This window comes from Peromyscus californicus, unplaced genomic scaffold (genome assembly GCF_007827085.1).
Source record: "Peromyscus californicus insignis strain IS unplaced genomic scaffold, ASM782708v3 Scaffold_7__1_contigs__length_154581171, whole genome shotgun sequence".
Lineage (NCBI taxonomy): Eukaryota > Metazoa > Chordata > Mammalia > Rodentia > Cricetidae > Peromyscus > Peromyscus californicus.
In genome coordinates, this window is record NW_026294595.1 from 69,234,447 (window position 1) to 69,377,268 (window position 142,822).

Sequence of the window (142,822 nt, forward strand, 5' to 3'; positions counted from 1 at the left end):
GTTTGGTTGGTTCTTGTTTGTTTACCTCGAGACGGTCTCACTGCCTAGGTTTGGCTGGCTAGGAACTCACTGGAGATCAGGCTGGCCTCAAACTCACAGGGATCCTCCTGCCTCTGCCTCCTGAGTGTTGGGATTAAAGGTGTGCGCCACCACCACTGGCTGGAGGGTTTGTTTTGTTTTAGGAAGTGTTGGGTTTTCTGGGTCGAAGGTCTGAAGTTTTTCACTAGCGTTTCATAACCGCCAGTCACCTCCTCAAACATGGCCTCCTCCCGGGCCCTCCTTGCTGTCTTCTCGGGGGCACCCCTACTGCATCCCGCTCCTTTCTCTGTGAATCATGTGCAGGACAATTTTGCCTTCAGCTTTATCTGTTTTCCCCTATACTCTGAATTCTGAAATTTAAAAGATTAGGTTCATTTCTAGAAGCTCCATTTCCCGAGCCATTTTGTTTGTATGGGCCCTTGTTACTTGCTCATATTTTCAAGACTTTCTTATTTTTTTTTTCTTTCAAAAATACTCTGAGCTGGGCAGGGGAGTGCACATCTGTAATCAAGGCACAATGGAGGTGAAAAGAGGAGGACCTGGGTTTTAAGGTCACTCTACATACTGAGTTCAAGGCCAGCCTGGATTGTAGATACTGTGTCTCAAAAACAAAGCCACAAACCCCAAATTCTGTCTTTGAATCTAATCACAGTACTGTTCTTGGGCCCTGCTCTGATTCTGCTACCCAGTGTTTCTCCTGGCTATTGTTTGGACTGTTTTCCTGGTGTATTTTATGGCTACATTTTTAGTAGGCTATCTGTGAAAGTCTTTAATGTCATAGGGACTGTTTCTGGTTCCTTTGTTTTCTGTTGTTTTTGTTTGTTTGATTTCAATACTGGGGATTAAACCCAGGGCCTCTTGTGTGCTAGACAAGCACCCACTCTACCTCAAGGTATAGCCCTAACCCTCTCTGTTTTATTTTTCTCATTTTTAATTTTTTTTTTGTCCTGGAAGTCACATTTGAGCATTACCAACAAACACATGAAGCTGGCATCTCTGCCAGGACACACGGACCAGTGGCTGTGTGCATGTGAGGTGAGTGTGCCTCAGGGCCAGCTCGTCCCTCCTGTGCCCATCTCCCCTCTCCCATGATGCTGTGCTTAAAGCGGGTGTGCTTCCTCATTTCCCCTTAGTGTGGCTTGTCAACTGCCCTTGCAAGAAGGGTGGAGTCCTGTGAGACACCCCCATGCCTTCATGTGTGTGTTCCCCAACAGACCACCCCATCTTGGGGAGCTGGGTTCCCTCATCTTCTATTTTTGGTACTGTCGGTGGGGATAGTGTGTGCTGTATCATGCCGTGCTGGAGTAGAGTTCTGGCCAGCACGCCTGGGAGAAGCGGCAGCTATGGGGCAGCCCAATGGTCATCCATAGGGCAGCGGACAGAGCACTCCAGCAGGGGCTCACTCATGTTCTGGCCTCCTGCCGGAATGGAGGCTGACTTCCCCAGGCAGCCAGCCCTCTATGTTCTGAATTCTGTGCCCTCAAACCCCAGGTGCCAGGGGCGGGAGTGAACAGCTTGGTTACGTTTCGAGGCTGATCCTGCATAAACCTCCACCTAGGAATTTCCTTGGTTGAGAGGAAGGAGAAGAGACCATAATGGGAGTTGGGGTGGTAGCTGTTGGCCATACTGAGGGTGCAAGAATGATGCTGGGAGTTTTCATGTGGTGTCCTGGGACTCCCTCCCAAGCTGCATCCCACACTAGGGGATTGCCTTGCTGGTCCCTGGAAGCCAATGTTGACCTCATGTAGTAAGCACATTGCTGAATGGTCCCTTCCCTCAGGTAACCATGACGGCAGTGAGAAGGCAGGAGTGAGCATCTCACGGGCAAATGGGCAAGCGAGGTAAACAGAGGGTCACTGTGCCTGTGGGAGCAGAAGCTGGGCTCATCTACCTTCAGCTTGGCACCTAGACCAAGGAAGGACCTAGTACTGCGACCTGTTATGTGAGTTCCGGAGGTAATGCCACCCATCCCCAGCCACCAACTGGTCAGTGAAGGCATCCTACTTTACATCTGGACTGGATGTGATGGCTGGAGCCTAGTAACTCCACTGAAGGAACATCACCACGGGAGGCAGCCAGGGGTCTGGGAGCGGGGGCCTTCTGCGAATGTCCCAGGGGAGGTAATGCCCCCTCCCTCACATGGGATGTGTCATCCTCACAGGGTCAGCCAAGGGTGAAGGGTAAGCTGTGAGGGCTGGTGGGAACAGAGAAGGTGACGTCACCACAGCTCTTAGTAATGCTTTGGCAGAGCCTGGGTTCCCACCTTGGGAGGGGGAGGGAGGGGGAGGGGCAGTCTGTATCCAGGAGGCTGCCAAGTCCAAGTCCTCGACACAGCTGGGCTTCCAGCCAGGACTACCTCAGACTCTAGGGGCCTTCTGAGTGGGGGAAGGCAGGGGGCTCCAGAGAGGACAGTTAGTTCCCCTTGGTGTCTTGGGAGGGGACTCTGGAGAAAGGTGACCAGATCAGACCACCTGTAGAATGATCTCAGACTGTCTGGCTGGCAAGGCTGGTGGCCAGCCATCTCCCAATCAATGCCCGGCTGCCTGTCTGACTGTCCGTTGGTTCATTCCCTCATGGCCTTAAAGGCTGTCTAACTGATTTACATGATTGACACTTGGAGATGCCAGGGAGGATGGACTGAAAACATATTCTGTCTGAGATCTCAGGCTACCCCTGACCCTCAAGCCACCTCCTCAGAAAATCCAGGGTTGGGTGGAAGGCTGGAAGATTGTGTATCTGGCCCTGGTCCAGGTGCTGAAGCCAGTGCCCTAAGGAGTGCACATTCTGGCTAGAAAGGCAGACTCAGACACCATCACCAAGTTGGTTTGTGTTGGGGAAGCTGGACTGGAAAACAGCTGGGGGAAGTCAAACTGCCTTCCAGTACCATGTTGGGTCCATCTCAAGAACGTTTCACCCATGCTCAGGTCAGAAGTCAGCAGTCCCAGAGTTTTCTTAGCACTGTAACGTGACAGAAAGTTGTGACTGTCAGGTGCAAACCCAGGTTAATGATGGAAAGGGTCTGATTGGTCCCAGCAACCAGTTCTTGCTGCCCATGCTGTCCTCTTCAGGTATCCACCTGGAAACGAAATGACCTTTCTGCCCTTTACATGTCTTGGCTCCTCTTCCCTAGGTCAGTATTTGCAGTTTGGGATGCTTCTGGACAAGCAGGGAAGGTGGAAGCAGAAGGAAGGTGTCTTCATTAAGGTTTCTATTACTGTGAAGAGACACCATGACAATGGCCACTCCTATAAAAGAAAACATTTAATTGGGGACTGGCTTACAGTTTCAGAGGTTTAGTCCTTTATCGTCATGGTGGGAAGCATGGCAGTGTCAGGCAGACATGGTGCTGGAGAAGGACCTGAGAGCAGCAGGAAGAGAGAGTGAGCCACTGGGCCTGGCTAGAGCTTCTGAAGCCTCAAAGTGCACCCCAGTGACACTTCCTCCCACAAGGCCACACCTCCTAATTGTGCCACTCCCTCTGAGCCTATGGGGGCCATTTTCATTCAGACCACCACAGAAGGGTTTTCCTTGCTGCTGTCCCAGGAGGCATGGGGGAAGGCTAACTTGAGTCCTCAGAACTTGAAATTATTGAGCTACACTTGCCACTCTGCAGACCATGTGATACTCTAGGGGCTTCTGCCCCACCCTTGGGCTTTCCACAGCCACCCTGCACATATTCTGTTATAGTACCTCAAATATACTCCCAAGGGTACAGGAGTAGGGGAGGAGGAACAGAAGGAGAAGGAAGAGAGGAGAAGGGAGAGGAAAAGGCAGAAGAGGGAAAAGAAGAGGAAGAGCTGTATTTGGGGAAATAACTTGGTAGACCTGGTTCATCTTTGGGCCACAGAATAAAACACCTGTGTCCTGTACTCTAACAAGGGGTCCTAGTTCATCTTCCCTTCAGAGCCACTTCCTGTTCCTGGACCTATTAGATGTTCCAAATAGGAGCTAGATCTGTCCATTCCACCACGTCCCCAACCTACTGTCAAAACATGCTGTCACCTCCTATGGTCCATGGGGAACACTGACCAAACCCAACAGAGGAACAGGCACTCAGGTGACTTCCTCTTCATGGTTCTAAACACTTACCACTTCCTGGAGCACAGCAGTTTTCTCCACACAGACATCTTTCTGACCATCCTTCCTGCCCTCTTCACTAGCTACTGGCCCGTACCTACGCTCCCACAGCTCACTACCCAACCTCTCATCCCAGACTTCTTTGGGGCTCCTCTTCCATGATTGCCTCTCATCTGCCAACAGCCATGCTGTTCCTTCAGGGTCACCAAGCCCTAGAGGAGTGCTACCATTGCTCCAGCCAGAGCTTGACAGCATACTCAGCCCCTTGCCCTCTCACCCGTGACCTCCCCTTGCTTGGTGGGTCACCAGCCCAGCCCATTTATTTGCAACTGCTCAGGTTTTGGTGGTGACACCTGGTGAGAAATCCATCTGTCCCAGGCAGAGCCATAGCTTACTGTCCTACTCCATCTCAGCAGCAGCAACTGTGACATGTACACATGGTCAGCATGTTCTGGCCTCAGAACTGAACTCCCTGCCCTGACTCCAGCCCCTCCAACAACCACAGAGACCCTACAAAGATAGTCCCCTCACCCATGCCCACCCATACCTCAGTGCTCTCTTCTTTAGCCTCCAGCTTCTATTCCTCCTGCTTTGGGTTCACTTCCAGGACTGCTTCCCAGAATTCTTTTCACCATGGTCTCCTGATACTGCTCCTTACCATGGGACCCTTGTCAGTCCAGAGAAGCTCTGGTCTCCTTCCTGTCTGTTCACCAGCTAGTGTGGTCCAGCCCGGAGCCCCGAGGCTCTCAGTGAGTCCTCTAGACCCAGGAGTGAGGGCTGGCTGTGTACAGATGCCCTGGAAATCCTCTGTTAATTTGTTCAGCATCTACAGTGTGCTGGGGGCTGTGCCGGGTGCTCCTCACACAAAAGAAGTGTCGACATTCCTGCACAGATTCAAGAGCCCAGTGACATACATGTGGACTCGGCAGGCTCTTTGGGGAAGTTTGCCTAGATGCTGTGCTTCATGAGCGCCAGGTTTACAAGGGATATCTAACTCTCCAACACTTCCCTCCACTTTCACACAGGCAGTCCCTCTCCCTTTCTGGGGTCTCGGGGGACCTTCGTTGAATTCTAACCCTAAGGCCCAGACTGTAACTCCAGTCTGTGACTTAGCCAGGCGTTGTCTTGCTAGAGCTCACAGGCCTCCTCCAGGTCAGACCAGGAGTTGGCCACAGGCCATGGCTCTGTTCTAAGTTGGGTTATTTTGGGAAGTGTTGCCCATGCTCTTCAAAAAAAAAAAAAAAAAAAATGGACCCAGGGCCTGGTTCATGGTTGTCCCTTCCCCCCTTCCCCTGGGGACATCTCAATATACAGGGTCGTGAACCTCCCTCCCCCCCTTCATGTCTTCATCCCCTGGCAGAATGGCACCTCCCCTCAAGGCTGACACCACCTTAAGAAGCCCTCCAGGTCTCTCTCCTGGCCTCCCACTCAGGCAGAAGGGCATGCAGGCACCAAGCACCAAGCCTCAGCAGTAGGCAGAACCCAGGGCCTTCTACATGCCAGGCAATTGTCCTACCGCTGAGCTATACCTTTAGCCATTTAAACATTTAAAGAATACATATTTGTTGTTGTTGTTGTTGTTTGTTTGTTTTTACATTGCAAACAAAGTTTCCCCTCCCTCCCCTCTTCCCAGTTTCTCCCCTCGACCTCCCCACTCAACTCCATCCTCTCTTCCTCCACTGTTTCCCTTCAGATAGTCTTATCAAGTTTTCCAGGCTGGCCTTGAATTTCTAATCCCCCTGCTTTAGCCTCTGAGCAGAGTAGCTGAGATTACAGGCAAGCCTGAGCTACCACATCCATATGGTGGCATGTCTTAAGTCACCTGTGTGCCTATACCTGTGTGTCCACACAGGTGCTTGTTAAAGGCTGAATTCCCTGAACCCCTCAGTCAAGGACCCGGCTCTCTAAGAAGAGACTGAAGGGGACTGGGCCAGGAAGTACAGGACTGCTTCAAAGTCCCTCTGCCTCAGCTCTTTCTGCAGCACCTTATTTCATTTGGGGACTGAGAATGGGCACATTTCCTCCCTCTGTCCCTCTGTCCCTCCGTCCCTCTGTCCCTCCGTCTCTCTGTCTCTCCTTCCCCTTGTTCCTTCCTTTCTTCCTTCCTTCCACAATGTGTATTAAATGCTGACTACATGTCAGTCCCTGTTCTGCAAGCTGGGGGCAGGGCATAACACAAACCAGAAGCCCTTTCAGCCTCCAGGGAATCTAGATTCCAGCACAGGGTACAACCTCCAGGGCAAGGCTGGACGGTAAGCATGGCTAGCTGGCTCTGCACTGAGCAGCCTTTCTGGGCCTTTCTAGGCCAGCAAGCTCAGGAACTCGTAGTGCCCTGTGGCAGCCCTGCAGGGCAGGGCCAGAATTAGGCCCAGTTTTGAGAGGAAGAACCAACAAGGAGAGCAGGGCTTGGATTCGAACCCACAGCCCACTTGGCAGGCAGACTGGAGGCATTCACTACCTGGAGGCCAGGCCAGGCTGCCTGCGTGTTTAAGGGTGGACAGGGAGCTCCAGAAGGCTAATCTGTAGGGATGAAACCGAGGGAGATTATTGTGGAGCCAGCACCTGACAACTTAGCCCAGGACAGCATGAACCGAAATGACTAGCTCTAACAAGCAAGCGCTGACTAGCCAGGGATCTGTCTGCCTATTTGTAAATGTGGCCTGTTGGGGAAGGGAGGCTGGCAGGCCCAAGGCTTAGACCCTGGACGAGGGTCACAGTGGCTGAGTCCAAAGTTCGTGACTATTTACTGAGCAGTGTTACTGAGTCAGTTGTACGACCTTGCTCCCTCACATCTGTGAGAAGTGAAGGCTGCCCAGAACCATGCAGGAGTAGGTGGAGCCGTCACGGGGGAGATGATAGTGTGTGCAGGATCCTAGGCACACGGCGGTGTCTGCTACCCACTAGGTTCAGGGGATTAAAGATGAGATTTTAAACTAGAGATGAGATCACATCTCTAATCTCAGCACTCGGAAGACAGAAGAAGAAAGATTGCTACAAATGTGAGACCAGCTTAAATGTATAACAAAGTACTAGGCCAACCTGGGCTACCATCTCCAGAATGAAATTAAATAGGCACTGAAGGTCCAGAGGACAGCGGCTTAGCTAAGGACTCTCCACTGCTTCAGGACCCAGTGTCCCAGGGACTTCCCTCAAGCTCCCTGCCTCCTCTCCCAACCTCTCCTGCCCTGGTACAATGCCCCAGGGTAACAGGGGCTAGATTCTTACTGGCAAGGCACCTTGGGCAGAGGCCCTGATTGGCCAGAAATTTGGGGCAGGGACTCTGGATCCTACAGGTTAGGGGCTAAATGCTCTCCCCAACACACACCCTCCCTCCCTCCAGGGATGTGACCACCTGGAAGAGAAGGCAGCCTGGGCACTCCCTGCATCTCCCATCGGTAAACAGTTCTGGCAGGGAGGGGAGGGTCTGGTGCCTAGAGCTGGTGGTGGAAGCTGGCAGTGGCAGCAGCTAAGCAGAGAGGTGGGATGGAGAGCAAAACTGAAGGATAGCTATGTCTGCATCTGTCAGCTAGCAAGCAGCAGCAATGGCTGTTTCCCAGTCCTTCAGCAAGTGCACCTCTTCCTAAGCCACGGAACTCTCTGGGTCACCCTGAGAGTCAGCAATTTGACCGAGAGCTAACTGTCATTTGAGGTCAGGAGACGCCATCCAGCAGTATCTTTCTCCTCAGCCTTCCAGCCCCCTGACCACAACACATACAGAACCTGAGGATGTTTCCTCACCTGTCCATCCATCTATCCATCCATCTATCTGACACAGGGGCTCATGTAGCCCAGGCTGGCCCTGAACTTGCTATGTAGCCAAGCTTGACTTTAAACATCTGATCTTCCCGCCTGTATCTCCCATAGACATATGCCACCACACCCAGTTTATGCAGGGCTGGGGATGAAACCCAGGGCAAGGCAAGCCACCTACCAGATGAACTACATCCCCAGACATATAATGTCTTTTTGAAAAGCCACAACTATGATGACCAGGGGAAAGACACCTGCTTGAACTCAGCCAAGTAGGAGGCAGAGCCTAGGCTAGACACTTTCATTAGGAGGATTCTTACCGATCTGGAGCTCCCCTTTTCTTATCTGTAAAGTTGGGCGATCCTAACCTGCCCAGCCTGGCTTGGGGGACCTTAGGAATGAAAGGGGGCTTGGCACATAATAGGAATGCAGAAAATTCATCACTAAAGAAGAATCAGTCTCAACTGGGTCTGATGCTGCATCCTGAAATTCTATAACTTGTGGAGGTGGAGGCAGGAAGATTATCACTAATGTGAAGCCAACCTGGGTTATATAGTGAGACTCTGTCTCAACTTTCCTCCTCTACATTAAAAAATAAAAAGAGAAAGGCCACTCTAGCAATGAGCTTTTAACCGCCCCTGGATAAATATTTGTGGATCAAATAGGAGGTGGGAAGGAGGCAAATGGTCCCAATACCTGGGATGGATGTCATCCATCCTTTTTCACAATGCAGAAGCACATGGCATCAGAGGTCCTGGCTGGCAACAGGAGTGCTGGGGGAGGCTCTGAGTGACTGCGGAGCGGGAGACTGAGAGCATTCCAAATGACATCAGCTCCCGTGTTCAGAATGCATCCACTCCCACTGCTTCTCTCTGACATTAAGGCTTGTCCAGAAGGAGACAGACAGTGAGTCTGTGAGGATGGGTGCCTCGGCTCCACTCTGCCTCCGACGGTCCCTCAGTCTTGCCCTGGACCACTGTCTCCTGCCTCAAGCCTGCTGTCCTATTAACTGAGAGTATCTGTCTGGAAGGATGGGATGACGTCCTATCTGTCAAGGGCTCAGAGGAGAGCTGTCATTATTGCTATCTGAGGCCACCACCAGATTGGTTAGTGACCAACTGACCTTCAAGTTCTAGGCACAAAAGAACCACTGTTTATACAGATCAGCTCCAGGCTCTGACTTCCACTTCTACCTGTGGCTGGCTACAGGTAGCTCTGCTGGGGTTGGGATGTTGCTGTCTGGACCAGCTGATGGGTACCCCTGCCTCTCATCTTCCATCATGGTGACCTGGGCTTCATACTGCAGTACCAGGTGTGTGTGTGTGTGGGTGGGGTATCTTTCTTTCTGTATCTCTCTGTCTCTATCTGTCTATGTGTATATGCAGTGCATCTCTCTCTGTCTCTGTCTCTGTCTCTCTCTGTGTCTCTGTCTCTGTCTCTGTCTCTGTGTGTGTGTGTGTGTGTGTGTGTGTGTGTGTGTGTGTGTGACTCTGGCTTAGAGTTGGCACACTGCCCTTCCTCCTATCCTGCTGGCCCAGTCAAGTCACAAGCCCAGCCAAGTCCCAGAGGAGCTGGCCACAGTCATCGTGCTGACCGGAAATGCAGAACTGGATAAAAGTAACTACTTTTGCCCACAGCTGAGCACAGTACCAAGACACAGGGTAAAACCAGGTATCTGGCCCCCAGGGCAGTAGCCCCTCAGCTACCCCCTCTGTCTCTGCTCTCCACTCCCAGCAGAGCCCATCCAGTATCTTACTCAATAAGAGATGAAAAGCAGGACAGGCACGAGCACTCCCCAGTGCAGTTGTGGGGATCCCATGACCCCATCCCTCATCAGTCAAGCATGTGCTCAGAAGCAGGATGTCTACACAGCACACCTGGATGACCCTCGTCCCTAGCTGCTGGACAAGTCCAACAGTAACCTATCCTGGACTCAGCAGCAGTTCCGCTCATCTAAGCTGCAGACAGTTCCCTTGGCCTCTTGAGAGACGTCTTCCTGCCAGGTGCGCGGGAGCCCGCTGGGACATGGGAGCAGGGCGCTGGGGGCAGGAGTAGGAAGTGTCTCATTTACATTCACATTTTGATTGGTTCCTGTGCCCACTCTTGACCCCCCTCCCCATCCTGATAGAGTAGTAGCCTGAAATGTCCCGGGCCATGCAGCAGTCAGGTGAAAGCAGCTAGTCTTTCATTTATCATGTGCACTTACCGTGATGGAAAGACAGAGGCTGAATTCCCACTGCTGCCTGCCATCTGTGTCGTGACACAAGGGCATTTCCTACTTTGTGTTTGTATTCATTCTGTGTCCCTGGCCCCACTGGACTGTAAGTTCCACAGCCGAATGGACCCTGCTCCTCTGAGTGAGCCCTGGCTCCTTCCAGGCTGGGCACAAGTAGGCACCTGGCAATAGGTACTGCCTGAATCCATGGATAAAGAGCTGGCTCTTACCGAGGTGTGCCTCCTCAGAAAAGGCCCAGCTTCTCTTTTTCTAAATGAGCTCTTCAATTTCTGATGACCTTGAGGCCTGATGAAAAGGACGTTGACCCTGAGTCACAGGCCCCAGAAGTCAATTTAGCTGTGGAGTGGGCATGCTGCTGTAGCATACTAAATTGTGGCTCCTCCAGTCCCCACCTTCTGTCCATCCTGCCCATGGGCCTCAGACTTGAGCTGTTCTTGTCTCCCCCAGTGTCCTGCAGAAAGGGTTATCCTGCTCCCAGTCAGAGGCTGTTGCCAGAGGCATCTGAGGTAACATGAGAGGGAAGGCTCTGTCCCATTAGACGCCCCTGCCTCTGGGACCAGTGGTTACTCTCCTGAAGGTCCATGGCCCCATCTTCTCCTCATAGACCTTGTTCACTCACGGGAGGGCCACTGGCAGGAGATGGTGTGCTGCTGGTGCTGAGTCACCGTGGGGTTCTTGGGAAGCTGCACCAGGGTTGCTTGGGAAGCATTTGTGGGACTTCATGTGCTCCCCGAGTTGCGCTGGGTTACAGCTGTTTTTCTTACAAGACCGAAGCAAAATGAAGCTGCTTATCCTGTCAGCCCTGGGAACGGGGGTTCCTCTGACCCGACTGACTTGCTTTCCGCGGGGGTTTGGGGGGTAGTGTGACTAGTGCTCCCCCCTTTCCTGCTTGTGGGCTACGCTCCATTCTTCTATTTCCTTCCCCAGGATGGCCTGGAGGGTCCCATGGTGCACTTGGCTTAGCCTGTGCTCACAGCAGTTGGCAGTCGCATGCTGAGGTGTGTCTTTGTTCCTGTGTGTGGGTGTGCCTGTCACAACACAGGCTTGTGACTGTGCATACGCGCATGTCCAGGTGTGCATGTGAGGATCCTTATGTGGGTCAATACAGGGCCATCTGGGCTGGGGCTGGGGCTCTTTGCTTCTGTGTTCTTGTATTCTGTGGAGTGTTGGGGATGGAGCCCAGAGCCTCACTACCTGCTCGGCAAATACTTTGCAGCCCCAGCCTCAATCACAGTACTGTTGTTTTAATTGTTTTATTATTTTGTATGTACGAGTGTCTTGCCTGCATGTATGTCTCTGCATCATTTGTGTGCAATGCCCTCAGAGGCCAGGAGGTGGCACTGGCTCCCTTGAGACTGGAATTACAGACAGCTGTGAGGTATCATGTGAATGCTGGAGACAACACCTGGGCCCTCTAGAAGGGCAGTCAGTGCTCCTCCCCCCACCATAATATTTTTTATTGATTATTTGGAAATTTTACCTCATGCATCCTGATCACACTCACTTCCCAGTCCTCCCAGGTCTGCCTCCCAAACCTGTGACCCCTGCCCCCCACCCCACCAAAAAAGAAGAAAAACAAAAACAAAACAAAAAACCATAAGTCCAATGTGTGTTGCCCATACACTCACTGAAGCATGGTCAAACTCCCAGTAGCCAGACCCTTAAAGAAAACTGAGTCTCCCGCTCCCCACCTCCTATCCCCCACCCAACGCCCCCCCCCAGAAGCCATCAGTTGTGAAGAGATACACTTCAGCATCCTTATCACAACTTTTAAGAGTTCTCTTCAATGGCTTTCTGTCTAGGCTGTTACTTTTTGAGGGGCGGGGTGGGGGTAGGGGTTGTCATAGAAGCTTTCTATACCCCTCTTTCTCAACTGTGAGTCTGCAGTCATTGATGTCACTGCAAAAGTAGTGTCCCTGCCTTTTACAGTCTGTAGGACCATGGACATCCACATGGTCTCTGGTCTCAGCACATGCCAGGGACCTCAGCATGGTCTCCTGTGCCAGTACAGACCACAGACATCAACACAGCCCTCTGCCACAGCGCAGGCCATGGATATCATCACGGCCTCAGGTGGCAGACAGGCCACTCACATCAACACAGCCCCTGGCGGCAGCATGACTCACGGATATCAACATGGCTTCAGGTGGCAGCACAGACCACGGACATCCACATGGCCTTTGGTGGTAGGACAGGTCACAGACATTAACACAGCCCCCAGCTTCCATAGGTCAATGGACTCCAACAGAGCCCTTGGCTACCGAATGGACCACAGACACCACCACGGTCCTTGGCAGCATCACAAGACATGGACATCAACATGACTTCTGGTAGCAGCACAGACCATGGACATCCGAGTGAGCATCCAGTGCTCTTAACCACTAAGTCATCTCTCCAGCTCCTGTGGGTTTTTTTTTTAATGTAAAATTTATTATCAGTGTGTGAGGGCATACATACACGGTGGTATATGTGAGGCCAGAGGACAACTATATGGAGTTGATTCTTTCTTTCTACTTTTGTGTGAGTTCCCAGGGATCAAACAAAGGATTGCATCTTTGTTAAGCAACAGCATTTACATGCTGAGCCATCTTGCTAGCCTCATGGCAATGTTCTTAAGAGACTGTAAATTCCACTAGTGTCCAGTAAGCACTCATGGGATGAATGGATTTACCTTAGTCCACAGGTTTAGAAAACCCCAAAGAATCGTCAGACACTCCTCTTGAGGCAGGAAGGAGGGCCAGCCCTAGCCAGGAGGATGCCCTGGTGACTGGATGACCCAGGGTCTGTGTCCCACACACACCTTTCTGTCATCACTCTATGGAAGTGACTGCCTGAAGGGCCTCCAAACAAGGATCAGCCTGGGAACTGATAAGTAACTGGAGTACTCCACTTTGGAAGGGCCCTCCCACTGTCCCGCTAGCTGGAAAGAGGCTGCTGAGTCCTTGGGGGGTTTCAAGGGTCTGGCACCCAGGTGAGTCATGTGTGCATGGACACACCCTGGCCTGACATTTATAACAATTTATGTCCATGCCAGACAGTCAAACCAAAATAACTCTGTACTGGCCATTGAAACTCCCCCAACCTGCCCCTCTCAGTCTGCATCTCCCTCCAACCCACACACGGGATCTAATCCCAGACTGACTTCCCTCCCATCAGTCAACATCTACCTTATCATCACCCTAGTGCACTGCCACTGCCTTCCCCAGGGGCTGAAGGCACAGTCCTGCCTGACCCAGGTACTGCTGGGCACTACCAAGGGTACCCTTCTTCCTCCTGCCCAACATGTCCACGTGCCAGTCTTCTGCCCAGCACATCCTTAGTCTGGACCAGGGCAGGAGGAACAGCAGCCTGGAGGGGGCGCTGTTGTCCACAGAAGGCCTTATAGGAGATCAGCGAGCTCAGCAGCCCAGGGAGAGGGTCTGGAGAGACAACACCCTAGGTCCTGGGATGGGGCACCTCAGAGTTTAGGGGGCCAAGACCAGGTCCCTCCTGACAGGGCTTAACAGACCTGGAAGAAAGGGAAGGATGAACTGGGGTGGGGTAGGATTGTAATGAAAGGTCACAGTGACCACAAGAGACTTGACAGTATGACACAGCTCGGGGTTTTCCCAGTGGAACCCACATTTCCTCCCAGTAGACACAGTAGGCCGAGGTGGGTGGGGCAAACCCCATGTCACTCAGCTTCTCCTGTACTCAGGCTGGGAGCAAGAGATCCACCCTGTGTATTGTCTCCAACCCCAGGGGACTAAGGGGGCCCCTGGAAAAGACCCTGCCTGGAACTCTCTCCTCCCCACAGGCAGAGCTGCAGGGAAGAACTCTTTGCCCTCCTGGCAGCCACCCTCCATCACCCCCACAGACCCCAGCCCTCCTGCATCTTACCTCCAGACTGGACAGGTCTGCTCAGCCTGGGACACAGGGGTGGCCAGGCATCAGCCGCCTTGCTGAGGGCTTCACGGCACCATGCTAAATCAATCCAACACTGCAGGGGGGGGGGAGGGAGACCCCAAGAACCCTGCCCAGGGTCCTGTAGCCTCCCGAATTCAGTTGGCCACTCCTGTCACAGCACAGGGTCTCTTCCTCAGAGGGGGGGTGGGCTTCCTCCAACCTCCCTGAGGCCGAATGATGGGGCCTCTAAAGGATCAAGCCCTTTCCAGGCCCCACATGGGTCTGAGGCCAGCTTGACCCTCACTTCTCCATATCTGATGCAGGTCCCTGACTAGCTCAGGACTAAACCAGCTTAGCTTCAACCCCCATCTTGCCCAGCGTGCTCTCACAGAATGGCCTGTGAGCAGGAGACAGACCCCAGCTACCTCATGACTAATAGCCTTCTTTCAGCTGTCACAAGGACCAAGGCTAGGTGTCCCTGGCATAACTCCACCATGCAAGCAAAGCCACCAACCCTCCCCCTACACTGCCTGCCCCAGCTAGGGCAGTCCACTGAGCTTATCCACCTCAGGCTCTTCAGTGTCTGTGAAACAGGGCTCCTGGCACGTGCTATTTCAGTACTAGCTGCTGAGTAAAACTGGGACCCCATTGCATGAGCCCCTGGCCTTTCCTGGTCGTTGTTGGCAAACAGCACAGCTTCTGTGCCCACTGTCAGTGGGGAGCACACGGCTGGGCACACAACAGGTGGTTTTTTTGCCCAATGACAGGAAAGTTGTCAAGGATTGGGGAAGGGCATGGAGTAGCCTTGAGTTCTAGAGTCCAGAGAGTTGCACCTTCCCAGCGCTAAGAACAGGGACAGGAAGCAGTAGCTTGGAAGCTGACAAAGCTTCCCCTTTCTGCTGTCTACCTAGAAGCTCAGAAGCGGAATGACTCATGGTTTGACACAACCCTGAGAGTTTAAGAATGGCAACTGTTTTACTCTGAATTCTAAGAGACGGACCAATAGTGCTGAGTTGAGGAATCTAAGGCCACAATGAGTCATGTGGGCCATTAAGTATGTCCAGAGAGCACCTAGGCTGAGAAAATGAGATCTGTGATTGATTGGTGTTGTCTGCTGAGGATGTAGCTGTGTAGAGAGGTCTAGATATGCTGTATGCATTTGCTACCTATGGGCCACTGGGCTGTTTATTTCACCCAGCCCACACTTCCTAGATTAAAAAAAAAAAAAAAAAGATATATCTTTCTTGTCATGTTTTATGGTTTGGTTTGTTTGTTTATTTTTGAGACAGGGTCTTATGTAGTCCTGGCTGTCTTAGAACTTGCTATGTAGACTAGGCTGGCTTCTAACTCACAGAGATTCTCCTGCCTCTACCTCCTGAGTCCTGGGATTAAAGGTGTCTCACTATGCCCAGCTTTATGTTTTTTTTTTTTGTTGTTGTTGTTGTTTTGTTTTTTGTTTCTTCGAGACAGGGTTTCTCTATGTAGCTTTGCGCCTTTCCTGGAACTCACTTGGTAGCCCAGGCTGGCCTCGAACTCACAGAGATCCGCCTGGCTCTGCCTCCCGAGTGCTGGGATTAAAGGCGTGCGCCACCACCGCCCGGCTAGCTTTATGTTTTAATACGTCACTTTGTGGGGCAAGAAAGGTTATCAATGGGAAAAGCTGAGTCACCATTACTCAGAAACTCTAGCCTTAGAACATGGTAAGTGCTCACCCCAGGTTTCAGCAAGGGTCCCACACTGCCCTGCTAAACCCTGACTTCAAAAAGAAAGAAAAAGGCTGAAGTCCCCAGGGAACTCAGACTTCCTGAGGCCCTAGGCCTGCTATAGGGTGCCACGGTGGGTGTGATCGTGAGTTTACACAGATGGACTCTGACCACAGACCCTTTTCCGTCCCAGGACCAGGCTCTCCAGCCGAGTCCTGCCCACTCCTTTCTCTTTGGCTCACCCCTGGCTCAGTCTCCCCAGACCCTGCTACTCTAAGTCAGGTCAGCTCAACGCAGGAATCACTTCCTGGTTTGCAAGAATGCAGGTTCCAGACAGGCGGTGGTGGCGCAAGCCTTTAATCCCAGTACTGGGGAGGCAGAGCCAGGCGGATCTCTGTGAGTTCAAGGCCAACTTGGTCTACAGAGCAAGATCCAGGACAGGCACCAAAGCTACACAGAGAAACCTTGTCTCGAAAAACCAAAAAAAAAAAAAAAAAAAAAGGAATGCAGATTCTTTGTCCCCTCCAGCTCTGTAGCTCCCACACTCTTCAACCCTGGAGTCCGCATTGTCCCAAGTGTCTCCACTGGCTGAGAGGATCCCAGACTTGGGTCAGGCCAGGTGCTGGCAGTAACAAGAACCTTTGGTTCCCTGGGTTCCTAAAATGGGGCAGCAGCGCCCTCTGGTGGATCCCGCGGAAGCATCCACCTGCACAGCCCAGAGAGCCCCTCACTAGGAAGCAAGGGTCCCTGTGCTTCCGGGGCCCCACAGGTGAGTGGGAGAAGTGCCCACCGGGCCATCCCTCCCACCTTCCATCTGCTCCTGCATGCGTGTGCTTCCCCATCATGTCATTTGGCTCTGAGTTTGTTCAGGCTATGTATGCTGAGGCTATGAGGGACAGTCCATCCCAAAAGGCCCAGAGTTGCACATCCTACTTGCTTTACTTATTATGAAGTTTCCTTCTGTGAGTCTTAATAGAAGCCCGATGCTCCAGAAAGAGGCCAGGCTGAGCTGTGGCTTCGTGGCTCTCTACAGCCCACTTCCAAACACGTGGTCCCAGGTCTCTGAGGAGGAAGGAGCAGTCTCCCTCCAGTCACTCCCATGTCCCTTCCACCCCATAATTCAGGACAGCGCCTCTTCAAGGCTATATTGTTACAAACCCTCTTTTAATAGTTGATTTCAGAGCTGAGCACATGGAGGCCCCTCCCCCACCCTGCAAGGCACAGCCTCAACCACCCTTAGCCCAGGGGACAGGAACAGCTGCCTAGAAACACCAGGCCAGCTCCTCCTAGTCCACAGAGCTGGGTTGTCCTGTGCCAGACCTGAGGGACCCATGCCCCTAAGCAGTCGCGTCCCTCATCACGAGCGGCTGGCTGCCTGGGGCAGTCCCCCCACCCCCTGCTGAGCTGAGCTGCTGCGGGCTGGGAGGGGAGCTGTCAGGTGTGGGGAAAGACTGCCTATTCTGTCTGTCTCCCACAGAAACATGAAAAACCCACAAAGAAAGTGTCATAATGGGGGAGGGGCGGCACTAACCTTTCTTGTGGCCTGTCCCTGGGCAGCCATAGGTGCTACACCCACCTTCCCTGGTATTTAATACAATATAATATGACTTCAGGGTGGGGACCCAGCCATTCTGTACAGTAACACTGGGAGCCATTTCAAGCTGTTAATAGGTCCCAGACAGTAAGTAAGAGCCACAGAACAACCAGGGCTCCAAACTGGCAGCAGAGAGGCAGGGAGAAGGGTCCAGGCCCAGAAAGTCCCTGATGCGGCCTGTTCAGGATGAGCCAGAGGCCTTAGAGGTGGACGGCGCACAGGCCATAGGGGAAAGAGCCAGAGAGGCCCCATCGGAGGCTGAGGGTGGAGAGACACAGGACAGAGGGGACGTCAGCAGCCTCAGTACTTGGGGACCTTGCTGTAGTCTTCGGAATGAATGTGCCGGCACAGACAGATGGACAGGAGCAACCCCAGCAGCTGCAAAGGACAGACAGAAGTCAGGATGGCCGGCCCCGGTCCCAGAACCCTACCATCCCGCTCAATCCTGGGCTCCAGTCACAACCACCTGACTGCAGGCTGCTGAAGGAGGCCCAGAGAGGGGCAGTGCCCTGTCTGATATCACACAGCTAGACGGGCTAGGGTTAGGGCACCTCTAGACACCCATGGACCACTCACCCCACAGGATATCAGTGCAGACACAATAGGGAAAGGAGTGTGTGAAAGAAAGCCCCGAGGAAGGCTGGGGGAGGGAGGACAGACCTCAATGACAGCGACGCCAACACAGACGCCCAGGAGGATGCCCAGGTTCTCCTGCAGCCACTCCTGCACCTTCTTCATGCACCCCTGTGGGAAGACTCCACGTCAGCCACCATGCACCGCAGCAGGGCAGGGGCCTGCCCAGGGCTCCCTGTCTCCCCATGCTTGTAGATGATGGCAAGAGCAAACAGGGAGGGGACTCAGGAGGGAAGGAGGCCTGAGTGACAGCCCAGGCAGGCCCAATGGCTGTGGAACACCCACCCTCTCAGGGTGGGAGGGCCCGGTCCAGCCCCGCCCCAACACACCTCCTTGTACACAGGCCACTCTTCTGGGAGGTTTTCGCCCTGGGTGCTGTTGCCCTGGGCCTCGCAGAACCCCTTCTTCACAATGCGCCGGTTGTCCTCTTCCCCCGTGACCTCGCAGGAGCAGGGGTAAAGGGTCTCCGTAGAGTTCATGATCTCCGAGTTCTCTGTCCAGTTGTAGAAGCTGACCCAGCCACAGCACTCCACCTGTGCAGAGTCGGGACAGGCTGTGACCCGCCACTCAGCTCTGGGGGAGACTCAGATTGGCCACTTCTGGGCCCCCAGGGGTGGTGTAGAGTATGGGCTGAACTTAGGTCCTGTGTGTCACGAGGGACTTCAAAAGACTTTTGAGAAGCAGCGCTCACTGCTGCTCCTTCTCGCTGGTACTACTAGCACAGCAGAGAGCCCAAAGGAGAAACAATTAGCATATGCATACAGAGTGGAGGAAGTGAATTCAAGTGCGAGGCAAGTCGTGTGGGGTGTGAGGCTTGGCAGGTGGTAAAGGCTGAGCATGGGGGGGGGGTCTGCGGTCAGGGGCCGGGTTCAAATCCCAGTTCTGCCACTTCAAGCTGAGCTGAGGTTTCCACAGATGAAGAAAAGGAACTAAGGTTCCTATGGGTGAGGCAGACAATGTGCACAGATGGGTCCAGCAAGCCCAGGGACAGTCAAGGCCAGGGTTACCTCTCAGTGCTCAGCATCAGCTGCTGAAATTGGGCACTGAGCTTCCTAGTCACCAAAGTGAAAAAGGAAACAGGATCAATTCTGCTGTTTTAAAGCACACAATGCTCTCATCCAGAAGGCAGAAAGTCTTCCTGGGATGGAGGCTCAAGCTGCTACCCATGGGTCCCTCTGGGGACCAAATGGGAGGAAGGAGTAGTATCTATTCTGACACCCTATGGGCCATCTCGTGCATCCAAGCTCAGATCTGCGGCAGCCAGAAGGGGGCGCTCCAAGCATGCACAGGGGAGATGAACTCCAGACTGTCTCCCCAGCTGTCAGGAGTCTGACAGAAAGGCTGGAGGCCCCAGGAGTGGGTGCCACAGTCTCTGTCCCACTAAGCAGACAAAGGCAGGCCTCGCTTACTCTGTGACACCAGGAAGGGACCACCTTTCCAGGCCCAACAAACAAGAGTCAGCACTGTGAGCCCAGGAGCTGTCTCCAAGGCTGTGCTTGGGGGCCAGGAGCACTTGTGTCCCGCCCCCAAGGGCAACACAACCACACACCCTCACTGTGCAGACATCAGACTGCAGATGTGCGCCCCGCGTCACCGCCAGCCCTCCTCACCTGCGCCTGCACGTAGTCCCAAGCCTCCTGCAGGCTCTCCTCACGGCTGCTGCTGGCATTGACCTTGTAGTTCCGAATGATGTCCATCACCATGTTGCCCACCTCCTGCTTCAGCTGTAGAGGGATTTGAGGGTCAGGGTTGGACTTGAACCTGAGCCTCACGGCTGCTCAGGCTGGCACACACCACCACCTCCTCCACCACAGCAATCCCAGGCCACACTCATGGCTCCAGAGCATTTCAACCACCTTCCTGCTAATTCCTAGTGCCCATTTGGTCAGTGTCAACCTTATCTGCCTGTGGTCTATCCCTTAACCATTCATCTTTCCTGTCCATGTGGAAAAGCCTTCTGTGACCTCCCACAACTTTCAGGAGACATGTCAATGTCCTCTCAGTGACTTACAGGGTCCCACAGCATTTGCCCAGGTCTTCCCGGCCCTGGTTTCCTGCCCTTTCCTGCTGTGCTCCACTACAGAAGGCCTCTTGCTGCCTTTATGCTGTTCCCTCTGCCCAGAATGCTGCTCCCTTGTATATGAACATGGCTGGCTCCCCTGTCAAACTTCATCACCTCAGAAAGGTCTTGGAGATGCTCTGCAGGATGCAGGGCTTCCTCTGTCCCTCTGTCACCCTGCCCTGCCCTCCTTGTCCTACAGGGTTAAGTGTGGCACCACAAGCTCATCTCTTTGGGCTTAGGGTCTCTTTCCTCAAAAGAGGGGGGGATGAGCTGGCTCTGGGTGCTGGCTAGAGTCCCCAACAGCTGGAGTGGAGCTAGGTGTATGGATATAGATAATAAATACACTTTTCCCATGGTTGGTCTTCAGAGAGGCTGGGCATAAGACCCATCTCCTAGAGAAAGCCAAAACAAGAGGCTGAGCATGTCCTTCCTATTCCTTGCTGTTGTGGATTGGGCTGCAGTTTCTCCGGAAAGTTCTGAGACTGCAGGGCAGGCAGCTGAGGGACCCCAACCAGAAGCTCGTTTCAGTCTCAGCCACTTGACCAGGCTCTCCTCCCTACTGCCAGCAGCACCACACGAGGCTGAGGTCCGCCTGTCTGTTAGAGGGGTGGGGTGCAGAGCTGCCTGGCCCTTCATGGTTGCCCTCTCTTCCCTAGGACCTCACAGTCCATATCCTGACTAGTGGTCCCCCCCCCCCCCCCCCGCTGGGGAATCCCACGGTAGGTAGTGTGAGGAGGCCCAGGGTGTAAGGCAGAGGAGGGCGTCAGAGGACACAGGCCAGGGTCTCACAGCTTCTCACTAACAGCCAGCTCTGCAGATGGAGACCTTTCGGGTCTCACCTCACTCTGGGGCTAGCTGTGGTGCAAAGGATCTGCAGCTAGCCCCAGAGCGAGATGAGATCGGCAAGGATGGGGACATGGCCTCAAGAACCACCCAGCAGTTCCTGCTGGCTTCCCTGACACAGTGGACAAGCTGGCCGCCATCACCTGCTTGCCAGTGAGGGACCCAGAAAGATCGCTGTGGAGAGGAAGGCCACACACTTGCCCTTCTTCCCGGTATCAGCATTTAGTGTGCTCTTCCCCCAGCCTCCCAAGGGGAGCCTTTAGTGCTGCACCCAGGATGCTCCCCTCCTCCAGCTGGGCCAGCAGCTGGGCTGCTAGCTACTTCCCTCCTCCACCCAGGGAACCAGTGCGATGCTCTCAGCATCCTTCCCTCCTCCACCCAGGGAACCAGTGCGATGCTCTCAGCATCCTTCCCTCCTCCACCCAGGGAACCAGTGCGATGCTCTCAGCATCCTTCCCTCCCAGGAAAGCTCCCAGTATTGTCTCCAAAAGCCTCACGGGCTGGGGCCGGGCCGGGGCCGGGGCCGGGGCTCGGTTAGTACAGAACTTGCCTAGGTCAGCCTGGGGTCAATCTCCAGCATGGCATAAACTGGGCATGGTGGCACACACCTGAATCCCAGCACTCCAGAACTCAGCAGATGGAAGGAGGAGGGTGAGAAGCTGAAGGTCATCTCTGGCTATGTAGTAGCCACTTCGAGACCAGCCTAGACTACACGAGACCCCGACTCAAAAGACAAAGCAACCAACAACAGAAGGAGAAAGCCAAGAAAAAGCATCAGGAATTCTGCAGTGTGCAAATCTCTCCAAGCCACAGTCAACAGGGGCTTGACTTACGGAACACAGTTACTGAGATGTCTCCTGACCCTCCCACCAGGCCTGTGGCCCTGGCCATCCCTGCTGTTCCCTCATCACAGGCCCAGAGAGGTGTGTGAACTCAGCCAGGTCACATGACCATGGGCAGGCACAGAAGTTAGAACACGCACTTGTCTTCTCCCCGAACCCAGGTTCCCAGTCATCCACAAAGCCCCCTCAGCATTCAACCGCATGCCAGAGAAGCCCCTGTGGTTTGTGCTCCCCACAGCTGGGCTGTCTGCCTGCAGGTCTTGGGTCTGACTGGCCTGACCATCTGGGCCTCACTTCTAGTTCCTGGTAAGCAGATAATCCCCAGGCGTCGAAAGCCCACCTCCCAACCACTTCCACATCCTCCCCTTGTAGTAGGCCTCCTTTTGTGGCCACAGGGCTCTGTATTTTCCCAGTACGGTTGCCATGACAGCCAGACTTCCCTATCTCCTCCACAACTGTCACAGATACCACCAGAAGGTGATAGAGGTCCTGGGTAATTTCCACCAGGGTGGGTAATTTCCATGGCGATCACTCAGCATCCTGTAGTCCAGGATGTGGCTGACACAGCTGGGTTTGGAGACTCAGGCTGTCACTTGGTGCTGTACAGACATGTGTGTGGGCTTCTTGTGTCAGCGGAGTGTGTTGAGAGGCTTCCTGGGGGACAAGCCACCTCAGGGGGAGGCTGAGAGCTGTCACAGCTTTGGAGACTCATAGCTGATTAGGAGTCCCTTGCCCTCTTGGTCCGTCCCTGGGATGGTGTCAACCCCACCATCCTCCCCAACTTGTCAAATTGTTCCTCCTAATGAGACTCCAAGCCTCCTGGGTCACACAGCCAGCCTGCGGCAGATTCTGTAATCCAGATCTACACAGCTTCTGTGATCCCAGAGGCCTCCACCTGGACACACACACACACACACGCACACGCACACACACGCACACGCACATGCACACACGCACACACACACAAACCAGCCAAGGCTGTGCTGCTATTTCTCCAGGCAGAGTGCTGCTTCTGAGTCTGAGTGGCGAAGGACCTTCAAGTACAGCACCCAACTCAAGACTCCTTCCCACATCTTCCTGCCCTCTGCTTAAACGCTTCCTGTCATGGAGAGTACAGTACCCTACAAAAGCATGGTTGGGAGTCTCTCAGTGCTAGCAGCTCACCACACTTTGTTAGTACCCCCTGTCTCACCGGCACTGGTCCCCTTAAGTCCTAGCTTTAACTACACAGGACCACTTAAATCCTTTACCAAAGATCACTGGTGCCCTCTGCCCTCCTTCCCATCGTCACTCTCAGGTTCTGTGGGACACTGCAGAGTCTCCTCTAACATGGTGAAGCAGCCCAGCACTGCCCGTAAGGTCTCACTGAAGATGCTGCCTGGTGCTCCTTTGAGGGCCTGCTAGGAATGAGGCCCTTCACTTGGGCCATGAGACAGGATATGTCACCTCTAATGACCACCCGAGTGCAATCCACAGTCTGTAGGAGTGTGTCATGCCCGGCCACCGTAAACTGACAGAGAGCCTGGGTCCCTCCCAGGGCAGAGTCGGACTCCAGGGCTCAGGGCTCACTTGACAGACTCCACCCATGTCTCTGTGACCCTGGGCAACCAACAGCCAGCTGCCTTCTCCCTTCACAGCTGGGAAGCCAAGGCCACCTGTCCTGTGACTGGAACACTCCCTCCCACAAGAGCAGACTGTTCACAGAGAAGGTTTTGTCTCGGCAGACCTGGCCCACCACCTATGCCACGGCTTGAGCCCACTTGTGACCTCAGGCTTCCTGGAGCTGGGAAGGATCCAGCTGGCCTACCACCCTCTCTGGAACAATCTGGCCCCACCCCCCACCCCCCACAGGAACCCTTTCTCCTGCAGTTCTAGCTCCGGGTCCTGCACTCAAACCCAATCTGGGTTCTTAACACCTCTGTACACGTTAATGGGACACGATCGTGTGGCCGTCGTAGGAAAATAGGAAGACCTCATTTCTTCCCCAGCCCTCTCACTCTCTCCTGCCGTAGAGAGGATCAGCAGAATCCCAGGCCTAGATATCTACACAGCTCAGAGGGTGTGCGCAGCTTCACCCAAGCCACACAGCAATCAGCATCAGAGCTTGCCAAGGAGCAGACCCCGCACGCCAGGCCTGGCCCTGCTCCCAACACTGGCTGGGTGAAAACAGAGCAGCCAACATCAAAGTGGCGACTGCACCTTGGGCCCCGGTGACTTCACCCAGAGTCTTGCTCTCTCAGCCTGGCCTATTATAACATTGACTACAGTGGGCGCACTTGTTACCCATGAGCCCTCATCAGGCCCAGCAAAGTCTCCAGTCAGTGATGCCGTGATGTCCACTGGCCAGCCAAGGGCCCTGGGCTGTGCATCCTCTACCTTTACCACTGTCCACACAGCACTGGAAGGAGCCCTAGAAGCGTTCAGATCTTACAGAGGGACTGGGAAGGCTGGGGGTGTGGCTTGGTGGCTAAGTGCTTTCCTGGCACATACAAAGCCCTGGGTCTCATCCGCAGACTGAATAACACAGGTAGGTGTGTGTGTGTGTGTGTGTGTGTGTGTGTGTGTACTCCAAGTATCACAAGTTCAAAGCTATCTTTGGTGACAAAGTAACTCCAAGGCCAGCCTGGAGATATGAAACCCAGTCTTAAAACAGAACAACCAGAAAGGGTTGGTGACACGTCATAGCCCAGAAGGGCCTGAGGCATTAGCACAATTGTACCCACTGACTTCCTCAGAGACACCAGCTATGGGGCACAGGGGCCCTGTGTCCTGCTCTTGGACCACACTGCCCTGAGTGGCTGCAGCTGCTGTCTCGGAGGACATACCTGATAGAGACACCCAAGGGAAAGTGGCCTGAAGCACCATTCCACAGAAGAGGAAGCTGAGGCAGAAAGAGATTGGGGGACTTCCCACCTGGGGTCTCAGAACCAGGCTCTGATGGGCCCTTGAGGAGAGGCCAGCCCATCTTCTAGAAGGCCTCTTCCTCTGCCCTGAGAAACCCTGCCCCACCTCCCCAGCTGTGCCTGTCCGCAGGAATAAACATCACCAAGGGATGTTTAGTCTCCTGCTGTGATTTACAATGTGCCTAGAGCGGAAACTATGCTCCTTCCAACTCAGGGGTGCAGGGGCAGAGCCTCTCCTGCCCAGGGGATCCCCCTTCTATGGAGGAAGGAGTGAGGTGTGGAGCCTGAGGTGGCCAGGTGGCAGAGGAAGAGCTGTGGGGCACACAGCACTGGAAAGAGCCAAGGCCTGACTCCTCAGCCAGTCCTGATCCAGGACTGGAGGCAGCCAGAGGTGGGTTCCTGGACTTCCACCACAGATGGGGGTCGGCAGGCAGAAGGACCCTGGGGAAGTCACTCTGAGGCTGCCGAGTGTGTGACTATGGCCAAAGTCACCTTGCCTCTGTTTCTTGGATGGGAAAGGTTTGTAAATTTAAAACAGGTTATGTGCATGCTTGGACCCTGACACGGGGTGGATGGCCGCCCAGGGGGAGCTGCTGTCATCACCATGAGATGGTGGCTCCACTAGGGGGGAGGAGAGGTGGCTCAGACCCCCTGCAGAGGCCACCAGCTTCCTACCTAATTGCATGGCAATGTACCCTGACTGGGTCCCAGAAAAGTCACACAAGGGACAAATGAGTACCTGACCCTACACCCTGCTGGGTAAGGAGTTTCCCTCCCCTAACCACGGCTTCCTGCCTGACATCCAAGTGAGCCTCTTTTCATCTAGTAACTCCACCATTTCCCCTTTTGCCTTGGCCCCCTGGAGGCTCAGGGCTCAGGTCAGCCCTCAGCTGTCCAGGGTCAGAAACTGCAGCTCTGCTTCTCAGCTCAGGCTCCCTTCTCTCTCATTGTGACTGCAGCTGCCCTATGTCCATGCTGGGAGCCCTATGCCCACACTGGGAGCCCTATGCCCCACTCTGGGAGCCCTATGCCCCACTCTGGGAGCCCTATGCCCATGCTTGGAGCCCTATGCCCACTCTGAGAACCCTATGCCCATGTTGGGAGCCCTATGTCCACTCTGGGAGCCCTATGCCCACGCTGGGAGCCCTATGCCCACGCTGGGAGCCCTATGCCCACTCTGAGAACCCTATGCCCACGCTGGGAGCCCTATGCCCACGCTGGGAGCCCTATGCCCACGCTGGGAGCCCTATGCCCACTCTGGGAACCCTATGCCCACTCTGGGAGCCCTATGCCCAGGTTACTTGGGGAACAGGCTGGGGGTGAATTATAAACCAAAGCAGTCTGAGGTAAGGAACCACTGTGGTGAATATTTTATCAGCATGACCACTGAAACCAGAAAGCCTGAATTCCCATCCTGCCTCTGCTGCTCACTAGCTGTGTGAACATGGATAAGTTGCTTAACTTCTCTATGCTTCAGCTCCCATGTCTGAAAATGAGAATCCTCCCCTCTCTGGTCTGCATGGTTTTAAGAAATGAGCAAACGACAAACTGTGTGTGTAGAGCACAGCACCGGGCTCCTTCTCCATTCTGCAAAACTGAATGCTGAACCAATGTTCTCAGCTCCCAGGAGGGACCTACAACCATGCAAGAAACCCTTGCCCCAGACTGCACAGCAGGAAGAGAGGGAGGCCCCAGGGCTCAGCTGGGCCCCAGCGGGGCCTCTATAGGGAGTCAGAGAACCTGCGCCTCCCTCATTTCACCACTGGCGGGATGGAGGCCTGGGTATGACCCAGCCCCTCACATGGCCTGGCTGGTGACTAGTGACAGCACAGGTGTAACCTGAGACACCACTGAGCTTCGTCTGTGGCCTGTGTGGACCCAGCAACAGAGATGCTGGGGTCCGGGTGACTATGACCAGTGTTTTCCCTCAGTATCCACTTCTCCAGACATGGTGGTACACACATTTAATACCAGCACTCAGGAGGCAGAGGCAGATGGATCTCTGAGTTCTGGGCCAGCCTGGTCTGACAGTGTGACCCTACCTCAATAAAAAGCATTTGTTTCTCCATCTGTCAGCATGGAAGCTTCTAGATGTTGCCAGTACACACAGCAGGTGCCCAGACCTGAGCACTGGGCAGTCATGAGTCCCAACAGCCAGTCTGAAAGCTTTCTCGGGTGGCTTTGCGATCCAGTGCAGGGAGGCCAGCTGAGAAAAGTGATGGCCCTGGCTGGCATTGCCCTCTCTCTTCTTCTGGCCACAGCAGGGCAAATGCTGTGCCTGGTGCTGTGGCAGCCACCTTGTGACCATGAGGTTTCATGCTCCAGGACATCCACCTAATGGGAGGCTGACCAGTCTCTGAGCTTCTAAATGAGACTTTTGGAGAAGTCAGCAGCCAATGTCCTTTGGGCTTAAGTTACAGTAAGTCTGACTTTCCATCCTGAGAGCTAAACATTTCTTTGCTTTCAAAGGACTAATGTCTGCATTAACAGACTCCTCCCCGGCCTCATCCGTGGCAGAGTAGTAGCGTTGGACACAGACTAAAGTGCTTTCCTGACAAAATGCCCTGCCTGTGTCAGCCACTCACCCAGCTCTGCACTGGTGGAGTCCTCAGAGCCTCACAGCGTCAGTCCATGTGTACTGACGTACTGACGCTAAGACGGGTGCAGAGAGGCAAGCGGCTAGTCTACGGCCACACAGCAATCTGAGACTCTGTCACAGGCTCTGGCCCTCCCTCTACTGTTCCACATTCGATCACAGATGCCACCAAGGGGCCTCCTGGGGGCAGAGGCACTGCTGAGGCCAACCCTGGCCCTCCAGTCGGGCAGACAGTTCTGCCTGGCTACTCTCACAGCCTTGGTCACCTAGAGGCAGGCAGTGTCCTTGTGCAGGGGGCTGTCTATGACCTCCTGGGCTGTCTGTGGCAACGGAGTGGCTTCCTGTCTGCCCCACACCCAATTTAGCTGCCTCACGGGAAAGAAGGGCGCTCACCTTGCCAGCATTGAAGTAGAAGAGGACCCCTACAGTCACCTGCGCAATGAGGATCAGCAGAAGGAAGACGAAGTACTGGGGACAAAGAGGTACGGAGTTAGCTATGGGCCAGGGATGTCTGTCCTCCTCCCAGGAAGAACTCCCCACCTGGAGATCTGGGCCCCAGGGCCTCGACTCACCAGCCCCAGCAGGCAGCGGACCTCATTGACAGCACCAATACAGCCCAGGAGCCCCATGAGCATGGTGATGGCGCCCACGCCGATGAAGACATAGGATCCGACCTGCAGTGAGCTGGACGAGGTTTCTGAAAGAGAAAGGCATCCACCCAGTGAGCCATGAGCCACAGGGCAAAGGCAGCCCGAGTCCAGGACTATAGCCTGACTCTCAGGAACCGGGGTGGGGGCAGCCATGTTTCTACCCTCTCCTGGTCCTGGGTACAGCTGCACTCCGCTCTCATCCAGTCTAAGGTTATTTTTCTTCCTTATTGTTCTCTACACCTCACACCTGATTTTCCCTGAACCCAGAGACTCTGAAAGCAGAAGGGTGGAGCCAGGGGTTGTATTTCCTGGGAGGCCCCGCATGGCAGGCCTGGCATTTGAAGGAGCATGTGGGTCAGGAAGCAGACACCACAGAGGTTCTGTTGAGGGCCCTGAAGACCTGCAGATGCCCATGCTGGCCCAGACCATGGTGCTGGGAGAGGCTGGAGGGTGGGAAGATGTTAACTGGGGCAGCAGTCTGGCATGCTTTGTAGGGAGCAGAAGCCAAAGGAGGTGCAGAGGGGAGGGAGGGAGGGAGGGAGGGAGGGAGGGGAGTTCGGCATGTCTGGGAAGGCTGTGCCTATGGGGAAAATGGGGACCCACCAGGGAATGGCACTGGGGAGCTGGGCAGACCTCATAAGGGAAGGTGGGGCCTGTGGTCAGAGGATGGAGGGTAGAAGTAACAAGGGACTCTTTCTGTGTTTTGTTTTGAGGTGGAATCTCTCTATGTAGCCCTGGCTGTCCTGGAACTCACTTGAAGACCAGGCTGGCCTCCAACTCACAGAGATTAGCCTGCCTCTGCTGGGATTAAAGGGGTGCCACCATGCCTAGCACAACAGGGGAATTCTTTTTGTTTGTTTTGTTTTCTATTTGAGCAAGGTCTTGCTACAGCCTAGGCTTAAACTCCTGATAATTCTGCCTCCGAGTGCTGGCATACCACCATGTCTGGCTAGAGGAACCTCTGAGACTCAGATTCATACAGGGCCTTGGGGTCAAACTCTGCTGGAGGGAGAAGGAATCCTTCATGTGGTCCTCTAGGGGTGAGGCACAGCCAGGGCCAACTCAGACCCTCCTGGAGGGGTGACATAGACCTACTTGGTCATTCTCACCGCTTGATCACCAAGGTGCTGGCTGTGGGGTGGGATGGAGTGGGCAATGTCCTTGGAAATAGATGCAGCTGGGTAGCAGAAGGCCCTATGACCTTAGGTAATATTCCAGAACTCAGGAAAACCCAGGCCCGCCCTCTTGCTGCTATGGCCCTGGGGAAGCTTCTTTGCAGCTCTACTCAGAATCTCCAAGGAGCTTGGGAAAGTCCCCTGGCATGAGTGGGAACTCCTGGAGTTGAGCTCCTCACACTGGCCTCACTTTTTGGGGTCACAGAGATGGGGAGAGGCCAGCAGCTCCCAGTCTGGGCTCCAGCAGACGGGCTGGCTGGGACAAGAAGGGTGCCATGCACCAGCTCATGCAGCCCTGAGCAAGGCCCTTGGACCAAAGCCCTTTGTACAAGCCAGCACTGTCGGGGGGGGGGGGGGTAGAATTCACACCCAGGTCTCTCTCGGAGCTTCCCTGAGGCTGAGGAAGGCTACGGCAAAGGGAGCTGGCCCTGTGAGACGCCAAGACCTGCTCTCCCCACTCAGTCTCCATCTGCCTGAATCTGAGCAGCCTGACTTGGCAACTGACAAGTGTCTATCCTAGGGTGGCCCCTGCCCTGTGTGCAGCGGGAGAGTGTGTCTGCCTCAGCCAGCAGGGGACCAGGGCGGGAGAGAGCAGGCCAGACAAACGGAAGGGACTGGGCAGCACCCATTCAGGTGACCAGTCTGCCAGCACGCCACAACGGGTGGCAAACCACTTCCTCCTTCCTCCTCTGGAAAATGAGACTTTGTGCTGTGCCTCAGGGTCATAAGGATTAAACCGCATTACACAACCACTCCAAGCACTCCTAAAGCCTTCACATAGACATGACAGATCCGTTCTGCTGTGCTTGTTGGAGACAGGGTCTCACGTAGCTCAGGCTGGCCTCAAACTTCCTCTGAGCCGAGGACAGTCTTGAGCTTCTGTTGCTCCTGCCTCTAACTCCCAAGTGCGGAGACTGCAGCGGGGTGGTCTCCACGCCCCACTACAGAAATGAGACTCTAAGGTCTCACAGTCTCACGGGGCACACTGCTATCATGGCTGCTGTGTAGGTGAAGTAGTGCAGAGAGGTAAAGTAACCTGCTGAGGACCACACAGCAGATCTGTGATGACTGATACCCTCCCCCTGCCCCCCCCCCACCCCCTCCATCCAGGGGTCCCTCTTAACCATGCCTGCCTGCTTTCTCTTCTGAAGAGCCCACCTTGAGGGTCACGGCAGTCACATGGTGCAAAGGCCAGGGCATGGCTGCCATCCCCACTCCCTTACCGTCTATCTGTGTGCCCTCAGGCAGGTTACCCCCTCCTCCTTGTGCTTAGGATTTTTTCCTCTGTAAAAGGGATGATGGAGGAGAGTGGAGCCCAGTACCAGGGATTCACAGCAAGGGAGTGTCTAGGTAAGGGACAGCTATGTCATATAGCAAATCAGGAGCCCTAGGTCCCATTTTGACACTCCCTTGTAAGTAGGGCCTCTACCAGCCTCAGTTTCCCTAAAGTGCCTGGGTTCCTAGATCAGCGTTTCTTTTCCCTGTATTTTGACTTTGATTTTTGGTGTTTTTGTTTTGTGTTTTTTGAAATAAGTTTCACCCTATAGCCCACGCTGGCCTAGATAGCACAGTAGTCTGCCTGCCCCAGCCTCACAGATCAGTGTTTCTGGGCCCCGGCTGCCTTTGAACCCCTAGAGGCTGTTGTAAACACAGAACAGTAGTAGGTGGGTGTGTGATGGGTGCAACCTGGGCCTGGTATTTACAGAGCTGTGGACAGTCAGAGCCTTTAAGGCTTGATCACACAGGGCAGAATGCAGGCCGGAATGAGGTGGCCTGCAGACTCACCCTGGCACAGTACCTGCTGGGTGTGGGATGGAGCCATCAAGCCAGACCAGGTCTAAGGAGAGCTTGTCCCTGTGGGTGGGCATTGGAGTATGGGGTGGGCACAGAAACCCTGCCCAACCCCAACCCAAACACAGCTCACAGCAGGACCATCCCTGCTTTCTACCTCCTGGGGCAAGGCCCGGCCCTGGGAACCTAGGCAACAGGTGTAGACCCTCCGCTCTATGTCCCAGCCAGGTTCTGTCTCATTTAAGTCAAACAGCTGTCAGACTGGCCAGAGTCCAATCCAGCTGCTTGGGACAGCTGCTGAAAGTGAAGAGGGCCAGAGCCTGCCACTCACTGGGGAATGGCTGGCACAGAGTGATCCTGGCATGCTCCACCCTTCCCCACCCAGAACTGGGACGGGCCAACACAGCCAGTCATGAGGGCCTCCTAAGGGAGGAGGCAGGAGGTTAGGCACTGTGTCCTCGGCCAACCCATGCTGGTCACCTCTACTTCTGAAGAACAGAAGGAGCCTTGCATGGAGGCTCACCCCATCCTGGGCTGCATTCAGGACCAGAGCTCGTGGGGTTGGGTCTTGCAAATCACCACCAGGAGTTGTGTGAACTTCAGTCAGTGTCTTTATGGCTCTGTTCCTTCACTCCTCCGGTGGGAACAGAACAGGGCTATTGGGACTAGGATCCTGTATGCACCTGACTGTCTGCCATTCCTGGCTCTTTCCTACGGCCCTCTGAAGTGGGACGCGACTGCAGCCTACATTTCACTGTGCAGTCAAACACAGGGACAAAGGATGTGAGAGGCTTTTCTGAGGGTGAAGAGAATGAGTTCCTCCACCCCCAGCCCAGTCACCCAGGGATCTGCAGACAATGGTGGCTTTGTCTGTGAGCAGGATTTGTCCTGGACCCTGGCAAGGGCCCCTGTGCAGCAACAGGAGCTGGCCACGTCCCTGAGGGCGGCTGCACACATATGTCCCTCCCCTCAAAGGCAGGCTGTCTGTGGGGCAGGGGGTGTCTTACGCAGGACAGAAATGAAGCTGTTCTTGTCTGCGAGGATCCACACTCCAAAGCCCAGGATCACGGCACCCAGGATCTGCAAACAGAGGGGCAGTCAGTGGAAGCCCAGAACAGGTAGGTCAGAAAGCTACCCCTGAGGCCCAAACAAGGGAGGGAAGGGTAGGAGGATGCATAGGTGTTACCTCCATCCTGAGAAAGGCCAGGGTATGCCCTCTGTCTCTCACACACACACACATACATACATACACACACACACACACACACACACACACACACACACACACACACACACATACACACTGATCCCACTGGTATCTTCCCATATACTGAAGTTTCCAGAAAAAAAAAAAGGCACACCAAGTTCAAGTGCCTCAAATTTAATTAAGGAATAAGAACTGTGGTGGTGGAGAGTTGGAATGTTACAGGTTGAGAGTAAATTACTCTGTTGTCTTTAATCCTCTAAATCGCCATTTGTTCCACATCTTGTGTATGGTCTACCATCCTTGTGACTTTTAGGGAAATCTCTTCGGAACATATAAACACTAACTTCCACCAATCCAAACACTAAGAATGTCATCAGATAGCATCGGAAGCCTACAACAGAGATCCTCCTCCCATGATTTGCTGTAACCCACCTACCAGATGTTTCTACCAATGTATTTGAAAAGTACTCTGAGCTCACTTCATGTCAGCTGGCCCTGCCTGGCTCCCCAGACTGCTAATCAGCACCCTCAAAGTTCTATGTACAGGAGCCCTGAATATCCAACCTGACTGGATGAAAGGTGGGTCAACCTTGGGCACCATGGCCTTCCTGTGAGTCTACCTCAAACAACTTAAAGAAGATGTTTCCAAGTGTAAAGGAAGAAATGGATTTGAGTGAAGTCTGGACATCTGTCCTAGTCAGCACTGTCAACTTGACACAGCCTACAGTCACCTGAAAGGAAAGCGCCACTGGAGGAATTGCCTAGATCAAATTGGCCTGTGGGCACATATGTGGGGCTTGGTCATTAATTGATGCAGGAGAGTTCTGCCCATGGTGGGCAGCACCATTCCCCAGGCAGTGTATAAGAAAGCTAGCTGAGCATGATCCTGTGAGTGAGCCAGGAAGCAGCATTTCTCTGTGGTTTCTGTTTCAGGTTCTTGCCTTGAGTTTGTGCCCCGAATCCCCTCAATGATGGACTGTGACCTAGAAGTGTAAGGTGAAATAACCCTTTCCCCTCCTACACTGCTTTTGGTCATAGTGTTTATCATAAAGCAAACTAGTACCCCATCCTAATACAGCATGCTCCACATAGTGACCACAGCTGCTCGTCTAGATCTAGTTGTGAATATTCTAGAAAACCTCTATATGAATATACATCAAGTCAGAGCTTGTTTTTGTATCATTCAATAAGATAAATAAAAATCCTCAGATTCTTTTTTTTAATGTGCTTTAGTTTATTACTTTCTTTATTCTCTTACTAGAAAAATCTCCTGAGGGGTTGGGAAGATGGTTCAGTGGGTAGGTGAGCTTGCCCTGTGAGGACCTGAGTTCAAATCCCCAACACCCACATAAAAATCTATGCATGCTGTGAATGCTCTGAATGCATGCTGTGAATGCTCTGAATGCATGCTGTAGCCCCTGTATGGGGAGCAGTGATAGGCAGATCATGCTAGCCAGGCAGCACAGCAGAAACTAAGCTTTTATTCAGTAAGGGATCCTCTCTCCCCAGCCACATGTGACCACAGCTGGCTGACCTTCCCTTTCCTTTTGCCCTGGTCCTTTATGGTTAGTACCTAGCACTCTACCAACCAAGCAGCAACCCCAGCCTCACCCCTATACTCTAAATCACCTCTAGATGGCCTGTAATACTTGACACTCCTGGGAAATGCTATACACACAGTGGCCATATTGCAATGTCTAGGGAATAGTGAGCAGGAGTGGTCTGCACGTGCTCAGTAAGGAGACAGCATTTTGAAGATATTCTTGAACTGTCATGGGCGTAAGTCACAAATTCAGCATCTGTGGCCCTGTGCTAGAGGAGTGATGGGAAGAAATGCATAAACACTCTCTCTGCCTCCCTCTCCTGCCTGGGGAGATGAGCACCTAGGCCGATGCACAGGCCTTTGACACCTGCCAAGCCGGCTCTCTGGCCTCTGGTTCATGAGTCAGCCTAGAGAAGCACAGAGGAGAGACCCAGGCCAAGCTATCCAGCCTTCTCTCATTTTCTACGAGCTCATGGACCTTTTTCACTATCTCTCCCAAACTGTATAGAAGGCAGAAAAGAGAAAAAATACCTATGCCCTTTATCCCAGATACTGAAAACCTCACCAAGCATGAACCCTGACGCCCTTTTCTGGTTTCCCAGGCCTGAGATAGAGCAGTACCATGCGGGCCGTATCCTATCGTCCCTCTCTCATCTGGGCCTTGGCCCAGGAGCCTGGTGTCCATAAGACCAACTGCTCTGTCTGCCTGTGCACTTGTTCCCTAGGAGCCAGCTGGGAGGGATCCACCTGCCAGGCTGGGAAGAGCAGCACCCACACTCTTTGTGCCCAGCACAGGTGGGGTCTGGGACAATGCCCTCATTGCAGGCCCTGAGGCCTAGAGGGAGGGATCAGCTGGCCTACTGGAACCTATAGTGGAACATGCCAGGACAGCCCACCTGTGTGTGCATACATGTATGAATGTGTACCAGGGACATTCCTGTAAGTACCATGTACTGGGATAAAGTTTTGAAGGGGAATTTAGAATGATTCTTTGTGAATATTCCAAAGTTTCCATAATCTTTGCACTTATAACATGAAATTTCCCCCTATAAGTAAATCATTTATACTTCAGAAAAACTCCAACACAAGCAGGCAGGGGCTTATCCTTTGCCTCTCAAAGGTAGGACTCTAGACATTATAAAACATAAAACCCAGCTGTGGCAAGTACCTGCTGTATATGATCTGTGTCCTACAACTATTTAGGGTAAACCAGTATGGAGAAGCCACAGCCCCAGTAGCACTCTGGGGCCATGGAAGCCCCTTCAGGCTGCTCACACTCCCATCACACACAAGCATACACACACACAAGCACACACTCATGTGCATCCACTCACGCACACATGTGCACATCATGGGTCTGGCAGCACCAAGGCAGGACTGTCGGTTCCAGGCCAGAGGGGAAGCCCAGGGCCCCAGGAAAACCAGCTCCAGATGTGCTACGGAACACACATTTGAGCGGGCCTGTGGTGGGGGATGAAGTGGGTCTATGGGGGTGGGGTGGGGAAAGGATGTCCCCTGTGGCCTCTGGGAGTTCAAGATGGGGTGTTGGGAGCCTGCTCAGCTGGAGCTGTAATGGGCATCAGGCGAGGGGTGGGGAAGGAGAGCAACCAGCCAGAGATACTGGGGGGCTTTCTTCTGCCACTCTGCTTAGAGGGAGAGGATGTGTCCACCCTCAGTCAGGCAGAGGTCACTCCATTTCACCATCACCGATTCTCTTAGGGACAGTGTCCTGGGACCCACAAGCCACATCCCACCTAATACCTGACCAGAGTCCAGGGCTTGAGAGGGCTGGATACCCTGGGAGTCACATACTTACAAAGAACAGCAAGTTGAAGAGGAAGAGGAAGTACTTGGTGACTTTGATGCAGGCTGCCCCCATCCTGCAGCTTCTGGAGCTCCCTGGAGAGAGAGAAAAGGGGAGCAGGTGATGGAGGCAGACTAGAGCGCGGTGGTGGGACAGCAGGGCAGAGAGCCAGCGCCATCATCCCCAGACACAGTCATCTCAGCCCACTCACAAAGGAGCAGCTAGCACTGTGCCTGCTTTACATGATGCTGGGGCTCAGAGAGGTTGGATGCCTAGCCCAAAGTCACACAGCTAAAAAGTGTGAGTCTCTGGTCCAGAGAGATGTTACTACGCAGGGCAGAGAGGGCTTCACCTCTATACACCAGGCTCTAGGACTCACCTTGGGAGACACTAGCAGAAGTTACAATGCCAAGAAATTAACAAGTGACTGACAGACCAGAATGAGACCTAGGGCTAGCTCCCCAGCTTGGTGTGCCTTTCTACGACCAAGGCTGGGGATTCCCGGATGCTGAGGCTGGAAGCTGGAAGGGTCTTGGCTTCTCAACAAAGGGAATAAATATATGTCACAAAATATCCAACAAACGCAGAGAAACACAAATGTCAGCCACAGATTCTTACTCTCACAGCCCCATAGCAACTAACACCATCTCAAACAGCTACTTCTTGTGTGTGCTTTGAAGCAAAACTGTGTTGTGCCAGGGAGAGGGTTTAGCATAATCTCTACAAAACATTTGCCCAAAACACAAAACCACACAATCTTACATGTCTCCTAGGAATCTACTATTGATCAGTACTTATTCATATTTGGGGGTTATACATTCTTTCTGAAAATTCACGTGTAGGTAGCATTTTCAGAATCTGGTAGTGGGGGTTGGCTACAAGCCAGGCCCCAGGAAAATCATTCAAAAATTCCCATGCTGCTGCATTGAAACCCCTAGTCCATGGAGAACATGGTCGGTAATCTACCCTGGGATGCTCAGGTTGTTTCCTAGTGTTCACGACAGTCACCCTGAATAACACAAGCTGCACTTCTGAAGTGACAGAAGCCAGCATGAGGCACCATGCCTCTCCACAGCAAAACCCCCAACTCCCTGGGAACTAGAGGATTCAGGAGAGGCAGGAAGTTGGCTTCCCTCTCCTCCCCAAGGCCAGGCAGGTCCTATGGGATGCTGGGAGCCATCAACAAGCAGCTGGGCGTGGACAGCTGGGCTGGAACAGCTGCATGGGTAGGGCCAGGCTAGGGTATGGGGCAGCACAGACCTGACTGTTCCTGCAGTCCTGGGGAGGGGAACCCAGGGCAAAAGGGAGCAGAGGCTGTTCATACCCAGCCTCCTCTGAATCTACACATCCATCCACACACGGGTCCCCACTCTTTTCTGAACACATTCACACTCTATCCTCCTTGCTGAGTAGAGCCCCACTTCTACCCTGTACACTTCCAGAGACTGGAGATGGGGCTGGGCTAAGGGAGAGGCATGTGGCCTCCCATGAGGACCCCTTCAGCCTGTGACAGCTCTGTTAAGGGAAGGTTCAGATGCCCTTTTGAAAGGGTGGCCTTAGAAACTGCTTGAAGCAACGCCATCCGGGGAAAGGAAAGACTGCCCAAGGGTGGTGATCTCCCTATCCCGGGTGGTGTGCAAGTAGTGGGAATTAATGCTCACAGGGACTCAAGGACTACATGGGGAGATGAGAGGAAACGGCCGTTTCAGTCTACCAAGATGTCAGGCCTAGGTGTGAGAACTGCAGAGCGGCAGGGACCTTCTATTTGGAGGCACTTCCGGTCTCAGCAGTTCCAAACACTGTCTCCCTCAGAGGGAAAACAAACCTTGCCTGCATCAGAGAGCTGGAGATAGAGATGTCACAGCCCAGGCCTGGCCCAGGGAAGGTCTGCCTGGACACCACAGGGGCAGATATTGTCCCCCGCCCCCCGCGGCCTCCCAGGACAGCCTAGAACCCCCACAGACTACCATAAACTCCAGGATAAATAGTCCAAGAGGAAAGCTATGTCCGGGAACGAGGAGCTGTTCTCGCCTATCAGGTGACTGCTTTGCTCAGGCCTGTCTATGTTTCCTTCCCAGCACATTCCTCAGAACAGCTGGGCCCAGGCAGGCCAGAGACAGTCCTCCCTCCACAGGAAAAATTTAATCTAATTGTCCAGGAAGCTGAGTATCAGGAGCTGGTGCCCATTTGTCTGCTTAGAAAGGGGTTGCGGCCCTCCCGGCAGGGACCCCTGAGGCAGGCCTGCAGTGCGATTTCAGAGTCTAGAGTGTCTTCTGTACTGTTTGGCCCCCACACTCTGTAGGTAGCTGGGGTCTGCAGAACAGGCTTCCAGGGAGTGAGAGTGATATCTAAACAATGGGTCCTGCTAAGGGACAAGGAGTGGCCTCACCTGCTATGGACAATCACCCTCACTTCCCATCCCCTTTAATCCTCCCAACAAGCCCTGGGGGACCTGGGTCAGGCAGGCTCTGACTGGCCCAATCAATGCCGAGTACTGGGTGCCCAAGTCGAGCCCCTCCCACTCTAACGTGCTCCCTCTGGGAGGAACCCACTAAAACATCAGTTCTTGCACTCACAGTGATCCACCTGCTTCTACCTCTGGGAATTGAAGGTGTGAGTCTATATAGCTAGCCAAGCTAGCCAGGACTACATTCTTCCACAAAACAACCAAAATAAAAACAAAAACACTACAGAACAATACCAACAACAAAAGCCGCAGTTTATCTGTAACAGCCTCCAAGCAAAGACTGGAACCTGTGGGCAGACAGGGCAGGTGGGCTCTCGCCAGTGACCACCATGACTGTGGCCCACCTGCCTGAGAACCGCCCTCCTAGCCCCTCACTGAACCACACCATCACAGTAAGACCTGCCGGGCCCAGGCGGAGCTGGGACAAAACCACCGGCAATTTTGAGCTCCATGCAGAAGCTGTGGGGCACGGACAGCCTCCTCCCTTGCCAAACATTCAACCCTTCCTCATAAACCCAGACGAGATGGCCTCTACCTTCAGGCACCTGCAGCCACCACCCACCACCTGGGGCATATTTGCTGGGCCTGTTTCAATGACAGAGTCTGGCTCTGCCTCTGCTTCAGAGCTGGTCCAGGTCTGACTGCTACCCTACCAGAGATAAATGATCACCCAGATGGTGACAGGTGGTGAGGACAGAGAGCTGCTGCTCAAAGGCGCTCTGGTTGGGAGGCCAGGAGGAAGCCTCAGCCTTGGACACAGTGGACCACACCCCAGGCTGGTATTCCCCTAGTATCCCAGGCCTCTGACACTTGGGCTGGCCTCTGGGTTACTCATCAGATCCTACCACACATTGGCCTAAGTCCTTTCGCTCCCTGAAAATAAACTGAGACTCAAAGAGGTGAAGGACCATGGCCAAGGTCTCCAATAGCTGACAGGCGAGGGCAGAGCCACTTTGAAGGCAGTGGATTCCTATCCTGAAACAACAGCCAAGGCAGGGACTTGGGAACCACCTTAGGAAGTGTAGAAGCTGAGAAGCAGCTTTGGAGAGGGTGTTGGGTGGCCCAGCATAGCTGTCACAGGTCCAGGCCACAGGTCTTTGTGCCTAGAGGCAACCGGCAGGCAGTAGAGAGCAAGATCATTCTCCTTGCTGAGCACAAAACAGATTAGAGTCTCCCTAAGGACAGACAGGCAGTTCAGTGCCGGCTGGAGACATGCCCAGGTTGCCCCATGATGGGCAGTGGTACCAGCTTCAGAGAACCCACAAATCACCATCATACCTGAAAAGGACCCTAAAGTCATATTATGGGGGCATAGGGTTCTATCTGGGCATGCCTTGCCATCTGAAGGGACAAGCTATAGTTCTTGCCCAGCTGATAGAAATAAGCGCTGGGGGCGGGCAGGGCCTGGCCAGCCCTTGCCTATTCCCCTAATAGCTGGGCTCTAAGAACAGACTGAAGCCAGGCAGGTGGTGGTGGTGGCAGCGGCGGCGGCGGCGGCGGCGCATGCCTTTAATCCCAGCACTCGGGAGGCAGAGGCAGGCGGATCTCTGTGAGTTCAAGGCCAGCCTGGTCTACAGAGCGAGTTCCAGGAAAGGCGCAAAGCTATACAGAGAAACCTTGTCTCAAAACAAAACAAAACAAAAAACCAGACTGAATATTTTAAAATAGTTAAACAAACAAACAAACAAACACTGGGGATGCAGCTCAGGTAGTAGAGTGCTTGCTCACAACGTTAGCAACTGACGTAACAAGTCTGAAAGCATCCTGAGCTACAGGAGACCATCTCAACACAGCAAAAAGAAAACCAAACCAAACAAACACAAACAAACAAACAGACAATTTGCAGTGCACAAAAATGACATGCAATTTAAATTTCTGTGTCCATAATTAAAGCTGTTTTGGCAGGCAGCCACACCCACCAGCCCATGACATTTAATCCCTGGCCCAGCCTTGCCAAGAGATCAAACGATATTCACACAAGGGTCTGTACCCACACAGGGTCTGTAGGAGGTAGCACGGGTCATGACTGGCCTTAGCTGAGATCTGAGATGGAAGGGAGTAACAGGTTGGAACCAGGGGCTGACGGCTCCTGGGAGAGGACAGACACACAGTCCCTGGATGAAAGTTCAGATCCTGGCTCTGCTAGCAGAGTCACAGGGAAGAGTTGACTGGGGCTAGGCTTGCAACGACTGTCCTCTATACTGTGGCTCCTCTCTGTGAAGAGGGCTCCCCTCTGTGCAGTGGGCTGCTCTCTGTGCAGTAGGCTCCTCTCTGTGCAGTGGGCTCCCCTCTGTGCAGTGGGCTGCTCTCTGTGCAGTGGGCTCCTCTCTGTGCAGCGGGCTCCCCTCTGTGCAGTGGGCTGCTCTCTGTGCAGTGGGCTGCTCTCTGTGCAGTGGGCTGCTTTCTGTGCAGTGGGCTCCCCTCTGTGCAGTGGGCTGCTCTCTGTGCAGTGGGCTCCTCTCTGTGCAGCGGGCTTCCCTCTGTGCAGTGGGTTGCTCTCTGTGCAGTGGGCTGCTCTCTGTGCAGTGGGCTGCTTTCTGTGCAGTGGGCTCCCCTCTGTGCAGTGGGCTGCTCTCTGTGCAGTGGGATCCCCTCTGTGCAGTGGGCTGCTCTCTGTGCAATGGGATCCCCTCTGTGCAGCGGGCTCCCCTCTGTGCAGTGGGCTGCTTTCTGTGCAGTGGGCTCCTCTCTGTGCAGTGGGCTCCCCTCTGTGCAGTGGGCTGCTCTCTGTGCAGTGGGCTGCTTTCTGTGCAGTGGGCTGCCCTCTGTGCAGTGGGCTCCCCTCTGTGCAGCGGGCTGCTCTCTGTGCAGTGGGCTGCTTTCTGTGCAGTGGGCTGCCCTCTGTGCAGCAGGCTCCTCTCTGTGCAGTGGGCTCCCCTCTGTGCAGTGGGCTCCCCTCTGTGCAGCGGGCTGCTCTCTGTGCAGTGGGCTCCCCTCTGTGCAGTGGGCTCCCCTCTGTGCAGTGTGCTGCTTTCTGTGCAGTGGGCTGCCCTCTGTGCAGCGGGCTCCCCTCTGTGTAGTGGGCTCTTTGTAGCTCGAATATCAGGAAAAGAGGAAGTTGGGCCCCGCAGCCCTGGGACTAGTGCTCAGGATACCAGGGATGCACCTTGTGGCACCAAGTTACACAACACTTGCAGAAGTCAGGGGTGAATGTTGCTTCCCAATGGAGCTGAGCTAAGAGAACACCCCTGGGTTAGGTGCTCTTCTGCATACTTTATAGACACCTTCCTGCCCGGGTGTGTCAGACACAACCGATAACACAGGGACTGAGCTGCAAGCACATCTTATGGGAAGTCCCGGGGTGGTCGGGGGAGCCGTGCCAGCCACCCTGTGACAGGCCAGTTGGCCATTTCTAAGCAAGAATAATTTAAACTGATGGAATGTAGTTTTGTGCCAAGACAGTTTACACAACAACACAAACACACCAGTATTTCCCTTCTGCTGTCATGACATTCATCTCAGGCCTGACCTCCTCCACAGTACTCCCATAAACATCCCCCCCCATCCCACCATCACCCCTTGGCCCTAAGACACACGTTAGTTGGGGGCATCATTCCTATAGCACTGCATACTAGAGAAGCTCCCAGAAGTAGGGTGTAGCATCAGACCATCCAGGTTTAAATTCAGTTTCATCACCTCTTAGCTGTGTGACTCTGGATAAGCGATTTAACCTGTCTGGACTTCATTCTAGTCCTGTGAAATGAGGAAGTTTAAAACCTGTTTGTTTGTTTGTAATTTGTTTCCCAGGTACAAATGCAAGTAAAATGTCTGGCATGTGGTGGGCTCTCAACGCATGGCAGTTACTGTAACTTTCCAATCTGTCTCTGAACTGTGATGTCTTGAGGGGAAGTCCCAGAGCTTTGTAAGTAGGTACCCCATAGGTGAGGTGAGGTTGGATGTGTAGATGAATGATGGGGTGGGTACGTGGGTGAGTGAGTAGATGGTGAATGGATGAACGGATGAGTTGGATGGGCTGTGGAAGAGGAGGGACTGTCACAAAGAGCACATGACTTCGGGTGCTCAGCCACCTGAAGAGTGTCTGAGATCCACTGTGCCAGAGTCACCTGGAACTATTATCATACACACCCTATGTTTTCACCCATTGGGTATGGTGAGGCCACACCTGGTGCCCAAGCCGAGCCAGCTTTGAGTATGTACAATGTTGCCAGACCTTCCCACCTTCCCAGGAGCCCCTGGGAGCATTAGTGGGGCCCAGGGAGTCTGGGGTTTCCAAGAGAACACTTTCGTGTCACCCCCTCCTGTGACTTTGCACTATGTATTGGGGGGGAGGTAGTTGTCACACACAGGGGCACAGGAATATGCCCTCCAGCCAGACCTGAGGGTCTACCCATGTATTTCTAAGTAGTTCCGGGGTGTAGGGACCACAGTGCTCTCTGGTCCAGTGTTGGGAGATATGAATTGCAGGGTTCCACAGGAGAAGCCATGCAAGACCTGCAAAGGTGGCTGCCCGCCCTGCTTCCTCCTCACCTGTTCAGTGATCAGCTTGGAGCAGAGCAGCAATTTCGGTGGCAGTTTCTCAGATGAGTTCTGGACAATGGACACACTGTGAAGAACAAACAGTTCTGCTGTTACCAGGCCGGAGATCAGGGAGTCTCTTCCCAGGAGTCGTCGTGTGCTACCCATTCCAATTCCCAGTATGCCCAGCGGCAAACACGTCCAGCTGAGGCACTCCCAACTTCCGTGAAACCCCTTTCATTTAATGGCTCTAAACACTGTGTGTGCCACCTCTCAGGATGTACCCAATCAGAATTCCAGCTTTCCAAGGTCCCTAGGGGGCTCCCACTCCTGGCTCTAAGTGCTGTGGGATTGAGAGAAGAGGAAATGGTCCACCATCAGAACACCTAAGAGCTGTACAGGTCTCCTTCCTCTCTGCAGTTTCCCCACTTCCCCTAGGCCTAGGCCAGCCCAGAACTGAGCAGGGGGCCAGTTCCAGCCCTGCTCACCAACTCCTCCCCCACACTGCAGGGATACCGCTGAGAAACGCAGCAAGAATCCTGTCCATCCGCTGCCAGAAACTTTCCTGCTGACATACTGGCTATAAAATGCAGACTCTGTACACGGCCCTCTGGGCCCTGTCTGGTTTTCCCTTCTTTATTCTTGTCGCCCTAGTTCTCTTACACATGCTTGTTTGATCAGACATGCTCTTACAATCGCCCGGTACTCTCGGCCCTTATCTACACCAGGGCCTTCGCACGTGCAGTTTCTCTGTTAGAAGCCTTCTTCACAGAAACTCCCAATGCAAATTTCTCAGCCTCTGCGAGTCTCACTTCCAGTGCACAGCATAGGCAGCCTTTACCAACACCCAGGCCCACACTGCCCAGCTCAGACCATCAGAGGCTCTAGAGGTGAGTTTGTGCCCCCAGGCGGTTGTCATATGCCTTCCCCAACAGATCTCCCTAGAATTCAGGGTCCTTCAGGGGCATCCTGCACCTATCTCCTTCTACTCAGGACTCTACAAATGCCCAGGATGTAGTGAGCTCCTGGCACATGAGCGTGAGAATGAGGTAAGAGGTGGGGATCTGGAGAGCTCAGGAAGGTCCCTTAGAGACACAGATCAACTTTAATCCTACAGAGGAAGCCACTGAACACCAAAAATGACATCACCGAACCCAGCATGGGGCACAAGCTTGTAACCCCAACATTTGGGAGGCTGAGGCAGAAGGATCAGAAATTCAAGGCCAGCCTCAAGTTTCACAGCAAATTTGAGGTCAGTACAAGCTAAATGAAACCCTGTCTAAAAAGAAGAAGAGGAGGAGGAGAAGGAGGAAGAGGGAATGCTGGGTTATTGCAATGGGAGTTAGTTGACTCCTACCAGGATTGGTCTGAAAACTCCTCTGAGTCTGAAAAGCTGGGAAAAGCACAGATTCCCTTCCTAGGAAGGTGCATACAGATGGTTTACTCCTATAATCCCAACACTGGGAGGCAGAGGCAGGAAAATCTCCAAGATTGAGGTAAGCGTGCCCTACGTAGTAAATTCTAAGCCAGCCAGGAATACATGAGAGATCCTGTCTCCAAAAGAAATACACAGGATTCACACTTAGTGGTTAGGAGTGTGTACTGCTGTTGCGGAGGGCCAGTTTGGTCCCTAGTACCTATGTAGGTGGCTCACAAATGGCCCAGCCCATAACTCCAGCTCCAGAGAATCCTGCATCTTCTTCTGTTCTCTTTGGACCCTGGCACTCACGTGCACATATCCACCCGGAGACATATAATGAAATATAAATCTTCACAAATAAGTAAATAATATTGGGGAGAGGACTCAGTGGGGTACAGACACTTGCTGTCAAGCGTGACAGCCTGAGTTCAACCCCAGGACCCACATGCTAGAAGGAAAAAACTGACTCCTGAAAGCAGTCCTCTGACCTCCATGTGCATTCACTGGTGCATGCACACACAATACAAACAAACAAATGTAAAGAAAAACTTGAAGATGAATTAATAAATTTCTAAAATGCTCAAAGACATGCTTCCGCCCAATTTCCAAGGATTGCCAGTCCTGGAAAGCCCACATGGGACCTGAATATCTACCACCCCCCATCACCCCAATCTCCTGGAGCTGTGTGTGGTCCCATCTTGGCTTCATACTGGAACTGTCCTGGAGCGTTAAAGCTGTGGGCACTTGATCTCCACAACCAGAGATCCCGGTGAACTGCTCAGAGTGCAGTCAGAACCCGGGTTTTCAAGCTCTCAGGATGGAACCTGTTGAGGTGCACTCAAGGGTCCAGCCCAGACGTCCGCTCCTGTGTGGTTCAAGCCTGAGTTTCCTGGTACAACAGTGTCATGTGATTCTCCCACCCCTCTGCTCTCCTCACCCTTCCAGTAGTTCAATTCCCTCCAGTGGCTTACCCCAGAGCACCGTCATGAGGGCCATTCAGGAGATCACTGTCTTCAGAGAGACCAGACAGAGTTAAGAGGCACAGGGTCACACAGGCAGCTGGGCTGGGCAGGAAGCAGAGTGCCTGAAAGCATGCAGGCCAATGCACACCAGAGTTCCAACAACGCACAAGTCTATGCTAAAGAGGCCACATGGGCCACCTCCTACCAGCTATGTGGCCAGGGACCACTGCCTTGATTCTGCTGTAGCTTTCCCACCAGTGAAAGGAGAAGAAAAGTGGGTCCCCGTGAAGCCTGGAGGAGCCAGGTGAGGGACTGGTCCGCAGTGTCAAATTCAATGGCAATGACATTTGAAGTTGGAAAGCAGTCAGAAACCATCAGAAGCCTGCTGCGGTCTCTAATGTGCACCCGCCCTGCGAGCTTCTACCCAGTGGTCCTGGCCTGTGTTCCCCAAAATATTGTGCACCCTAATAAACTTATCTGGGGTCAAAGACAGAACAGCCACTAGATAGACATAGAAGCCAGAAAATAGTGGCACTCACACCTTTAATCCTAGCATTCCAGAAACAGAAATTCCTCTGGATCTCGGTGAGTTCAAGGCCACATTGGAAACGGCCAGGCATGGTGACACACGCCTTTAATCCCAGAAAGCCAGCCTTTAATCCCAGGGAGTGGTGGTAGAAAGCAGAAAGGTCTATAAGGCGTGAGGACCAGAAACTAGCAGGCATTTGGCTGGTTAAGCTTTCAGGCTTCTAGTAGAACAGTTCAGCTGAGAGTCTTTCGGATATGAGGACACAGAGGCTTCCAGTCTGAGGAAACAGGACCAGCTGAGAAGTTGGCCAGGTGAGGTTAGCTGTGGCTTGTTCTGTCTCTCTGACCCTCCAGCATTTCACCCCAATACCTGGCCCCGGGTTTGATTTTATTAATAAGACTCTCTAAGATTCCTGCTACAGGCCTGCTCTGAAGCAAGAGTGGGGTGGGATCCCCTGGAGAGGATGTCATCCTCTGTCATCCCCATGGCAAAGAGCCTGCTCCCAGGCACAGGAGTCTGGCCTCTTAGACCCTGCAGGCTGGGAAGTCTGGCAGCCATGTCCGGTGAGTGGCCTGCTCGTCCATGGCAGAATGTGAAGGGAGGAAAACTGCCTGGCTTCAGGGCTTTGGAGACCACCTGGCCCAGCCTGGCCCCACAGGCTGGTATCTGGCACAGGTCTCCAGCCTCTGGACTTTGCCCGATCATTCACTGGAGGAGGCTGGGCATGGCAACAGTGTGTGTATGGCCCTGTGTGTTGTAATTGGCTGTGACAGCTGACTTGGGGATTACTTACTGGCTTTTTGACCTCTCACTATCTTATTTTCCAATCTCTGGTTGAACTTTCAGTTGTTGCTGTTGTTAAAACCAGAAAGGGGAAACAAACACCTGTTGCTCTGGCAACAGGAGAAGCTTGGGGCCATAAGGCAGCCTGGGAGTTTGGGTTCCCCGGAAGACCTCTTGGGAATCCTGCTCTGCTTCCTAGCTGCTGTGTGACCTAGCACAGGAAAGTTATCAAACCTCTCTGAGCCCTAATGGGCCTCACCTCTAGCAGAGAGGTGCTTGTGGGCCCCTGAAGCAGTGGGAGCCTGAACACAAGTGGCTGTCTCCCCCTAGTATCCCACATGTTTACTCACAGGATTCCAAAGTCCAGTCACATGACCCCATGAGCCAGATCGACAGGTTCCCACTCTCTGCCACCTAAACACTGTAGCCAGGAGATGACAAGCTTTAGCCTGTCATCTGCCATCACCCACAACTTCTCATTGAAGCTCCATAACAAGCGTCTAGATAAAGCACTGTCCCCATTCAACAGCTAGAGAAATTGAGGCTCAGAGGTGCAGTGACGTGTCTAAGGCCACCTAGCGACTAAGTCAGCATTCCTTCCTTACCTGATGCTGGGTAACGAGTTGGCGGAGGCCCCACCCAACCCTTCCTCACCCCATCTTCCACCAGACCCCTTCTATCCTGACCAAGCTCCTGAGGTATGACTCTTGGCTTCCTGAGAAGGAAGGAGACCAGATCCTCCAATCCTGGCCAGGATGTCCCTTCAATTTGGCCACTGAGGCCTATACAGGTGGCCCTTCTTGATTTTGCTCTGAAACCTGAGCAATGTGACTGGAGAGCCCTTGACTGCAGAAGAGGCCACCTTTGAAGGAAGTAGGGAACAGGGGAGCACAGACCCTGGAGCCAGCCTCCTCAACTGGCCCACGCACCAAAGGCACAAGCTGAACTAGGGCCCCTGACCTCCCCAGTGTGCTGGGTTCTGTGGCTCCCACACTCAGATGCACTGTGCTAGGAATGCCCCAGACACCTCAGTTCAGTCTCCACTTCCCAGTGAAGAGATAAGGCCCAGAGATAGCACTTTTGGGGAAATGCATGTTGAGGAGCTGGGGTGTGTGTGTGTGGGGGGGCTAGTTAAAGTGCCCAGTGCTCTGGGCTGCTTTATATTCTGATGGGAAGAAGTGTCCACATTTATTCATCACATTGGGATATACAAATAGAGCTGGGCTTGGCCTGAAGTGTCCAGCCCATGGCTCTGCCCTTGGAGGCAAAACAAATGACCATCTCAATCTAACTATTCCTCATTTGGAAGGTCAGAGAGGAAGCTATGAGTCTGAGGAACACTTATAGACTTCACGCCAGGCTATTCAGAAATCTCAGATCTCAGATTCTAGGGCCTTATGTCAGGACCTAGGTGCCCAGGAGATTTCTATCTTATAAGGTAGAAGCAGCTACCTTTTAAGACTCTCTCCTCTCCCCAGTAAACCAGGTCATAGTGTAGACTCTAAGTTGAGAGAGACTTAATTATAATCTCATTACTCATAGCTATGTGACCTTTGACAAGGAGCTTTCCCACTCTGGGCTTAGCACTGTCTGTAAAGTGGACTATCATGGATGTCCAGGAAGAAGCTAGCCCTGACTTGCAGACATCTGAGGCCTCGTGAACTCTAGGAGGTCTTTAGCCGAGTAGTGAAGTGTCCTCTCCTCACACAGCAAGAGGGTATGCATGAAGATGTCCCTTGAGAGGTGGGACAGGCCTGGGGCTCCAGCAGACTGGCCCAGAAAGGTCAAGGTCACTAAGTCCTTGAAATGGAGTCTGGCGGAGGGCAGAGTGGGGGACAAAGGGAATGTGCTCACTGCCCAAGTCACCATACCCAATTCCCAAACCTCAGCAGGACCACCGAGGCTCAGGAGGAAGCGGGTAACATTTGCCCTGGTCACACAGGGATAGTGGCCTAGCTCAGCTGGGCCCTCAGGACTCTAACTCCGCAGCCCAAGGCCCTGAACATTTTATAAGAAGGGACCATCCCTGAAGTCGGGGATGACATGGGTAACTGGCCCCTGAGGCCCTAGAGTCTGAGCAGATGGGAGTGGTGTCCAGTATCTTCAAGGTCAGTGGCACAACACTTCACAGCCCCTGCCTGCCCTGTCCCAGCCAGCTGGACAGAGCTGACCCATGGGGCCTGCTGAAACCCCAGTGTAAGGCTCAGAGGTAAAGGGCTCAGGGATCCAAAGGCCACTTGGGGACCCCAAGTGATTTCCATCCTGAGCCACTGCAGTTCATCAAGATTCCACCATGGGCTAGCCTCAATCTGGACACACAACACAGGAGCTCACAAGACAATGAAGCACCAAGTAACACTCTGTGACAAAGACCCAGCTGTCCTACTGCCTCTGAGGGACAGCTGGGTTGTGGGAACAGTCCACAGTACTAAGTAACCACAAGTGACCACAAGTCACAGTACTAAGTGACTGCAGTTATCCTTGATGGAGAAACCTCCTGTCTCCTACTCTTCACACCCGTGACACAGTTGGCAGACTGTTACCCCAAGATCTGATCCAGATCCCCCCCTGTGCTAACCACCGTGTTTCATGGCCAGCAGAAACAGTTTTGTACGATAAGGAACTGACAGAACCTAACCAAGGTTATCTTGCTTTTACTCAGGCAGTTTTATAGTACAGACACCAGACCTAACCAGCAGCAGACAACCTACAGTGGACCCTGTGAGGTCTGGGGAAGAGACTTGCTCACCCACCCATATGATGGGCAAACTCTGGGCCAGGGCCAGGGTTCCTAAAACAGAGCCTGGGTGTGGGCCCCGAGTGGGTGATTAGGGACAGGGAGGGGACTGTAATCAGGGATCCCACATGGCAGCAGGCAGCAGGCTCTGGCAGCTCCACTGTAACCTCCCCAGGCTGAGCTCGGGACAGGAGGGGTATGGCTGCAAGGCTGCTTCCTGCAGGCAGCCCTCCCAGAGCCCTCCTGCCATCTCCACAAGTGTTCAGACAGGCTCACACTCTGCTCCTTCTGCCCCTTCCCAAGTGCTACTTTCTCTCTCTCTCTCTCTCTCTCTCTCTCTCTCTCTCTCTCTCTCTCTCTCTCTCTCTCTGTGTGTGTGTGTGTGCGCGCGCGCGCGCGCGCGTGCATGTGTGCGCGTGCATGTGTGTGTGTGTGTGCGTGTCTCCCCTCCCCCCTTTCTGTCTCTCTCTTAGACAGGTCCTCATGATCTGAGCCCTGTCTTCAAACTCACTCTGCAGTCAGGGATGACCTTGAACTTCTTATCCTCCTGCCTTCACTGCCTGAGCGCTGGGGTTTCAGGCATGTGCTACCACACCTGGCATATATGGGGCTAGGAACTGTCCCAAGACTCTGTGCACACTATGCAAACGCTACCAACTGAACCACATCCCCAGCCCCTGAGACTTACTTTCCTGAACCTCTGCTTCCACCCCTGAAAATGGCCAGACTTCCTGCTTCCCCTGGTTGCAGGTTTAAGAGGTATTTGCATGTTTGGTGGGGACACCAGGGTGAGACAGCATCACACACAGAGGAACCCACACTCCTGGGGCGAACACAGAAAGCCAAGGCGAAGGCAGATGTACAACTCAGAGAGCATCTTACTGACATCTAGCTCTAAGCACTGGCCAGGCTGGGAGGAGAGGGGACGACAAGCCCTCTCTCCTGTCTCCCCCTCTGTGGCTCCCGTGCCTCTGCCTACAGGTCCTCGGAGCCTTCCTGCCTCCTTGTCTCTGGGACCACTTCTCCAGCAACCACAGAGCCCATGAACACCCGGGGGCGACAGCCACCTCACTGAGTATATAGCTCAGATGTTAGCCTCATCAGCCCTCTGCAGGGTGGGCACCAGGCTCTAAGGAGGGGGTGGTTCCACAGCGGGCACCGGGGCTGCACCCTCAGGAGGCCTGGCTGAGGGTTGTGTCACCCTCTTCCTCCCCAGCGGGCCGTGACCATTGAAGCAGCACAAGCGCTCAGCCGTCAAAGCAGGGAAACATCCACAGAGGAGGCCAGTGCGTTCTGTACATTTCCACCAGGACCCCGGGGGCTCTTGGGGTCTGTGTGGCTGCTGAGGAGCCACGGCCAGGAGACTTCTCAAGGGTGGCTGTAGGATTAGCCAGGATGGCTGGGACACAGACGCTCTGCTCAGAGAAGTACAGAGGATCGTGGGGAGTCATGATGGGGAATGAAAAATGTGAGGGGTGAAAGAGGCAGAGAAGTGTGAGGAGGGGAGAATGGGAGAGGAAGAGGGAGGGAGAATAAGGCGTTAGAAGACAGACAGATATCCAGGTGACAGGAGCCTCCTCTTTCAGACCTCATGTACTCTCTGGTTCCTAGAGGTATGCTTGGGGAATGTGCTCAGAGAGAAAGTACGCAAACCTCAGGCCCTCCTGGCCCACCAGGAGTCAGACCCCCCAGGCCCCTAGCAACTCCAGATGCTGATGAGTCCACTCACACCATGTCTTGTAACCAGGGCCCTGTGCTCCCTTGGGGCTCCTAAGGACACCGTGTCCCTCTGGCTCTGCTTCTCCTCTCTCTCCCCCATGAGCTACCAGCAGCTACCCACCTCCACCAGCTTGTTCTCAGTCCAGGCCATACCCCCTCCAGCCTCCTGAGCCGTCCCCTGGGCTAGTCTTTATTGCCAGATGGGGTACAGAGGAGCTTGGAGCCTAGCCACGTCCCATACCCAAAGTAAGGGGAGACAAACAGGGTGTAGGAATGTTACTGGGGGTAGGGAAAATTAAGACAGAGTCTTGTTATATAGCACAGGCTAGCCCCAGACTTGCGCCAATCCTCACGCCTCAGCCTTCTAGGTGCTGGGATTAGAAGCCTGTGCCACCATGTGGTCTGGGAGAAGGAACTCAGTGTCAGTCGGCAGCAGAAAAGTCACAGCCACACCACGTCCCCAAGAGCCCATGGACTCTTCTCCTCGCCATCAGGGCTCCAGGGATGAAAAAAGGACAGAAACCAGCTGGACCAGTTCTTCACTTCACTACTTGTGGTCCCAAATCTCAGTATGCCAATGTGTGACACCCGCTATCACAGCCCCTTAAAGCCGATGGGAATCATGGCCCTCCACCCTTACACTCAATACTTAACACTCTTCTCTCCTCACAGGACCGCCACCTCCCTTCCCTCTCTTGGCAGATAGTAGGCCAACCCTCTGGGATGCAGATCCTGAGGGTGGTGGGGTGAAGGTGGTGGGTCCTGGCTGTGGGCCTGGGGAAGGGCCCTTTAAGGGTGGCCATGCTCACTCCTGCTGTAGGCAGTAGGAAGTCTAGGCAGCTAAGGGACCAGTATACTGATGACTAGCATGAATAACTAGTAGATGTAGGGTGGGGAGTTACTGGCATTTCCAGAGAGCCGGGACAACCCAGGGGGTGGTTAGTGTTTTTCCCTGAATGCCTGCAAGTCACCCGAGGGAAAAGCATCCTTTTCCTTAAAAGACAAGCGATAACTCCAGGTCTTCAAGACCTGAGGACCAAGGTCTGAAGCTGATAGTCCCTGAAACACACAGGCCCAAACACCCTGAGCCCCAGGTCTCTGCAAGGGCCTGGTCCCACATCTGCTCTAACCCTGTGCTCAGGCCTAGTTAGGGAGGCCACCCAGGCTAACCACGCTAGCCAGGCTAGTCATGTCACCAGCTACACAGAGCTTGAGATTACAAGTTTATGCCCCCATGCCTGGCTGGGATATCATAGCAATACCAGGCCCCAAGCCTGTGGACTTTCCTCAGGCTTCAGGGCCCTAGGGAGGAGGAACAGGAACCAGCTGGACCAGTTTCTTGGTCAGAGGACCAAGTTTTCCTCCAGGGAGGATGGTGGCCTAGAAGGAGGACAAGAGATGGCAGGCATTCAGGCAGAGCAGTAGACCCTACATCCTGATGTGTGAAAGTCTGCAAAATACTGTTCTGAGGACATATGGGTTCTAGGAAAAAAGCCAGGGGCAGAGTGTGCCTAGGATCCCACTCCCACCTCCACACCTCTCTGGGCTTTTACATTCCAGGGCTGGAGACAGTCCGGACCATCACCTTTCCTCCACATGGGCTCCGGATCTGGTCCTTCATGGGGTCTTGGGCCCCTCACACCAGGGCCCACCAGCTCAATGTGGAGTACTGGGTTCTCTGGGGCTGAGGAGAGAGGGGTCAGAGTTCTCCCTTCAGAAGGCAGTGTGGTGATACCATGAGACTGACAGCCACGTTCTCCTGTGCTGTGGGATCTGGGCAGCTTGCTCAGCACCCTGTCACTGTGAGAACAGTCTAAGTAACATCCCTCTCCCTGCCTGATTCTCAGGCACTGGAGGGCCTGAGAGTGTGTGTGAGAAACTGTCCATGGCCAACAGCTATAAAGTACAAGGTATCATTATGAGAAAAGGGGAGTGGGTGCCCCAGGAAGGAGTGTGGGATTGGAATGCCCAGCCCTGCCCCTTTCGGTTGGCAACCTGAGCAGGCACTTCCAATCTCATCCCTCAATTTCTTTCTGAGAAATGGGCACTGATGACCTCTACTTTGGGAGGCTGACCTGGTACAAGAATTCTCTGCGAACAGCCCCAGGCAGGCCTGGCTCGCACGAGACGCTCAGAGAAGCCACAAAGCAGCCTCCCTCTGTTGCACGTGACAGGCAGAGTCCAGGCTGAGGGAAAGTTTCTGGCTTCCGGGAGCACATACTGGCTGGGGAACAGGAGACGTGGACTTAGATCACGTTACTGAGGATTCAGTGGGGAAGCAGAACAAGGCCCTGCCTTAGGAACGGCATGGAGACTCAGCTCCCTGGGGACTCTCCCCGGGTAGGCATAGTGCTAGAGAAGGTATGGAAGGTATGGAAGCTACCCTCCCCACAGGAAAAAGCCAAGGCAGGTAAGGGTGAGGGGCACAACAGAGTCAAAGTCTGCTGGAAGCCAGCTTTCAAGAGTCTTGCACACTCACACCCAGGCCCACCGGTCAGTGCAGAGCCTTGGGTTCTCTGGGGCTGAGGAGAGAGGGGGCATGTGCCAGAGCCTCAGTTCTCCTTTCAGTAAAATGGGGGTTCTCCTACGTGTAAACTTCCCCATTCACACAGCATCCGTATGGAGAAGGGAAGGGAGGACAGTCACCAAGCCTCCCTGGGTGAGCCTCTATTAACAGGACACAAGCCCCACCTCCACGCACATCCATTCCGCTAGGCTGCCTTCACTAAGGGCTGCCCTGCAGGACATCCTGGGATGGATGGTGTGTTAGAAACGTGTTTGCCAGGTGGTAGAGCAATTGCCTAGCATGTGTAAGCCCCTGGGTTCAGTCCTCAGCGTGGAAAGGGAAAAAGAAAAGACAGAAATGCACATTCTGGGCCCAGCAAGAAGGTTCAGTGGGGGAAGGCCCTTGAGGCCAGGCCTGAAAACATAAGTTCAATTTTCCCAGGTTCCATGTGGTGGAAGAAGAGAACAGATTCCCATGATGTGTCCCCCACAACCCCCTCCACCAACCCTCATACACATACTAAGATAGATAGATAGATAGATAGATAGATAGATAGATAGATAGATAGAAAGCAAGAAAGATAGATAGATAGAAGTAATAAAAAATGAAATGCACATTCACAGGCCATGTCCCACCCTAGTTGGACAAAGCTTTCCCAAGCTTTCTAATGACTGGCATGCACACCAGTGAGAGCCACAGCACCTGTCATGGCCCACCTCCCACTCCTGAGATGTCCTATCAGGGGCTCGTCTCCTGGAGCCCTGGTTTCCAGAAGCCTACTAGGAAGAAGGAGTCACTGCAGGGACAGGCCATTAAATAGTAAAGTGATCCCATGACCAGTTAATGATACCACAGGTTCCAAGGGAGGAGGGTCCAAAGTCACACCAAAGAGAGACCTGGCTGCCTCTTACTGTTTCCTGCCTCTTCCAAACACAATAAACTCCCACGTATACACTGCCCTTCCTGTGATCTTGAACCCAGAGACCACCTAACCCAAAAGGTACCTTGAGGAATTTACTACTCACTCTGGAGGTCAGAAGGCCTGAGCACAAAATACAGTAAAGACAAGGTGACCATTTCAGCCGCATGGGTCATCATGAAATATTCAAATGGGCAGGCGGTTGCTTAACAGAGGGAACACACCTCCTCTTCCTGGAGCTGGGAGTTGGGCTGTGGGGTCATGTGGCAAACTCCTCCCTAGGCCATGGTAAACCCAGGCTCAGGCTCACAGGAAGCCACTCTGATGGCACAACCCCAATCTGGGGGTGTGAACACTTCTTTTATGGTTTGTTTTTAAAAGCCCAAACACCAAATTGTTCACCATGGTTATCTCTGAGTAATTATTTCCTTTAAGTATATGGTTCTGTATACTGTAATTTTTTCCACACAATCTCTCTTCAATAATTAGAAAGTTTTTCATTTTTTTCCATTTGGTTCATATGGAAACAAAGATTCTTTGGTCACTGTTGTTTTGGGACATATATGTGTGTATGCTGTGCCTGTGTGTATGTGTGTTCCCTTGTATATGGGCACACGTGTGGAAGCCTGAAGTTGAAGTCTGGTGTCTTCCTGTGATTCCTCTCCACTTTATTTACTGAGATGGCTTCTCACTGAACCTGGAGCTCCCCAATTCCAGCTAGTCTAACCAGACAACTTTCCCCAGGGATTCCCTGTCTCTGTCTCCAAGTGCTGAGGTTACAGGCACCCTTGCTTGGCTTTTAGATGGGTTCTTGGAGTCCTCACACTGACAGGTTACCCACTGAGCCATCTCCTCAGCCCACAAGGTTGTTTTGCTTTGTTTTTTAAGTCTATGCAATTACCCCTGCTCCGTTTTAATGTTATTTGGGTCCCCTCAACTCTATACCAGCAACACCCAACTCCAGGCTGGGCTTATTCAACCAAAGTAAGAAACCATAAAGGCCCGAGTCCCCGGCCGATCCTTGGCTCTTCAGGCAGCAAGTTCCCTCCCCCAAGCTCAGGGCTGTCTGGCTGGGCTCTCATCTGCCATGCCATCACACTTACCAGCTCCTTGCTTTACGAGGGTGGGCTCTTCCTGCCACTAAATATTCCCTCATCTACCCTCCCTGCATGCCAAGGGTGAGAAAGTGCCACAGGCAGGCTGAGCCTGGTGGCCCACGCCTTTAATCCCAGCACTTGGGAGGCAGAGGCAAGTGGATCTCAGTGAATTTGAGGCCAGCCTGATCTACATAGTGAGTTCCAGGACAGCCAGGGCTATGAAGAGAGACCCTGTCTCAATCAATCAACCAACCAGTCAGTCAGTCAGTCAATCAATCAATCAATCAATCAATCAATCATCAATCAATAAGTCTGGCTAAGCCTGGAGTCCCAGTGTCTGGAAGAATCCCATTAAGGTGCATGGAGCTCTCCAAAGTTCTCTGCTTACAACATACACAAAGCTTGAGGACAAAGCACCACCCTAAACTGTCTCCAGGAAAAGAAAGGCCTGCTGCCTGGGGATCTTCTGGACAGACTAGAGTAGAACACACATCCTCCTTGTCCTGGACACTGTGCGCTCGCACGCACACACACACACACACACACACACACACACACACACACACACACATACACAGACCAGAGGTCAGAGAGGTGGACGGTCTACATGACAGAGCATGACTCGAAGCCTAGACACCCACTCACTCATTATATAACTTCAAAGACATCAATCCTCTTCAAATGCGTCCACCGAGTTTCTATGCCCTCTATAAATAGTGATGCCCTGTCCATTCCCCTGCAGTGGCACACTAATAATCCATCTCCTCAGACAGAGTGGGAGATGATTTTCTCTCTATAGATGTGCAACTGCTAACTGTTGTGACTAGCCACAGGTGGTGAACATGTACTGAGTGCTTACTACACACTGGAAGTGCTTTGTATGTGTGTGTGTGTGTGTGTGTGTGTGTGTGTGTGTGTGTGCGCGCGCGCGCGCGCGCGCGTACGTGGGAACGTGGGAACACACACTCCTCTCTACACTTGTTTCACCGTGGAGGGACCTCTATTGAATATACACTGCTAGCCTTGCCCCCACCCCCGCCCTTCTTCAGTCCCTGCCCCAGATCCAAGGGTAGCTTATCTGATGGGCTCCTCTAGGAGACACACTGGGCTGGCTAGGCCAGGCTCCCCCGGCACAGAGCCAGGTTGTTTGCAGACAGCTGCCATCTTGGTGTTGTCTGCTCTTGCCACCTGCTTCTGCAGCGAGGCAGGCTCCTGCCAAGTGCCACCTGTATCCAAACAAGTGACTCCACCGGTTCCAGAATAGACAGTATGCAAGCCCTATGCCCAGATCTAAAGCCATGTCCTATCTTAGCCTTTCACATATGGTAAGCTCACCTAGCCCTCATTCAGTGCCCTGGTATAAGTTTCATTAGCCCCATCCCCATTTCACAGCATGTTGAGGCTCAGAGAGGCAATTAAGCTGTCCTCATAAGCTGCTGGTGACAAGCTCTGTGAATAGCACCTAGCTCTCAGGTGGGTCACACCTATGCTACCTGTGATGTTCTCACCCATATCTGGTGTTGGTTGCCCAAGCAGGCTGTGGCCCAGGCACTCCCTGGGAGTTGCCTGGGCCTTGACAAGCTGATATGTTCTTCAAATCAACACTCCACCCCTCCTCTGAAAACACAGGATTGATTAACAACCAAAAAACTCAATGTGACCTCAAGTTTACAAAATCTATTTCTCTTCAAATATGTGTCTTTTGTAACTTTGTTGTGTGTGTTCATTTTTTTTTAAAATTGAATATCAAAATAAGTTGGGTTTCTGGCATAAGGTTTAGAAAATAAGGAAACTTTAAAAGGCAATAAATTATCTCAAATCTGCATATTTGGATATGGTAATGTGCATATATATTTACTTGGAGTATTTATTTAGTTATTTATTATGTGTATGAGTGTTTTGTCTATGTGTATATAAATGCACTGTGTGTGTATGGTACCCACGGAGGCCAGAAGAGGAAGTCAAATCCCCTTGGAACTGGAGTTAAGACAGGTGAGAGCCACCATGTGGGTGCTGGGAACTGAACCCAGGTCCTCGGCAAGAGCAGTAGAGTTCTCTTAACTGCTGAGACAGTTCTCTAGTCCCTATTCTTCTTTTTGTTGTTGTTATATTTATTTATTCATTCAGTGTGTGTGTGTGTGTGTGTGTGTGTGTGTGTGTGTGTGTGTGTGTGTGTAGGCACACATATGGAGGTCAAAGGACAACTTTTAGGAGTTGGTTCTCTCCTTCTGCCATATGGTTCCTGGGGCTTGAACTCATACCCTCCAGCTTGGAAGTAAGGGCCCTTGCCGGCTGAGGCACCCCTCATCCCACTGTGCATATTGAAAGAGGTGTTTAACTGCTCTGGGGCCTTGGTGAGGAGTCATGGGGAGCAGCTGCTACCCTTCTGTGCCCGAAGAGCCTCCTGGCAGCCAATGAGAGCTGACCCTCCCCACCTTCCTCCTGGGCTGGCTCACCCAGATGCCCTCTCCCTGGGAAAGGCCCTGCTCTGCCCACAGTGGCCGCACATGTGCCTGGATGACAGAAGCCTCACAGAGCAGCTGCAGGATGACAGTTACAGCTCCGCAGTCTGGGAAGGGCTGGAACTTGTCTGAGGTTTCACAACACATCTTCAGGACAAGCTGGAGTATGAACCCAACTGCCTGGTCTTTAGATTCAAGGCTCCAGTCTCCCAGGGACTTAAGCCTGCTTCCTGTCAACAACAGTGGCCAGAAGCAGGATGTACGGAGACAGCACCCAGTAGCCCAGCACTGTCCAAAATCTTTCACAAACATTAGCTCCTAGGTCACTGTCAAACAGCATGAAGTGAGCACAGCTGTCCCTTGGTGCCTGTAAAGGACACCAAATCTGGGGATGCTCAGAGCCCCTTATGAACAACAGTGTAATGTCTGGATAACCTGAGTACATCCAGTATACCTGAAGCCCTCTCTGGTTGTCACACTGTATCATTTGGAATTAATGACAGCTCCACCAAAGCCTGCCCACATGACAGTTTTCCCCCAAACGCCCCAGGTCCACAGCTCACTGGCTGGGCAGATATGAAGCCCCTACCTGTGGGATGGCTAATCCTAGCTGCCAAGGTGACAGACTCAAGATCACCTAGGAGACCAGCCTCTGGGCATGCCTGGGAGGGATTATCTAGATTAGGTTGATTGAGGTGGGAAGATGCACCTAGAGTAGGAAGCAGCAATCCATAGCCTGGGGCTTCAGACTGCATGAAATGGAGAAGGCTCGCTGAACACTCTGCTTTCTGACTGCAGATACAATGTGACCAGCAGCTTAAGCCCCTCCCCTCATAGTGTGCCCACCATAGCAGACTGTATCCCTTCAAACTGAGAGCCAAAATACACCCCACCCCACGCCGCCGCCGCTTTAAGTTGCTGTTTATCCAGAATTCTGTCATAGCAATGGGAAAATAATGAACGCTCTGTGGACAACCTGTGGCTGTCCCCTTCACGGGTACCGACACTGGTACTAGGGGATACAGACGCTTGCCCAAGGTCACTCTCAGATGGTGAGCAGCAGCGGTGGCAGACATCTTGGAAGTTTGATTCCAGAGTCTCTGACCCTGCCTAGGGTTCCTGCACTCCCCCAGGGGCCCAGGAAGCCTTTAGAACATATGCTGCCTGAAGTAAGGAAATCAGGCAGAGGCCCACTCCCTGCCCCAGGGAGTTCCTCAAGAGTTCCATGGCACAGCCAGGATCTGAACCCAGGCCCTAATGTCCAACCTCCAGCACTCTGTCCAGCGTCTCATCAGCCCTGAGAGCACAGGCCCAGAATGCTGAGTTACTACATGTGGGGCTCCTAGCTCATCAAGGAGAGTTGGATTGGGCCCCAAAAGGCACAGATGCTGCAGCACAGGCCAAGAAGTCGCAGTGGGGTAGCACTTCCCAAACTGGCCAGGTGGTCTGTGGATGATGCCTGGCCTGGGCATCCTGGAGGGCACCTCTCCCATCCCCAGCCTGAGCCCCACATGCAGTAGCTCTGTCTGCTGCCAGCTGCTGCCAGGAAGGTGCCTTTGGCTGAGTAAAGGTTCACTAAGGGCTACAGAGGTCCCTCACTAGGCTAGGACTGAGGAAGTTGGCTGTTCCCCTCTCTGTAGAGTAAAGGCCAGGCTTCATAGGGAAGCGGAAGCCCTGTCTGAAACCATGGAAGCCCAGGCAGCCCACCCTCCTTCCTGGTGCAGGTTGTAGGCCCTACTTCCTGAAGGTGTGACATCTCAAAGGAGTCACCAAGGATCTCACATGGAGCTGAGCCCTACTGAAGGCCCCCCCCCCCCCAAGACAACCCTTTATTCAGCTAGCTGTCATTTTCTGAGTGTCTACTGTGGGCCAAGATACATAAATGGACAGGGTAGTCCCTGCCCGGAAGGCCTCTGTATGTCACAAACCAGCAGGACCAAAGGGAAGTTAAGTCATAGGAAATCCAGGCAGAAAAGCCTAGGAGCACCCGACACTTAGAAATGACTAGTGTCTTGGGGCACCCCGTTATGCATACTGGAGAGGAACAGAAGGCCAAGGAGGAAGGCACACTGAGAAACGTGTCTGGTGGAGCTGGAACGAACCAGCCACATGCAGACCCTAACCACAGCTCTCAGCAGCTCAGCACCTGCCCTGTGCCAGGGATAAAATGCTGTTTCCCATGCAAGTGTTTATGGTGTCCTCACCCCATCCCACGAAGCCATAACCACTACTATCATCATTTCCCTGGTTCAGAAACTGAGGCTCAGATACAGTTACAGAGCTGGGAAATGGAGCTCCCGAGTGCAATGCCGGGCCACACGGCATGCTACGTGCTCGAGCCCTGTCAGGCAGAATGGAGGGAACAGAACAGCTGAGGGCATTGCTCAGCCCACTGTAGTGAGGCTGGGGTGTGCATGTGTGTGCCGCCTGAAAACCAAGTAATGGCTGGCCGGTGGCAGGGCCTGGAAGGGATGACCAGGAAGGACTTAGCTACGTTCACGCTGGACAGACATGAGAGCTAGCCTCGTTACCTCTGCTCCTCTCAGCTGCTTCGGCGTGCTTGGCCCGTGTGTGTCAGCTGCTGACAGGAAGCCCACTGTGGTGCAGGGGGATTCCCAGGAGTGAGTCAGGAGTAAGTCAACTGGACAGACCCCAGCTGGACCCTGCAGGGCACTGCCTTCAGGGAGGACTCCTCCCAGCAGGACAGCATCAGCAGCTGAGGGGAGGGAAGAACACATCTGGACCACTGGGCCCTGTTTACCTCTGGGCTTCCCCTTCAGGCTTCTCAGACCCAGGCTGGCCCTTTCCTGCTGAGATTAAACAGGTCACCTCCCCCAACTCCATCCTGCCCCACAGAAGGGTCCAGGCCAAGCAGCCTGGGTTCTACCCACCCTTCCCACCAGCTGCCTCTTGCAGAGCCAAATTCTGGCTGTTTGATGCTACTGATTGTATCATGGCTCCAACCCAGCTTTCCACAGGGCAGAGGAAGTGGGCAGAATGGTTTAGAGCAGCGGCCAAGGCCAAGGTCTCAAGGCAGGAGAGCCTGCAGGCTCCAGACATTTTAAACCCAAAGCAGTGTTCAGGGCCTGGGCTGCTGGGTTAGGTGCCAGTGTCTTGGGACAGCCCCTCCCTCCAATGAGGATCAGACCTTGTTTGGTCCTCAAGTGAAAGAGTTAGGTCCCCAAGGTGGAGGGAGTTGCCAACCATTGGGAACTTCCTCTTCTAAAATAAGGGGATGCCCCTGCATGTAAACTTTAGCCCCAGGGAACCAAAAGCCATTCCTTGTGGGAAACTTGGGCCCAGACAGCTGATCTCTCCATCCTGCCTTCCCTGGGCTGAACAGGGAAGCCTGGGTACTTTTCCCACCCATCCTGAACAGATGCCCACTGCTAGGGGCGCAGGCTCCCAACTCAGCCCAGACTTCACTTCTTCATGGGTGAACACAGGGCTTTCTGGGGCTACCACCCTATCACTCAACAGCATTCATCCTCCCTGTGACTATCACCCACTTAGTGCAATCACCTTCATGAGCCCCGACGGGGCCCCAAGGGCAGGCACAGCTGGATCTCCCCCGTATCACTCTTGGCTGGCTGTCTTTTCTAGCCTGTGCTCTCCTTCAACCAAAAGTCCCCTAGACTTGTTGGTCCTTTGCCCCTGCGTATCTAGCGCACACAGTGTCAAACCTTGTACCATCCCCCACCCTCCGTGCACTCTAAACCCTTCAATGGTTTGTCTCACTTTCTATGATCCAAGCCTAAGCTTTTCTTATTAGCATTTAAAGCCTTTCTGGAGTTCATCCTACCTACTACCCGTGCTTTGCATACCCTGAAAGCTCAGTTGTAGCCAGCCCAGTGTTTCTCAACCAGTGTTTCATTTGTGGGGGTCAAATGAGACCACAGAAAACACAAGACATTTACATTATGATTCATAACAGTAACAAAATTACAGTTATGAAGTGGCAATGAAAATAATTTTATGGTTGGGGGGGTAGTCACCACAACATGAGGAGCTGTATTAAAGGGTCGAAGCATTAAGGTTGAGAACCACTGAGCTAGAAACTCAACTCAACCATTTACAAGAGCTCGCTCAACAGGCTCACCTTGCCTTTGAGATCTTCCTCTGTCCAAGACGCCTTCTGTCCTAACTTTCCAGTCCCTAAGGTCCCAAAGGCCCCTCCCATCCTTGCTTTGAACATCTTGTGTCACATTCCCTAATTCAAGCCCCTTCCCAGATGCTGAGCAGCCCAAGGGCGAGGGCCCGGTGTCATGTCATAGAATGGGAGTGGTGGTGAAGGGGACCCATACACACCAGGCATGGTTCTACCAAGGCTGCTCCCTCCTCCCTGTAGCAAATTCTCATCTAATGCCACTGAGATGCTGACATCCGTGGAGCAGGGAGTGTGTAGGCCCGAGCTTAATTGAGGACTGGGGAGTTCAGGCAGAAAGTCTTGTTCAAGTCACACTCCTACCCCTGCTACCGGCCATGGTTCTCCAGAGTCTCCTGACAGACTCAACACACACACACACACACACACACACACACACACACACACACACACACACTCACACAGAGTCTCCTCCACATGGCTCAGCCTTCAGCCTGGGTTTCCAGTACACTTTCTATCTGACTCCACAACATGGGCTCATCTCCCCCCCAAAATGCAGGGCCTCACATGTAGTACCTTCCATCCTTCTGTGCCCATCCCTGCTCACACAGATTGTCTGCTCGTCCTGCCCCAAACTGAGCCTCCAGCCACTAGAGCCTCACAGACCCCTGAGACTTCCCCTGAATGGACCCAGGCCGTGAGAGAGCCTCTCCAGGAGGGAAATGGGATGGGGGAGCCTCACAGCACCTCAGGAGGAGGGCAATGCCAGGTCCACGTGAGGATACATGTCTACATCCTCCAGCTCTGTCTTGTGTGCAGTACCCATCAACTCCAAACACTGTTATGAACTCAGGCACTGTTTAGTCCAGGTAACATACTTTCTGACTCACAATTAACAAGATGACGGTGACTGGCGTCTGTTTCTGACTCTGGTGAGGTCAAGGGTGGGACAGCTGCAGCTACCCAGCAGCCCTCCAAACCAGACCAAACCCCAAAGACAGGTTTATTTCCCAGAAGGAAGGCAACATATCACCTGCCCACTGACATCACAGGAGGCTTCTGGGCACCCAATGTCTTGTTAGGCATTGTACACACGGCTTCACTTAGTTCTTGTTGCTACTGTTAGGTCACTGTCCCCCAAGTCACAGATGAAAGTAAAGTTTGAAGGGGGAATGGAATCCAAGTCGGCTGAGTCTCAAAGCCTAAATCCTTGACACAGCCAGGACCCGGGACCCAGGACCCCGGACCCCCACCCCCTTTAGGACTGGAGCCCCTCAGCACAGATACCTAATCCTGGGCATAGCCGGGAGCTCCAGGGCTTGGCTAGATTCTAAGTAGGTTTTCTAGGGTTTTGCCTTCTACTCCGCATTCACCTCCAAAGAGAGTTACTCCTTCGGTAACCCTCCGGGGGGGCCTCTTCCACCTGCTCACCTGGAAAAGTCTGGCTAGGTTTCCACTTCTGAGCTCAGTGGAGCGCTCAGAAGTTGGAAGGAGGGAAAGAATGTTAATTGCCTTGCTTTGGGGTCCCTTCCTGGGACTCAATAACCCAGAGTGACATATCAAGTGGTTTTTCTCTCGGTGGCATTTTGCAGCTGAGGTCTAGCTACGCGGGTGGCCTTCACCTGCTAGCCCTCACCTTCCGGGGTTCTGGTGAGAAAGGGCACTCCGGGAGCACGGAGCTCACCTCAATCAACTTCCTCCTTCTGGAACCCGAGGAGCTCAGGGCTGGGGGCAGGGACCGGCCCAGGGCCACACGGCTGCTGTGTGGTGCAGTCAGAACTAGGGAGTTCGGACTCGGAGGCGAATGATCTTTCTCAGTCCGCTCTGGGTCTTGTTACCTGTTGCCAAGCGGGCCCTGAAGTCTGCAGAAGTTCAGGCGAAGCTAAATTTGCTTCCGATTGTCCCGCCCCCTCCCCCATGCCCCTCTTACCTGCTGTCTCGGTCCTGGCTACACGCCGAAAGTCCGGCTTCCTCAGCTGGCGCCCCGGCCCGCGTCTGACTGCGCAGCTTGGCTCAGTTCTTCCACTCTCCCCTGCCACCCCCTCCCGGAGTCAGTCCAGAAGCTCAACGGCCTCGTCCGGCCACGCCACGCCCCCCCCCGAGACCACGCCCTCGACACGCCCCTTATAATGCTCCGCTCCCAGCCCGGCGGAAGGTAGCACCAGGCTCCGCCTATCACAGCCTCCTGGTCCAATCAAACGGTCACACCCCTTGGCACACCCCTGAGCTGCCCTTTGCCAACCCTCCAGCTCCGCCTCCGGCCCTGCAGCCTGGCTCCCAGCAGAGCTCGTCCCTGCCCACTACAGCCTGGAGGTGAGGCCATGGACGGGCTTTCTCCAGAGGATGAAGCCCGCCTAGGACCCCAGTCTCTGCCTTGTTTTCTGTGCCCTTCCAGCCTCTAACAGCCCTGCCTAACGGTCCTTCCCCCTGAGGTCTCTCTCACCCTTCCCAGTTCCCTCCTAGGCTGCTGGCGATCCTCCTAAGCCCTTCGTTCTCCGCCTCCATCTCTTTCTCTAGGGGCTTACCCCTGGGCCTCCAACTGGGAGGCTCCGCCCCTCCCCGGGGGTTCTCTGCTCCGCCCTGATTTTGTTCCCCCTGGCAACCCCTGCTCAGGGCTGCAGGCCTGGGGGCCCCACGCTGGCATTCTAGGACTGGCGTATCCTGGTGCAACCCGGGAATGGCGTGGGAGCGTTCGCGTTCCAAGACTAGGCCTCCATGTGGAGGCGGTTCAGACCCAAGCACTTTCTGAAAATACTAACAGCTACCAGTGTTTGAATCCTTGCTCAGAGACAGGCTGATTAGTCAAGAGCTGTGAAAGCCATGATCCTTGAGTTCTGCTACTCCTGGGCTACTTTCCTTGTGCCCATTTTACAGATGCCCAACCCAAGCTTTAGAAAGGGGAAGTCGTGGGCTAGAGTCCAACAGCGTAGTTGTTTGTGAACCATTCCCACGTCTCCAGTCACAGACTTAGGCATGTCCTAGCTTGCCTGGACTCTGGCCCTTGAAGAAGTGGCCCAGGCCAGCAAGCTGCTGGTACAGCAGGCAGATGAGGGTGTGGCAGGAGAGGGCTGAAGGCCTGAGCCCTCCATGGCTGGCTTCTCCCTTTAGAAGGTGGGCTGCCAAAGATCTCCAGATGTCTGCACACCCTACCCTGCATGTCCAGACTGTGGACCAGCCTCAGGCAGATTACCAGGTTAATGATCAGAGCCCTTAACCTGTGAGCTGACAAAGCTCTTTCAGCCGCACCGCATTATCTCACTGGCATCTCACGGCAAGCCGCTGTGGGGAGGTTATGAATGAGGCTGCTTTGCAGGAACCCAGAGGGTAGGGAGCACTGGATGCCCCGTGGTTCTCCAGGCTCTGTCCTCACCCCAGAAGCCCTCCCACTGCCTGGGAACTTGTTAGGGGCATGTTTGGGGTTTGAGACATCCCAGAACAGAGTGAGAAACTGCAATGGTTGGTTTTCACAAGGTTTCCAGGTGATTCTGAGTCAGCCTTGAGTTTGAGAGCCACTATTGGAAATAGATGAACACCTTAGGGTGGGTTGAGACTCACAGGACCTAGGTAGACCTGGCAGCCGCGTAACCCAGGGCAAAATAAAGCACTTAGAATGCGCCTTTAAGAAGGGACTAACAGCCAGGTAAGGCGGCTCACATCTATCCCAGCACTCAAGAGGTAGAGTCAGAAGGATCAGGAGTTTGAGGCCAGCCTTGGCCACACAGCAAGTTTGAGGCTAACATGGGCTGCATGAAACCATGTCTGAAAAAAAAAATGAAAGAAAGAAAAAGAAAGATTAATAACAAAAATATTAATGCCAATTCTGAGGGTGGCCATTGGAAATAAAACTTTAATTTGGTTTTTGCTTTTTTGAGACAGGGTCTCATGCAGCCCAGGCTGTTCTCAAATTCTGATCCTCCTCCTCCAGCTTCCTGAGTGCTATGCTAAAGGACACAAGCCACTGCTCCTGGCTTGGAGATGAGGAGAGATGCTCTTCACCGAGAGTTCAGCCTGGAGTATGGACTAAGGCAGGTATGGTGGAATAAGCTGAAGTCCCAGTACATGGGAGGTAAAGGCAGGAACATCAGGAGTTCAACGTCATCCAGGCTGTCTCCAAAAATGGGTAATGAATTAATCAAACAGTTTACACACTACATTTAGGAAACCAGTTAGAGATGGTTCATGGGTTAAGAACACTTGCTGCTCTTCCAGAGGACCAGAGTTTGGTCCCAGTACCTAAGTTGAGAAAGTTACAATAACATGTAACTCCAGCTCCTACCAATCCCAAACCCTCTTCTGGCTTCTGAGGTCTTTGTATATGTGGCATGTACACACACACACACACACACACACACACACACACACACATACACACACACAGCCCATGTAAACAAATAAATAAAAATAGCTCAGGGAACATGGACTGTCCTTTCCCCAGATGACAACCATTTATTCCACAGGATGCCATGATCTCGCCAAGTTCCCAGACCCTGTGGATGCTGCTGGTGCAGGGCCACGGTGAGAGAACAGGTATGCTGCTGAATCCTGGGCTGGGTGCTAAATCTTGACCCTGTCCGGCCTTTGCCAAGTGGCCGTAGAATTCCCTCCCTCCCACCCTGCTTGGGTCTGCCTTGGTCTTTGTGATGTTTGTGACGGTGACTTACAGATGGCTGTTGGGTGACAAAACTTTTACTGAGGGGATGCAACGTACACAACAACTCACCCCAGATAGGGAGCCCATAACAGACCAAAGTGTGGATGCCACCAAAGTCCAACTTAGTGAAGCAATGAGTTTTACTGGGGTGAAGCAGAAATGACCCAAAGGTAGCTGCGTTACCAAAGCCCACCCCAGCGTGGGGGACAGCTCACAAAAGCTGGGAACCTGGAGCACACAGCACAGCCTGTAGGCAGCTCAACCGGTTGGAGAGTATCCTTTCCAGGTGATTCAGTTGGGCTAAACCTCTTCCAGTCTGGTTCTTTTTTTTTTTTTTTTTTTTTTTTTGGTCTGAATCTTCTCTGTAGTTTAGCTTATCTGGGGCCCTGGTGCTGTTGTCCAGGCCTCGTTTAGCGCAGGAAGCCCAAATTCAGAGTGCAGTTGAGGTGTGTTTCCTCAGGCCTTGAGCAGTTGACAGACCATACAACAAAGGGTCCCCCTCCTGCCTCCACCATCACCTTCATAGCCTTCAGCAAGACCGTGCTCGACTTTAGACTTCCTGGATTCTGCATCTCCATGTAAAAGTAAGAAGATCACATACCCCACCAGGGATAAAAAAAAAAAAAAAATAAGAGCGGGTGAGGAGGTCAGCTTGACTCCAGATCTGGGCCACCCACCTGCTTCTCTTCTTGTCCCCATTTCCATCTGGTGTCAAACTGGACAGGATTCAGTCATGAGGATGCTCCAGCCCGTCTGTCCAAACTCTCTCCACAGCCACTGTCTCCGGGGGCTGCACACCTGTGACAGGGCCACTTGTCTGGGCACAGAGGAGTGAGGAGGGTTGGGTCACTCTTGAGGCAGGCTGTGTGTGTGCCAGCCGGACAGAGATCCCAATGTTTCCACACTGAGGCACGGTCAGGATGACCCGGTGGACGCGGGTGCCCCTCGTGTCTGGTGTCTAGGTCCCCGTCTCCTAGAACTCATACACAGTGTCTGGAACCCTAAGGGGTAGTCCTGGGTGGATACAGACACTGCTACTCATTTGCTGGGATAGATGGATGTCTCTGCATTGTTCCCCCTTCTCTTCCAGCCTTACCGAACTTCTGGTGAAAGACACCATCTGGTATGAAATTCTTAGGCCGTTCCAGAGGTGAAGCCAGTAGTTCTGGAGGTGAGAAGAGCCACTCTAGAAGGCTTCGCAGAAGAGCTCAAATGGCCAATTGGAGGGTGGGGGATGGTGACTAGACTTTTAAAGAAATGTGGTCATGGGGTTCCCAGACCACAGAAGATTCCACAGTTCCTCAGGTGGCAGAGGGGCCAAGGAACAGAAGACCTGAAGTCATGAGCAAGAGCGTAGGCATTGTAGGCATCAGGTTCTTTGGGTGCCTGGTTCCAGCAAAGACTCCAAAACCTCTGCACAGCTCAGATGGAGAGGAAGAAAGGCTGTCTACATTGTTATTGTGTTAATCCATTTTGCATTACTATAAGCAACATACCTGAGGCCAGAAGACTTATAAAGAAGTCTGACTTGAAACACGTTCTTCAGGGCAAGGTCCACATCTGGTGATGTGATGTATGTTGTTGACAGGGTTTCCACTAGCCCAGGGCTTCACAGTGTAGGACAGAAATGCACTTGTGTGTTGTCACGGTCAGTGTTCTGTTGCTGTGAGGTGACACCACAACCATGGCTGCTTTTACAAAGGAAAACATTTAATTGGGGCTGGCTTACAGTTTCAGAGAGTTAGTCCATTATCAACGTGGCCCATAGCATGAAGACGCACAGGCAGACATGATGCTGGAGAAGTAGCTGAGAGTTCTACATCTGGATCCACAGACAGAAGGAAGAGGGCTTTTGAAACCTCAAAGCGACCCCCAGTGACACACTTCCCCCAACAAGGCTGTACCTACTCCAACAAGGCCACACCTCCTAATCCCTCTCAAGTAGTGCCACTCCCTGAGGACCAAGCATTCAAATCTATGAGCCTCTGGAGGCCATTCTTATTCACACCACCACAGTGCACCTCTGTAGTCCTGGTATTTGGTACTCGGGAGGTGGGAGCAGGAACATCAGGAGTTCAAGGTCAGCCTCAAGAAAGGTGGAAAGGGGAAGAGAGGAGACAAGGAAAGAAGGGAGGGAGGGAGAGGACAGTCACAATGTGTAGTACAGTCCTCCCCTCCCCAGGGCCCTCAGTGTGGCTTCCTCGTAGCAAGACTGATGTTCTGCAGAACAATCTAGGAAACAAGGAAGGTGCATGCGGCGTCTTGTGACCCAGCCTTGGAAGTAAGGTGTGTCTTCCTTTCCAGTCCACAGTGGAGCTCAGAAAGGACCACCCTGTTCAGAGGGAGGAAATGGCTCAGCCTCCTCTCTGAGAAGGTGGGGTTCTAGGCTAGTCGCTGGCATGGCAGAAGCGGCTGCAGGCTTCAAATGGGTCCTCAGCGATGTGGGGTAGAATTTCCTTTGACGAGAACTGGGAATCTAAATTAAATTGAGTTAAAGCAAGAACAATCTTCCTTTCAGAATTCTCTGGACAGAGGAAGCCCCTCCTGCCCCTTGGCTGGCCCTGTTTCCTTGACATTGTGAACCTGAACCGATTTTTCCCACCCCCCCAACAATGCCCATTCTTAGGATGCCTGCTTCCCACATGTGGGAACAGAGGTACCGAAAAGCATTTGCCCAAGGTCACGGTCATGAAGGAAAGGGAAAGGCTAATGTGGCCAACTCTGTGGCAGCTCACAGCTGGCTTCTGCACATCTCAGCTGCAGAAACTGAGCGCCACAAAGCTTTGAATTGGACCTCATCCAGGACCCAGATTTTGAGCACCCAGTACCAAAGGCCCGCTCTGGACCAGAGAGCTTCCTCAGAATCCAGGGAACTAGTCACATCTAATTGTAATAAAGGATGCTGGCCCCAGAGAGCCAGCTCCAGAGTACCCCACATATCTCTGTCCCACCACCTCTGTACCTTACCCGTGTCTGGGTCCATCAAGTCCCATCAGCATCTCCAGTCTGTGGCATTGGAGTACGTTCCATTGAGACACTGGCCTTCATCGTCTTGGCCAATGACCCATAAGGCTCTGACCTCTTAAACCCATTCCAACTGGGTCACAGCCAGGGCAAGGGCCTTGTTCCCATAGAAGAGCCTGGGTGCATTCTAGTGGCAGCCACTTAACAAAGATCAGCCAGACTTGATGGCATCCACTGCCCCTTGCTACCTCCGGAAGTCCACGGAGACCAGGAGACTACCCCACCATGGCCCGGGGGTGGGAGGCTTTTAGCATTATTAGGGTAGTAACTGTGGCAACCATGGTTTTAAAAGTAACCAGTTACAGAATCTCAGCAGCAGTTCTCTGTCTGAATGGGGGATGGAACCCAGAGGCCTGAACCTACCAGACAAGCGCTTGACCACTGAACTACACTCCCAGCCCCTGCCATGCATTAAAAAAAAAAAAAAACTACTAGTTTAAGTGTATCCACTAATTTACTAACTTGGCTACACTCTACATTTCATAAAGATGTCATTAGTTGACAATCTCTGCACCTGGATCACTATCCATTGTTGTTGGTTTTTTAATTCAGCTGTCCATGGTTTTTTGGTCTTTTTAATGGGTTTTGGGTCTGGGATAATTTTCATTGTTTAGGGCAGTTGATTACAAGTTGTTGTCAAGGGTTAGGACAAAGGCTAACCAGATTAGATTTAAGGTTCTTGTTTAAAAAAAAAAACAGAGAAAGAAAGAAGAAGAAAAAGACAATTACTAGTTTTAAATATTTTACATTGGATTGGATTGTTTTATATTGTATACAAATTATATATATATTGAAATTGATATTGTTAGAAAATGCTATATGTATATTTCTAATTGTACTTATACCGTTCATTTAACAATGCAATTTTCTGATCCTTGAATGTTATTATTACCAACTATTAGGATATAAAGAAATGAAAGTTAGTAGTTAGACATTACAATAGAACTTGTAGTCATATTAGATATGTTTTAAAAATTGAGCAGAGGCCGGGCAGTGGTGGCGCACGCCTTTAATCCCAGCACTCGGGAGGCAGAGCCAGGCGGATCTCTGTGAGTTTGAGGCCAGCCTGGGCTACCAAGTGAGTTCCAGGAAAAGGCGCAAAGCTACACAGAGAAACCCTGTCTCGAAAAACCAAAAAAAAAAAAAAAAAAAAAATTGAGCAGATATATTTTAGACAGGTTATCTTCAAACCCTTCAGAGATCTACAGAATATGGCATTTAAAATGTTTTAATAACTTAGAAAATTTTTCTTTTTTGTTATGATTATGAGACATGTCGGCTCCTGGCAGTACCAATCTACTTCAGAGAAAATATGGGCATTGAAGAAACTGCATATGGAGTTAACTTTCATTGTGGCAAAAGTTAGCCACTGGACAACAAAGTATCCTCGAATTAACTGCTGACAAAATGGACAGACAGGACATGAAACAAAGGACTACTGATTCTTGCCAAAACAAGTGTGGTTATGGCTTTATCAAAAGGCATCTTCTGAGGCCAGGATAATATGGCACCATCCCTGAAGTGGCCTTCGCAATTCGGAAAAGGTACAGTGCCCTTTTCTTCAAAGGCAGCTGAACAGGCAGTGGGCCGATGGCCTCTGATGTGCAATGGAACAGCAGCTGAAACAGTTATTCTTGAAGAGTAACTAAGCTCACGCCCCTCAATAGTAGACTGGCATTTGATAGAGGGATGTGGAGAAGAACGGGATGCTGAGATGAAGCCATATATACACAGCCAAAAAGAATGGACAGCTGAATTAAAAAACCAACAACAATTTCCAGAATTTAAAATCCTGAATCATGACATGACACTAGTGGAATTCAGGTGTTTCTGGTACATGGACTGCTCTCACCCAATGTGAGGTTGAACTGTTGACCTTGTGTACATCCTACTTCACAAATGAGTCTGTCAGATATGCTAAGCCTATAGGCTAAAGATGATGCCCCAGCATTGCGGAAAAACCTCAGGTGACTGTCCAGGCAGCTGGCTGTTTCTGTCAACTCACAAATTTTTTGGAAGTTGCTTGCATGCACTTTCTGTTTTTATTTTTGTTAGCTAATATTATTTCCTTCTTGGGTCTCTGAGGGAGTTAAAGATTAGTTAGTTATAGTTGAAGGTTAGTTATAGTTAAAGATTAATTAAGATAGAAAGCAAATTAGATACATTTTGGACTTAACAAAATAGAATAGATAATAAAATTATTTTCTCTGAATTTGTCAAATACAAATGGACTAGACATTGTTTAGACATTTATTACTTGTATATATTGTATATAGTCATTGTACTTTTGTATATAGTTTTTCTTTTGTTAGTTATAACCTTTTTCTTTTTTTTCCTTTTTATTAAAATAGAAAAGGGGAAATGTGGTTGTATTTTACTTGTACTGAAATGTGATTTTAATTGTATGTTAATAAATAAAGTTGTCTGGGGGTCAGAGCTATTAGAGCCATAGCAAGTGCGTGGCGGCAGTGGCGCACGCCTTTAAGGACCTGGAGGGTGGTACATTCAGGCAGTGACGAGGCAGTCACATGTTTGGGTTTACAACCAATGAGAAGGCAGAACAGAAAGACTATAAAGACATACACACAGGAAGTAGGTTCGCTTTTCGGAGAGCTCTCTTGGCTGAAGAGGATCCCTGAATCAGGAAGGGTGAGGCTCTTAGCTCTGACCTCTTGGCTTTCTTCTCTGAATCGGCTCTGTGTTTCTTATTTAATAAGACCGTTGGTTACATCTACAATCCATTAATGTCTTCATCCACAATTTTCTGTCACAACTGCTCTTTTTCCTTTGCCGGCATAGGCTCAACTCCATGATGGGGCCCGGGTACTTCAAACATTCATGACGCTCCATCTTAGCAGCTGTGGGTGTATTTATTCTTCTTGTTTATTTGTTTTGAGGCAGGGTCTCTCAAGTATGTAGCTCTGGCTGTCCTGGAACTCACTATGTAGATCAGACTGGCCTTGAACTCACCAGAAATCCACCTGCTTCTGCCTCCCAAATGCTATTATTTATTCTCTTAAAAATTATTTATTTAGAGACAGATCTCACTACATGGACAGAGAGCTGGGATTAAAGGCATGTGCCACCATGCCTCCACAAGATTTGTTTTTATGATTTTTATTTGTGTGTGTGTGTGTGTGTGTGTGTGTGTGTGTGTGTGTGTGTGTGAGAGAGAGAGAGAGAGAGAGAGAGAGAGAGAGAGAGAGAGAGAGAGAGAGAGAATACCATAAGTGTGTGGGTACCCAAGGAGGCTAGAAGAGAGGGTCCGATACCTTGAAATGCAGTTTTAGACAGTTAGCCATTGAAGTAAGTGGTGGGAACTGAACCCAGGTCTTCTGCAAGAGCAGTACAAACTTTTAACTGTGAGCCATCTCTGCAGCCCCTGTGAGTTTATCTGTAACTGATATTCCTGGGATGCTTTACTAGGTATTTTGCCTATTATGAACCATGCGCCAACATGAATTTAAGAATATTTTTGAAGCAGTGACTTCAGATATCCAGCATTCATGTAGTAACTATAAAGCAGCCCTGCCATTTCCTGCAGTAGACCATGGAGATCATTATCCACAGCCTTCATGCTCCTGCGTGAGGGCCGCTGGGTAGCAAAGCCAGCATGTTGGAGACTCGTGCTGTGTGGCTTTTGGTGGGGAGACGTGAACAAATGTCCCCTCAGTTCAGGCATCCACAATGCCAGAGCAAAGACTCAGACCCAGCAGTCTAGCTGGGTGAACCAGCCGGGGGCTCTTGGACCTAGTTACTTCAGGGAGCACAAATGACCCTCAGGCAGCTGCAACATCACCCCAAAGCCCTTCCCAGCAGGGGTGCCATCTCGGGAAGGCTGCATCCCTGCAGCTCCCTTCAGGCAAACATCTTCAGTGAAGAGTCTCCTCTTTCTAGCAAGGTTACTTTGTAACCATGGAGGGGCCTGGAGAATTCTGTACATTGCTGAGGACCAGGAGCCTTGGACACTTCCTTCACTTTCTGAATCTTCTGAGCCTCTCTCCTCCCCTCGGGAGGGAATGTTTCAGCTCAGAGGAAACAGCTACACGAAATTCCCCTAAACAATTTCATGTCCAGATCACCATCCACCCAGAGGTGGATGAGAAGGATGGGAAGGAGAAACATGAAGAACAGCCCTGGCACTGACCTGGGCTGGAGTGCAGGGTACCAGTGGGAGAGCCTTTGCTATGTCACACCCAGATCAAACAAAACACTCTCCAGCTGGGTTGGTGGTGGTACATACTTAATCCCAGCACTCCAGAGGAGGCAGGCCAGCTTGGTCTACAGGGGGAGTTTCAGGCCAGTCAAAACAAAACAAAAAAATTCCAGCAGCCCCAAAAGCCTGTGGTGGGCAGCATAGACATTCTCTCCCTGAGACTTAAGTGGGAAAAGTTTTGAATCTGTTGCCATCGTTTAAAAACTAGGAAATTGCCAGGCGATGGTGGTGCACGCCTTTAATCCCAGAACTTAGGAGGGAGAAGCAAGTGGATCTCTGTGAATTTGAGGCCAGCTTGGTCTACAGAGCGAGTTCCAGAACAATCAGGGCTACACAGAGAAACCCTGTCTCAAAAACAAACAAACAAACAAACAAACAAAAACAAACAAAAAAACCAAACAAACAAACAAAACCCCCCAAACTAGGAAAATTTACATTAACATTTAACTGTGTACCTTCTGGTAAAGGGAGAGTATCTCTGGTAGACCTGGGCTGCAGCTGGTAGACCTGAACTGCAGCTGGTAGACATGGGCTGCAGCTAGTAGACTTGGGCTGCAGCTGGTAGACATGGACTGCAGTTGGTAGACTTGGACTGTAGCTGGTAGACATGGACTGCAGTTGGTAGACTTGGACTGCAGCTGGTAGACATGGGCTGCAGCTGGTAGACTTGGGCTGCAGCTGGTAGACATGGACTGCAGTTGGTAGACTTGGACTGCTGCTGGTAGACTTGGGCTGCAGCTGGTAGACCTGGATTGCTGCTGGTAGACCTGGATTGCAGCTGCTCACTCCAATTGCAACATCCATCCTCCAGGGTGCCACAGTCCCCCAACCCCCTGATGCACCCCATCCATTTGTCTCCTTTCTGTCACTTGCCAGGTTCCTATAGGGACATGAATTCCTATTGGAATCATGGATACTAGCTGACCTTCCAGCTGCATCATACAGCCTTCTGGTGTGAGATGGCTCTAGCCCATGCTCTGTTTTCTTATCACATGACCTTGGGCATTGGCCCCTCTAGGGACTTCTTTGTGCTTGTTTCCTCCTCACCTGTGAGCTGCTGCATTTTACACAAAATATGAGGGAGGATGAGCTCCTTGCTCTAAAATGAAGTTATATATCGCCCCCTGGTGGCCATAGTTGTCAACGCAGCCAATCAAATGCCAGGGAGAGAAACCAGAGTTGAAAGGTGGAGGGGAGGGGGAAAAGAAAGGGGGAGAAAGAAAGGAGGTAGGGAGGGAAGGAGAGAGAAGAGAGGGGAGAGGAGGGAGAGAGAGAGAGAGAGAGAGAGAGAGAGAGAGAGAGAGAGAGAGAGAGAGAGAGAGAGAGAGAGATTGTTTTCTCTGTGTGTTGTCACCTCCCTCAACCAGTTGGGGTCTCAGGTTAGCCCCTATGGCCTGGGGACCAGGAGAAGGAATTTAGACCCCACACAAGGATTCAACAACAGACACTCTCCCTGTGTCAGACCTTGGGGTGTGTATTCACAAGCCAGTGTTGGTTGGTGCATGGTGACCTGGTGCCTGGAGGCCTAAAGGACCTGCTGCCTCTTCACTGCCTAGCGGTGACAAGTGGAACACAGTACAGAATCATTAGGACACAGCTCTTGCAAACACACTTGAGTTACTGAGGGGAGGAGCTGGCCGGGGTCAGAAAGGCAGGTTCAGGCTCAAGATCCAGGAGGAAATCCTAACCACACAACAGTGCTGGCCTGATGTGGCAAGTGTCGCTGTCTCCGTCCTCTGGCTACAGCCTCAGGAGGGAAACTTGCCTCATCTGCTGCTCCTGCCAGTCAGTCCCTCTGTCTGTCCTCATCCTAGTCAGCCACAGCACCTGCCACCCTTGCCAGGTCACTCACCCTCTGGCCATTATCCTCATCTGCACCAGAGCTGCTGGTGGTGATGCCTGCCTCCTAAGGGCTGTTGGGAAATCGAAATAAACTCACCGTGTAGGGTGCATGACATGTGTGTGCTCAGTCAGCCCCAGCCACCGCTGTAAATTGCACTCACATCAGCGTTCACTTCCAATGACCAACAGGAAAAGCGTGGGGAATGTTTGTCTTTTTAATTGGCATATACTATCTGCTTAAAATACGCATTTATCACAACATCTTCAGACAGGAAGTACCACTTTCCCTCATCACTGTGGCAAATCTCTAACACGGGCATCTTGGGGAAGCCTCCACTTGGGCTCACAGTTTGAGGGCACTTGTCCACCCTGGCAGGAGAGATATGGCTCTGCGACTGCAGCTGTGGGGGTGGGGTGGGGATGCAGCAGGTCACGTGGCATCTGCAGTCAGGAAGTAGAGCGAGATGAACTGCGCAGCATTTCTTGGAGCTGTTCTGTGCTCTCTCTATTCAGGCAGGGAACCTGTCCACGGAGTTGGTGCCGCCCACTGTAAGGGAAGCGCCACCTTCCTCAGTTAAATCTTTCTGGAAACAGCCTCACAGACTCATCCAGAGTTATGTTTCCAAGATGATTCTCAATCCTGTCAAGCTGACGATGAAATGTCACACCAGATGCACGAAACACTTGGGGCATTTGCTGTCGCCCCACACGTCTTCTCGTCCTTCTTCCCACTGGTTTCCATCTCGTCAAGTTAGTCTCCCACTGTTTCATGGTTTTGTTTGTTTGTTTGTTTAATTAAGGTGGGGTCTTGCTATGTAGCCCTGGCTGTCCTGGAACTCACCGTGTACACTGGACTGGCCTCAAATTCACTGAGAGCAATCTGTGTCTGCCTCCCGAGCACTGGGATTAAAGGTGTGCGCTGCAGTTGGACTTTGCTTAGGGCCACCAGCTCACAAGCAACGATACAGAGACTTATTAATTATAAAAACTTGGCCATTAGCTTAGGCTTGTCCCAATAGCTCTTATAACTTAAATTAACCAATATTTTATTAATCCATTTCTACCACATAGCTTTTACCTCTCTCCCATTCTGTGTGTACGATTCGGTCCACGTCTTGGTGGCGTCTCCTGTGCTCCTGGATCATCTCGTTTCCTCTCTCTGCCTGGAAGTCCCACCTATCTCTCCTGCCTAGCTATTGACCATTTAGTTCTTTACTAAACCAATCAGAAGGTGTGTAAGGCAGAAACACATCTTTGCAGTGTAAACAACTATTCTGCAACAGTGTGCCATCACACTCAGCCTGTTTTCATGTTTTTAAAACCTAGATTTCACCTATCATTGGTGTTTGTCTTTTTGAATCTGACTTATTTTGCATAACATGATACTCTCCAGTCCCGCTGAATTCCCTGAAAATGTCATTATCTTGTTCTTCAAGACCAAATATAAACTCCATTGTGTTCCTGAACCAATTCTCTTCAGTCCTTGAGCCTTGGCTTTTCACAGTCTAACTAATTATCCCCTAGGAACAGAGGGAAATAGGGAGGGAGGGAGGGGGAGGGAAAGAGGGAGGGAAGAAGGGAGGGAGGGAGGAGGGGAAGGACGGAGGGAGGGAGAAGCCTAGCATCTTCAGGGCAACCCACAGCAACATGTCATACTTGCAGATCGCCACCAGGTGGCGCCCAAGCCCATTAACGAGGCTGTGCGAGCAATGATCCCGGCTGCCCAAGTGCTTGAGATCCTCGCCAGAATAGTTGCTCTGTTCCAGAACTTTGCTGGAGAGATGTGGAGGGCTCAGCACAGAGGCTTTGCTTCTCTCTCACCCTGGTTCCCTGGTCCTTCTCCAGCAGTGTGACCCAGGTAAGTCTCCCGTTCTTTCTGGGAGTTCTCTGCAGAATGGGAAAGGCCAGGCTAGGTCTCTCCAGGGTGATCTTCAGTCATATCCTCTACTCTCACCCACATCGTGTGTAGAAATTAGAAATAGATGCAGATAACACAAAGCCAGGTCTGGGTGAGGGACGAAGACCCCAGTCTCAGTGAGGCCCTTCCAGCTGTGATCCACAGCATCTCCAACAGCTGGTGCTCCGGGTCCTGATCAAATGCAAGGCTTGCTGACTCTCGAGATCTCCACCCCAAATCCCTACATGCCCCAGGCTCCCACACACACAACGCTGACCTTGGAAAGGGTCCCATGAGGGGCCACAGGCTCTGTCCACCTGCATCATAAATAAGGAATGTGGTTGGCAGGAGCCAATGGGCTGGGCCCAGGTTCCACCCATCTGCACCTCACCTCCACTTTCACTCAAAGCCGCTCCTCAGTCCCCTGAGAGCGGGATGGATGTCTGAGGAGGCTGAGCCGGTGTCCTGGCCAGTGGGATACCAGCTGAAACCCAAGATCACCACCCTTGACTATCTTCCCACTGGTAATTAACTCTAGGCCAGGCCCTGGCAGCTCCCAGGACACCCCAGTTGGGACCTTGCCCACCATCCCGATCCCAGAAGGGGGGTGAAGCCAGTCCCCCGAGGTCACAGCTACCTACTCTGTCCATTACTGTCCCCAGGACCCTCTTTCCCCAGCTTTTCATTCCTTGAAGAAGGAGCTGGAAACTCCAGCGGTTCTAAATCTGGGGCTATCAGCTTCCTGCTGTGTGACCTAGAGAACGCCACTTCCTCTCTGACCCTCAGACTCCTTTTCCCTGCGATCCCCTTAGGATCTAGTGAGGTAGCATGAGCGAGCGCCTAGCATATTGTGTACCGATGATAGAGTCTCTTTTGTTCTTTCAAGTGTTTCCAAAGGAAGAAATAGACATTTCTTTTTCAGGAACCCAAGGCTCCTCAATCTGATTCCGGCTCCCCCAGGTCTGGCCCCTTTGCTCTTCTGGGAAACACCCAGCTTTTGGGGTTGTGACACCATTGCCCCTACCTCTGTTTACCCCTCCCTTCTCAGCTGCCCTTCCAGCTCCAGGAGGTGAATGGTCATCAGGGCCTTCCTGGGTCTCCAGCATTTGCCAGATGTGTGACAGCATTCTCCTGGTTCAGTTTCCCCTGTGATGGGAGCAGGCTGGGGGTCACGCCTGCCCGTGCTCCTGTGTCTCACACACACACACACACACACACACACACACACACACACACACACACACACACACACACACAGTGTGCTAGCTGTTTCTCCCTCGCTTTCTCTGCCTGTGTTTCCCTGGGTTAGATTCTCTTCCCTGTCGGGTGGCAGCAAGACCTCGTGACAACTGAGAGCCTGCCCTAAACATTCTGGGTGTCAGCTCTTTTTAAAATCTGTCCACCAACCCTTTGACGTTGCATATGGATGGGGAAATTGAGGCATAAGGAGACCTAAGGAGGTTTAAGGTTATGCTATCAGCCGGTGATGGAGCCAAGGCTTCAGTCCAGGTAACCTAGTTTCAAATTCTGTGGTTTGGGGGAGATATTGCAAAAGATTGTAATCCCAGAGCGCGGGAGGTGGGAGGCAAGAGACAGGAACATTGCCATGAGTGTGAGGCCAGCCTGTGCTACATAAGGCATTCCAGGCCATCCGAGGCTGTAGTGTGAGGCCCTGTCTGGGAAGCCGAATGCATTGGGTGTGGTGGTGCACACCTGTAACCCACACTGAGGAGACTGAGGCAGATTTGAGGCCAGTCTGGTCTACACAGCCAGATCCTGACTAACAAATGGCTGATAAGCAGATAAATAAAATTAAGAAGTCAAAGGAGAACAAAAGCTCTAGAGGTCTGTCCTAAGCACAGATCAATCCCCACTTCCTGGTCGGTGCTACCAGGCTGACCAGGGACTGCCACTCCGTGTAGACTACCACTCAAGTAACTCAGAGCTGGTCCAGTCAAGGCTGTCTGCTGCTAAAACAGTAGCTGGAGTTCTGCCACCTGGTGGTCACATTGGGAATTGCACCATTCCACCTTAGTCCTGTTTTTTTTTGTTTTTGTTTTTGTTTTTTTTGTCACCGTCAAGCTTGGTCTCAGTAAAATTAAGATCTAGCCCCACAGTTGAGCCACCCAGACTTCCTGGTAACTCATCCACAAGAGTACAGGTGCTCACCACACCCACTCCATCCTCTGCACAGCTCCAGCCCCGACACCTGCCCAGTTCACCTGGGTATGTGCCACTGCCCCCCAGCCTCTGGTGAACCTTCTGGCCCCTTTTTAGACAGTGTGTGGAGCCATTTGCTGAGGGTGGAGGCACTGTCCTGCTTTACCTGTAGAATGCCTGGCCCAGGTTAACCCTGGAGCCCTGGGTTGGCACTATGCCTTTCACCCCACCGACAACTCTTTCTTCCTCCTCCTCATACAGACCCACAGCACTGGGCTTCTCTCTACAGCTCACATGCACCAGGTCGGTGCCTGCCCCAGGGCCCTAGCACTGCCTGTAGCTCCTCCCCCCACAAAGAAGGACACACATTAGGGTGTCTTCTCCAATGCCCCTTATTTTATTTAATTAATGTATTTTATATATTATTTGCATGTGTGCACACACATGCGTGCACACCCACATGTGCCGTAGCGCATGTGCAGAGGTTAGAGGACAACAGTTCTCTCTCCTTCCACCTTGTGGATCAAGCTCAGGTCACTAGGCTCGGCCACAAGCACATTGATCAGTGCGTGGCTGTCACTGCTTCCTTTGGTTGGTCTTGAACCTGGCATGGTCCCAACCCTCAACAACCGCCCAGCAACATCTGCTAATCGACTGGATGGATAGAAGATGGAAAGAAGGAAGGGATGAGTGAAGGAATAAGGAACAAGAAAAGGAAGGTGGAAGAGGAGGGAGAGAGGAAGGACGGGAGGGAGGGAGGACTGGGAGAGAGGAGGAAGGGAGGAGGGGAGGGAGGACTGGGAGAGAGGAGGAAGGGAGGAGGAGGGGAAGGGGGAACGGGAGGAAGGGGGAAGGAAGGGAAGAAATGAGGAAGGGAGGGGGGAGGGAGGAATGGGAGGAAGGAAGAAAGGAAGGAAAGAAGAGGGAGGAGGAAGGGAGGGGGGTAAGAAAGGGAGGAAGGACGTTCCCCTTTGGGATCCATTAACCCAGCTAATCAGAGGTGGCTCCCAGACCCATGACCCTTCAGACAGAAAATGCAGATTCCCCGGCCCTTATGTGGAGATGGCACAAACTGGGCAGAAGGGACAGGAATGACCAGGCTGGGTCATGTGATTTCTGAGTGCCAGCCTCCCATCTCACAGATGAGGAAGCTGAGGCCAGGGGATGGCAAGTGGCTTGTCCCAGGTCACACAGTGAGTGGGACAAGGTGGGTGCTGCAGCCCAGGCTGCCGACTCTGCATCGCTCCTCTGCTTTCCCTCTCGTCCTCTCTTCCATTTTTGGTGGACACTGGGGAGGGGGTTCCCCGGTGCTGGGGCATGCTGGAGATGGTGGGGCTGAGGACAGTTGACTTTGGATGGATGACTCTGACATGAAGAGACAACAAAAGGCTTGTACCCCAAACCCTGCTCAGGAGCACCCCATAACATGGCACACAGAAGGTCACAGAGGGCCAGACTGTGAGGTCATCTGCTGGCTCCAGTAAGAGCAGTGGCTAAGGAAGCTGCTGTTGAAATGGGGTCTGGAGAGAACCATGGGTCCCATGGAGCTTACTGGGTCATGGGGAGGGGACCAGAGCTGAGGATGTAGATTCATTCTGCCTGGCTCAGGACCACTCATAACCATCGTCATCACCATCATCAATGTCTGCATCCTCTTTGCCCTCTGCAAACCAGGGCTCAGGATTGGGAAGGTGCTGATGGCCAGCATTTTAGGGTAGGTAGGGTAGGTGCTTCTGGATGTCCCTGCCCAAGGACAAGGTCAAGGCCCAGGCCCCTGGACATCTGTTCACACATTTTCTTGAAAATCGTTTTCTACGGGTGTCTTTTTTGTTTGTTTGTCTTTATTTTTCAAGACAGGGTTTCTCTGTGTATCCCTAGCTGTTCTGGAACTCACTCTGTAGACCAGGCTGGCCTAGAACTCTCAGAGATCCGCCTGCCTCTGCCTCCAAGTGCTGGGACTAAAGGTATGTGCCACCATACCCAGCTTCTACAGGTGTCTAATAAAAAGATCTGGTGTCATTAGAAAGGTCTCGCTCCTTAGGGTTGGATGGAAGAGGTAGGATCATGGACATGAACTCGGACACACAGAGACTGGCCCATTGCCATGGCCACACCCTGCTGGAGAACAGAGCTGGTATGCAAGTCCCACATCCCACCCTGGGCCTGGAGGGCCTCTGCTGGCTGACTTGAGAACCTGAAATTCATTCACGATGGCTGGGCCTTTCAGTCTCTTCCTGGCTTGTGGCTGAGTTATCACTAGAAGACTCTGGGCTGAACCTGGGCCTCAGTTTCCCCCTTTGAAGAACAGGTTGTGTTCTACACAGTCAAAGGAAGGCGATTTTAACTCCTTCAGCATTCAGTGAACTGTGGTCTCTGAGCTGTCAGGTATAGCCTCTGTCTGGGGACATCTGAGGACAAGGATGGCGTGCCTGACCACCTGAACACTTGAGAGATGGTGTTCTGAGAAGTATGACCTTGGGGTTCTGTGGAAACATGGATCGCTCTTCCTCGGGGCTTGCTGTGGGAGGATTGAGTCTAGTCTGTAAATGGCCAGCTGCTAAATGTGCCAATTTTGCTCAAGAATCTGGAGGTAGCAGGAATGCAGCCTGGGGGCGGGAGGGGCTGCCGGACACATGTGTAGGTGGGGCTGCTCCAGATGGGGCTGCAGATGTGCAGTGGTGAGTGTTGGGGTGAAGCGGTGCTTTGGGATCCTTCCCACTTCATCTGCCCTCTTCAGCGTCTCAGAATCCTGGGACAGCTGAGTGGTTTCCCCAGGGAGCAGCCATTAGCACCTTCAATGGCGTCTGGGAGACAGGAGAGGTGTCCATCATGGAGAAGGACACTGCCATTGTTTAGACGGAGGATCAAGGTACAGAAATGTGAACAACAGCAGTTGGAGAGAAGGCTCAGTGGTTAAGAGCCCTTGTTGCACTTGGAAAGGACTGGGTTCAATTCCCAGCACCCACATGGAGTTTTGTCTGGTCTGCAACTCTAGTTCCAGGGGGCCCAGTGCCCTGTTCTGGACTCTGTAGGCACTAGGCACACATGTGGTACACATATACATGCATACAAGACACTCACACATAAAATAAAATAAATATTTAAAAAAGCAAAGCATGGCCAACAGCAATGTGGTGACCAGGCCCGGAACCATGGACTGGCTGCATAGGTCATATTGCCGCCACCTGAACACAAGGGATGGCTGCTATCAGTCACTTACCTCTTGAACAAAGCTGGGTATGGTAAGATCAAGGTGGGTAGTACCATGGCTCAGCCCTAGGGCTGCCCAGCACCTCTGGACTCTCAGTTTCTGCAAAGCTAGGCCATCCTCAGAGGAGCTGACCCCTGAGCACATGGATGTGATGGCTCTCTTGGGTTAGTGGGGATCTCTGCAGGGCCCAAGAGAGGGCACTGGCTGCTGCCCTGTCTTAGGGAAAGATGAGCTTGATTGAGCTGGAGTGGCATTAGGGTCCCAAAGGGACACAGGGAAAGGAGTCTCCCCATCTGTTCTTCTATAGCCAGAGTACTTGTGGAAGCAGCTGGCAGCTGGATGGACTCACAGACGTCAAGCCCTGTCTCTGGCTGTCTCAGACTTCATGGATGAAGGAGAAGGCGGTTGTGAACTCTAAGTCACCCTGCCCTGGCTCACATGCAGTCTTAGGCTGTCCCCTCCCCGCCCCAGCTTTAGCATCTTAACTGCCTCCAACCCAGTCAACCCTCCTCCTCCCCAGGAACCTGCCCCTTATACTCAGAGCACAGTGCAGAAAGCATGGCTGTGAGGAATCCTTCACACATGTCCTAAAGGGGCCAAGAGGACATAGGAATGGGGCACGGGGGGAGGGGGGGATAGGTGGAGAGGCCTCGAGCAAAGGTACTAGATGTCTGGTACATCTACCAAATGAAAAAGAGAGCTGGGTTTGGAGATGGGTTTGGAGTCCAGGAGGCAGAACCCATGTAGGTATAATCATGTACAAGACGTGGCCAGGACATACAGGGTTAAGGGATACTGCCCAGCCATGCCTGCTTCTGCTGGGTGCCGTTTCCCAATGGCCGTCTAGGAGGACATCTGTGGTGGTGGCCTCTGCCTTGGGCCTTCTTGTTCAAAGGCTAGAGGTCCAGGGAAGACTTTCCTCTGCAGGAGCCCAGGCTGGGCCTCACAGGTGGGTAGGACCCAGAGGCCTCCACCCAGCTCGGGCCTCATAACATCTTTGGAGGGGGGAGCGCCCCACATTTATAGGTGAAAGTGAAGGTCTGGGGAGGTGACTGGCTTGTACAATGTCACACAATTAGAAGGTGACAGTTTACAGTCCAAACCTCTCTGCAGAGGAAGTGAAAGCCAACAGAGCAGATCAAGACTCCGGGAGCCTCCACCCAACCCTTGTCCCTCCCGATCACCTGTAGATTCAAAGTTTCATTGACTCTCTCATCTCTCTCTGTTTTCAACAGATGCTTATGGAAAATCTCTAGGAGAGTCTTTAGGGCTGGTGAGATGGCCCCATGGGGTAAAAGCCCTTACCACCAAGCCTCATGTCCCTGGTTCAATCCCTGGGATCTCCATGGTGGAAGGAGGGAACTGATTCCTGTAAGCTGTCTCTCCTGCACATATACACTGCCGTGCGTGGACACACACACACACACACACACACACACACACACACACACACACACACACACACACACAGAATGTAATTTAGAAGATTCTCCAAGGCTTGTGCTAGGAAAATAGTAGGGTAATAAAGGTGGCATTATTGGGAAGGTAGGAGCCAGGTCCCAGCCTCAGTGACTTTTGGGGGTCCACCACTTTCTTTGTTACCCCAGGGCTTTGCCTCACTGGAGCAAGGCCAGTTTCAGCCCCTGTTCATCCTCAAATTCATTTTCACCCACCAGGAGCAGTCCCAGACAGGACTGGGGCCCGCAGGTGAGCACTTGTGAGCCTCTCCCATCTTCCTTCCCTGCCCCCTCAGCTCTGGCCTCTGGCCCCCATCCTCCTGGTGCTGGCTCAGCAGGGACAGGCCAGGGGCAAGAAAGCCCCCAGGGAGCCTGGGTCAGCTTGAGGAAGGGTCGGGGTGGGGGGAGCGGGTACTGCAGAGGTGTGTTTTGAAATCTGTTTCCTTTTGGCCACGCTTGAACTTCTAAGCTGCTGGGTTTGACTGACAGGCAGGAAAGGAGCCCCAGGGCAGAGATGGAGGGGCTCTGCAGGGGCTGCGCTTGTGGCTGCATCTCCGGCCTTTCCCGTCTCCAGCTCTCAGGGCTGGGGGAGGGAACCTGGGGCTTAAGTCACCCTGCTGGGGGAGGGCAGGGTGGGGTGGGGCTCCTAGAATCAGAAGCAGAAGATTCCGGAATCATAGCCCCTCGGAAGGCTAAGCCCGCCGCATCACCCCTGCCAAGGCAGGCTACTTTTATTGCGGTCCCATCTGTTCGACAAAGTATGTCTGTGAAACGAGCTGATCTTTGCAAGAAGCACACAGCAGATGTCCTTCCCCCATAAATACCCAGTGCCCTTCTCAAATCAGGGCCTAAGTGAGCCCAGGACCTGTCCTTTGCCAAGTTCAGCTCTTCTCTGGCCTTGCTAGGTAGCTCAGGGTCACGCCTACTAAACTACACTTCCCAGGTTCCCTGCCCACCAGCTTCCTGTCAGCTTTGGCCAATTGGAAGAACTGGTTGGAGATTAATGGGCAGGAAGAAAAGAAAAGGGATCCCAGGGTCCTTCCTCGCCTCTCCCTGGAGCACGGAGGGGTCACCTCCATGGTCCAGCTCCCGAAGATAGCCTCTGCCTGACGGTGACTCCAGCGTCCCCATCTGACTCCTGGGTTCCTTTGTCCCTCCAGTGCCAGGATGTCACAGGTCCCCGAGGCAGCTGGTCCCTTGATTGCCACACCATTCCTAACAGGCCCCCTAGCTGTTCCAGATGAGGTCCCTGCATCGAACTCTCTTTGTGGGGAGCCTAGTGTGAGCTCCACTTGCCTCACTGGGTTCTAACATCTAAGACCCGACGCTGGGCCAGGCTCTGGCCCCTGCCTCCCAGGACTATGTCATTTAATGGGACAGGAGGACAGATGGCTGTGGGCTCAGAGACCCCAGCCACCTCCCTTTCTCCTCCTCCCTCCCCAACATGCTTTCCCTGGTACCATTTTTCCTTGCTCTCTTACTTCAAGCCCTCTGTCTGCCTCTCTGGGTTTTAAAGGGAAAGCTTTCTTTCTCTTAGGGCCTGGTCATGCTGCCTCTGACCTGATGTGCCATCTCTCCTAACTGCTCTTCTATCTCAAGGCCTGATCGTGACCCCCACAGGTGTGACCCTCCTCCTTTCTAAAGGCTAATTTCCTGTCAGCTCCTTTCTTGAACCTGCAGCTCCGGGGTCTAATGCCATTAGATCGTGACATTTACCCAGAGAAGCACCAATGGCAGTGAGTGTCGTGAGCACACCTGTGTGAGGACCTCTGTGAGCACACCTGTGTGAGCACACCTGTGTGAGGACCTCTGTGAGCACACCTCTGTGAGCACACCTGTGTGAGGACCTCCGTGAGCACACCTGTGTGAGGACCTCCGTGAGCACACCTGTGTGAGGACCTCCGTAAGCACACCTGTGTAAGGACCTCCGTGAGCACACCTGTGTGAGGACCTCTGTGAGCACACCTGTGTGAGGACCTCTGTGAGCACACCTGTGTGAGCACACCTGTGTGAGAACCTGTGAGCACACCTGTGAGCACACCTGTGTGAGAACCTGTGAGCACACCTGTTGAGGACCCCTGTGAGCACACCTGTGAGCACACCTGTGAGCACACCTGTGTGAGGACCTCTGTGAGCACACCTGTTGAGGACCTCTGTGAGCACACCTGTGTGTGGACATCTGTTGAGGACCTCTGTGAGCACACCTGTGTGAGGACCTCTGTGAGCACACCTGTTGAGGACCTCTGTGAGCACACCTGTTGAGGACCTCTGTGAGCACACCTGTGTGAGCACACCTGTGAGCACACCTGTGTGAGGACCTCTGTGAGCACACCTGTGTGAGCACACCTGTGAGCACACCTGTGTGAGGACCTCCGTGAGCACACCTGTGTGAATACCTCCATGAGCACACCTGTGTGAGGACCTCTGTGAGCACACCTGTGTGAGGACCTCTGTGAGTACACCTGTGAGCACACCTGTGTGAGGACCTCTGTGAGCACACCTGTGTGAGGACCTCTGTGAGCACACCTGTGTGAGGACCTCTGTGAGCACACCTGTGTGAGCACACCTGTTGAGGACCTCTGTGAGCACACCTGTGTGAGCACACCTGTGAGCACACCTGTGTGAGGACCTCTGTGAGCACACCTGTGTGAGGACCTCTGTGAGCACACCTGTTGAGGACCCCTGTGAGCACACCTGTGAGCACACCTGTGAGCACACCTGTGTGAGGACCTCTGTGAGCACACCTGTTGAGGACCTCTGTGAGCACACCTGTGTGAGGACCTCTGTGAGCACACCTGTGTGAGGACCTCTGTGAGTACACCTGTGAGCACACCTGTGTGAGGACCTCTGTGAGCACACCTATGTGAGGACCTCTGTGAGCACACCTGTGTGAGGACCTCTGTGAGCACACCTGTTGAGGACCCCTGTGAGCACACCTGTGAGCACACCTGTGAGCACACCTGTGTGAGGACCTCTGTGAGCACACCTGTTGAGGACCTCTGTGAGCACACCTGTGTGTGGACATCTGTTGAGGACCTCTGTGAGCACACCTGTTGAGGACCTCTGTGAGCACACCTGTTGAGGACCTCTGTGAGCACACCTGTGTGTGGACCTCTGTGAGCACACCTGTGTGAGGACCTCCGTGAGCACACCTGTGTGTGGACCTCTGTGAGCACACCTGTGTGAGGACCTCTGTGAGCACACCTGTGTGAGGACCTCTGTGTGCACACCTGTGAGCACACCTGTGTGAGGACCTCTGTGAGCACACCTGTGAGCACACCTGTGTGTGGACCTCTGTGAGCACACCTGTGTGAGGACCTCCGTGAGCACACCTGTGTGTGGACCTCTGTGAGCACACCTGTGTGAGGACCTCTGTGAGCACACCTGTGTGAGGACCTCTGTGAGCACACCTGTGAGCACACCTGTGTGAGGACCTCTGTGAGCACACCTGTGAGCACACCTGTGTGTGGACCTCTGTGAGCACACCTGTGTGAGGACCTCTGTGAGCACACCTGTGTGAGGACCTCTGTGAGCACACCTGTGAGCACACCTGTGTGTGGACCTCTGTGAGCACACCTGTGTGAGGACCTCTGTGAGCACACCTGTGTGAGGACCTCTGTGAGCACACCTGTTGAGGACCTCTGTGAGCACACCTGTTGAGGACCTCTGTGAGCACACCTGTTGAGGACCTCTGTGAGCACACCTGTGTGAGGACCTCTGTGAGCACACCTGTGTGAGCACACCTGTTGAGGACCTCTGTGAGCACACCTGTTGAGGACCTCTGTGAGCACACCTGTGTGGAGACCTCTGTGAGCACACCTGTTGAGGACCTCTGTGAGCACACCTGTTGAGGACCCCTGTGAGCACACCTGTGAGTAGCTTTCCATGGCTTAGAGTTACTGCTCCCATGTCGTATGGAAGAAAGGAAGCTTGACAAGGACACCCCTCCCCTCAGGCTGCAAGGCCCCTCGCAGCCCAGTTGGATCTGTATGTCATCTCTGCCGGCACTTTTTCTCCCAGCTCTCTTGAAGTCACAGAGAGTAGGCTTCGTGATGCCCAGGTTCTGGAGTCCTAGAACAAAGAATGGGGTGAGGGACACGAGGCTAATTCGAGACACACAGATGGTTTATTAAGAAGGAAAGGAAAGGCACTCCTGAGAATGGAAGTGGACTAGAGAGCCAGCCGGTCCAAGGGTTGAGCCCCAATCCTTTCCAGGTCACTTACATTCCTCTCACTAGTGTATTGTGGGGTTTTCTCAAGCATCCTCTTTGCTGCTTGTAGACCAGGTGGGAGGGTTTCATCTTCCTCTGTCAACTGGCTTGTTTCATGGTGATCTTTTGTTGTTGTTAAGATTTATGTATTTTAATATTATGTGTATAAGTGTTCGCCTACTATGTGCATCATGTGTATACCGGGAGCCCCAAAAGCTAGAAGAGGGCATTGGATTTCCTGAAACCGGAGTTACAAGTTGTTGTGACCATCTGATGTGGGTGCTGGGAAATGAACCCGGTCCTGTGCAAGAGCAGCAAGCGCTCTTAACCTCTGAGCCATCTTCCAGCCCGATTTCAATCTTGATGTTTCTCCCGCCCCACCACCTACTGTCTGCAACTGACATTTTTCAGAAGAGGCAATCTGCCTAGACAGGGACAGGATGTCCCAGTGCCACTGGACCAGGGGACACCAGGTCAGCTTGTCCTGGAGTGGATCCCAGGGCCGCCTCTGCCCTGAGGAATCTCCCCCATCGCAACTCAGCTGCTGATTCTGCCCACCCCACCCCTTCCAGCTTCCCTCCAATTCAGGGCCGAAGCAGTTTCAGAAACCACAGAGCTGGGCCCACTGCCAGAGCCTACCCCTCAGCGACCCTTTCCCTGGCCCTGGTTACTGAAACTGCTATGCCTCTGAGGGAAGCGTTCTCAGCCCTCCTGGCCTGGGTGTGGTGTCATGCATGTGTCTGTAATCATTAGGGCTCTTGGGTGATTTAAGGTTAAGGACAAATAGTGATCCTAACCCTCAATGAAAGTCCATCCCTAAAATTTATTGCCACAGTGTGAGCATAAACTTCTGCTTCAGAGGGCACAGGTATATGGGAGTTTGGGGGTTCTTGGAGTCCAGGAGACCTTCCAGGATGGAGCAGTCCCTTCAGTAGGCGATCTAGGGCCCTGGGACAGAGCTCAGGGCTTTCTGGCCCAGTGCTGCCCAGGCAGGGACAGAAAATCAGGCCCAGAGAGAGCAGGGAGGCAAGACTCCAGCACATCTGGGCTGGAGGAAGGTGCAAAATACCCACGCAGGAGGAGAGGGTGTGGGTTGCACAGTTCAGAGGCTGCTGGGAAGCTGAGGGGTCAGGGGTCGCAGTGATCTGGGAACCGGTCTGGGAATGGGTGGCAGGAAGCAGACCTGCTGGTGCCTTCCAAGGCTGAGGCGGGGCACGGTTTATTTGAGCAAGGGCCTTTCCATGTTGTGCCCACCATCCTCTATGGGAGAGAGCCAGAAATGGATCAGCACCTCCAGGCCTTAGCCTGACTGCCTGAAGGAGTACACGCTGCCTCACCCCAGCAGCCGTATTTATTAAACCCTCACCTCAAGTCTAGCTGCCCTTCCTGTGGCCTCACAGGAATCCCAGGAGACAAGCACTGTGCTCACACACTTCAGTGAGGAGGAGTCTGAGGGTGAGGGAGGTGTTAACTAGCTCTAGGTCAGACAGCAGATCTAAGGGTCTGGAGGAAAGTGACCCTTGCTCAGGTGTCCCCAAGGCGGCTTACCACGGCTGTGCCATGTGAGAACGTTAACAGGGACCCAGCAGCTCTGATGCCTTCCTGAGCTCTACATGTGTCTTTGCTCCTCAGCCCGAAAATCTCTTCTGGTCTCTTTTTCTGGCTCTTCTGCCCCCACCTTTGGGGCTCAGTCTGAACTCGGTTACTACGTTGGGAGTCCCTCCCTCAGCCCCGGCTAGGCCTGGTTTCTCCCTTTGCTCTCTCCGCACTCCTACATTCCCTCTCTGTAGCATTCATTCATTCATTCAATCCTCACTCGGCCAATGTGCTCCAAGTACTCAAGAGCATGCCAGGTACTAGAGACTGAGGAAATGGCCACGGCTCCCAACCTCTAGGCATATTAGCTGATTTCTTGCTGCTGTTACCAAAATACCTGGCAGAACATACAGGGGGAAATGTGAATTTGGACTCACAGTTTCCAAAGGTTTCAGTTCATCATGGTGGAAAAGCGTGGTGGTGTGGTGGTATTGTGTTCCCCGAAATATTGTGCATGCTAATAAACTTATCTGGGGTCAGCGAACAGAACAGCCACAATATTAAACATAGAGGATAGGCAGTAGTAGCACACGCCTTTAATCCTAGCATTCCAGAGGCAGAGATCTACCTGGATCTCTGTGTGTTCAAGGATACAGCCAAGCATGATGACTCACACCTTTAGTCCCAGAAAGTGAGCCTTTAATCCCAGGGAGTGATGGCAGAAAGCAGAAAGGTATATAAGGTGTGAAGACCAGAAACTAGAAACTTTTAGCCTGGTTAAGCTTTTAGGATTTTGAGCAGCAGTTCAGCTGAGATTCATTCTGGATGAGGACTCAGAAGCTTCCAGTCTGAGGAAACAGGATCAGCTGAGGAACTGGCGAGGTGAGGTAGCTGTGGCTTGTTCTGCTTCTCTGATCTTCCAGCATTCACCACAATAACTGGCCTTAGGTTTGATTGACTTAATGAGACCTTTTAAGATTCCTGCTACATGTTGGAGTGGCTTTGCCAGAGGCAGCCATAGTGTGAGGCCAAGGCTGTCCACATTCTAGTGGACTTGAAGCAGAGATAGAGCCAGGATCCAGGAGCAGATCTGCCCTCCTGAACCATCACCTCCTCCCCAAAGTGCTACAACCTCTGAAACTGGAGCTACCAGATGCATCAAGTGACCAAAACATGAGGCTGTAGGGGACATTTCAAATTCAAACCCTAACCAAGATAGAAGAAAAACAAGTAATACATAGTTGGGTACCAAAAATGCCATGTTGCTTTTAGAAAAAAAAAAAAGGAAAGAAGATGGAGAGCGGCAGGTAATAGTTTAGGGTTTGGGGGAGGTCCCTTGGAGGAGGTAACGTCTGAGCAGAGGTGGGAGCAAAGGAACTTAGCACAGTATTAGTTTATTATTTTCTGAAGTTGTTTCTAATGCCTGTCTCTCCCACTGGGATATCACCATCACCATCATCATCACCATCATCACCAGCACCATCATCACCACCACCATCATAACCATCATCACCATCACCATCATCATCACCATCACCATCATCATCACCAGGACCATCACCACTATCATCATCACCATCATTACCATCACCATCATCACCACTACCATCATGACTATCACCATCATCACCATCATCACCATCACCACCATCATCACCATTACCATCATCATCACCATGACCATCATCACCATCCTCACCATCATCACCATCATCACCATCATCACCATCATCATCATTTGAGGGGAGGGGTGCAAGGAGAAGGTAGCCATGGGTGGAGGTGACAACTTTGTGGAATCAGTTCTCTCTTTCTATGGGTTCTGGGGATCTACCTCAAATCATCAGGCTTGTGCAGCAAGCCCTAAGCACTTTTACCTCTATGACATCTTGCTGTATGACATTTGTTTTCACTGATGTTTGGTTTAGGTTTGGAGACAGGGTCTCACGTATCCAAGGCTAGCCTCAAACCCCCAAGATAGCCAGGGATGATCTTGAACTTCTGCTTCTCCTGACTCTACCTCCCCATTACAGGTGTGAGCCACTTGTAACCCCACTGATGGGGTTAGAACCCAGGACCTTGTCCATACTCGGCAAGCAAGCATTCTTCCAGCTGAGCTGTAATCCCAGCCCTTTCTCTCTTGTCCTACTGCTCTATGGACAAGAATATCTGCTTGTCATAAGAAACTGTTTCAGTGCTTAGATCAATGTCTGCAGTAGATGCTCAACTCGCAGCCCCTCCGTTAGGTAAAGGAGTGATTAGATGAGGTGGAACACCTTTGAGGTTCTGCCTGGGGGTCCTTCCAGTTCTAATAGAAAAGACCAGGCACCCAACTGCAATGTTCTAGCAATCACCCACATCTGCCCTCCTTAGCTGAGCCTCCCCTAAAAAGAAGAAGACAAGGGTACAGCTGAAGAGCCAAGAAGAGAGGATAGATCACCCCAGAGCATAGCCACCTGCTCTTTGTGGCCCTGGCAGGGCATGCCCTGGTGTCTTCTGTCTATAAAGTAGGGTGGTGGACTTCTGTGGAGCATCACAGAATGACTGTGGGAACCATAAAGGAGGACCTTTACAGAGCCACAATCCAGTCCCTGCAAAGGATGGACAGTGGGTGGTAAATGCAGAAAAACAGCATCAGAGAGAACAAATCTCTCAGGCTTCCTGACTTCCTTGCCCAGGCTTGTGATTAGCAAACTACTCACTCCCTTTTGTGTTTCGGATTCAGATGATGTATGCTCAAATCCTGGCTAGTGACTCTCTGTTGTATAAAAGTAAGAGGCCAAGCCACCCAGGGCAGACTCTAGAGTGAGACCAATGAATTATTCTGCTAACATCCCTAAGTCTAGGTGTCAAGAAGAAAGGGGTCCCCCGCTTCCTCAGAGGACCTCTTATGGCCACTTAGGAAGAGATTGGTAAGGACAAGTAGGAAGAAGAGAGCCCCTTACCCTACAAAGGAAGCTTTCTGAGGTGCCCATGCCACATTATGGGTGAAACTCCCCCAAGGCATCATACTGCAGACTCCGGGCCCTATGTGGGCACAAGCAAGGGGATGGCAAACACAGGCAGGGTCAGCAGATACCTGTGTCTTCAACACAGAAGTTCTTGAAGCCCAGCCATGAGTTAGGAGAGCTGGCTCTGTTCTTCAGTGGGTGACCCTAGTCACCACTGCCCCATGACCTGGTCTGATTCACCTTCCAAAGGGTCGATCCCTCTGTGGCCATCACTCTGAAGGAACTCAGGGCAGAAACCAGCCAGGGGGCAGCCAGGTTGCCTTGAGAACCTCCCCTGCAGCCTGGCCTCCCCAGGCCTTTAACGAAGCCATAAATCCCAGGCCCTGCACATGTCCCAGTGGCTGGACAGAGGACTGCATCTCTGGCTGGCCGATTGGTGGGGATGGCGCCCTGACACCCCATCACTCATCTCCTGCGCCCTGCGACCCCCTCCTGAGCAGCAGCCCATCCATCTTGGCCGGAGACTTTCAAGTCCAGCTGAGGCCTCTCTGCTTAGTGTTAAGATGAGCCTCGCTCACGCGGACTGGTCTTATTTATCTTTTGGTGGGTCCCTTTGCGGCCATCACTCTGCAGGGCGGCCTGGTTCTCAGCCCAGGCCTCCGGAATGCAAACGTCCTCCACCTTCCTTTCCGCCCCCACCTGGTGGGATCCAGCCAAGACCGGCAGCCCTGGTGGATCTGTCTTAGTCAGCAGAATCTCTGGCCAGTCTTCAGCTGGTGCTGTGGCCTAGCAGCCTGGAAACAGCTCTTCAAAACAGGGGTGTCTGGCCTTGATAACTGTGGAAACTGAGGCACAGAAAGGGGAAACCATCCTCAAGACCCCAAGTCATGACTTTGGGGGTCAGGAGGTCTCTGATTCTCAGCCTAAGAGGCCTGGGGGGAACATGTTCAAACCTCCCGGAGACACAAGATATGAACAGGGGTCCGGTGGGGGCACCCTTGTTCACAATCGCTATGGCTTTCTTAGTGCTGGGTCCTTGGAGGGCCAAGATTTTTCAGGAGCCCCTTCAGACAAGACACAACCTGCCATGTTGAAGGAACCCTGGCCATATAGAGAGAGTTCCATCTTGGGGGTGCCAGGAGTTTCCACAGCCCAGTGTCGAGACAGCCCATTCCCCAGGAACCAGAAAGGGGATGAATGACTGCTTTTGAACAAAACTTAGAGCCTCCAGCAACACAGGATCGTAGAAGCCACCTTCTTTGGGGACAGAACTAAAATAAATAAATAAATAAATAAATAAATGAAAATTAAAAAAAATAAAGGCTAATTTGAACCTACCCTATTCTCTACCCAAGATTCAAGGGCCTCTCAAGGGCCCTCCCTCACTCTCCAGGGCAGGACTTACCAACTCTACAGTTACATCAAAGGCAGTTATCATAGGGTCTGAGGGGGAGTGAGCACTGGTTGGAGAGTGAAGCCCACCTGGGTCCTCACCTGGCTCGGCCACCTGTTGTCTGGACCAGCTAAGGTGTTATTAAAGATGTCACCCAGTCATCAGGGTGTAAGGCCACCCGGCTTAGGTTAAGAGCTGGTCTCTCGGTCTCCAGGCTTTTCTGTTCCTTTCAGAGGTAGCATCTGGGCTTGCTGACCCTCCCTAGTCTGGTGGCCAAGGTCTCAGCCTCTCCCCCCCCCCCCCCCGCCTCCCCCATTTACCGTCAGTGGTCCCTGCTCCAGGGGCTCAAGAGCAATGAACATGACTTTCAGTTTGTGGGAGGGAGGGCAATCAAAGGATTTTAGGATCTTCCTGGCCAAGAATCCTCCCTGGTGCCCATTTCCCTTGCTGGGCAGGAGACAGGCTTGTCTGTACTCCTTCCCACCCACAACTGAGATCTGGGTGACCACCCCTTCACCCGTAATCCATAGAGAAGAAAAGTCATCCACTCACGCTCACACAAGGTAAGTGTGACAGACACCAGGGTGGAAACACACAGACTTGGCTGACCCCTCTTGGTGGGCTCCTCTCCCCAGCTGCCACACCCAGGACATGAAGGGGTTAAAAAGCACCAGCAGCCCAGCCTAGCTCCCAGCAGCTTCTGGGACCTCCCCGTATTTCTTTCTTCCTCCTCCTTCTTCCCCTCCCCCACATGTCACTGGCCATAATTCATGTGCTTATTATAATCATGACCATATGCTTAATGGCCTCTAATAAAACCACTGCTAACCTGGCTCCCGCTCATGAGTCTCTGGCCACCTCACTCCTGGCCTGTCTCCTGGTCCCAGGCTACTTCAGTGCTTTCTCATAGTATCACTGACTAGCAGGACACTCTAGCCAGAGCCGGAGAGTGAAGTCAGCCAGTCACTCAGTGCTCATTCACTCATTCATTGACTCATTGGTTCATTCATTCATCCACTCACCTACTCTATATCGGGTGCCTATGCCCCAAGCACCTGAGAGGCAAGAGTGTGGAGCCCAGCGAGTCTCCACCTCCATCGGACAGACCTGGTGGGACAGGCAGGTGTCTCACAAAGAGGTCATCTGATTATCACAGCCCATTACACAGGTGTGGCAGGGACACAAGAAGATCCAGCTGGAGCAGGTTTGAGTTTACAAGACACACTGGCATAGACAGACTGAGCCTTGGGAAGGTCATCCAGGAGCACCAGGGAGTGAGTGACTGGCTCAGCAGATGGGTGTGTTGTGGACATAGCCCAGAAAGGGCTTTCCTGAAGAATAAAAGCTCAATTCTAAAAGAACAGCCCTCACATGGCATGCCCTAGAGAACCCAGAGGGTACATGGACAAAATAATGAACTTCTGGTGTGGGTTTTTTTTGGTTTTGTTTTGTTTTTGTATTTGTCCATCACGCAAGTAAGGAGTGGGTACCTTTCCGGTACGCCCTGCATAGAGTGTGCACTCCTAGCAGAGACAGAGTGTGGAGGAACTCAGACAGGCCGTGCATGTAGTGGAGTCACATTATTTTTGCTGCTGGTGGCGGGAAGCTCTGGACACGGTCAGCTTGGCTGGTGTTTAAGAACTACAGATCTGGTGGCTTTGATAGCACATGTCTATTTCTTAGAACCTGGGAGTTAGAAGGCCAAGTTCAAGGTCTGTCTGGCTAGGTTCCTGTGCATTTCCTGGCTTGCAGAAGGCCACCTTCTCGCTGTTCTCACGTAGCTTTCCAGTGTGAGAGAGAAACAGAGATGGGGGGATCTTCTGTATTTCAAGGCGGTCTTTGACTTTTGCCCTGCCGCCTTGTTCCACCTTACTATCTCCTCGAAGTCCTATCTACAAATGCAGTCATACGGGGTGGGCTTCAACAGAGCCATTTGGGAATGGCACCTGCCAGTTCTACTCTTCAGGAGAGAGTAAGGCTCTCCTGAGAGTGACTGGCCACACACAGGAGGCCAATGGGAGCCTCAGCTGCTTCCGAGAGGCTGGGAGTGTGCTGAAAGTGTGCTGAAAGGTTACAATGCTTTTCCTTCTAGTTTAGGTTTATGCTGGCATGAACCTGGGGCCACTTTCAGATGTATAAAACACTACCAAAGGCAGCAACAGGGCCCAGTGGGAGATGCTCGGTCTACTGGGCTCCTGGACAGAAGGATGGCTGGATGCAGTTAATGCTCATTTATAAGAACAGAAGAGCCCTTGGCAATAAGCACTTCAACTTATGGAGCCATTTTGCTGGCCTTCCAGTCTCTTCTTGTCCCATTCTGGGTCCCAGGACTGTCCCCAAAATCTCCTTGGATCCTCTATGCTATAAGTCTCAAGCATACCAGGCTTTTTTGGCATAGCCACACACATTGTCGTGTGCCAGATTCATGACTGAGAATCTTGCAAATTACAAAAAAGGAGAAGAAATGACCAAAAGTAATCTTAAAATGTTTTAAGTGAGTTTTTGCTTTTGTGGGGACCATAGTCATGGCTGTCCTGAGCATGCCTTCAGGTTTCTCACTACACTCAGAATACACCCAAGTTTCTTCCAAGGCCCATGGGACCTGCATGACTTACCTTTTGGCCACTTCTTCTGTCTCTGCTCCTATCTCGCTCTTTCCTCTTCACACGAGCCTTTGTGCAGTGGTGTGAACACCACCTCCTACCCCAGGGCCTTTGCACTTGTTCTTATGGCTTCTCACTGTGTCCAGGGGTCTGAAAAAGTACCTGGCTGCTATGAGTGCTCACAGAATCTGTGCTGAATAAATGAAAGTTGATCTGGTAACCTATGGAGGGAAGAGACAGAGTCCCCTATAGAAGGTGAGGGCAGGTAAGGAAGGCAGAGCCTAGGAGTCTGGGAGACCCTGAAAGGGAGTCTGGGTTTGACTCTTACTGCATGCAATAGGGAGCCAGCAAGGAGTTGAACAGCATCACCTTTTCATTTTAGCCTTTTTTAGAAGTTTCCCCTAATGTACAGGGGTACAAGAGAAAGAGAAGGCTTTCCCCCTGTAGAATTGGGGGCAAATGAAGCAATCTCTGGGATTATGGGAAACCCAATAACTCTACCCTCAGTCTCCCTTTCTGAATTCCCTCCATGCTCCTTCTTGCCCCCATGCATCCCTCTTAAATCTCTTTAGTTGAGACAAGTCACCAAAGGGGACGGGCAGAGTGGGGTGATAAAGCCCACCTGCCACTTCTCACCCGCTCCAAGTTTTATATGGGCTCCCTGCGTGTTCCCCCCACTCCCGCGTGTGTGAGCAGAGGCCGGGCACTGATTTATGCTGCTGACAGAGAACCTAATGAATCGGAGACATAAAAGCATAACAAGGGTCCCCCCTGGGGTAGATCTGTTCTGGATGCAGCCTTTGCGAAGGGCAAGGGCCGTGCTGACAGCCTGGTGTCCATGAGGGATGTGGCCCTAGATGCTGAGCCAGGGGGCACTCTGGTGATCCTGAGGCTCTGATGGGAAGAGCAGGTAGAGAGATTCAGGAGCCTCTAAGCATCCTGGCCCCGGAGCAAAAGAAGCCAAAGCCGAATCCACAGTGGAGATTTCAAGCATGTGGCGGGCACAAGGGTAGCTTGGCTTCCAGAGGCAAGGGAAGGGCACAGAGAACCAGAGACAGGTGCAGATAGGGAGCTCCTGAGCGCCAACATGGCTACTAAATGTGACCTTAGGCAAACGCATCCATGTCTGCTTGTAAAATAAGGCTTGAATTGATCAGGGCCTGAAAATTTGAGATGATTTTTTAAAATAAAAGAGAAAAGAGGAGAGAAGTGTGTGTGTGTGTGTGTGTGTGTGTGTGTGTGTGTGTGTGTAGCAGACCATTATCTCTGTCCCTAACAAACGTCAAGCAGTTTTATGACTGTCATCAGAGCAGAATGTGGCGTGTGTATGTGGGGAATGGGCACGTGACTCAGTGGGTAGAGTGTTGGGTTAGTATGCACCAGCCCTGGGCTCCATTCCCCAAAACACACAGACATAGAGTGACACACAGCTATCATCCCAGCACTGTGGAGGTGGAAGAAGAAAAATCAGAAGTTCAAGGTCATCCCCCAGTTATAGCGTTAGTTAGAGGCCATCCTGGGCTACAGGAGACCCTATTTTCGAACAAAATAACATGGGTTTGGAAAAAGGGTGGAGGTTGGGGTCTGTAGTGCTCTGCTAAGCTGAGAATCAAATGTTAGGGTTCTATGCAGGTTCTCCCATTTGAAATACACTGGCAGCTAGATCAAATAAAATCTTTTAAATGAGGGTGGCTAAACCCAGCTCATGTACTGAGATCTCTCATTTGAGATCTCAGATAAGATGACTACACAAGGGTCCCATTTCATCTTAACTTGGTATGTTCAACAGTCTTTACTATAATTCTGTGGGTGGGGCATTGTACTGGGCCCTGGGGTTATAGGTAGGGCACACAGGGCCCAGCAGTCAGTAAGGGTAGCTGAGACAGAACTTTGTGGATAAAGGCTCAGAGACCAGAGGCTTGGAGGCATCTTGGGGAAGTATACAGAGGTGGCCCAGAGCCATGATGGCCGCCATGACTGCAGGCTGAATGGTGACAGGAAGTAGGTCTTCAGGGTCTGACAGCCTAGATCAGAAGAGTACCTTTGTTGTGGGGCCACCAAGAGCTGTGAGTGTTAGATCTCTGTGTAAAAAAGTGCTGTCTGGCAGCAGTGTAGACAATGGTTATAGGTACAGTTAACACAGGGAGACCCACATTGGGGCTTCCTTAGAACCAAGCAGTTGATGTGAACTTGAACCCAGGTAGAGGCAGAGAGGACAGAAAAGCAGTCACCACCTTTAAGAGATCGAGGATGTTTTCCACATTTTCTAGTTTTTTTATTTATTTATTTTTATTTTTTTCCGGTACCATTAACCTCAATGACCCAGAGCTCCTGGCGACTTGCAGCAGAAAGCTGCTTTTAGCAGGTAAGAGCCAGAGCAGGAGGCTTGGAGACCATGCTGGAAGAGCAGTGTCTGTGGCCAGACTCTAGAGCTTCCCAGAGGATGTGCCATCACCAACCCTGAGCATACCCTGCTGGGCACAGCCCCCAGGCTGCAGCTGACAACCCCGGCTGGCTAGGACAGAGTGACTGCCCATCCTGGTGGCAGTACTTCCTGCTTCAGTGAGACTGCCTTAAGGCTCAAGGGTTGATCCCATCTACAAGGCTCCTGGCCCACATCCTGGTGCCTAGCACGTGACCACACCAGCATAATGGCAGCGGTCACTGTGGTCCTTAGCATCCTCAGTGTTGCCATAGTGACTTGCTCAATAGTTTCGGCATTGAGTTAGAACTGCCCCAAGGACAAGACCCTTAAATCATGCTTCTTGTGTCCCCAACAATTCTCTCCATAGTTCAGAGGGTTTCCATCCCAAAGTCTCACCTGTGTCTGTCATGAGATGCCTGTTGAATATTTACATGGGAAGGGGCTGGACTGTCATAGGAGAATGAGCGACAGGCATGACAAGTTAGATATTCCCAGTGTTTTCTCTTTGATTGGACGTGTCATCACCCATTTTATTCACTCGGCCATCTTCAAGACAGAAGGAGAACAGATGTCCCTTGAGTCATCTGAGGGTTCTCCGGCATTCTTAAGACACCATCTGTGGTCAGTTCCAGCTCCTCCCACTAGGAAGGGAAGTTCCAAATGTTTCTAGAGAGCTGGATGCTCCGTGGAAGGGCAGTGCACGGGGAAATATGATCAGGGAGGGTGTCCAGGACAGACACCAGAGACATTATTTTGGCTCACAGGTCACCATCTTTCAAGATGCTAGGAGCGTGAGGAAGCCGAGGATACACTGAGGACACAGAAGGTGATGAATGCCTCTGCTCGGTTGACGTTTTCCTTTTGATTCCGTCCAGGACTGCCTTAGAGTTTCCTGCTGCTGTGAAGAGACACCAGGACTACATGACCACAGCAGTTCTTATAAGGAAAACATTTAATTGAGGGTGGCTCACTTACAGCTTCAGAGGGTTAGTCCATTATGCTAGTGCTGATGCAGAATCGACCACAGACCATGATTCTGCCTTGGTTTCAAGGGTGGGTTTCAGATTCATAAGCCTCTTCTTGCTGGGATGGGGTATTTCACAAGAGCAGAGAGCCTCCCTTTGGGGGCCCATTTTCTTTTAAATCACCACAAGGACCCAGACCCATGTGATGGCACCGCCCATCTAGGGAGGGTCTTCCTATCTCAATTAAGCCAATCTAGATAATCCTTCCCAGGCATGCTCAGAGGTTCCTTCTTAGGCGATTCTAGGTTCTGTCAAGTTGGCTATCAATATAAACCATCACCTGTGCGGGATTGTCAGAGATAATTGGAAGCCGCCGAACGTTTCAAGGGCTCCCTCCCAGCTCTGCGATCCTTCTGTCAGTGGATTGTGACTGGGAACTTGGTGTCTCTTCCAGGCAGACGTGGCTGTGGCTGCTGAACTTCTGTTGTCTTTCTATCCTGTCCAGGGACCTCGGAGGCCACATGTTTAGGCTGTGACACAATTGCACAGGTTTCCCATGTCGGGGAATTCCACTATGGCTGGGCTAAGTCAAGTAAGAATTTGTCATCGCCCAGCCTGGCTTCCCATCTAAACCAGTCTCCTCTTACCCAGATTGTTATAGCAACATGAGCCTCAACTCCCAGAATCATCTAGTTCAACTGCCAGCTTTACACAGAGGAAGAAACTGAGGCAGGCCCAGAGTGTGCAAGCAACACTGCTTTCCAAAGCTGCACGCTGCAGTAGGAACACAGGTGATTCCACGACAGACCTGCCCCGAGCCACAGCCCTTCACACCCTCTGCATAGTAGATATCCATGGCACATATTCTATAAATTTGTCTTCTAATACACCCTAAAAGGATATCTTGTCTGGGGCCACTTTTGGCCTCCTAGTGTCCACCTGCTTCTGAATGACTTACTGCAATCATTCAGCTTCTGTGAAACTATACAAGACTCCTCCTTTACTCCTTCCTAGTCCACAATCCCCTGGTCCTGCCCTTCCTTCCTTTATGGAATCCCATACAACAAAAGTCTCCAGTGAGGCTTCATCCCATTTCCAAAGCTCCAACGAGGCTCTGCACTCTGGGTGTGAGTATGCACTCCAGTAATTCACATTGCTTCTCGCCTCCCAGATATGTGAGCTTCTTGACAAGAAGGGCTGGCTGTTATGGGGTTGAGCGTGCTGAGGATAGATAGGTTATATGTGTTCATGAGATACTCAGAGAGATACTGAATGGCTAGGACCCACCACTGAACTCAGTAGACCCCTCCTCTGGAGAGCTGGTGTGATGATAGGACATGTCATTAAGCAACTCATTAATGACAATCATGACAAACGTCATGTGTGAGTCACAGACTGGTGTGGAAAAAAGTAACCTCACGGAAGGTAGAGATGGCAAGCCAGGGAATACTTATGAAACAGGAAGTCAGGTGACATGAAGGGAGTGGGAGTGACATCTTCAAAGGTCCTGTGCTAGGAAAGGGCTGAGAGAACTTGATGAGAAAGCAAGCTAGAGAGAAATCAAGAGAGACAGAGATGGAGATGGACATGGGCATGGACATGGACATGAGATGGAGAAGAGATGGAGATGAAATAGAGATGGAGATGGAGTTGATATGGAGGTAGAGATGAGACAGAGATGAGATGGAGACAAGATGGAGATAAGATGGAGATAAGATGGAGATGAAAGGGAGATGGAGATGGAATGGACATGAAATGGAGATGAGATGGAGGTGGAGATGAGGTTGAGGTGGAGATGACGATGGAGATGAGATGGAAATGAAATGGAGATAAGATGGAGATGGGATAGAGATGGGATGGAGATGAGATGGAGATGAAATAGAGATGGAGATGGGATGAAGATGAGATGGAGATAGAGGTGGGATGGAGGTGTCGATGAGCTGGAGATGAGGTGGAGATGGAGACAGAGATGATGGAGATAGAAATGGAGACAAGATGGAGGTGAGATGAGATAGAGATGGAGATGAGATAGTGATGAGATGGAGATGGAAATGGAGATGAGCCAGAGAGAAGATGGTGATAAGAGGGAGATGATATGGAGATGGAGATAAGATGTTGATGAGATGGAGATGAGCTGGGGATGAGATGGTGATAGAGATAGAGAGAGAATGAACTAGGAATCCTTCATTTCTGTAATACTCTTCAGGAGTCAGGGAGCCAGCCCAGCCATAACTCAAATCTAGTTTCAGGGTAGACATCAGAGTTGTCTGTCACCATCAGAGGGCAGAAACAAGGAAGAGAGCATCTCTTAGCTCATCACCACAACTGTATTTGCTCACGGTTCCTTCTGCCTGGAACATTATTCCCATTTGGGTCAACTTAAATGCACACTTCAGAGAATGGCTAACCTTCCTAATACAGTACTGCCCAGGGCCATCAACCCAATCTCCCTTCTGTGCTGGTACAGAATAGACCACAGCTCATGATTCTACTTCGGTTTCATGGATACGTTTCATATTCATACACCTCTTCTTGCTGGGATGGGGTATTTTGCAAGAGCAGTGAGTCTGGCTTTGTCTATTCTGAAGCCCCCAGGACTGAAGAGCCCAGCTGCAGTATGGGCTCCTGGTCATATTACTAACCAGAGGTTGGCCAGGGAAGCCAGTGCAAGATGCCCATGTTTCCAAAAACCACTGAAGACAGGAAAGGAAATAAACTCACCCACAGTTACCATCAGGGTCAAAGGCAGCTCTGGGGTGAGTCCAGGATTCTTAGCACCAGTTCAGGACATGTCCTCTCTTCATAGTTCCCACAGTGGCAGCTGCATCTTTGCAGAGCCAAGGAAGTTGTGACTACCTTTGGGAGCAGGAACCTCCTCCCACTACAGTGCCGCTGAGCAGCCCCTGGCTTCTGCTGCCCTAGTACCTGGCCCTGAAAAACCACAGGGACCTCCCTGATGTCCTCTCTTTCATATAGCTCCACATGGCTAAAGTGGCCTTCTTGGAGAGAGGTCAAGGCAAAGGGAGGCTGGTTAGGGATGGGAGGGCACACTGAATGCCAAGAGAGGAACCCCAGACTGCCACAGTGTTTTATTAGCAGGATAGGAAGCTCTCCTATCTTGCAGTTCCAGTTTGCATGATTTTATAAGGTTCTCCCATAGAACCCCCTCCACCATCCACACCCATCAGGCCTACAACTTCCTTAGCCATCTGGTTGAGGCACTTGGCCCAGCAAAACCTTGCCTCCTTCTCAGACCTCTTGCTCTTAAAGGGCCCTAGGAACTGGAACATGTTCCCAAACAGTGAGAATAATCCCAGGGTGTCTATGCCACCTGCTCAGACCTAAGGCTGGATGTGAAGAAAGGGAGAACCACTGCCTTGGGAGCCAAGTACTAAGGTGATAGGGTAGGGAAAGGAAAAGAGGAGAGAGGCCATGGGCTGGTCATGGGGATAGTGTGAAACTAGGAGGGAATTACAATGAAGAAATCAGGAGGGAATTACAATGAAGAAATCAGGAGGGATTCCAGTGAAGGACTCAGCAAGGAATTACAGTGATGGAGTAGGTGGGATTCCAGTGAAGGACTCAGGAGGGATTGCAGTGAAGGAGTAGGAAGGATTACAGTGAAGGACTAGGAAGGATTCCAGTGAAGGACTAGGAGGGAATACAGTGAAGGAGTAGGAGGGATTACAGTGAAGGACCAGGAGGGATTACAGTGATGGACTAGGAGGGATTCCAGTGATGGACTAGGAGGGATTCCAGTGAAGGAGTAGGAGGGATTCCAGCAAAGGAGTAGGAGGGATTCCAGTGAAGGAGTAGGAGGGATTCCAGTGAAGGAGTAGGAGGGATTCCAGTGAAGGACTAGGAGGGATTCCAGTGAAGGAGTAGGAGGGATTCCAGTGAAGGAGTAGGAGGGATTCCAGTGAAGGACTAGGAGGGATTCCAGTGAAGGAGTAGGAGGGATTCCAGTGAAGGACTAGGAGGGATTCCAGTGAAGGAGTAGGAGGGATTCCAGTGAAGGACTAGGAGGGATTCCAGTGAAGGACTAGGAGGGATTCTAGTGAAGGAGTAGGAGGGATTCCAGTGAAGGAGTAGGAGGGATTCCAGTGAAGGACTAGGAGGGATTCTAGTGAAGGAGTAGGAGGGATTCCAGTGAAGGACTAGGAGGGGTTACAGTGAAGGAGTAGGAGGGATTCCAGTGAAGGAGTAGGAGGGAATACAGTGAAGGAGTAGGAGGGATTCCAGTGAAGGAGTAGGAGGGATTCCAGTGAAGGAGTAGGAGGGATTCCAGTGAAGGACTAGGAGGGATTCCAGTGAAGGACTAGGAGGGATTCTAGTGAAGGAGTAGGAGGGATTCCAGTGAAGGAGTAGGAGGGATTCCAGTGAAGGACTAGGAGGGATTCTAGTGAAGGAGTAGGAGGGATTCCAGTGAAGGACTAGGAGGGGTTACAGTGAAGGAGTAGGAGGGATTCCAGTGAAGGAGTAGGAGGGAATACAGTGAAGGAGTAGGAGGGATTCCAGTGAAGGAGTAGGAGGGATTCCAGTGAAGGAGTAGGAGGGATTCCAGTGAAGGAGTAGGAAGGATTCCAGTGAAGGAGTAGGAGGGATTCCAGTGAAGGAGTAGGAGGGATTCCAGTGAAGGAGTAGGAAGGATTCCAGTGAAGGAGTAGGAGGGGTTACAGTGAAGGAGTAGGAGGGATTCCAGTGAAGGAGTAGGAGGGATTCCAGTGAAGGACCAGGAGGGGTTACAGTGAAGGACTAGGAGGGATTCCAGTGAAGGACCAGGAGGGATTCCAGTGAAGGAGTAGGAGGGATTCCAGTGAAGGAGTAGGAGGGATTCCAGTGAAGGACTAGGAGGGGTTACAGTGAAGGAGTAGGAGGGATTCCAGTGAAGGACTAGGAGGGGTTACAGTGAAGGAGTAGGAGGGATTCCAGTGAAGGAGTAGGAGGGATTACAGTGAAGGACTAGGAGGGATTCCAGTGAAGGAGTAGGAGGGATTCCAGTGAAGGACCAGGAGGGGTTACAGTGAAGGAGTAGGAGGGATTCCAGTGAAGGACCAGGAGGGGTTACAGTGAAGGACTAGGAGGGATTCCAGTGAAGGACCAGGAGGGGTTACAGTGAAGGACTAGGAGGGATTCCAGTGAAGGACTAGGAGGGATTCCAGTGAAGGACTAGGAGGGGTTACAGTGAAGGACTAGGAGGGATTCTAGTGAAGGACTAGGAGGGATTCCAGTGAAGGACTAGGAGGGATTCTAGTGAAGGAGTAGGAGGGATTCCAGTGAAGGACCAGGAGGGGTTACAGTGAAGGACTAGGAGGGATTCCAGTGAAGGACCAGGAGGGGTTACAGTGAAGGACTAGGAGGGATTCCAGTGAAGGAGTAGGAGGGATTCCAGTGAAGGACTAGGAGGGATTCTAGTGAAGGACTAGGAGGGATTCCAGTGAAGGACTAGGAGGGATTCTAGTGAAGGAGTAGGAGGGATTCCAGTGAAGGACTAGGAGGGATTCTAGTGAAGGACTAGGAGGAGTTACAGTGAAGGAGTAGGAGGGATTCCAGTGAAGGACCAGGAGGGGTTACAGTGAAGGACTAGGAGGGATTCTAGTGAAGGACTAGGAGGGGTTACAGTGAAGGACTAGGAGGGATTCCAGTGAAGGAGTAGGAGGGAATACAGTGAAGGAGTAGGAGGGATTACAGTGAAGGACTAGGAGGGATTCTAGTGAAGGACTAGGAGGAGTTACAGTGAAGGAGTAGGAGGGATTACAGTGAAGGACCAGGAGGGATTCCAGTGAAGGAGTAGGAGGGATTCCAGTGAAGGACTAGGAGGAGTTACAGTGAAGGACTAGGAGGAGTTACAGTGAAGGAGTAGGAGGGATTCCAGTGAAGGAGTAGGAGGGATTCCAGTGAAGGAGTAGGAAGGATTCCAGTGAAGGAGTAGGAGGAGTTACAGTGAAGGAGTAGGAGGGATTCCAGTGAAGGAGTAGGAGGGATTACAGTGAAGGAGTAGGAGGGGTTACAGTGAAGGAGTAGGAGGGATTCCAGTGAAGGAGTAGGAGGGATTCCAGTGAAGGAGTAGGAAGGATTCCAGTGAAGGAGTAGGAGGAGTTACAGTGAAGGAGTAGGAGGAGTTACAGTGAAGGACTAGGAGGGGTTACAGTGAAGGAGTAGGAGGGATTCCAGTGAAGGACTAGGAGGGATTCCAGTGAAGGAGTAGGAGGGATTCCAGTGAAGGAGTAGGAGGAGTTACAGTGAAGGAGTAGGAGGGATTCCAGTGAAGGAGTAGGAGGAGTTACAGTGAAGGAGTAGGAGGAGTTACAGTGAAGGAGTAGGAGGGATTCCAGTGAAGGAGTAGGAGGGATTACAGTGAAGGACTAGGAGGGATTCCAGTGAAGGAGTAGGAGGGATTCCAGTGAAGGACCAGGAGGGGTTACAGTGAAGGAGTAGGAGGGATTCCAGTGAAGGACCAGGAGTAGTGAAGGACTAGGAGGGATTCCAGTGAAGGACTAGGAGGGATTCTAGTGAAGGAGTAGGAGGGATTCCAGTGAAGGACAGTGAAGGAGTAAGGAGGGTTACAGTGAAGGACTAGGAGGGATTCCAGTGAAGGACCAGGAGGGGTTACAGTGAAGGACTAGGAGGGATTCCAGTGAAGGACTAGGAGGGATTCCAGTGAAGGACTAGGAGGGGTTACAGTGAAGGACTAGGAGGGATTCTAGTGAAGGACTAGGAGGGATTCCAGTGAAGGACTAGGAGGGATTCTAGTGAAGGAGTAGGAGGGATTCCAGTGAAGGACCAGGAGGGGTTACAGTGAAGGACTAGGAGGGATTCCAGTGAAGGACCAGGAGGGGTTACAGTGAAGGACTAGGAGGGATTCCAGTGAAGGAGTAGGAGGGATTCCAGTGAAGGACTAGGAGGGATTCTAGTGAAGGACTAGGAGGGATTCCAGTGAAGGACTAGGAGGGATTCTAGTGAAGGAGTAGGAGGGATTCCAGTGAAGGACTAGGAGGGATTCTAGTGAAGGACTAGGAGGAGTTACAGTGAAGGAGTAGGAGGGATTCCAGTGAAGGACCAGGAGGGGTTACAGTGAAGGACTAGGAGGGATTCTAGTGAAGGACTAGGAGGGGTTACAGTGAAGGACTAGGAGGGATTCCAGTGAAGGAGTAGGAGGGATTCCAGTGAAGGAGTAGGAGGGATTCCAGTGAAGGACTAGGAGGAGTTACAGTGAAGGACTAGGAGGGATTCCAGTGAAGGAGTAGGAGGGATTACAGTGAAGGAGTAGGAGGGGTTACAGTGAAGGAGTAGGAGGGATTCCAGTGAAGGAGTAGGAGGGATTCCAGTGAAGGAGTAGGAAGGATTCCAGTGAAGGAGTAGGAGGAGTTACAGTGAAGGAGTAGGAGGAGTTACAGTGAAGGACTAGGAGGGGTTACAGTGAAGGAGTAGGAGGGATTCCAGTGAAGGACTAGGAGGGATTCCAGTGAAGGAGTAGGAGGGATTCCAGTGAAGGAGTAGGAGGAGTTACAGTGAAGGAGTAGGAGGGATTCCAGTGAAGGAGTAGGAGGAGTTACAGTGAAGGAGTAGGAGGAGTTACAGTGAAGGAGTAGGAGGGATTCCAGTGAAGGACTCAGGAGGGATTCCAGTGAAGGAGTAGGAGGGGTTACAGTGAAGGAGTAGGAGGGATTCCAGTGAAGGACCAGGAGGGGTTACAGTGAAGGAGTAGGAGGGATTCCAGTGAAGGACTCAGGAGGGGTTACAGTGAAGGACTAGGAAGGAATTATAGTGAATTATTTAGGACCCTTGAGTCTCTGCTTTTCCATCTAAATATACACTCACCCTTTGTAACAGAGAGAGCTGATTAAAACTACAGTCATCGCCCCTGTATTCTCGTTGGTGGGGGTGGGGTGTCAAAGGACTAAAGTGACAGACAACATGGCTGCCATCCTGTCCCATCCCCCGCTCCCCTCACTGACTGACAGGGTTTCTTGGATCCTGGGTCAATCCTCCTGCTTAGCCACCTCTTGGTCAGTTTGTAACTGTGCCTTGGCTCAGTTTCCTTTTCTGTATGTCAGAGAAGGGAGAGTTCCCCTCTTCACCTTCCTGCAGGGGTTGACTGTGGGCTAATCAGAACCAGATGCTGGAGGGTTGGCCCCAGAGCTCGGCTATGGTAAGTAGCTGTTCTAAGGTGACAGGGGTGTTATCTTCGAGTTTTGCATAATCATATGCAACCTGCATAAGGAAAGTTTAAATATGGATTATTGATAGTCGGTTAATATTCAATTTTAACTTCATAGCTGACCTAAAGTTGAAAACATAGACCATGTTTCATCGGGATCATCTCTACACTGACTGCAGTCTTTGGGGTGTCCCCTGCTGTAGCTCTCTTCCCCAAGAGCAGTGTCCACATCTTGAGGAACAATCATAGAGTATGACATGTCCAGGACATGTTTGCACATTGTGTGTGCTCATGTGGCAGTGTCCTTCTGCAGGACACCATGATATATGTGTCCTTTAGAGAGGCTCCATGGCCCAGGAAGCCTTGTCTTTCATTTTCCAGTTACGGACAGCCCTTGGGCAAATTCCTTGACTCTACTACAGCATAGTGGCCACAGATGTGAGTCTTGATGCTGAGGGACTGGGGCCCCTCTCAGCTCTGCCATTTCCTGTGGTGGAAGGCCTGGAGTGCTTGGCCGTGTCTATCTGGTCTGTTTCCTCTGCTGACAAAGAAAAGCACTCAGAATCTCTTCATGGCGTTGTGGCCATTGCCTTGTCTACTTTTGGCACTGCTCTGGCCAAATAGCTGGGAAGAAGCAGCTTAGAGGAGCAAGGGTTATTCTGGCTCACAGTTCAAAGGGACATATTCCCTCCATGGTAGGGATGGCACAGCAGCAGGGTAATGACGCAGCTGGCCAGATGACTTCCACAGGCTATGAAACCTCAAAGCTACTCCCAGTAACCCACTTCCTCTGACTAGGCTCCATTTTTTTTAAGTTCCCACATCTTCCAAAACAGCACCAGTAGCTGGAGACAAAGTAGACAAACACCATGAGCCTGTGGGGGCCATTCTCCCTTCAAACCCACCGACCCACACTGCAGATAAGCAAACTGAGACCCAGGTCATTGCACCAGACTCCTCGCCCGAGTCACATGAGGCCCTAGAGGAAGACAGAGGTCAGTGTCTGGTCCTTTTCCTCAAAACTTCAGATCTACAGAGAACTACCCTTGCTCTCAGAGGCTGGGAGCTGGACCAGACTCCCCAGCTGTCCTGCAGTGGTCTCTCCTGCTCCACTCTCCTGTCCTTGTCTGCACCTGGTCAGAGTGGGCCCATGTGCTGTCCGTGTCTTCCTATCTCATGCAACAAAGTGATTGAGCAAAGACTTGGAAGAGCCTGCCACACGTGCAAGGGCCCTGGACATACTCTTGACCGGCAGGGAGGCTGGGGCCGGCAGAGGGCAGTGGTGCAGGGAGAGGGAAGATGACTGGAAGGGCCGTGTCTTCCAGGGAGGCTACAGTGGTGTGTTGGCTAGTCTTAATCATTAACTTGTCAGAATCTAGACTCACTGGGAGACGGGCTTTGAGGCATGCCTAGGAGGACTATCTTGATTGCTTTAACTGATATGGGAAGACCCATTTTGACAGTGGTCTGGACTGTCCCCTTGGCAGGGGGTTCTGCACCACGTAACATGGAAAAAGCAAGCCAAGCACTAAGGAGCACTCAGCATTTGCTGCCTCTTGAGTGTGGACACAGTGCGTTCCTCTGGGTGACCTCCCTACCATGGTGGACTGTGAGCCAGAAAAAGCCCTTCCTTCCTTCCTCCCTTCCTCCCTTCCTCCCTGGTTTGCTTTGGTCAGCACATTAGTGCCATGGTGACAGGAAGGAAACTAAAACAAGCGGGCTTTTGCAAAGCCCTAGGACATGGTCTGTGTTGGAGTCTTAGAACGTGCTTTTTGTTCTTTACATTGGGTGCGTGTGCGCGCGCGCGCACACACACACTCACATACATGGAGGATTGATTCTCTCTTCGTCATATGGGTTCAGAGATCAAACTTGGGTTACCAGGCTTGGCAGCAAATGCCTTTACCTGCTGAGCCGTCTCAAAGATCCTAGAATATGGTTTTCTAGGTATAGGTGGTGGTGAGGGAGGCCCACATGGCCAAAGAGGACCCAGCTGGGGGGTATGACAAAGTGCTACCGGAGGAGTGACTTTAGAACTCAATGCCTCTCGGCTCTGGAGGTCAGAAACCCAAGCTCAAGATGTGGCAGGGTTGGTTTCTTCTGGGGGTGGTGTAGCTCCAAGAGAGAGATGGCCACGGCCTTTGGAGCTGGACAGGCCCATCACAGGGTGACTTCCATTCATGCCCCTCCCCCAGCCTCTAGTAGTCTGATGCTCTTTGGTGTCACTGGCTCCATGAAGCATCACCCTGTAGATGAACCTCAGTCTTCATCTTTGCATGCCTTTCTCCTTGTGTGCACACAACTGGGTACAAATGTCCCCTTTTTACAGGGACACCAGTCGCACTGACTTTGGAGTCCTCCCTCCTGCATGGTGACCTCATCTTAACGAAGCATGCCTGCACTAGGGATGTGGCTCAGCTAATAGAATGCTAGCCTACTGCACACGAAACACAGAAGAAACTGGCCATAGTGGGAGCACATCTGTTCTTTCCTGTACTCAGGAGGTCGAGGTAGGAAGATTAGAAATCCAAGGTCGTCCTCAGCTGAAAAATGAGTTCAAGTCCAGCCTGGGCTGCATGAGACCTGTCTTGGGGTGAGGAGGAATTTAAGTGTATCTGCAAGGGTCCTGATCCCAAGTGAGACCACATCCTGTGCTTCTCAGGACTAGGATGCCAGCATAAGAACTCAGGGGAGCCACACAGCTCAACCCTTAACAGAAACCTCCTCTATAGTCTGAGGGAGACAGAAAGTGCCTTGAACTCAGGTGGTGTCCTCGGTGAGGGTGCAGAGAATAGACAGAACTGAAGACATACCTTGAAAGCAGAGCCGAAGGGACTTGCTGATGGATTGGATATGGGGCGGGGGGCGTAGAGAGAGACCCACTCATTGCAGATCCAGCTTTAAGAAACAAGGGGATGCGGGGTGGGGGTTGGGCTCAAGGGGAGAAGTCAAGAGCAAGGTTTTGCAGCCAGCTGTGGCTGACACATGGTGTTTGCCCCGGCTTCCCTCCCAGGCCCACCTTGTCCTGGGCGGAGGAAGCAGGCCCTAATGGAAGGCAGCTGCGGTCGGGCGGCCAGCTTCATTTGTTCTGCTTTTCAGCATCAAAGGCCTGCGAAGGGTCTGTCCAGCCCCGAAGGCCATGGCCATCCATCTTGGAGCTACGCCGCCAAGGAGCCAGGTCCCTGTGGCCAGGGTTTACAGACTCAGTGAGGAACCCCTCACCCCATTCAGAGTACAACTTCCTGGCTGCAGCTTTGGAAACTTTCCCTACACTTGGGTCCCCACCCACCCCGGGCCTGCTCTGGTCCTCAGGAAGGAGGTCAGACACCTGAGATGAGGAGATGAAAGGGGGAGAGAGAGAGAGGCTCCTGAGGCCATGGCCAACAATCCCCAGTGGCCCCTGAACACGTCCCATTCTACTTAACAGCAAAGGAGGGCAGCAATCTATTATAGCAAGATGGCAAGATGCCGGAGTCCAGAACAACCTCTTACCTGCTCATGTATAACCCAAGGGGACACAGCTCCTATTTGAGGAGAGGACTGTGACCCTGTTCTTAGCACTGTGTGTACTACACTATAAATTCTTGATAAGTTGCTGTTATTATTACTGGGGTGCTAGGTATGAATTTTTTCTTTTTAAAATTAATTATATTAAAAACATATTTAAAACAGTCACACACATACACACACACACACAAAAATCAACAAAAGCCCAGACAGACTGTAATCATTGATCTTCTGTGTTAGTTAGAAATGTAAGCAGAGGTCTGGGGAGGTGGCTCAATTGGTACAGTGTTTGCCTGGCATGCACACAGGCCTGGTTTTGATTCCCAGTACTCCATAAACTGGAAGTAACGGTGCATGCCTGTAATCCTAGCACTTGGGTCGTAGATGCAGGAGGATCAGGGGTTGACGGCCATCCTTGGTTACATAGAAAATTGGAGGTCAGCCTGGGCTACTTGAGACCCTGTCTCAAAAGAAAATGTAAGCAGTTGTGGTATGATGCGCTTAATACATAGTAGGAACCTCCTGTGTGTTAGCCTCAGGCTAGTGTCATGTAGTGGGCACCACTAGAGGGTGCTCTACTGCCGTCAGCAGACATACAGTTCAAATTTCGCTCGTGTCTGCTTGCTGTGTGACTCTCGGTGAGTAGTTTCACCTCTCTGAGGCTCTAAATTAAAGACAAGGTAAAAAATACCCCTCATTATTGAAAATGACTCCTAGTCCCCCTTAATGCATTTCATCCTCTATGGTTTCAATTAATTGTGGCCAGATAACCTCTAAAAATAATCAAATTTCATTTCTAACTTAAGCAGAAGATCAGTTGACAAGCTCTGAGCTTTTTTTTTGGTTTGTAAGCATGAATGTTTAAATATGAATTCGAATATAATTGATTATCCCAATAACAATAACAACAGTAGTAGTAGTACTTCTCAAAAACTTACCACATGGCATTCCTGAGTTTGCTATTGATAGCAGCACTATGAGATCGCCTGCCGTCTCACTGTGTCCCACAGAAGACACGAATCACCCTTGTGGCCACTGTTCCACGCCGTGTATGCTGCTCACCCATTATTGATTTAGTAAGCCCTCCCTGTTATCAGAGCAACTGTCACACTGCCATATTACTTGTGTTAATTAATAATGGCCCCAATGTGGAAGAGCAGTGACACTGGTCCTTTTATTACAGTATTGATAGCATCATTCCATTCCATTATTAGTTACTGCTAACCTCTTATTGTGCCTCATTCATGAATTAAACTTTATCATCAGCGTGTGTATTAGCTCCTTGTCTTGTTGCTGTGACAGAGTATCCATCGGAAGCAGCTTTCTTAATGGAAGAGAGGTTTATTTAGACTCACAGGTTAGAGGGTGTGGCCCAATTTGGCAAAGAAGTTGTGGCAGCTAACGGAGCTCTGTCCATGGTGGTGGGAGCCTGCAGCACAGCTCGCTACGTCTTGGAGGATCAAAAACCTGAGAGCTCATGTTGGAACCAGGGGTGGACGTCACTCACAAGGTAGTGACTTCTGCTAGTTTGTTCCAGTCTCCCGAAACAACACCATGAGATGGGGACCAAGTATTCCCAAACACGAGCCCGTCACACCCCAACCTGAGGGTGTGTTTAGGAACAGGATGTGGTAGAGTTTACAGTCTTAGGTATCCTTGAGGGAGGCTTAGAACTTCCTCTCTCACAGGTCAGTGAACTAGAGTGTCACTAAGGATCCAGCCTGGTGCCTGACTCGTAGTAAATGCTAAGTGCAGTTCGGGGTTGCCAGCCCCCCACTTTAGCCTTTACTGTTCTTGTTTCCTTGCCCTCTGCTATGAACCTTTCGTGACCTTGCTCCATAACTGTGGCACACACATGAGACTTGCTTTAACTAGGGAGCTGTCGCTAGCTGGGACTCGAGTACACGCTTCAGAACATCTGTTTCCACTTCCTTCTCCTGTGCCTCTGCACCTGTGTCCACAGTGTGCCCAGGCTGTCTTGTTAGAGCCACCTCAGCCTGGCCCTCTCAGGCCAGCAGAGATCCTGCTGACTCTATACACGTACCTGAGCCCAGTACAGATTGGCAGAGCTGCCCAGCAGACGGCAGATGTCTGAGAGTGTCCCTCAAGGTCACTCTGGTCCAAATGAGCCCAGCCCAGCCCAGGTCTGCAGGACTTCCAGACTCTGAATCAAGTGTATATTCCCTGCAGTATATCCCTTTCTAACTTGTACCACTCCTGGGTCCACACAATAAAGGGCACAGCTAGTAATACTCTGTATTATGCATTCTTGCTTGTGGTGGGGGTCCATCTTCATTGTTGATTTGATTAGATCTAGACCCATGTAGGACACACACCTCTGAGCATGCCTGTGAGAGTGTTTCCACAAAGATTTAGCTGTAATGGGAATATTCACCCTGAATGTGGGCATCAACATTCCCTAGACTGAATAAAAAGAAGGAAGCAAGATGAGCAGCAACATTCATCTCTTGACTTCCTGACTATGGACAATATGACCATCCACCTCATGGTCCTCACCATGATGGCCTGTATTCCATATTACATTAGTCTAAACAAACTCCTCCTCCTTTCCTGAAGTGGCTCTCATCAGGTGTTTGTTTACAGGAACAAGTAAAGTAAATCATGAAGTACAGATTCTTCTAGATGATTCTTAGAGGACCGAAGACCCAAAGCCATCAACATCCATATTGGAAGTTCCCCCCCTTGCCTTGATGTCTGTGAGATTATTTAACCGTTGTATTAGTTACTTATTATGTTGCTACCACAAAATACTTGATCAAAGCAGTTTAAGAAAGGACATGCTTACTTTGGCTCATGGTTGGAGGGTGCCATCCATCACAGTGGAGGAAGGTGCCATGAATCATGCTGGGGGAAGCCTGGCACAGGAACCCTAGGCACCAGGCATCAGGAAGCAGAGAATGAATGTTTGTGCTCCGATCACTTTCTCGTTTGTAGCCATTCAGTCCAGGACTTGGCCCACAGAATGGTACCACCCATATTTAGAATGGTTCTTCCCACCTCAATTCTTCAGAAAACAAACAAAACAAAAACACCATCCAGAGGCAGGTCTCTTAGTTGATTCCAGGTTAACTATCACAGATCTAAGCTGTATCACCTTGATACCAAAATATACCACTTTAAATTAAAAAAAAACTATGTGTGTGAGTGTTTTGCTCACATGTATGTATGTGCACCATGTGCGTGCATTGTCATTAGAGACCAGAAGAGGGCATCCGATCCCATGGAACTAGAATTACAGATGGTTGTGAGACAGCATGCAGGCACTGAAAGAGCAGGTATTGCTCAACTCCTGAGCCATCTCCCCAGCCCCCAACATAACTTTTTTTTTTTTTTGGTTTTTTGAGACAGGGTTTCTCTGTGTAGCTTTGCGCCTTTCCTGGGACTCACTTGGTAGTCCAGGCTGGCCTCGAACTCACAGAGATCCGCCTCCAACATAACTTTTAAGACATAATCTTCGACCTCTTGTCCCCACAGGCTCATGGCCTTCTCATAAGGCAAAATGCCTTCAGTTCACCTTCAGAAGTCCTCTCAGTCTTTATTCAAATGCTGTTTCAAAGTCCGAATCTCAGCTGAGACTCGGGATGACGACTCAGCTGTAAGCTCCTGTTACATCCTTCCAGCATACAATGATGCAGGATGAACATTGCCCTTCCCAGAGGAAGGGGTGAGAACTTAACAAGGGATGATCAGACAAAGGCAAGACTGAAAGTCAGCCAGACACCAAACCCTGAAGCTCCATGTGCAGCACCCGAGGCTTGGGATGGACTTGTGTGGACATCCAAGGGTCCATCTTCTGCCTGCAGCACACCACATATCCCCAAGATGGCTCCACTCCATGCACAAAGCTCTCTCGGGCAGACATCCCACTTCCGGCCTCCTCAATATCCTGGGGTCACCACTGCAACTTAGGCCTCACCTTCACAGCTCCACTCAGGGCCCTTTCAGGGTCTTCTCGCAGGGACTACAACCCTGGCATAGACTGCCTAGGCTCAAAGGCTCTCTAGATCCAAGACTCCACAACCCCCTTAACCCTGCATCACTCATGCCTGAAAAACTAGTCCTTCATGGATGATACTCAGGACAAAATCTGGCCCCCTTGAAATAGAGTTGCACCCACCTGTATGTGCTGACAACCCTTCCCTAGGCAGCTGCTTTTGAGCAGAGAACCTCTTTAGACACATTTTTAAGTTAAGCTCTCTTCTTTCAAGTAAATTTACGTTTTCATATATTGTCCCATGCAGAGCAGACTATTTCGCCAGTTTTTTTTCCCTTCTTTGAGATAGGGTTTCTCTGTGTAGCCCTGGCTATCCTGGAACTAGCTCTGTAGACCAGGCTGGATCACAGAGATCCACCTGCCTCTGCCTCCTGAGTGCTGGGGTTAAAGGCATAGGCTACCGCCACCCGGCAGTGTGGAGATATATTGTGTACCCTAATAAAATTTGCCTGAAGACCAGAGAACAGAACAAGCCACTAGATTAAACATAGAGACCAGACAGTGGTGGCACACACACCTTTAATCCTAGCACTCAGGAGGCAGAGATCCATCTGGGTCTCTGGGAGTTCAAAGCCATCCTGGACTACATGAGATTTATGGAGTCTAGGAGAGAAAACAGAGCCAGGCAGTGGTGGCACACACCTTTAACCCAAGTACTGGGAAGCACACAGGCCTTTAATCCCAGGAAGTGATGGTTGGGTGGAGAAAGGTATATAAGGCGTGAGGAGACAGGCATGAAAGGCTTTTCAGCTGAGGAAGCTCATTTGGCTGGAGGTCTATCAGCTGAGACTCTTTCAGGTTGAGGAGTTGGTGAGGTAAGAGGTGGTGGCTGTGGCTTGCTCTGCTTCTCTGATCTTCAGGCAAATTTTATTAGGGTACACAATATATCCCCACACAGCAGGATATTTCTCTTTAATAACTACGCTCTCTTTTTCAGCTCCCACCGTGGCTGCAGCTTTAATCTCACCTATGCTCTTTTCCTCGCTAAACTGGACATTAAAAATTACTCTTTATCCTTATTTGTTATTTTTCACTGTAGACCTAGATAAGAGCAATGAGCAATAACCGTGCTACAGCCTCAGTGCTGTCCTGCCTTGAAAGTTTCTCCAGCACACACGTAGTCCACTGCTTTTAAGTTCAGCATCATTGGAGTTCTCAGATATGGGCAGAATAAATGGACTCTATCCAATTTCTTGTTAGAGTCCTTACAGCCCTCTGAAATCTCATGGGCTGCACCTTCACCATCCATGTTTCTCTTGAACTTCTGGTCTTCCAAACTTCCACCAGAACAGCTAAGTGAGTTCTGTTTACAGCATTCAAGGGCTTCTCTACTCAGGAGATCTAAACATTTCCACATTCCTCCCATAAACCAGATCCGAAAGCCTAAGAGTCACATGTTCAGGTTTATCTAGACAACAGCCCCCACTTCTTGGCAGCAAATGTCTGTATCAGTTGCTTCTCTTTTACTGCAGTGAAATGCCAGACCACAGCAACATAAAGAAGAAAGGATTTGATTTGGCTCAGAGTTCAAGGGTGCATTCCATCATGGTGAGGAAGCCATGGTGCAGGGAGCATGTGGTGGCAGATCACATGGCTAGTGTTCAGCTTACTTTCTCCTTAAATTCACTCTAGCACCCCAGCCTGTGCAGTTACTCACATCTAATTGACCTTTCACACCTTAATTAATCCTTCCAGAAAATGCCCTCACAGACCCACCAAGAAACATATCTCTCAGTTGATCCCAGACCTCATCAAGTTGACAGCCAAGATTAATCATTACAATGGTGAACACACAAACCTCAAACTCTGAAGATGGTCATTGGGCTCTGCAGTTTTGTTTAGCTGGCACTAAAGAATGAGAATGCAAAAACAGGAAGTGATGTTGGCCAGGCAAAGCGGATTGGATGAAGTGGGGCGGGGAGGGGAATATGTTACCCTCTCCGGTATCTTCTACCTTAAATCTTAGAGTCGTCACAGCCCCAGAATCAGGAAATTAACCCTTCTCTGTGCCATATCTATACAAATGTAATTCAAGAAAAGAAAGCAAGAAAAGATTAGGCCAAAGTAAGACCAAAACCCAGTAGGTCAAATACATCCTGTAGCTCATGGCATCAGGGCATGTGGCTACACAATCTGATGCCCACTTGGTTTGGGCAGCCTCATCCTGGTAGCCTTCTGTTTGCAGTACCAGTGGGTGTCTCTTGGGATGGCTCCATTCGATGTCTGCAGTTTTCATTCTCACATGGGCCATGCTCCTGGTCCTCCAGCATTGTGGGGACATCACTGCAGCCTCACCTTCACCGTCACACCTTTGCACATGGCTCACTCGGAAGCTCTGTGAAGTGAATCTGACCCTGCTCCAGAGTGTCTGGCCTCATGGGCTTTTACCCAGAACCTTGGTGCAATCACCAATGACTCCATGACGCTTAAGTTTACCGCATGTCTGGAAAGTCACCACAGTGTGGACAATGTGAAGTTCTGCTGTGAGCTTGGACCACAGTGCAGCACCCTGTAGGCAGCCGCACACCTGAACCAGTAAAATGATGGCTGTGTTCAAGCAGAGTATCCCATGACTAGCATCTCCAGCACCTCAGGTGTTCTCTATAAATGAAGGAGTGAGCAAATGGATTCGCATTCACGCACTCGAGAGCCTTCAGTGGCTAGGGCGTTCATTTCAGGCACTTTTTATATTGTCTCTGTGACAGGCATTCAGTCTTTCTTTAGTGGTGTCAATCCCTTTATCAAGGACAACTGTCCAGTCTGTGGGCCACTCCTTTCCTTGCCAAACTGAACCTTTCTCCACATCTTTCTGTTTCACATTTTCATAGGATCTTCACTATAAATATGGCTGCGAGCATCCAGCTAGCCTGGCAAGTGCAATGGAGACAACAGAAAGCCTTGTTTGGAACAGCATGGAAAGTGAGGCTTGACATCCGCACAGTCCCCTGACCTCCACATGTACACACACCGTGGCACATGTTGTCTACCCCCTGTAAAAATCATACAGACCCTGGACTGGCAAGATGGCTCAGGGGATGAATGATTTGGCCTTCAAGCCAGAACACCTAGTTTGACCCCCAGAGTCCACATGTGGAAGGAGAGAACTAACTTCATTCAATTGTCCTCTGACCTCCACAGGCATGAAATGACAGATGTGTACCCACACATGTCCATGTGCGCACACACACACACACACGATGAATAAATAAATAAATATAATGATAATGATAAAAATACAGATCCTGAAGGATGGCAGCTGGTGACTGGTATCTTCATGGTTATCAGAAGTAATATATGACCAGATGTGCCAGATGTGTTCTTTTCTGATTCTGTCTGATCTCTGCTTCCTGTGTGCCATCATGATGTGAGCAGCCATCTCCAGTTGACATGACTGAGTTATTCTGTTGCTGTGTCTTCCCTGCCATGATTGACTGAAGACTCTGGAAAGTGAGACAAAATAAACCTTTCTTCTCCAGCTGTTTCTGTCTGGGGTTTTGTCACAGTGAGGAAAGAAAGGTGAAACTTCTGTCAAGAAGCGGCTGTTGTGACAGAGCCAGCTGTGTGGTTCTGTGGCAGGGGAACAAGGAGGTGGCTGTTGAGACAGACCCAGCCGTGTGGTTCTGTGGCAGGGGAACAAGGAGGTGGCAGCTGTTCACATGGGGCAGTCGGGAAATGGCGCGCACAGTGGGAACCAGGGATGAGTATAACCTTCAGGGACCCATCCCAGTGGTCACCACCCACTAGCCAGGCTCCAGGCCTTTGGGCTCCACAGTCTAGAACTAGGCATTCAAGCCATGAGCCTGTGGGATCATTCCAGATTCAGCCCATAGTAGATCATTCTGGAAGCAATCACGAAGCGGCACTAGCTGTGCGCAGCCACTATTCCTAGTACCTGATGAATGTCATCTTACTAATATGCAAGACTTTCCTCTGAGGTAGTACCATCAATATCCCCACTGAGGCACAGAGTGATAGAGTGACTTGCCTAGAGTTGCTGCTTGTGTTTGTGTTTACATGCATTTGTGTGTGTGCATGTGCGTGCGCATGCTCGCACACGTGTGTCTGTGGAGACCAGAGGTCAACTTTAGGTGTCTTCCTCATTAGCCCTCCACCTTGGTTTTTTTGACATTAGGTCTTTCCCTGCCCTGAAGCTCACCTATTTGGCCATACTGACTGGCCAATGAGCCCCAAAGCCTTTTGTCTCCAGCTCTCCAGCATGGGGACTAAAAGTGTGCATCACCACACCCCAGCATAGGGACTGAAAGTGTGTGCCACCACACCCCAGCATGGGGACTGAAAGTGTGTGCCACCACACCCAGCTTCTTATGAGGGTCATGGAAATTGAACTCAGGTATTTGCACTTGTGCAGCAAGTACATTACACGTTGACCTCTCGACTCTGGGGTTCATGGTCATGACCGTTACAGCAGCATGGGTTTCCAAAATCTACCCTTTGCAGGAAGCACCAGAATAGCTTTGCTCCTGAGTCCAGGTTAGCACCAGGGGTACTTTTCCTGTGACATCTCCCTTGACCTGGTTGCCCAGAGGTCAAGGACACCTAGCTTCCCAGGAAGCCCCAGGACGCTGGCCCTGGGAGGTAGAGTCATTTGTACAGCTCCCAAGTGAAGACACAGAGGTGAGCTATAGGACGTCCAGATGTCCAATGGGGGGGTGCAGGCAGAAGATGGAGGGTCTTGGGTTTGCAAATGCAAATCTCTGTCGGGAGGCTCTCATCTTTCATTACACTGTGGCCCAAGCGCTAGAACTTCCTCCCTCTTGGAAAATTGTTTCTCAGTTTGGTCCTTGACTTCTTGTTCTTGGGCTTGTCCGCTGCATGGTGCATGACATGAAACTAGCCTGTGCTAGTCCATCTTAAAGTGGAGCTTTCCAGACACTGCGGTCACAGGCTCCTTTCTGTGGCCTTGGGATAGTCTTCTCAAGAGCAACCCAGCTGGCCCGTAGATTCTCTGGGTAAAGTACTGTCAGGGGACACTTCCAAGTTGGTTTCTTGTGTCCAGAATTCTGTTGATCCATGTATTTGACAGGCTGGTCCTTTGTGTGTGCTAGGGAACACTGAGAAGCAAGAATGAGGCCCAGGCTCACCCCGATGCAAGTGTGGAGTCCATCACTGCACACAGGAGGTGTATGGGCACACATGGGTTCCTGGCCAGCCTGGGTTACACAGAGTTCCTGGGTCTCAAAACACCAGATGAGCCTTTGCCCCAGAGCTTATACTCCAGGCAACTAACAAGTGAACAAAGGAATGAATGAGCTTCACTGGCTGAGAATGCTGTGAATAGAGATTAAGGAAGGCAAGGGAGGAGACATGAGGTATGATCGGGAGGTAAGAGGAAGATTGCATTCTGCAGCCCTTCTCTGTCTCTTCCGGGTCTTACTTTTCAGCCCCTCTTCTACGGTGTTCCCTGAACCGACAGGGGGAGGCATAGGTGTCTTGTTGCAGGCTGAGCTCTTATTTGTCGCTTACTTTCAGGACCTTATGCAGCCCTGAGTCTCTGCACTCACCACCGTTCACCAGAAAGAGAGACCTTTTTGTGTAAGGATGGCAGGAGTGTTTGTGCTGTGGTGTGGAGTAGTATGAAGCTCTAGCCTTTGCATCTAGCTCCTGGGAAGTAACCTCCAGCTCTTGGGGTTCCCCTGGAGATAGGTGCATTCCTGTTATTCAGCTCTCAGACAATACTTCACAGACTATGCTAACAAGTGACTCACAGTGGTCCCTGGCTGGAGTATGCTGACTAGGTGGTTCAGGGTGGGGCTTGTCTACACCAGGAAGCTGCCCAATGCCAGCCCAGTCCTGGGGAGTGGAGGGTCTAGAGGTCAAGTTCAGCCTCATGGCCACGACTCTTCCATCATACCTAAGTCATGAAGCTGTGTCGAATCCCTGGACATAGATGCTCTGCTGAGCACTGTCACAAGCTTGTGTGACCATTCCTAAGGAGGAAGGAAGCTTCACCAGGGCAATGCTCCAATGCCTTCCACTGCAATAAAACTGGACTCAAAGTGCCCTGCAAGTCTTCCCAGTGATTATTGAATTTGATGAGGATTCCCAGAGAGCTGAATTTATCTGTGGTCTGGAGTGAGGGCAGACTTGGGTGCAGACTATACCCTTGGCCTGTAAAATTTGGTCCAACTTCATACATATGAGTGAAATATTAAATGTGTGGGTTTATGACAGCAGGATAGAACTACAAGCCCAATTTTTAGAATATTTTTTTAGAATATTTTTTATTTGGAGGGGCACTTATGGAGACGAGATGTCAATGTTGGGTTTCATCCTCTATCCCACTCCACCTTGTCTTCTGAGGCAGGTTTCTTACCATTTTACTGGGACTGGCTGGACAGTGAGCCACAGGAATCTGTCTGTCTCTGACCCCACACTCCCAGTGCTGGGGCTACAGCACAGGGACACATCCAGCTTTTGCATGGATTCTAAGGATCAGTGCCCTGGTCCTTGTGCTTGCGTCACAAGTACTTCTACCGCGGACTCATCTTCCTAACCCCCATAGTCTGGCCCAGCCTGGAACAGAAGTCCCAGCCCAAGATGTCAGCTCCTCTGGGTCGCCCGCCGCTGAAGCCCCCCTGATGTTGCTGTGGCTCTCACTCCGGACAGGCCAGGCCCTCCATCATTGCTTTTCTTTGGCACAGCCAACTTGGACAGGGAGTGAATGGGAAGCAGAGACAAACGACACTGTCACATTCAGAGATGTCCTATATGCAGGGGCTCCTCACACGCCAGGGTCACCCGGGGTCTATCCAGACTTACTGGTCCCCTTCAGAGAGGCATTCACAGGGCTGCGGTTGTCACTTGCTCTGATGGGTGACCCAATTGGCCAGCCCCCAGCCACTTTCTAGTTCACGTCCCTGGTTCCTGAGGTTTGGAGAGGGACGAGTGACTTTCCAGGGTCATACAGCCAATGGGGAAGGATAGCTCAGTGGGAGCCTAGCTCAAGGCAGTCAGCCAGCAGAAGTGTCATGATGCAGGGCCAAAGACAACTTGAAGTCCTTGCAGGGAATTTCAGCAGGCATTTATTTTTTGGGGCCTGGAAGGTTGTGTTCTCATTTACATTTATTTGTGCATGTATTTGGAGGCCACACACGTGCCACAGTGCTTGTGAAGAGGTCAAAGGATAACCTGGAATAGTTGGTTCTCTCCTTCCGCTGTGGGTGTCCTAGGGATCAAACTCAGGTTGTTAGGCTTTTTTTTTTTTTTTTTTTTTTTTTGGTTTTTCGAGACAGGGTTTCTCTGTGTAGCTTTGGTGCCTGTCCTGGAACTTGCTCTGTAGACCAAGCTGGCCTCAAACCCACAGAGATCCGTCTGGCTCTGCCTCCTGAGTGCTGGGATTAAAGGCATGTGCCACCACTGCCCAGCTGCTTGTTATCTTTTGAGCCATCGTGCCAATCCACTTTTGAATTTTTTTTCCCCCAGAATCCCCTTGGAAGTCACTAAGCATTCTGGGATGAAAGAGTCCTAAGTAATTGCAAAGAACAGCTGACAACATTTGGCTTCTGTAGTGGGTAGCTGTTTGAGCCATGTCCTGAAGCACCACCCCTGGTGAGGGAGCAGGTAACTGTTACACCTGCCTATGACCCTGGGGCGTGGCCACTCGGGGCATCCTTAAGACCTGGGATGCATGCAGGCGGCTCTCTCATCGCTACCTCGTGGTTTTGGATGCTGGGATAGACCAAGAACAGCGTTGGACCGTGCCTCCCCCTTCCAAGATCCTTCAATGAATTCCTTAATTCTGTCTTGTGAGTTAACCCCCAAGTAAATTCCTTTGATCATTAAGCAGATTCCTTGGATTGCTAGCAATATAATCCCATTATCTGGGGCCCAACTCCCCCATGTGGGAGGGTGGGTTGACCATTCGAGGCCTTCTACCCACCCAGACAGCTTCCAAGGATCCCCACCCACAGGCTTCGTGAGCAGCCAGTGTGATCTCAAACAGCTGCCCACTCCAGGCTTCCTTCATCTTCTTCACCTTCTTGGCAGGAGGGCAGGAAGAAGCCCAGAATGCATGCCTGATGTCGAGTCCTGGTCGGGGAGAGGCTCTCTGGGAGGTGTTTGCAGATCAGTCTGCTTCATCCATTTTACCCCTGAGGAGATGTGGCTTGACCTCCTGTCAGTCTGCCTGCCTGGAGTCCGGGCTCTACCCCTCAAAGCTCAGTGATGGACATTCTGGCCCCTTCATTGTTCTGGGCCTAACTTACCCCATTTGTTAATGAGGAATAATACATCTGTTCACCCGGCTGGTGTAAAATAGGCACAGTCTAGATTCCAGTCTTTGAGCTGACAGACCCTGGGGAGGCCCAGAGAGACCATAGTTACCTGAAGTTGCCCCACCCTCTCTCTTGGGGCTAGAGTTAGCAGTGGTTTTGTCTGTCAAGGGCACCTGGACCAAGGTACCCAGGCACTTTGGGACCGCAGACACAGAGGCATTGCCATCCCAGCGTGAGTATGCATTCTTCCTTCCCCATCCCTGGCGTCTGGAAACTCATCTCTGCTGCCCTTTCTTCTCCTTAGGAAAGGAGGCCAAAGCTGAGCCCCTCCTCTGGGGACAGCGGGGGGTGGGGGGCAGTCTCAGGAAAGGCGAGGAAGCTCTGGCCCTTCCCCATACCAACCACAAGCACCCCCCCCCACCCCCCCCCCCCACCCCCCCCCCCCCCCCCCCCCGCCTCCATTCTCACCCGCTTCTGCAGCTGGCGGTCACACAGGGTGGAGGGCCCTGGGAACATTCCCTGGAGACCAGCCTGGAGCCAGCAGACAGTGCCCCAGGCCTTGGCGGGGGCTGAGTCGCAAGATGTTCCTCTGGGGCCTCATCTCAGGGAAAGATGTGCTGAAGTGATGTCTGGTGGTGTGGCACTACCCTGGTGGGCTGTGCTTTCCACGTGACATGCATGCCTGGGTTCGAGGCTGCCTTGGCCCAGGGAAGGATACTAGAGGGTTAAGTACCCAGAGGAGACAAGCGAATTCGGGAATGTAGGCTGGAACAGAGAATAGTGTTCCAGACTTAGAAAAGCTCTGCCACCTCTACCGATCCTGACTCTTCCTGCAGGAAGCAGTGGATGCATGCTGGCCTGACAAAGACAGCCAGGAGTCTGTTCAGGAAATCGGACAGTGTCTTGGCTATCTTCTCCAGCTTCCCACCCACCAGCAGAAACTGTGAACCAGACCCATAGGAAGTGGGCTCCAATCCCATCCCATGATGCTCGACACTCTCCCTATGACTCCAGAAAGATGTCCAGAGGGGCAAAGTTGAAATACAGGTAAAAATAGAAAATAGTAACCACCTTTCTTGAACCCTGGGGAGAAACATCGCTCTGTTTTCCTCCTAGACATAAAAATACGTTTAAGAAATAAACCAGGACAGTACAAGCTGAGGTCTGTGGACTCCTTACCCAGTATGAAGAGAGAAGTGGGGACAATGAGAGAAGGCACTTAGAAATTAATGCCCCAGTTCGACATTGTCACTATGTGTGTGTGTTTACATTTTTATTTATTATTATTTATTGTGTTGGGGGATACCATGGCATACATGTGGAGGTCAGAGGTCAACTTTCAAGAGTCAGTTCTCTCCTCTCACTACGTGGGTCCTGAGGATGGAACTCCATTTGTCAGGCATGGTGGCAAGCTCCTTTACCATCTAGGCTACCTTGCCAGTGCCAAACTATCACTACAGTTTTATTATGTGTTCCAAAATACCAACTTGAACAGATTGGAAGGTACAGAGTGGCCCTGCAGCCTGGCTTCTTTGAGAAGCACAGATGTCTGTTTGCTGACTTCCATATCCTGTCCTGTGACCTGTGTCTGGTCCAGTCTGCATCCCATGTCTCCCTGACTGCTCGGGTGTCTTCTGTGGCTGCTCGCCATGGGTGGGATCTTAATAAAGAAGCCTAAGATAGCTTTGAGCACTCAGGGTTCTGAGCTAAATCTGCCCCGGGTCTTTGTCATCTGCTCTGTACCTCAGCGTCCTTATGCCCTTAGATGAAGTTTCAGAGATCAGAATTCCATGGCAAAGGAGGCACAGGCAAGGGCCCTTTAGTAGTTTTTGACTCTGTAGCTGCAGTGCTATGAAGGAAAGCCTACTGAGTCCACCCACACTGAGAGCTCGGGTGTTGACAGCAGGCTTCACTGTAGGGCCCATTGCACAAAGCTACTGCCCCTTGTGATGACAGCCTTCTACATACCTGGAGACCACAGGCTTGGCCCTTCTCTAGCCTCCAAAGTCTCAGTTCTTTCAACCACTTCTCATGGGTACTCAACCACAGGAAGACCCAGCTTGGGTTCTATGGACCACTGCTTCTTTAGGATGCTAATTGGTACTTACCAACTAAAGGTTTTATGTTGCAATCATCTGAGAAATTGGTGAATTCAATTCAAGATGGTCTCTGCTGAGGACTTCCCAGTGTGTGTGTGTGTGTGTGTGTGTGTGTGTGTGTGTGTGTGTGTGTGTGCGCGCGCACACGCACGCAACTAGGGCTGGTGAAATTTTCATCCTTCTGCCTCAGTCTCCTAAGTGCCAGGATATCTGGTGTGGCCACTAAGCCTGGCTAACATATATCCTTTGTCAATAGTAAAATGCTGGAGAGTTCCAAGTGTCCTCAGCTGATCCAACCACAGGACTCTTGAAGGAGGGACAGCTTGTAGGAGACAGGGAGGGTGGATAGTGCTTTATCTTGGCAAGGTGTGTTCACACCTTTCAGGAGGCACAGAACTATTTCTGAGGAGCATGTTCTGTGGGGAACCTCAACTCATGTAAAGCAGATTAAAGTGGAATGGGACAGCAAGGGCCCTGCTGACTCATTGTCCCTAGAGGGCCCTTGGGAAGGCCTGGAGGCTCCTAGGGACCCACATGAAGAACATGGTTCTTCTTCTGTCTCCCCTCTCCCACCAGGAATAATTTAGAAGGCCAGTGTCTGGGAAGACAGCTCTAGAGACACTTGTTGAGGAACGTAGGTCAGACCTTGTGCCCAGGTGCGCGGCTGCAGATGAAGGCCCGTTCCCTGTCCCTGGTAGTTCAAGTGTGGTGTGTGAGCTGCATACAAACTCCAGCAAAGTGAAACACAAGCAGAAAGTTCTGACAGTGACCTACGTTCGTTCCTGCCTTCCTTCTTCCAGTGACAACACTGGCCATGTGCCATGGGTAAAGTCCTTGTGTCTGGCCCAGCAAGCTGGGTGTCAGTGGCTGGACTGGGATGGTGGTGAGTGCTTGTGGGGACCACAGAATAAGGATTGGCACATGACTGCAGCTAGCAGTGTTCCCTTTCCTGACTGTATCCCCCTGCAGAGGCGCTCCATCCAAGGCATGGGGCACAGTGAGCTGAGCCAGCCTGCAGGAGATGGAAGGTTGAGAGACCAAAGGCCAGTGACCTACTGCAGGCCTGAATTCTCCAGTTCTTCGAAATAATCAGCTTGCCTTGGGTGCACCATTGTAGCCGACCCACCTATCTTTCTTCGTTCCTTCATTCCTAAGACTTACTGTGTAGCCCAGGCTGGCTTTAAATTCCCTGTGTAGTCAAAGGTGGCCCCATACATACTCTGCAGCCCTGGCTAGACTCTTAACTTACTGTGTAGCTCAGACTGGCCTTGAACTTATGTCAGTCTTTCTTCCTCGGCAGCCCAAATGTAGCATTATAAGCCTTGAGCTTCCACACCCTGCTCTATAAACTGACTTCTTGGCATTTGTTGTCAGAGATCACTGGCCAGTTCAAGTAAAGGAAGGGGTTAATGAGGAAGACAGCTTTCCCCATGGGAGCATCAGAGAGGGCGTTCTAGAGAATGTTAAACTGGACTGTCACTTGTGAGGATGGAAAGCCTCCAGGCAGGAGGTAGGAAGGGTGAAGTGGGGACCACAGAGGGATGGGATGTGTGGTATCTTGGTGAGAGGGCAAGGGGGTGGCTCGAGGTCATCCAGGTCTGGTCCTGGGGCAGCGTTTTGTACCTAACAGCCAATCTCTACAGCCAAGCTTCCATTCTTGGCTGCCAGGTTCCTGGCATCTCACTTGACTCATGTATGTGCCCACTCATGTATGTGCCCACTCATGTATGTGCCCACTCTTGTTTCCTGACCCCCACCATGTGGTCTGGTCTAGTCCACTGACACCCAAGCCCTGGTCACAGTCTTCATTTCCTGTACTGTGGGGCAGCTAGCTTGCTAGGGGTCCCTTCCTTAGATGTACTCATTTCAGTCTGGTCGATATTCACACTGAGGTGTAACTAGCTTGCTAGGGGTCCCTTCCTTAGATGTACTCATTTCAGTCTGATAGATACTCACACTGAGGTGTAACTAGCTGCTAGAGTACTATCAACCTAAGAAATAGTGGCCTTTTATAAACAAGGACATATTTACCCAAATGGGTCCCTGGCTGTGGGATTCCTGGAAGTTCAACAATGAGATAATAATTTCCAGACCAGCTGGAATCTGTCCAGGCTCTTCTCCCCCAAAACGGGGCTAGGTTTTCTTCTTTTATTCGATTTCTTACCTTGATTTAAAATTTAAAAAAATCCATCCTGATATGATAAATAGGAAGGGCCCAGAACATCTATGAATGGTTCTCACCAAGAAATGTCAATGTCAAACCAAGTCTTGAAAGTTAGCTTCAAGGTGACAGGAAATACAACTTTTGAGGGAAATACTAGGTGACTCCAGGAGGAAGAAACTATTTGCAGAAGTGAGGGCGCTGCCTCCCAATGGCCAGCCACAGGCCTGTGGTCTCCATCTGCTCTGCTGACTGAAGCCTGGGTGGCTTAGGGATGGCAGGGACTCACTGCTCAGATTTCTGGAGCCAAGATACAGGCCCAGGATGACTTGGCGTAGGGTGAGGGCCACATCCAGGGTCCTAGATAGCTGTCCCCACTGTCCCAACACTGTGGCAGGAGTGTGATGTCTCTCCGAAAGGTTCTTGTTCCAAGGACACTATTCTCATTCCCCAAATCTCAGACTTTGTGACCTGGGCTCCCTAGTACCCCACGTCTAATGCCATCACCTGGTGGAGTGGGCACAAATGTTCAGACTACAGCCCAGGGGTATGAAGGAGTGGGGGCTGGTGATATAGCTCATCGAGGAAAGGTGCTTTCAGCCAGATCTCACCACCCAAGTTTCGTCCCTGAGCCCCACATGGTGGAAGGAGAGAACTGACTCTTATAAGTTGTCCTCTGACCTCCATAAGCATGCTACGGCATGTGCACACACAGATACAGACAGACAGACAGACACATAATTTTTAAGTTAGGTGAGAATATCTTGAGATTTAAAGACTTGAGAGACACAGCAGCCAGGTTGATCCAGTTTAAACAAATCAGCTATTAAAAGACATCTTTTGTTTTTCATCATCATCATCATCATCATCATCATCATCATCATCATCATCATCTTGAGACAGGGTCTCACTGCGTAGTTACGGACAGCTTGGAATTCACTATGTAGACCAGACTGGTGACAAGCCTTCAACACATGGCCTTTGGGGACATTCAGGATGCGGATGAAACAAGAGCTGTTGCATTCCTGTGGGCTCTAACTCACCACATCACCTCCCACACACAGCAGCTCCCCATACCTGACACACACCCTGGTCCAGCTTTCTGATGAAGGGGGCTCCATATTGACCTCAACTCCCACCCCACAGACCAGCTCTGCCTTTAGTAGATGTCAGCAACCTCCCACCTGCTCCAACTCCATTCAGTTCCTTTCCACCATTTTGATTTTAATGCAGCTTTACTTTGTGGAGTTCATGAAACACTGAACATCAACCTGGTGATGTTATCACAAACCACATCTGTAAGTCCTGAACTTCACCGCTCTGTTGCTATTCAGATCCATGTACAATGTATCAGAATTCTAATCCTCATTCACTCAAAGCTCTCACGTCTGGAGTTTCTTGTACACTGCCTGGAGTTCGTGAAAACTGCATGTTTCAACAAGTTCAAGGAGGTAGGGCTGTGGGCGGGGCCGGGGACTCAGCAGCTCTGAAAGAACCTCAGGCAACTGAATGCCTCAGCCCCAGCGTAGCATCTTCAAAGACAATGGCGGAGCCTGTGGCGCCACTGGGAGTCTAAAACTGTTTTTGAGTGACAGGATCTATCATTACAGGGGAACTTAACCCAGAATCTTAAACCCAAGACAGACGAAAGAAGAAGCTCAGAGGAAATGAGGGTATAGGACCAAGGTCATGTCTGCAGGGCCTCCCTCACTCTGGGGTACCAGGTTGGGAAACTTTTAGAAAGGCCATGGTGAGTCCCAGGACATTTGTTCCTGGGCTTCCTCCCTAGGCAGTTAATGTAAGGTTTCCCATGTGACAGCAGAAAAGCCAAGCCTCCCGAGTCATGATCAGAAGTGCAAGAATGCCTTTAGCATTCTTCTATCATGTCCTCCCATGAAAGCAACTTAAATATGACATCAAGGCAGAGAACACTCTCCATGTAACAAGGAGCAACACCGTAGTTTCCAAGTAGGCCTCAGCAAACCCATCATTTGATGTGGGCGTTGTTTTAGTTACTCTTCTGTTGCTGTGATAAAATTCCCTGATGGAAACAACTTACAGTTTATTGTGGCTCATCATGCGAGGATAGAACCTGGTAATGCAGGGAGGTTGAGGCAGCAGGACCTTGGGGCAGATGGTCACATTGCAACCACAGTCAGGAAGCAGGGAGATGAACGTTGAGTGAATGTGTGTATATATACACATGTGTGTGTGTGTGTGTGTGTGTGTGTGTGTGTGTGTGTGTGTGTGTGTGGTGCACAAGCCACAGTGCATGTGCAAAGGTCAGAGGGCAACTTCTGGGAACTGATTCTCTCCTCCCGCCTTGTTGAGGCGTTTCTGCTATGCTGCGTTTTCCAGGCAAGCTGGTCCCTGAGATTCCAGGTGACTCTCCTGTCTCTGCCTCGCAGCTCACTGTGGGAGGGCTAGGATTACAGAAGTACCCTGCCACACCTGGCTTTTTATGTGGGTTGCGGAGAATGAACTAAGGTCTTCAGACTCACACAGGGCTTTTACCCACCGAAAAAATAATGGCCATCTCCACAGCCCATTATTGGCCACTTAAATTTTTTAAATGATATTTATTTAGTGTCTGTCACAGTGTGCATGTGGAAGCCAGAAAAAAACGAAAACACCAAACAAAACCCACCACCACCACCAACAACAAAACCAAAACACTTGTGGAGGTTGGTTTTCCCTTCCATCCTTTGCATCCCGGGATGCCAACATCAGGCTCGGCAGCAGGTGCTCTTACCTGCTGAGCTGTCCCGACACCTCCTTTGCCATGTTCTTGGTGTGTTTTCAAGCTGTACCTGTTTATGGGGTGGTGCTGTGTGGTAAATGAACAGCTCCAGGGGAGTTGTGGGGAGGACACGGGATGCCTGCTTTCCGTCTCCGTCAGTGCTCTCACTTCTCTGTTCTGTCAGTCCGTCTGTAACTGTCCCCTCCCCTAGTTCTCCATGCCATGGACTGTACCGAACTGTGCTGAGGGACCAGCACATGTCCTTCCAGTCCATCTGTCCATTCCTCCTCTCTCCTTCCTCTGAGGACATTCTCAGGCTCTGGGACCACTCTGTGTCCACCCTTAGGACAGCCACACGAGTGACAGCATCCATATTTGCCACTCTTGGCTATACCTACTTCTTAACTCTCCTCTTTATCTATCCCCTTAAGGTCCCTTGTGACCTCGCCTCCCAGAATCCTGCCCACTGTTCCCCAGTCCTCCCGGGAGCCAGAATCTTCTCTGGTGAGCCTGACACATCCTCATCCTCCATACCTCACTACCCACTGCTGCTGGAAGGAGATACCAGGTCATACTCTGCCTCTACTTACCACACTCAGGTAGCTTCTGTCCACTTAAAAGCAACTGCAGAATGCCTTCCCAGATGGCGAAGACTCCGTGTCTCCATGACCCACCACTACCACCCACCAGCTCCCTCTGGTGCCCCTGTTGCTCGCTGATGGCTGATCAAGGCAGCTGCTGTCCAAACTGTCTTCCTGTCACTCACTTTATTGCAGGGGCCTACTGTCCTTCTTTGCTGTCCATTGTTGTTCTTCCCGTTTCTTGCCGTCATTTAGAAAGATGAGAAGTGAGAACAAGGGGCTCATTTTGTCTGCCATGCCACAACCCAGTCCCAGAACAACGGGGCCTGACACAGAGCACTCTGGGTTATTTAACAGCTGAACAACCTGATGCTGTGTGACCAGGGTAACTCTGAAGTCTCTGTGTGTTTCCTGTGTGAAGCCCTTCACAATGGGATTCAGGCTCAGTCAGCACTTTTATACAGTCCGAGGTCTCATACAAACAATAAAAGCTTGGACCCTCTTCTGATGGGTGGTAGCATGGGTAGTCCTTTCTTGTGACTGATGTCACTTGGTTGCTTATCCCCAACAACGTGAATCAGCTCTTCCCCACCCAGCCAGACCTAGTGAGGGCTTGAGGCCTGACAGTCACGGGAAATGGGGTCTACCTGGAAACTGGCCTTGCTCCTAGCAGTTTCAGGAAACCGCAGGCCTCCCAACATGTGTCCCTGACGCTCCACGGGGAGGAAGAAGCTCCCGACAGGGAGGGCCTCCTTGTCTTGTGGTTGGGCTATTCTTGAGTCTTGGAATGTTGCTCTCCTGGTGCTGACAGCCGCCACCTCTCCTGGTGGTGCCAGGCCCTCGTGCCAGGCCTCTGGAGCCTCGCTCGGTGGGTGGCGAGGGCTTCCGCAGCCCACCTGGGTTACGGCAGGCATGCTGGTGGCGGCGGCGGCGGCGGAGGGGCGGGAGGACAGGAGCATGTGGCACTGGGCGCTCCTCTCTGGCTCTCCCTCCATCCCCCTGCTAAACAAAAGCTTCCTGCCGGGGTGGGGACCAGAGCATGCTTTTGATTGAGGAGCAGGCTCTAGAGTCCCAAGGACGAAGGGGCGCCAGGGCCTGGCTGGATGCGTTTCCCACAGGCCCGTGGCAGTAGAGGAGACCCCCTGAACATTCAGAGCTGTAGGGTCTTTGTCAGGCCAGGAGAGGGACAGCTTTTCTACCCCGTTCTTTCTCTCTGCTTCGGCTTCAACTGCTGGTCTCCGACCAGCTGCGCCCGTTTTTCTGTCTCTGTCATCCGGTTTATTGTTGACAGAATCTTCCAGAAACTGTTAGACCCCTGTCCCCCTGGACTGTCCTGTCAGTCAACAAGCACTGTGTCACCTTGCTCCTTCTGTCTTCGCTGTGGTTTCCACTTGCCGCCTTTAGACCCCTGGTTGCCATGACTACCATGGCCTTGGTTGTTTTGCCCCAGAGACGGTTCCTAGTGGTTACTGGTCTTTGTTTCACAGAACAGAGAAGTGAATTCAGAGATGGTGAGTAGCTTGTCCAGAGCCACACAGCTGGGATGGGAGCATGACTGATGCCAGAGGTCAGCTCGGTCGGTCCCCAAGTCACATGACTTCCCAGGGCAGAGTCCGAACAGAAATTGTGGGTCCAAATTGGCGAAGCTGTTCAAGTCCTGGTAGCATCCTCTCTGCCTTGCGACTTTTGTCAAAGCACTTGACTTTTCTGTGACTCGGGGTGTCACACACGAGTGGTAAGGACCCGACTTGCCTCCTGGGCTGTGGTGACGACGGCATGGGGTAGTCATGGGGTGATGTGTGAGGGACAGGCTAGGAACCACAGGTGTCCCAGGCTTAATAGGAGGGACTGTCATTGCTTTTGACAAAAAAAAAATCACCCAAGGGAAAGAACCAGGCAATACTGGGACACGGTGCAGGGATACCTGCCCGAGACAGTGTGGCTTTAAAAAAAAAAATCCTGTTACTTTGGGAATCACCATCCTCCTGCTTCAGCTTCCTGCATGCTGGGATTGTATGAGTGTACTGACACACCCAAGTAGAATGATTTTAACTCTGTAGAAAGTCACAGAGAAGGTGCTGGGAGTTTGCACAGGCCCCCCTCCCCTTCCTTTGGCATTAGAATCTCACGTCACGGTGCACTGATTTGTCACTCAGAGATCAACGTGGTTTGACACTGTTCGTTCATCCACCTGCTCTATTCATCTTTCTTATGTTCTCCCATCCTTTTCTCCAACCCAGGATTCCATCCTGCCTTTCGCCAGGGCAGTTTTGAAGGATGAATAGGAGTCTGTTCAAGGCTTTGGCATTCTGGGCATGAGAGAACACACACAAAGGCCATCGACCCAAAGATGCTGTTTTCACAGAACAGGATGCATGGAAGGGGGCCAGATCACAGTTACTCAAAGGAAAGTGGTCCAAAGCAACAGGATTTCTCATCCTGTATCTCTGGATATAGACACGGGGCTAAAGGCAGGTCACTTCTGCTGGAGGCTCCAGGAATAAAGGGATTCTTGCCTTTGTCAGCTTCTAGAGGCAGCCTCCACTCCTCTGCTCCTGGCCCCATCCTGCACCCTCAAAGCCAGCTGGCCGCATCCTCTAACCACCCCGACCCATCCTCATACTGTTTTGATGCTGTTTTTGTTTTTTCTCCTACAAGGACACTGTGACCACAGCAGGTCCCCTCTACCACCAAAGCCACCTCCTCATCTCAAGACCTTTCAACTGACTCTGTCTGCCGAGTCCCCTGTGTCACAGGAAGGAACATGTTCACAGATTCTGGGGACTGGCACATGGGCATCTCTGGAGTTGTCAGTCATCCTTCTAGAAGCTCTTTATCACCCTGCTTGGGAGCAAAGGCTTGAACTCCACAGACCTGGGTTTGAGTCCTTGCCCTGTTATTTCTTGTACCTCTTGCTGCTTAATCCACTTCCTCATCTTCAAAGTGTGTCTAATAAGTGAAGTCACACCAAGGTTGTTGGGAATTCAAGTGATCCCAGGCTTTCTAGCTGAAGTTCTCAGGCTAAGACACACACATACACACACGCACTCGAGTACATGCATATGGAGTCACACACACACACCCAACGCTCGAGCACACGCATATGGAGTCACACATATACACACACTCACACACACGCATACGCTCACACACACACATATGCACACACAGTAGCAGCTCAGAGCCCTCAGGAATGCTAGGGATACAGTGTGAGAAAATTTCAGAAGAAACAGAGTAGCTGAAGCCACCCTCTAAGACATGCCCGGAGAGGCTCTACTGTGTCTCTTCCAGTGCCGTGTGCCCAATACACACGATGGCCACTTCAGCCATGGGCCTGGATCCTCCACTGGATGCGAGCCTGGGCAGGTATCAGATTGTACAGCTCTGTCCACATGCCTACTTTCTGGTTGCAAGGCCTCCTGGGAGGAAAAAAGGGCCCAGCTTCCTCAGCTTCTCAGTGGCTAGCTCTTTTCCCTCTCCAGGCTAGGGCACAAGGTGTGGACTTCCTCAAACATGAAGGGGGATCTGCATGCACACTATGCCAGGAGTTCTTATTGCTCTAGGCCGAGACTACACACACACACACACACACACACACACACACACACACACACACACACACACACACACACAGAGGCCTCCTTCCCTAGCGATAGCAGCTTGAAGTCCGACTGGTCCTGGTTAGACTCACCAGGGCACAGTCCTCTGCCTCAGTAGTCTCCACAGATGCCAGCCAAACATATTTCCTGGGTAGCCATTGCTTGGGGGCCTTTCTGAAGCTGGGGAGCCCACACAGCCAACTAACTCTGTGTGCTTTTGTAGGAGAAAACTTTAGGGAGCAGAAGCAGTAGGGAAAAGGCGTGCCAAAGATGTTTTTAATATGCATGAGACTGAGCAGCCAAGCCAGGGGCCTCTGCCCGGCTTCCAGGCGTGTTCCCGCCCCAGACAGGCTGATGATTTGAAGGGAGCCGCGGTCAGACTGTATACCTGTCATCTGCCTCTCCACACTAGCCTGCCTCACTTACTCTAATGAGGCCTGACACCTCGGGAATCCAGTGGGTGCGGAGCAGTCACAGAGGGCACAAGGAGCCAGAACGGCCTGTTTCAGCCACTTGGGCTAACCTGGGAGGTGGCCAAACAGCAGGAGGAGTCCAAGGCCACCTCTGCTCCAAGATCTGCCTTGGGCAGTTGCTAGAGGGGACAGTGAGAGTCACATCATCTCCATGCTCCTCGCTGCCCTTGGCTATAAAATGAGTTATAATCAGGTATGTTGGCACATGCCTGTGATCCCAGTATTCAGGACCCTGAGGTAGGAAGATTGCTACAAGTTTAAGGCTAGCCTGGGCTACATAGTGAGCACCAGACCAACTGCGTCTGCATAGTAAAACCCTTTCTCATAAAACCAAAACGTAAATGAATTTTAATAGCCTCACAGAGATTGACGGGGAGAAATGGAGACTGCATGACACGGATCTGATGGGACAACATGGTAAATAACCATGATAAACATTATCACCATCAGCCTGGCTGATGACTGCCTGTCACGACAAAGTGTCCCCTAGGCCTGAGTTTCTTTGATACATTCTCTGGTTCCATCTGGAGGGCCTCTGCAGAGAAAGGGTTTCCCAAGAGGTTCTGGGAAGGATCAGTCAACCTCCGCTCTGACTGTTGCAGAGACCAAGGAGGCACAGGCAGGAGAGGTGCCCCAGCTAAGGTGGGCCTGCTTCTTGGTAGAAGGGTTTTAGCAGTGACAGGCTTGAGCAGACACGGCTGGCCCTGGAGCCCCATGCAGAGGAGCTCTGAGGAGTCCTGAGCTTCACCCTGTCCTAGGAAAGCCTCCCACGGGGTGATGCTAAGGGCAACCATCTTAGATGAATGCGGAGAATAGCCAGTGTTCTGGAATGTTCCACCCTCCTCCTGTCAGAGTTGTGTGAGGAGTACAGACTTCCAGCCTCTTCCTAGCGGCGCATTAGAGGCAGCGGGGCCTGCGCATTGGAAGCAGGCCTGGAGGCAGCAGGGCCGTGTCCTTGGGGATGATGCCTGTCACGGGTGCTGGTGGAGATGTCAGCCTTCAGGGGATTCTGAGAGCAGACGATAAAATGAGCCAAGACATTAAGGGCTAAAGAGGGGCTTGGGGATGGGGATGGGGTCTGCCTTAAACCTTAGGGAGGTATGGGATTTGCATAGATAAGGGTGGAGACTGGGAGGGCCAACTCTACCAGACCCAGCCTCATGTTTCTGTACAAGAAAGGGAGTCACCAAGAACCCTCCAAAGAGGCCTGGGCAGGACACGGCCCAGCCCCATGGCCACCTGACCTGGAAAACTGATGAAGGACGGGCACAGCACCAACAGGGGATGTGGCCAAGGGACAAAGTCCCTTAAACTCTGAACTCCAAGGAACAGCATTGACCTCAGTGTTCCCATCTGAGTGGTGGGAATAGCAGTATGTCAGAAAAAACTGATCACAGGTGTCGTGCAAGTTGACAGAAGTCACTGTGTGTTCTTACACCCTGCACATCGTGGGCATCCACTCCCTCCTTCTCCTCAGCTATGGGCTTGGGTTATGAGAACCCCTGAGGGGAGGTTGAGGCCAAGTCCCAAACTAGATGAGACCATCCACACCCCATCCCTCCTTGATATTCAGTGTGAGCAGTGGAGCCTTCCACCCACAACCAGCACTCAAGACAGACCTCATCTCTGAAAAGCCAGGCTTGCATCCAGAACAAAGTGCACCTGTCTTCCCACGTTCCTTCAGCTTCACTGGTGACTGGCACGGAGGGGCATCTGCTTCACCCCACCTCCTCTTGCCCCATTTCTCCAGGCCCTCAGCCCTAAGCTGAGAATTCTCCATAAGCTCCCTCCCCATCATCCTCAGATGGCCCGGGGATGGCGCTGCTTCTCTGTGTGGACACACCTTCCCTCTGGCTGCGGCTGCCACAGCCGTGGCCCACCGGCTTCCCTGTTGGCTTTTTCCCATTTACCTGTTGGATGCCTGTTGATTCTGAGCAAACTTTGGCCATGCCACATGGTCCCTGGCGGGAGGGTGGCACCTGAGTCAGTCCCCTCCTACCTCAGTGCTGCTGCCAACTTTCTCCTTGTCCACCTGTCCTAGGAACAGGCTTTAATGCTGTAGCGGCACCATTCACGGGGTCTCCTGATCTCAAGAAAGCACTCTGGCTGCAACTGGGAGAGTGAATGGAACAGGATGGGCTAGAGTAGAATAGAGTACTCCACTGGCTAACACAGTAGAGATCTGGGAAGAGGGACAGGGCGAAATGAAAAGTTCCACAGCGCCAAGAGTAAGTTCTCTCTAGCTGCCGCCTGGAGTCTCTTTGCATCCCATCTCCCCTTCCCACCTCAGGCTCCTCTGGCATTCCTGGGCTTATGGCCTCCTTTTCTGTCACCTGAGAGGGAATAAAGGCCAGCTTCCTGCTCCCAGTGTCTTTCATCAGGGAAGGACTCTGATTGGTCAGAGGGGCGGGGTGGACATCTTCTCTTGTCACCAGCAGAGGCCCTGGTACCGAGTAGCTCCTGGCCAGAAGACCTAGGGAGCAGAACTATGTCCAACAGGGAGAAATGTGTCTGTACCGGGGAGGCTGGGGAGGTCGCAGCAGGCAGTGTGGGGAGTCCATGAGGGTTTAGACAAGGGGCTGGTTTCACTTTGGGGCTACCCTGGAACAGGAAGGAGAGCCAAGAGCAGGGCCCATGGGAAGGGCCGGGAGCCCCACACCTGGGAGCTTCTGAGCTTCTCCAGCAGAGAGGTGCTGAGGACAGCACCCACCTGGGAGGATGGGAGCGGGAACTGAGGAATGTAGAGCTGCATGGCGGCCTGCTCCCCACCTGTGTGAGAAGCCTGAAGGGGTGGGAGACCGCTCCCAGTTGCTCGTGCCCAGGGGCTCTGTGCCGAGTGCTGAAGGACTGACCCTGCCTGAGTGTGAACTCACAGGTGGCCCTGGACTGTCACCAGCCTCAGTTTCTCTGCCAGTAAAGAGGAGGTGAGAGCTCAGCCCCCATCTCTTCCCAGAGTCCACCCCCTTTCCTCTCTTGGCCCCAGAAACCAGGAATGCGCCCCAGGCCTCAGCCTCTCCTGACTGAGGGGAGCCTCAGGCAGAGTGGCTGGGGTCCCTGCACCCCCTCCTCCCCTCTGCAAAGCACATACAGATGTGGGGCTGTCGGCCGCAATCAGGGCTCAGGTGAGGAATGGGGCCTGGCAGCCCTGGGCTTGTACTCGTTTGCCGGAGTGCAATTTCCCCGTAATTACACTTCCTAGCTTTTCGGCATCTGTGAAAGATCACCCTGGGACACAGAGGAGCCGGGCGCGCTGGCAGGGGGACAGGCCTTCGCTCCAAATCACTCTCCACTGGCGGAGAAAACCCACTCGCCCTGGACCTGATTCTGGCATGTGCAGTGTCTCCGAGAGACAGGCCCAGCACGCCCTACAGATCTGGTCAGTTCCGAGCCTCTGCACGGGTCTCCATCTTCTGACTTCTCTCTAGCACCATGTCACCTCCAGTCTCTGTCTTCAGAGGTTACCATGTTACAAATTGCACTGTCACCCATCTGGATTCCTAGAGCCCACTCTGCCAGTTACTCAAGGTGACCTTTACAGGGTTGCCCACACTGCCCCCGTCCCCCAAGCCACTCCGGTTCTGTCTCTGTGTCATCACCCACTCATGGGTCCCTGCTGGTCACCATAGCCACAGGGTGACATCCAGACCCAGATGCCATTGAACTGCTCCTCTGTTAGCCCTGAACCACACTGAGGTATGCTCCCTGTCATATCCCACTCCACGTCTAGCACATAGAGTTCTTTCACTCTGCACTTGGGGTTTACGGACATCCTGCCAGTCAGAATCTAGGGGTACCTCTCCCAGGATCTCAGATGAAGACTTGCTTTCACAAACCCATCCAGAGAACCTCCAGTTAAAGAAACCCTGGGGAGAGACCTTCTGGGGACCCTGGAAAACCACTAGAAATGTGGGCAGGCCCTGGGAATGGAGCAACACTCGAGGGTTAGTGAGTTTGCAGGGCGTGCCGAGCTCAGTGTGGGAGGGGGTCCGGCTACTCCAGTCTCCTCCATCAAGACCCACGCTGGGAAAGCAGCCTGTAGGCCAGGATGGGCACTCCCACTCTGATAGAAACCACAACCCTGGTGGGTCAGGCTACAGACCATCCTCAACTGGGCCTCTCTTGAAGTTCTGGAAGAAACATCATTGCTTCCAAGCCCAAGAATCTGGATGTAAGGCATGGCCTCAAGCACACTTTGCATCTGGTCCAGAGGCAGATGTGTGCCCTGGCCTAAGCCCATAGCAGAAATCACTAATCAATCATGGCACCAAGAGGTTAAGTCACTTGGCCAAGGTCAAAGCTAGTAAATGAGAGGCACCAACTTTTGAACTTGGGCAGTCTGGAGTCAGAGTCCTTGGCCTTAAGCACTAGGCAGTCCTACCCCACACCAGCTCTGATCCTGTCTCAGAGGCAGGCATGAACATCCTATACAGCTTTCCCTCAGAATACAGAAGGCAAAGAATCAGGGAAGGGGGCTCGGTACAGATACGGGTTCAAAGCCAGGTACTGCCTCTCACTGGATGTGGACTTGGGTTGTGATTGAACCTTTCAGGGTCCCTATTTCCTCCATTAAAAATGGACAGAGCACGTTTACAAAAGTATGTCAAGCATATAACCCAGGGAGCATGCATGGCTTGCTTACATTACATTAGTTACTTACATTAGTAATGCTATTACATTAGTAATTAGTAATGTTACTTAACATTAGTCCAAAGGCAGACACAAGCCAAGTGTTCATCCACAGGTAAGACAGTCCCTCTTCATTGTCAGCTTGACTAGACACGGAGTCACCAGGGAGACACATTCTGAGAATATTTCTGGGGATGGAATGTTATTCAGCCTTGAAGAGGAAAGAAATTCTGAAATTCCTCACACATATGAAGCAATCTTAAGCATGCTTCTGCCTTGCAGTGTGAGGTCCTGGGGCTTAAACGAAACCTTCCTTTGGTAATGGGTTGGACAGAATGGGTTCTCCAGTTCACTGGCTGGTTCTTCACGGGGCTTGACTCCTCCTTGGCTTTGGTGAGCTAAGCACCTTGGCTTGACCACCTGTTAGTTCCGTGGGGTCTTGTGTCTCCACTTCCTGATCCACCAGTGGGCATCTAAGCCAACACACACACACACACACACACACACACACACACACACACACGCACGCACGCACGCACGCACGCACGCACGCACGCGCGCACGCACACACACACACTTTGGTGCTTTCATGAACTCCTGAGCACAGCTACTCTCTTGTCACCCACGGAGAGGGAGGACACTTGTCCTTTCCAGCCTCACACTGCAGAAACCTGGGTGACTTGTTCTTGCAGAGCGAGGGCTAGATCCCAGGTCTCTTGAACTCCCTGCAGCCAAGCCCCTCTCCTGTCCATGTGCAGGGCCAGCTGAAGTATTTCAACCAAGGAGGAGGTGATGGCCTTCTCCCCTGTCTCAATCTGCTCACCTCTGTCCTCTGAGCATGGGAGCAGTGTGCAGGGCACCGGGGGCAGGCACGGGGCCTCATGGAGTTAGAGGGGGCACAGATGGCAGGGGAGAAGCACCACACCTGAGTATGTTTGCTCACTGCCCTCATGAAATCATCAGGCTGGCTCCGAGCCACAGGCTGTACAAAGGCACACAGCTTACCGGTGTCACTCGTCGGCGGGGGACAGGAAACCGCAGATAAGGGCATCGTAGCGGAAGACATTTGGGTTAGGCTCAAGGATGACATCTGACAACAATGGCTGTGGAACACACGTTGTCACAACATCCCTTCTTCCCTGACCTGAGCATCTCAGCCTTGCAGTGGTGCATGCTGGGAATGCTGGGAATGCTGGCACCTCAGGGCCACTGCAAACATGGGTGCCCAGGTGTGGTAGTTTGAATGTAATTGGCCCCCATAATCTCATAGGGAGTGACACTATTAGGAGGTGTGACCTTGTTGGAGGAAGTGTGTCACTGTGGGGACAGGCTTTGAGGTTTCCTATGCTCAGGATACCAGAATCTCAGTTGATTCCCTGTTGCCTGCAATTTATAGGACTCTCTGCTACTACTCCAGCACCATGTCTGCCTGCATGCCGCCATGTCCCACCATGAAGACAGTGGACTAAACCTCTGAAACTGTAAGCCACCCCAATTAAATGTTTTCTTTATAAGAGTTGCTGTGGTCATGGTGTCTCTTCACACCAATAGAAACCCTAAGACACCAGGCAAATGGACCTGAGCCTTGGCCTCTGGATTCTCAACAGTTCCTATATTGAGTCTGAAAACTAGCTCCATTTGGGAACTGTCCATCACCTATGGGGGCTGAAGCATGGCAGTCAGCCAATGTCCCCAAAGAGAAGAATCGCAGTTGCAGGATCTGCCTTTGCTGTGGCTAGAGTATGAAATGTCCCTCGTGTCCCATCTAGTGATGCTGTTTGGAAGACTGTGGAATCTTGGGAGGTTGAACCTCATGGAAAGAAGTGGGTTACCGGGGTCAGGCCTTGAGGTTTGATGGCCAGACCCTCTTTCCTTGTCATTCTCTTGCTTCCTGACTGCAGACATAATGTGACCAGCCACCTCATGCTCCTGCTGCCCTGCCTTCCTCATCATGATGGACTTTATCCCTTCAAATGGTGAGCCGAAGCAAGTCCTCCCTCCCCTAAGTTCCTTCTTCTCTGGAGTTTGATGACAGTTCCAAGGGGAACGAAATGAGTACAGCTGCTTGCCCTGGACATGTCCCACTTCCCCATCTCGCTTTAGAGTCCCCTGGGGAAGGTCTCTTTTTCTGGGCCTCAGTTTGCACATCTATAAAATGGATGATTTAGACTTAAGACTCTTCAAGTCCCAGTCTCACATCCTGCCTCCCTCCCCTTGCACCAAGGGAGCAGAGAGGACCCTAGTTCAGAAACAGACATTGTAACCCAAGGTCCCAGAGCGGAGGGACACACGGACACACACACAGAGGGAGGAACACAGACAGACAGACAGACAGACACACACACACACACACACACACACACACACACACACACACACACACCCCTGGGCAATGAGGGAAGGCTGAGATGTGACTAGAAGGGGCAGGCTCACTTTATAAAAATAAGTGGGAAGAAGCAATGCAGGGGGATGGGCCCGAGAGTCAGGAACAGCACAGTACAAAGGACAGTCCCTGGTGTGTGCTCTCACTCTCCCACCCCGACTCCGCCAGCTTTACCAAGAGCCTCACCAA

At 51.9% G+C, this 142,822-nt stretch overlaps 1 protein-coding gene and 1 long non-coding RNA gene across 2 annotated transcripts; one reads left to right on the top strand and one right to left on the bottom strand.

Annotated features, from left to right (window-relative positions):
* Positions 1–16,835: 16,835 nt before the first annotated feature.
* Cd82 (CD82 molecule) lies at positions 16,836–63,556 on the bottom strand. Its single transcript, XM_052724725.1, has 10 exons — positions 63,446–63,556; positions 42,289–42,364; positions 35,346–35,428; positions 31,787–31,859; positions 27,736–27,860; positions 27,557–27,631; positions 19,528–19,641; positions 18,247–18,450; positions 17,945–18,028; positions 16,836–17,662 (listed from the first exon to the last, which is right to left on the bottom strand). Exons 3-10 carry the CDS (start codon positions 35,406–35,408, stop codon positions 17,585–17,587), a joined length of 816 nt encoding a protein of 271 aa, XP_052580685.1. The 5' UTR covers positions 35,409–35,428; positions 42,289–42,364; positions 63,446–63,556; the 3' UTR covers positions 16,836–17,584.
* A 145-nt stretch (positions 63,557–63,701) lies between these two features.
* Positions 63,702–71,874, top strand: LOC128101518 (uncharacterized). Its single transcript, XR_008215119.1, has 4 exons — positions 63,702–63,828; positions 65,441–65,544; positions 65,973–66,042; positions 67,257–71,874. It is a non-coding gene; the product is annotated as an uncharacterized LOC128101518 (long non-coding RNA).
* The last annotated feature ends 70,948 nt before the right edge of the window (positions 71,875–142,822 follow it).

Excerpts from the sequence above, each read along its gene's own strand:
- Cd82 (XM_052724725.1), bottom strand. The coding sequence starts at position 35,408 with ATGGGGGCAGCCTGCATCAAAGTCACCAAGTACTTCCTCTTCCTCTTC. Across the intron at positions 18,451-19,527 it reads GGGACTACGTGCAGGCGCAG|GTGGAGTGCTGTGGCTGGGT; the intron begins GTGAGGAGGGCT and ends GACTCTGCACAG. Across the intron at positions 18,029-18,246 it reads AGTGGCCTGTGTACAAGGAG|GGGTGCATGAAGAAGGTGCA; the intron begins GTGTGTTGGGGC and ends GTCTTCCCACAG.